A 143,277-nucleotide genomic window follows, 5' to 3' on the forward strand; every position below is an offset into this window, starting at 1 on the left:
AATTGAGGGTGACAAGATTTAAATGAGAGAAACTCTCTCATAAGATTTCTTAATAGTTTTGGACAATATTTTTCACTAGAAATGGCCATAAAGTCCTTTAATTCAACTAGGCCATGATCATTCAAAGTAAGCATGGCATATTTTTGTAGAAACAGTTATTATAAGTGAAAAGTGAAATATTGGAGGTGGAATTAACTGAAAAGTATTTATGGTTGATTTTTAAGAATTATTATAAGGCAGAAAAGTCCCTGCCTTGTTTATTTTCTCACTTGAATTCTACAATAGATCTAGGGTTCAAACCAGTGGCATTGTGTAGAGAAAATCCTAAGCTTTCCAACAATATCAAGTTTGTAAAATTTGGCCGAGTAGATTTGTCCCTATTGAATTTCAAAGTGAACACCAGATTGCAATTTAAATCTAACTGGAAAATTCGAATTCAAACTAGTGGGCTCGCGCGGGAAACTAGCTGGGCTGCAGAGAGAAAAAGGATTTGGGCCGGCCCACTTCACGTCCAGCGCGAGCGGGCCGTCTGACGGCAGGTCCCACGCGTCAGCGGGTCATATCGACCGAAACGGTATGTTTCTTTCAGGGCCGTAGGATTAGACGCCGATCGGACGGACGACGAGCATCGTCGTCTCCGAAGAGAACTGGCCACTGGCGCGGCGAGGCTAGGGGGTGGGAGACTCACCGGCGGTGCGGCGATGGTCGGAGAGGGGTTGCGGCGAGGTTGTCGACGATGGTGAAGCAGATGGAAGCAGCGGCGGCGCCTGGGGTGCACTGCAACGGCGGCGCCCTTCTCAGCACCTCCGCGGGCACCGAGCTCCAAATTCCGGTGAGGCAGCGGCGAATGTGGAGAAGGGAGAGGCTAGGGAGGCTCAGTGGTGAGAGGGAAGACTGATGGTGTGGCGAATTTGAAGAAGGAAGAGCTCCTTTTATAGTGGCCTCGAGCAGCGGAGGGAGGTCACGGTGACGATGGCGAGGTGGTGCTGCAGGCGATCAACGGTGTGGGCGAGGGCATGGCAGTGTTTAGGCGGGCTCAGGGAGCGTCACGGTGTACTCGGAGCAGTGTTCGGTGGTCAAGAACAGTGGCGCTCGTCACGCGTCCAGGGCTACTGTGGCGCACGTCGTCGTCCTCCTCGACGGTGACCAGGCGCGGGCGAGCTCGTGGTGGTGTCTGACGGCATCCTGGTGCTGAGGTGAGTCCACGCGAGGGCGCTGATGGCGAGGCGGGGTCACTGCTGACGGGGTGACGCGGCGTTCTGGCGCGCTCTGGCGTCGCGGCCATGCGCGGCATGGCGTCGCTGGAGCGTTCTGGGCGCGTGGCTGCTGGCGTGTGCACGCGTCGGCTTGACCATGGGAGGGCAAGGACTGGTCCAGGAGAGCACGAGGAGCGTCCAGGACATGATGGCACGTCGTTGAGGTGAGAGGGGAGAGGAATGGCATGGGGTGGCCATGCCAAGCCATGGCATGGTCATGCCCGTGTCACTTTGGTCAAGTGGAGGTGCTTGCAAGTGGTGGCATTGATGCAGTGAGGTGAGAGGAGACTCCAGAGCTGCAGAGAGGGCCAGAGTTGGACCAAGTCCAAGGTGAAAACTCAGTATGGGCTGCATTTTTACTGCTGCCAGCAAGGTGTTTGTTGTAATGCCCGCAAGAAAAAGATTTTTGAAATTTGAAAAGATTTTTGGTGGAGTGTAAACATATAATTAGAGAAGTAGAATGGAGGTGGTGGTGGTCAAAATGGTGTTGAGATGCAAAATCACATTTGGCACATGATCTTACATATGTTTCAAAGTCCTGACTTTGCTTGCTTGCCATTTGAATTTGAGACAGAGTTAGAGGTGGGTCCCTTGAGCAAAGTTGTAGTCCTTGATGAGATCTTGGAAGAGGTGCAAAGAGTTGGCCAAGTGTAGAAAGAGAAAGTTGAAAACCAGGGGCTCAAAGTGGGTATCATGCTGAAATTGTCACATATGACCATAATCACATGTGAGCTCAATTTTGATTCAAATTTGATTTGAATTGAGTTTGATTGATTTCAAAAGTGTTAATAAGTGTTTAGTATCCATTTACAACTAATGGTGCAAACCAAAATGGCCTAGATCAAAGATTTGTAAAAATGGCATAGGCCATATGTGGGTGTGAAGTTGATTTTTAGAATTTCTTTTCTATTTTAATTTTATTTGACTTGGGGTGATCAAATGATCATGGCTAGGGTTTTAGAGTGAGAGTAACACATAAACAAGCATCATGGCAAAAGCACACTCAAATTAAATTAACAAGGTGAGCTATATGCATAGTCCTATATGATGAAAAAAGTTTTTGTTGGCTCTGATTTTTGGGATTCTTGAATTTTCTCTCTTGTTTCCTTTTATTGAAACTTGGGATGTTACACCTAATAAGTGCACTAGTTCGGCGAAGAGATAGTGAAATACAGGTGGTATAAATAAGTATGAGTAGTAGCAACGGAACCAGAAAAGTGCTTGCTGGCGTGTAGTTGATGGTGGTAATATTGCAGGCAGTAGAAACGCAGTAAAACAGTAAACAAGCAACGATAGCAGTATTGGAAACAAGGCCTAGGGATCCTGCTTTCACTAGTGGACACTCTCAACAATGATCACATAATAGGACTACTCTACACCCTCTTGTTGGATGATGAACACCATTGTGTAGGATTACACGAACCCTCAATGCCGGAGTTAACAAGCTCCACAATATTCAATGTTCATATTTAAATAACCTTAGAGTGCAAGATTGTCAACACCCGGATTTTTAAGTCTGAATGCCTATTATGTCATACATCGCAATCCCAGGAATATTGTTGTTGCGAGGCATAATAGTTAAGTATCACAGTCATCATTCATTACAAACCATAAGTCTTACAAATTGGAATCACATGATCCATATTACACGAATAGTTGATCTATTGATCAACGAACAAACACAAGTTCATAGTTCAACATAGCGGAAGCGTAAGATACAAGGACTCTCTAGTCCACAGGCCAACGCTTGACGTCGGAAGGCGCTTAGTTGTCGTAGGCGTCCTGCTGGTCATCTCCTTGGTCATCTTCATACTCTGGCCATTTGAATAGCCAGGGACAAAGCCGTGAGTACGTTGAGTACTCGCAAACTAATACTAATGTAAGTGCTAGACATTCTAGTATGGTTTGCTAAGCTCTAGTTTATTTGCATAAAGCTAGTTTTAGTTCACAAAGTTGAGAAAAGCTTATCCAAGTGCTAACTAACTCAAGTGGGAACATTAGTGTCATTCCCACCATTCAAGTGGTGATTTCAATTCAATTCACCACAAGTCATTTCACCATCACCCTTTTCAACATCATTTTCAAAGATATGACATCGGAAACTGTATGGCCTTTCCAACCGTCCGTAACCGTGGACGCGGCTATTCGAATAGGTTTACACTCTGCAGAGGTTGCACACTTGTGCCACAACATTTGATTTCATCCGTCGGGATTACCCCGAATCATCGTAACACAGTACGCGGATCATCAACCATAACCTTTCACTTACGAATCCTAGTATGAGCACCTCTCCCCATGAGCTTGGCCTCCCAGTGAAGACCAACTGTCAACCTGGGAACTGCACAGGGCTTGGGCCGGACATTCACCTCATTTCGCATCATATCATATCATTTCTTTTGTGGTAGAGGCAGCTTTTGGCATAACCCCGATGACGCTTGTTTAGAGGGAACCCATACTAAGACGCATAACCTTCCAGTTAAGCCCTACCCATAATCAGGTATTGTGGGGGTACTCAATAATTGGAAAGGTATCGCATTCAAACCAACATCATTGTTTTATCAAAAATCACCATCTTCCTTTGTTCACATTCACCTTCAAAATCATTCAATGGAATGCATCTTCATTCCAAGGTTTCAAAAATCCTTCAAATTCACATTGTTCCCATCTAGAGTAGTCAAGTTTTAATTCATTAGCACTAGCTCTAATTCATGAGGGGTGCTAACTTGCTTTGCTTGGAGAAGACTAACTCACTACTCTAGTAATCAACTTGTACTTGGACCAAAGTTAACTATAAAAGTAACTCATTTAGAAAACAAGTAAAACTTGTAAAGTAAAAACTTGGGATGGGTTCATATAAGAAAAGATAAAAAACATGGTGCCTTGCCCCAAGGGGCTTTGCACTTTGCAAGAATATTAGCTTGCCTTGGTAGTTCTCAAACTGTTCCTCCTCCTCCTCTTGGTAGCAACCTTCTTCTTCGGCGTACTCTCCGGTGCTACCGTCTAAATTTGAATACGAGTATAATTACTCACTAATTCAATGGCTATTCCATACATCACATATAACACACAAACTACTCTATGCACACAATTAAATTAACTAGGGTGCATGGGTTGTGGGTTTTAAATAGAATTCACTTCTTTGCATTTCATATGTAAATGATAGTTTCCATAGGGTTCTTGAGAAATAATTTCCTCTCATTGAAATCTTTTTAAGATTTAATTTCTCAAACAATCATGTATGAACTCATATTGACCTAAGTCAAATGTTCATCATCATCATTTGTGAAAAGGATTTAAATGAGGTAGATCACCTCATACTATTTAAATAACACTACATTTGATTTAAATCTCAAGTAATTCATATAAGAGAGTTTGGGACCAGGGGTCCAAACATCCCATGAATCCATGTGAGACAAGTTTAAATGAAGTGTAATACTCCACATAATTTACCTTAATAGTTTTGGACAATATCAACTAGTTAAACTAGCCATAATATCCATTCATTAAACCATGGCATGATCATACAAGGTGACCACACCATTTTATTGCATAAAAAATTAGTGTAAGTCAAATGTGAGCTATTAGAGTTGGAATTAACTTAATATCTATTTTGGTTAATTTTTAAGAATTATTTGAATAGGGAAAAGTCCCTGTCTTGTTATTTTTATCACATTTATTCTACAAAGAATCTGGCCATGAGGCCAGTGGCATTGGCTAGATATTTTCATTAGCTTTCCAACAACATAAAGTTCATTGAATTTGGTTAAGCCAATTTAAATCTATTCAATTTCAAAGTTTGGGCAGTATTGAAAAAGTTTGGTAATGTTTAAAAAGGATTTGAATTAAACAGGCCGGCGGGAAACGCTAACGGGCCAAAATATTTAAAAACGGCCCAAGGCCAGCCCAACCACGGTCTGTGCCCGCGTGGGCTGCCTGACCAGGGGGTCCCGCATGTCAGCGTGTTTTAAACGCCGAAGCGGTACGAGCGACGTGGCGCGTTGGATTAGAAGACGATCCAACGGCGCACAGTCGTCGTCTTCTCCGACGAGAAGCAGAGGGTCTGGCGGCGAGGGTAGGGGGTTGGAGAGCTTACGGCGGCTCCAGCGAGGGATGGCAGTGTGCGCGAGGTAGATGTGGACGACGGCGAAGCAGCTGGTAGCAGTGGCGGAGCTCGAGGTGGCCTGGATCAATGGCGATTGCTCCAGGGCTTCCGCGGCTCCGATCTTGCAATTGGCCTTGCTCCGGCGACGATCGAGGTGGCTAATGGTGCGAGGAGAAGTGGTGAAGGGTGGGGAGTGAGATGGTGTGCTCCGTTGCTTCCAGGGAACGTGGTATTTATAGAAGCGAGTGAGGGTTGCAGGGCAGGGTGGTGGTCGACATGCTCGCGGCGTCTCCGGTGAGCTAGCGAGCTAGTCTAGGGTGCGGCAGTGTTCTACGATTCCTGGCGAAGCGAACGGTGGCGACAGCTTGGTCGGGCGGCGGCTGGTTTGGTCGCATTGCTTCCGCGACTGCCGCGGCGTTCACGGGAACATGTCATCGTCTCCGGCGCCGGCGGTCACGGGTCTGGGTTCCGAGCGTGTCTGGCGCGGCTGAGGTGTCACGGCGGTGCTCAACCTGTCGAGGGAGGGGCCAGGGGATGCTCGAGGTGGCCAGGCGGCGCGTGTCCAGTGATGCCCGCGGCGTGCGCACGTGCGACGCCAACGGCATCCTGGGAGGATCTGGGCGCGCGGATTCCGGCGACGGTCGCCGTCCTCCTCGACAATGGCGATGCTAGGCGGTGCTAGGGAAGCAAGGTGGAGCTCTGGGACATGGTAGCCGTGGCTGGAGAAGAGAGAGGAGAGGGGTGGCTCGACATGTGGCATGTGGCCGGCATGGCTATGCCATGGCTTGCTATGCCTCTCCTCTTAGGGTTTCTATGCTGGTGTTAGTGAGAGAGGGAACCAGGGGACCAATTGGTGTAGGTTGGGGTAGGTTAGTTAGAGTAGAATCACTATTTGCAATAGTTGCAAATAGTGCCCGATTTTGGAATTTACAAAATTATCCAAATTTGAAATAATTCAAATGGTGAATGTGTTTGAAAAGTGAGTGTTGATATAAGTTGTATTTGACCAGAGGTGAATTGAGGTGGTGGTGGAATTGTTAGAATTCAAAAATTGGCCAAAATGGCTAAGTGAGGAATGTTCCATATGTTAAAAAGTTAAGACTTTGGATGAGCATTGCTCATGATCAAAGATGAATTTGGCATGGTGATCTTCATCAAAGTTGTTCACCTTGATGTTGACTTTGAAATGGTGCAAAGAGTTAGCAAGAGTTGGTTTGGGAAAAATGAATGGCAAGGGCTCAAAGTAGTGATCAGGCTATAAATTTCAGTTTTGACCATTATCATATGTGAGTGGGATTTGTGTTTGAAATTCATTTGAATTGTGAAACTTTGATTCCCAAAGTTGTAATAAGTGTTTAATAACATTATTCAACTAATGGTGAAGACCAAATAGGTCTAGGGTCAAAATTTATAAAAATGCCATAGGGCATATGTGAGGGTTTTTAGGGTTTTGCATTTTATGGATTTTCTTCCTCTTTGATTTATTTGGTTGGTGATCTTCATATGATCACATTAGGGTTTTAGAGCATATCAAATACAAGTAAAAACAATCATCATGGCATATCACTCAAATGCACAAGTCCTATGCATGGTACTATATGCAAATAGAAAAGTTTTTGTTGGTTTGAAATTTTGCTTTTCTGGAATTCTCTAACTTTCTTTTTATTGAAATTTGGGGTGTTACAAACCCTTCCCCCTTACAAAAGATCTCGTCCCGAGATCGAAAATAAAGTTAGGTACTAAAGAGATCTGGGTACTCCTTCTTCATGAAGTCTTCGCGTTCCCACGTGGCTTCATCCTCGGTATGATTGCTCCATTGGATCTTCAGAAACTTGATGCTCCGGGTGCGGGTGGTTCGGTAAGCTTCTTCCAGGATGCGAATCGGCACTTCGCGGTAAGTCAGATCCTTATTGATATCCACCGATCGGTGATCGATGTTCTTGAACACTTCGGTCTTCTCCGGGACTTCAAGGCATTTCCAGAGAAGTGAGATGTGAAACACGTCGTGCACAGCCGACATTTCTTCAGGCAACTCCAGTTGATAAGATACTTCACCTCGGCGACTGAGGACTTGGAAAGGTCCGACATAGCGGGGTGCAAGCTTTCCTTTCAGTTGGAACCTTTGCATTCCTTTCAAGGGGGATACCTTGAGATAGACAAAATCTCCGATCTCCAAGGTCATCTCCCGACGTCTCTTGTCGGCGTAGCTCTTCTGTCTGGATTGCGCAGTCTTGAGGTACTCTCGGAGCTTGTGGACTTTCTCTTCAGCTTCACGAAGAACGTCAGGGCCGAAGACTTGGCTCTCTCCGACTTCTGACCAGTTCAGGGGGGTACGGCACTTCCTTCCGTACAAGGCTTCAAAGGGGGCCATCTGTAGGCTGGCTTGATAACTATTGTTGTAAGAGAATTCTGCGTAAGGTAGGCAGTCTTCCCACTTGGATCCGTATTCCAGTACGCATGCTCTAAGCATGTCTTCCAGTATCTGGTTTACTCTCTCAGTCTGTCCGTCGGTCTGAGGGTGATAGGCGGTGCTGAAATTTAGGCGGGTGCCTAGTCCTTCATGCACTTTCTGCCAGAACCTTGAGGTGAACTGTGATCCTCTATCTGACACTATCGATTTGGGGATTCCGTGCAGAGCGACTATTCTGGAGATGTAAAGTTCAGCTAACTTTGGGCCTTGATAGGTGCTTTTGACTGCGATGAAATGGGCGACTTTGGTCAATCTATCGACCACTACCCATATTGAATCATTGCCTTTGCTGGATTTGGGCAGTCCGGTGATAAAGTCCATTCCTACGGAGTCCCATTTCCATTCCGGAATCTGGAGGGGTTGTAACAGTCCGGCGGGTCGTTGATCTTCTGCCTTGACTCTCTGACAGATGTCACACTTAGCGATATAGCTACCGATTTCTCTCTTCATTCCGTGCCACCAAAATTGTTCTTTTCGGTCTTGGTACATCTTGGTACCTCCGGGGTGGATTGAGTAGAGAGTATCATGGGCTTCTTGCAGGATGACTTGTTTCAAGTCAGAGTCCGATGGTACACAGAGACGTTCTTTGTACCAAAGCACTCCGGCTTCGTCTACGGTGAATCCGGGGGCTTTTCCTGCGGCTATCTGTTTCTTGATTCCGTCAATGCTAGCGTTGTCTTTCTGGGCTTCCTTGATCTGACCAACCAAGGTGGGTTGCAGTTCTATGCTGGCTAGGAATCCTTCACTAACAAGTTCAAGTCTGAACTGTTCAAACTCTTGATGCAAGCTGGGCTGTTCGGTTGCGAGCATGGAGTTCAACTGACACGGCAGTCGACTCAAAGCATCCGCTACCACATTGGCCTTGCCGGGGTGGTAGTGAATCTCCATGTTGTAATCCTTGATCAATTCGATCCATCGGCGTTGTCTCATGTTCAACTCTTTCTGGGTGAATATGTATTTGAGGCTTTTGTGGTCGGAGTAGATCTCGCATCGATTACCCATGAGGTAATGACGCCAAACTTTCAGGGCTAAGACCACGGCTGCAAGCTCGAGGTCGTGGGTTGGGTAGTTCTGTTCATGTTGCTTGAGTTGTCTTGAAAGGTAGGATACAACCTTGCCTTCTTGCATAAGCACGCATCCAAGTCCAGTCTTGGAGGCGTCGCAATATACGTCAAAGGGCTTTGCGATATCTGGCATGATCAGGATTGGGGCTGTTGTCAATCTACTTTTGAGCTGTTGAAAGCTCTCTTCGCACTTGTCGGTCCACTCAAACTTTCTGTCCTTCTTCAGCAGTTGGGTCATTGGTCGAGCGATGCTCGAAAAACCTTCTACAAATCTGCGGTAGTATCCGGCTAATCCAAGAAAAGCGCGGACCTCGGTTTGTGTGGTTGGGACTTGCCATTCCATAACAGTTTTGATTTTGGCGGGATCAACGGCAATTCCTCCTGCGGACAAGATGTGTCCCAGGAATCCAACTTCTTCCAGCCAAAACTCACACTTGCTAAACTTGGCATACAACTTGTGCTGTCTAAGGGTTTCTAGGACAATCTCCAAATGTTGTTCATGTTCCTCTTCGGACTTGGAGTAGACGAGGATGTCGTCGATGAATACAACGACAAACTTGTCCAAAAAGTTCATGAAGATCTTATTCATGAGATTCATGAAATAAGCGGGGGCATTGGTCAGTCCAAACGACATGACGTTGTACTCATACAACCCATATCTGGTGGTAAAGGCAGTTTTTGGAATGTCGGTGGCTCGGATCTTCAGTTGGTGGTATCCAGTTCTAAGATCTATCTTGGAGAAAACTCGGGATCCGGTGAGTTGGTCAAACAAGTCTTCGATCTTGGGTAAGGGGTATTTGTTTTTGATGGTGACATCGTTAAGTTTACGATAGTCCGTGCATAAACGATTTGCACCATCCTTCTTGTCGACAAACAAGACGGGGGATCTCCAGAGGGATGCACTTGGTCTAATCAAACCTTTGGCTAACATGTCATCTATTTGCTTCTTCAGCTCCACAAGCTCGGTTGCGTTCATGCTGTAGGCTCTCTGGGCTATGGGTCCAGTTCCGGGGATTAACTCTATGATAAACTCGATATCCCGATCCGGGGGCATACCGGGTAGATCATCCGGAAACACATCAGGGTAACGACAAACGACCCTGATTTGATCCAGAGTTGGCTTGGATATACTTTGGTTGCAGGTGAATTTTCTGGGTAGTTTTTCAGAGACGTGCTCAACTACGATACCGGTGCTGCTAGTCATGGTTATGGCTTTCTTGGCGCAGTCTATCAATCCATTGTGCTTGGACATCCAGTCCATTCCTAGGACAACTTCCAAACCCTTGGTTCCAAGTATGATTAGATTTGCAAAGAAATCTACATCATGGATTTTGATTGGCACATTTTTGCAAAATTTTCTGGCTTTGGTGGTTGATCCGGGGATTTGGACTATCATAACATGTTTCAAACTGAGAGGTTGAATTTTACTTGTTGATGCAAAGTCTTCGGTGACAAAAGAATGAGATGCTCCAGAATCAAACAACACTCTGGCAGGGATGTGGTTGACAGAAAACATACCCAGTACCACATCGGGTGCTTCCTGGGCTTCTTCAGCGTTCATGTGGTAGAGGCGGCCGTTGCGGTTGTTGGGGTTGTTGGGGGCGAACTTCTTGCCGGTGGAGACACGGCGTTGCTGCTGAGCAGGTGCAGCGGTGTTGCCGGCGAGCTTGGCAAGACGCTTGGGACACTCGTTGGAGTAGTGCCCCACTACACCACACTCATAACAAGTGATAGTGGTCTTGTCCTGCTTGTTCGCAACGGGAACGGCATTGCTTCCGGTTCTGGGAGTGGTGTTGGGGTTGGTGTTGTTGTTGTTAGGGGCTCGGGGTGGAGCGCGGTTGTAGTTGTTGTTGTTGTAGTTGTTGTTGTAGCCTCCTGGCTTGGAGTTTCCTCCACTCCGGTTCTGATAACCGGGGTGAGAGTTCTGCATCTGGGGTTTGTTGTTTCTCGGAGTGAAACCTCCGCTTGAGCTAGGGCGAAACTTCTGGGGGTGGCTTGATCCACTCTGATTTTCCATGCGGCGCTTGCGGTTCTCATTGGCTTGGTTTAACTTGCCCTCCATCTGGATGGCGGAGTCAACAAGGGCTTCGAGGTCGGCGAAGGGGATGTTGACGAGGACAGTCTGCATCTCATCATGCAGTCCATTCAGGAATCTCTCCTTCCTCTTTTCAACGGTGTCGGTCTCATCAGGGACATACCTCGACAAAGTGAGAAACTTGTCGCGGTATTCAACCACCGTCATGCGACCTTGTTTCAGCTCACGGAATTCATCCCTCATCTTCTTGATAAGACCCGGGGGTACATGGTACTTGCTGAACTTGAGTTTGAAATCCTCCCAAGTCATGAATTGACCTCCGTTCATGGTACGGGTGCTTGTCCACCAAGCGCGGGCTGGTCCAGCGAGATAGTGAGTGGCGAACAAGACTTTCTCGTTGGCTTCCACTCCAGCTACCTCCAGATTGTTCTCCATAGTCTGGAGCCAATCGTCGGCATCGAGGGGCTCCTCGGTCTTGCTAAACACCGGAGGGTTAGTGTTTTGGAAGTTCTTGAGCTTGGATCCGGGGTGGTCATGATTTCCATGGCCTTGGTTGGCGATGTTCTGCAAGGCGATGAGGTTGGCTTGGCGTTCGGCTCTTTCGGTTTCCCGGTCTGCAAGCATGGTTTGCAGAAGTTGCAGCATCGCGTCGTTGGTGCGATTTGGAGGGGCCATCTGAAGATGTAGAAGATTATGAGATAAGAGGGGACATTCTAGGGTTCATTTTGGTTAAGTTTGAAAAACATTTGAAAACTTGTAATCTTTTCATGACAAACATAACATTCATTCATTCATGCAACACATAGTACAAACTACACACATACTCCAATGGTTTTAAGAACCATTCTCATGCTACGATACAAGGGACGGGATACAACTCACACCTACTATAAGTGAACTAGTGCAACTACTCCTCATCATCGACATCGATCGGGACGTATTCGTCGGGTCCTGCCTCCAGGAACTCGTAATCCTCCTCCTCGGTGTTCTCGTCCTCCTCAAAGTCGTTGTCGTCGCTCAGGAAGGCGTCTCCTCCCTGAATGTCGATGCCTCCATCGTCATCCTCCAGCTGACGAATCTGATCCTCCTGGGCCTTTACAGTGGCCTCAAGTGACGCGATCCGGGCGCGAAGGCGACGAATCGTAGTGTCCTTCTTGGCACGCTGCTGGCGAAGGCTCTTGCGATCGTTGTTGAGTAGCTTGATCGCCTCACCCTGCTCGGTGATGTGAGCATGGGTCTGGTTCGTGTAAGCGCGAGAGGCATCGAGGTCCCTCTGAGTCTGGTAGAGCATGAAGTCCAGGTGCTCAGCATGGTGCCTCAACTCCGGGTGCGGCTGCAGCTCCATGGGCACTCCCGCGGCATCACGCCTCACAAGGTGGGCGTAGCGAGAGGCGAGGATGCTCACCACGTTCTGTCCACAGAGGCGCGCAAGTGCCTCCTGTAGGCCACGTGCGAGTCCGTCGAGCCAGTTGCTCTCGCGGAAGGAGAAGAGGATCCTCTCCGAAGTGGGAGGCTCCGTCTTGCCCCTCAAGTCGGCAGTGATCACCCACTGCAACTCTCCTCCGGGCATGTCGTCCAGCTGAACCCCGTGAAACTCGGGGTGTGGGCGCCCAAGGAAGTCAGAGAGGGCGTTGAGGTCGTGCTCGAAGATCAAGCTCCCTCCGTTCCCAAGCTGGTAAAACTTGGTGTTGATGGGTTCATTCAGCGCCATCTGAAAGAGAATTGGATGAGTAAGTTAGAGAGTGCAAAGTGTGGCAAAGTTTTAAGTTGATTCAATAAGATAGAACATGATTCATCAAATTTTGGCAAAGTCTCAAAGACAAGAGTGTAGTAAATTTTCACAAATAATTTCTTCCATTTGATTTCAAAGTTAACTTTTTCAGAACGCCCATTCTAACTAAGGTCTTCTAAGGTCAAACAATGGCTCTGATACCAACTTGTCAACACCCGGATTTTTAAGTCCGAATGCCTATTATGTCATACATCGCAATCCCAGGAATATTGTTGTTGCGAGGCATAATAGTTAAGTATCACAGTCATCATTCATTACAAACCATAAGTCTTACAAATTGGAATCACATGATCCATATTACACGAATAGTTGATCTATTGATCAACGAACAAACACAAGTTCATAGTTCAACATAGCGGAAGCGTAAGATACAAGGACTCTCTAGTCCACAGGCCAACGCTTGACGTCGGAAGGCGCTTAGTTGTCGTAGGCGTCCTGCTGGTCATCTCCTTGGTCATCTTCATACTCTGGCCATTTGAATAGCCAGGGACAAAGCCGTGAGTATGTTGAGTACTCGCAAACTAATACTAATGTAAGTGCTAGACATTCTAGTATGGTTTGCTAAGCTCTAGTTTATTTGCATAAAGCTAGTTTTAGTTCACAAAGTTGAGAAAAGCTTATCCAAGTGCTAACTAACTCAAGTGGGAACATTAGTGTCATTCCCACCATTCAAGTGGTGATTTCAATTCAATTCACCACAAGTCATTTCACCATCACCCTTTTCAACATCATTTTCAAAGATATGACATCGGAAACTGTATGGCCTTTCCAACCGTCCGTAACCGTGGACGCGGCTATTCGAATAGGTTTACACTCTGCAGAGGTTGCACACTTGTGCCACAACATTTGATTTCATCCGTCGGGATTACCCCGAATCATCGTAACACAGTACGCGGATCATCAACCATAACCTTTCACTTACGAATCCTAGTATGAGCACCTCTTCCCATGAGCTTGGCCTCCCAGTGAAGACCAACTGTCAACCTGGGAACTGCACAGGGCTTGGGCCGGACATTCACCTCATTTCGCATCATATCATATCATTTCTTTTGTGGTAGAGGCAGCTTTCGGCATAACCCCGATGACGCTTGTTTAGAGGGAACCCATACTAAGACGCATAACCTTCCAGTTAAGCCCTACCCATAATCAGGTATTGTGGGGGTACTCAATAATTGGAAAGGTATCGCATTCAAACCAACATCATTGTTTTATCAAAAATCACCATCTTCCTTTGTTCACATTCACCTTCAAAATCATTCAATGGAATGCATCTTCATTCCAAGGTTTCAAAAATCCTTCAAATTCACATTGTTCCCATCTAGAGTAGTCAAGTTTTAATTCATTAGCACTAGCTCTAATTCATGAGGGGTGCTAACTTGCTTTGCTTGGAGAAGACTAACTCACTACTCTAGTAATCAACTTGTACTTGGACCAAAGTTAACTATAAAAGTAACTCATTTAGAAAACAAGTAAAACTTGTAAAGTAAAAACTTGGGATGGGTTCATATAAGAAAAGATAAGAAACATGGTGCCTTGCCCCAAGGGGCTTTGCACTTTGCAAGAATATTAGCTTGCCTTGGTAGTTCTCAAACTGTTCCTCCTCCTCCTCTTGGTAGCAACCTTCTTCTTCGGCGTACTCTCCGGTGCTACCGTCTAAATTTGAATACGAGTATAATTACTCACTAATTCAATGGCTATTCCATACATCACATATAACACACAAACTACTCTATGCACACAATTAAATTAACTAGGGTGCATGGGTTGTGGGTTTTAAATAGAATTCACTTCTTTGCATTTCATATGTAAATGATAGTTTCCATAGGGTTCTTGAGAAATAATTTCCTCTCATTGAAATCTTTTTAAGATTTAATTTCTCAAACAATCATGTATGAACTCATATTGACCTAAGTCAAATGTTCATCATCATCATTTGTGAAAAGGATTTAAATGAGGTAGATCACCTCATACTATTTAAATAACACTACATTTGATTTAAATCTCAAGTAATTCATATAAGAGAGTTTGGGACCAGGGGTCCAAACATCCCATGAATCCATGTGAGACAAGTTTAAATGAAGTGTAATACTCCACATAATTTACCTTAATAGTTTTGGACAATATCAACTAGTTAAACTAGCCATAATATCCATTCATTAAACCATGGCATGATCATACAAGGTGACCACACCATTTTATTGCATAAACAATTAGTGTAAGTCAAATGTGAGCTATTAGAGTTGGAATTAACTTAATATCTATTTTGGTTGATTTTTAAGAATAATTTGAATAGGGAAAAGTCCCTGTCTTGTTATTTTTATCACATTTATTCTACAAAGAATCTGGCCATGAGGCCAGTGGCATTGGCTAGATATTTTCATTAGCTTTCCAACAACATAAAGTTCATTGAATTTGGTTAAGCCAATTTAAATCTATTCAATTTCAAAGTTTGGGCAGTATTGAAAAAGTTTGGAAATGTTTAAAAAGGATTTGAATTAAACAGGCCGGCGGGAAACGCTAACGGGCCAAAAGATTTAAAAACGGCCCAAGGCCAGCCCAGCCACGGTCTGTGCCCGCGTGGGCTGCCTGACCAGGGGGTCCCGCATGTCAGCGTGTTTTAAACGCCGAAGCGGTACGAGCGACGTGGCGCGTTGGATTAGAAGACGATCCAATGGCGCACAGTCGTCGTCTTCTCCGACGAGAAGCAGAGGGTCTGGCGGCGAGGGTAGGGGGTCGGAGAGCTTACGGCGGCTCCAGCGAGGGATGGCAGTGTGCGCGAGGTAGATGTGGACGACGGCGAAGCAGCTGGTAGCAGTGGCGGAGCTCGAGGTGGCCTGGATCAATGGCGATTGCTCCAGGGCTTCCACGGCTCCGATCTTGCAATTGGCCTTGCTCCGGCGACGATCGAGGTGGCTAATGGTGCGAGGAGAAGTGGTGAAGGGTGGGGAGTGAGATGGTGTGCTCCATTGCTTCCAGGGAACGTGGTATTTATAGAAGCGAGTGAGGGTTGCGGGGCAGGGTGGTGGTCGACATGCTCGCGGCATCTCCGGCGAGCTAGCGAGCTAGGCGAGGGTGCGGCAGTGTTCTACGATTCCTGGCGAAGCGAACGGTGGCGACAGCTTGGTCGGGCGGCGGCTGGTTTGGTCGCATTGCTTCCGCGACTGCCGCGGCGTTCACGGGAACATGTCGTCGTCTCCGGCGCCGGCGGTCACGGGTCTGGGTTCCGAGCGTGTCTGGCGCGGCTGAGGTGTCACGGCGGTGCTCAACCTGTCGAGGGAGGGGCCAGGGGATGCTCGAGGTGGCCAGGCGGCGTGTGTCCAGTGATGCCCGCGGCGTGCGCACGTGCGACGCCAACGGCATCCTGGGAGGATCTGGGCGCGCGGATTCCGGTGACGGTCGCCGTCCTCCTCGACAATGGCGATGCTAGGCGGTGCTAGGGAAGCAAGGTGGAGCTCTGGGACATGGTGGCCGTGGCTGGAGAAGAGAGAGGAGAGGGGTGGCTCGACATGTGGCATGTGGCCGGCATGGCTATGCCATGGCTTGCTATGCCTCTCCTCTTAGGGTTTCTATGCTGGTGTTAGTGAGAGAGGGAACCAGGGGACCAATTGGTGTAGGTTGGGGTAGGTTAGTTAGAGTAGAATCACTATTTGCAATAGTTGCAAATAGTGCCCGATTTTGGAATTTACAAAATTATCCAAATTTGAAATAATTCAAATGGTGAATGTGTTTGAAAAGTGAGTGTTGATATAAGTTGTATTTTACCAGAGGTGAATTGAGGTGGTGGTGGAATTGTTAGAATTCAAAAATTGGCCAAAATGGCTAAGTGAGGAATGTTCCATATGTTAAAAAGTTAAGACTTTGGATGAGCATTGCTCATGATCAAAGATGAATTTGGCATGGTGATCTTCATAAAAGTTGTTCACCTTGATGTTGACTTTGAAATGGTGCAAAGAGTTAGCAAGAGTTGGTTTGGGAAAAATGAATGGCAAGGGCTCAAAGTAGTGATCGGGCTATAAATTTCAGTTTTGACCATTATCATATGTGAGTGGGATTTGTGTTTGAAATTCATTTGAATTGTGAAACTTTGATTCCCAAAGTTGTAATAAGTGTTTAATAACATTATTCAACTAATGGTGAAGACCAAATAGGTCTAGGGTCAAAATTTATAAAAATGCCATAGGGCATATGTGAGGGTTTTTAGGGTTTTGCATTTTATGGATTTTCTTCCTCTTTGATTTATTTGGTTGGTGATCTTCATATGATCACATTAGGTTTTTAGAGCATATCAAATACAAGTAAAAACAATCATCATGGCATATCACTCAAATGCACAAGTCCTATGCATGGTACTATATGCAAATAGAAAATTTTTGTTGGTTTGAAATTTTGCTTTTCTGGAATTCTCTAACTTTCTTTTTATTGAAATTTGGGGTGTTACAAAGATAGATCAACACAACCAAACCAAGTACTAACATAGCATGCACACTTCTACCATCACACTATGAAAGGAGGAATAGATCGCATCAATACCATCATAGTAATAGTTAACTTCACAATCTACAAGAGATCACGATCATAGCATACGCCAAGTACTACACGATGCACGCACTGCCCACATTACACCGTGCAGGAGGAATAAACTACTTTAATAACATCACTAGAGTAGCACATAGATGAATAGTGATACAAAACTCATATGAATCTCAATCATGTAAGGCAGCTCATGAGATTATTGTATTGAAGTACATGGGAGAGAGATTAACCACATAGCTACAGCGGAGCCCTCAGCCTCGGGGGTGAATTACTCCCTCCTCATCATGGAGACAGCGATGTCGGTGAAGATGGCGGTGGAGACGGAGGTGGAGATGACTCCGGGGGCAATTCCCCATCCCGGCGGCGTGCCGGAACAGAGACTCCTGTCCCCCAGATCTTGGCTTCGCGATGGCGGCGGCTCTGGATGGTTTCTCGTACCGTGGCTTTTTCGTCTCGAAGTTTTAGGTCGAGGACCCTTAAATAGGCGAAGAGGCGGCGTCAGAGGGTCGAAGAGGCGGTGAGATGATAGGGCAGCGCGGCCAGGGCCTGGGCCGCGCCGGCCTACCTCCTGGGCCCACCAGGGCTCCCCTCTGGCGACTCTCGGGTGTTCTGGAAGCTTCGTGGAAAAATAGGATGCTCGCGTTGATTTCGTCCAATTCCGAGAATATTTCCTTACTAGGATTTCTGAAACCAAAAACAGCAGAAAACAGCAATTGGCCCTTCGGCATCTCGTCAATAGGTTAGTTCCGGAAAACGCATAAATATGACATAAAGTATGCATAAAACATGTAGATATCATCAATAATGTGGCATGGAACATAAGAAATTATCGATACGTCGGAGACGTATCAGCATCCCCAAGCTTAGTTTCTGCTCGTCCCGAGCAGGTAAACGATAACAAAGATAATTTCTGGAGTGACATGCCATCATAACCTTGATCATACTATTGTAAACATATGTAATGAATGCAGCGATCAAAACAATGTAAATGACATGAGTAAACTAATGAATCATAAAGCAAAGACTTTTCATGAATAGTACTTTCAAGACAAGCATCAATAAGACTTGCATAAGAGTTACTCATAAAGCAATAATTCATAGTAAAGATATTGAAGCAACATAATGGAAGATGAAGTTTGAGCGGCTGCTTTCAACTTGTAACATGTATATCTCATAGATAGTTGTCAATGCAAAGCAATATAACAAGTGCAATATGCAAGTATGTAAGAATCAATGCACAGTTAACACAAGTGTTTGCTTCTTAAGATAGAAGGAAGTAGGTAAACTGACTCAACATAAAAGTAGAAGAATGGCCCTTCGACGATGGAAGCATTGATTGCTATATTTGTGCTAGAGCTTTGGTTTTGAAAGCAAGAAACAATTTTGTCAACGGTAGTAATAAAGCATATGCATCATGTAAATTATATCCTACAAGTTGCAAGTCTCATGCATAGTATACTAATAGTGCCCGCACCTTGTCCTAATTAGCTCGGATTACCTGGATTATCATCGCAATACATATGTTTTAACCAAGTGTCACAATGGGGTACCTCTATGCTGCCTGCACAAAGGTCTAAGGAGAAAGCTCGCATCGGATTTCTCGCTATTGATTATTCTCAACTTAGACATCCATACCGGGACAACATAGATAACAGATAATGGACTCCTCTTTAATGCATAAGCATTCAACAATTATTAATTTTCTCATATGAGATTGAGGATATTTGTCCAAAACTGAAACTTCCACCATGGATCATGGCTTTAGTTAGCGGCCCAATGTTCTTCTCTAACATTATGCATGCTCTAACCATTCTAGTGGTAAATCTCCCTTACTTCAGACAAGACGGACATGCATAGCAACTCACATGATATTCAACAAAGAGTAGTTGATGGCGTCCCCAGGAACATGGTTATCGCACAACAAGCAACTTAATAAGAGATAAAGTGCATAATTACATATTCAATACCACAATAGTTTTTAGGCTATTTGTCCCATGAGCTATATATTGTAAAGGTAGAGGATAGAAATTTAAAGGTAGCACTCAAGCAATTTACTTTGGAATGGCGGAGAAATACCATGTAGTAGGTAGGTATGGTGGACACAAATGGCATAGTGGTTGGCTCAAGTATTTGGATGCATGAGAAGTATTCCCTCTCAGTACAAGGCTTAGGCTAGCAAGGTTATTTGAAGCAAACACAAGTACGAACTAGTACAGCAAAACTCACATAAAAGACATATTGTAAACATTATAAGACTATACATTGTCTTCCTTGTTGTTCAAACACCTCACTAGAAAATATCTAGACTCTAGAGAAACCACTTATGCAAACCAAATTTTAGCAAGCTCTATGTAGTTATTCATTAATAGGTGCAAAGTATATGATGCAAGAGCTTAAACATGAGCACAACAATTGCCAAGTATCAAGTTATTCAAGACATCATACCAATTACTACATGTAGCATTTTCTGTTTCCAACCATATAACAATTAACGAAGCAGTTTCAACCTTCGCCATGAAAATTAAAAGCTAAGAACATATATGTTCATATGAACCAGCGGAGCGTGTCTCTCTCCCACACAAGCATTTATTCAAACAAAAACAAAAAACAAAAACAAACAGACGCTCCAAGTAAAGTACATAAGATGTGACCGAATAAAAATATAGTTTAAGAGAAGAACCTGATAATTTTGTCGATGAAGAAGGGGATGCCTTGGGCATCCCCAAGCTTAGATGCTTGAGTCTTCTTGATATATGCAGGGGTGAACCACCGGGGCATCCCCAAGCTTAGATCTTTCACTCTCCTTGATCATGTTGTATCATCTCCCTCTCTTGATCCTTGAAAACTTCCTCCACACCAAACTCAAAACAACTCATTAGAGGGTTAGTGCATAATAAAAATTCACATGTTCAGAGGTGACACAATCATTCTTAACACTTCTGGACATTGCTCAAAGCTACTGAAAGTCAATGGAATCGAAAAATCCATCGAGCATATCAAAACAGGCAATGCGAAATAAAAGGCCGAATCTGTCAAAACAGAACAGTTCGTAAAGACGAATTTTATTGAGGCACCAGACTTGCTCAAATGAAAATGCTCAAATTGAATGAAAGTTGCGTACATATCTGAGGATTACTCACGTAAATTGGCATAATTTTCTGAATTACCTACAGAGAATTAGGCCCAGATTCGTGACAGCAAGAAATCTATTTCTGCGCAGTAATCCAAATCTAGTATCAACCTTGCGATCAAAGACTTTACTTGGCACAACAATGCAATAAAATAAGATAAGGAGAGGTTGCTACAGTAGTAACAACTTCCAAAACACAAATATAAAACAAAATTACTGTAGCAAAATAAACACATGGGTTATCTCCCAAGAAGTTCTTTCTTTATAGCCATTAAGATGGGCTCAGCAGTTTTAATGATGCACTTGCAAGAAATAGTATTTGAAACAAAAGAGAGCATCAAAAAGCAAATTAAAAACAAATTTAAGCCTAACATGCTTCCTATGCAAAGGAATCTTGTAAATAAACAAATTCATGAAGAGCAAAGTGACAAGATCAGGAAGATAAAACAAGTGTAGTTTCAAAAATTTCAGCACATAGAGAGGTGTTTTAGTAACATGAAAATTTCTACAACCATATTTTCCTCTCTCATAATAACTTTCAGTAGCATCATGAGCAAACTCAACAATATAACTATCAAGTGAAACATTCTTATCATGAGTCTCATGCATAAAATTATTACTCTCCACATAAGCATAATCAAGTTTATTAGTTGTAGCGGGAGCAAATTCAACAAAGTAGCTATCATTATTATTCTCAACATAAAATATAGGAGGCATATTGTAATCATAATCAAATTTACTCTCCATAGTAGGTGGCAACAAAAGACTACTATCATTATAATCATCATAAATAGGAGGCAAAGTATCATCAAAGTAAATTTTCTCCTCCATGCCCGGGGGACTAAAAAGATCATGCTCATCAAAACCAGCTTCCCCAAGCTTAGAATTTTCCATATCATTAGCAACAATGGTATTCAAAGTGTTCATACTAATATGTTCCATGGGTTTTTTAATTTTCGGATCAAACCAACCATGTCTTAAATCAGGAAATAGAATAAGAAGCCCATTGTTGTCCATTATGCCTTACTAGTGTAAACAAGAAACAAAAAGATGCAATTGCAGGATCTAAAGGAAATAGCTTCGAGCACAAACACAATGGCGCCAGAAAAGTACTGTTACCTGGAACCGGAGTATGAGTGCCTTTTACCTTTCCTCCCCGGCAACGGCGCCAGAAAAGTGCTTGATGTCTACGGGAGCTTCTATTCTTGTAGACAGTGTTGGGCCTCCAAGAGCAGAGGTTTGTAGAACAGCAGCAAGTTTCCCTTAAGTGGATCACCCAAGGTTTATCGATCTCAGGGAGGAAGAGGTCAAAGATATCCCTCTCATGCAACCCTGCAACCACAAAGCAAGAAGTCTCTTGTGTCCCCAACACACCTAATAGGTGCACTAGTTCGGCGAAGCGATAGTGAAATATAGGTGGTATAAATAAGTATGAGTAGTAGCAACGGCACCAGAAAAGTGCTTGCTGGCGTGTAGTTGATGGTGGTAATATTGCAGGCAGTAGAAACGCAGTAAAACAGTAAACAAGCAGCGATAGCAGTATTGGAAACAAGGCCTAGGGATCCTGCTTTCACTAGTGGACACTCTCAACAATGATCACATAATAGGACTACTCTACACCCTCTTGTTGGATGATGAACACCATTGTGTAGGATTACACGAACCCTCAGTGCCGGAGTTAACAAGCTCCACAATATTCAATGTTCATATTTAAATAACCTTAGAGTGCAAGATAGATCAACACAACCAAACCAAGTACTAACATAGCATGCACACTTCTACCATCACACTATGAAAGGAGGAATAGATCGCATCAATACCATCATAGTAATAGTTAACTTCACAATCTACAAGAGATCACGATCATAGCATACGCCAAGTACTACACGATGCACGCACTGTCCACATTACACCGTGCAGGAGGAATAAACTACTTTAATAACATCACTAGAGTAGCACATAGATGAATAGTGATACAAAACTCATATGAATCTCAATCATGTAAGGCAGCTCATGAGATTATTGTATTGAAGTACATGGGAGAGAGATTAACCACATAGCTACAGCGGAGCCCTCAGCCTCGGGGGTGAATTACTCCCTCCTCATCATGGAGACAGCGATGGCGGTGAAGATGGCGGTGGAGACGGCGGTGGAGATGACTCCGGGGGCAATTCCCCGTCCCGGCGGCGTGCCGGAACAGAGACTCCTGTCCCCCAGATCTTGGCTTCGCGATGGCGGCGGCTCTGGATGGTTTCTCGTACCGTGGCTTTTTCGTCTCGAAGTTTTAGGTCGAGGACCCTTAAATAGGCGAAGAGGCGGCGTCAGAGGGTCGAAGAGGCGGTGAGATGATAGGGCGGCGCGGCCAGGGCCTGGGCCGCGCCGGCCTACCTCCTGGGCCCACCAGGGCTCCCCTCTGGCGACTCTCGGGTGTTCTAGAAGCTTCGTGGAAAAATAGGATGCTGGGCGTTGATTTCGTCCGATTCCGAGAATATTTCCTTACTAGGATTTCTGAAACCAAAAACAGCAGAAAACAACAACTGGCCCTTCGGCATCTCGTCAATAGGTTAGTTCCGGAAAACGCATAAATATGACATAAAGTATGCATAAAAGATGTAGATATCATCAATAATGTGGCATGGAACATAAGAAATTATCGATACGTCGGAGACGTATCATGCTGCTGTGTCTCTTGCTCCACTTGTTCCTTCGGGAGCTGCTGCTGCTGCCGCAGGTCGTGGACTATTTTGCCGTGCTGTTCCTTCGGGAGGTGTTGATGCAAACGCCGTTCCCATGGCTCCGACTCCTGCCATTGCCATGTTGTACAGTGTCTCTCTTGGATCCCCTGGAGGTGGCCTGGATGCAAGGATAAAGGCCTGTGTCACCATATACCCAGCTTCTGGTGTCTTGGGGATGATGTTCCCTCTCGTGTCTATCGACATAAAAGACATGTCGAGGTTTTGAACCAAGTGCTCTCTTTCTCCTTCAGGTATGTTTTGTAGCCTTGATCTTGCTCTGTTCCGAGTTTCCCTGTGGCTATCTCCCGAAGTTCCAGATTGTCGACTTAACTCTACCCTTCGCCTACTTGACGCATAGGCTGCCTCCCTTCTTCTGTTTAGAGCAGCTGTCTGTTTTTCCAATTCCCTTGCAGCTCGCGCGAGCCTATATTGATATGCTTGCAACTCTTCCGGCGTGGCTGTTGTGGCCATTGGTTCTGAGCCATCCATAGCTCTTGCGGCTCGATCCCATGCTTCTTGTGGGAGTTGAACCCTAACACGTGGTGTAGGTCCGACGTATTTGCTGCCTAGACCTCGTCGTAAATCATAGGGATCAACGTATGGATTTCCCAAATCGTCGAAAGCCTCAGACGTTTCTTCCTGATCGCGGCTTGCCTCTCCGATGGCATAAATCTGATGATATTTTGTATTCAGATCTCTGCTGGGTTTGGTGACACCATCATAAAGATTGGTGAAGACCTTGCCCACTGTAGTGGATTTGTCGATGAAGTTAAAGCTGTCGATACTGCTCGAGTCATCGCTTATATAGGAGTCCGCGGATGACTCGAAGGACATGTCGCTGAAGATCTTGGCGAGCTTTTCGCTTGCCCTGGTGCTGATGAAGCGTGGCGATGAAGTCTCCTCTTCGCCTGACTCGATTGACGATGGTGAGCTCGAAAAATCGGAATGGACCGCCGACAATCCCGACGAGATCGGAATTTCGAGACGATACGCTCCCTCTTTCTCGACGCGAAAGTGGAATCTTCCGAACGTCATCTCCATAGGCTCCTCCAGATACGCAGAGGGCGGGTGAGGAACAAAATCGACAGGACCAGTTGCGATCTGTTTACCTCGATCCATCACGTTGCTTGCTGTTGATGAAGTCGACGATCTTGAACGTGCCATCGAGACCAGATCCTTGACGCCTCTAACTCCCACAGACGGCGCCAATTAACAAGGGATTAACTTGTCAATGCCTACGGGTTGTAGACTAGGGTTTAGTTAGAAGTAGAGGGCAAGTAGATCTCGAAGGTTTCAGCCGAAAAGTACTCGACGATACGAAAACTAGGGTTTGTGAGACAATGATTTGATGCTATCTTTGTCCCTCGACCCCCCTTATATAGGAGGTGGAGCCGAGGGATTCGTATTGTACAAGTTACAGAGTCCGGGAGGGTTTCCAACTCACCCCGCAAGATTACAAATATTATCTCCTAATACAACTCTAGCTTTCCTCAATAACAACTTGGTCTTCCGATTCTTCTTATTCTTCGAGTCGTGGGCCTTCAGTAAACCCCGGGTACTATCTTCGGCAGGCCCATTGGGGATGCCTATGTCAGTGGGAGGCAATAAGACCTCCACAAATACTTCCTTTCTCGTGGTTAAGAGCCAAGCGTTGGGCTATCATGGCACCCAAGTTGTAAGTTCGATCTTGCTTCACCGCAACAGCTATAAAAGTTAAATCATGTGTGGATAACTGACTTGCGTTCTTCCTTGCCAAGATGCACTTTGTAACAAAATAGGCAAACTACCTTATGGATGGGAGTTGGATGTTCTTTAGTTTACCATTCTCGTCCTTGAAGCTCCTCCCCTAGCAAATTTCCTTGTATAAGTCCGCCAAGTGTTGGGGTTTCTCCTTGAGCTTCTCATAAGATCCCCAACAAGGCACCTTAATAGCTGCACAGAAAACACTAAGAGGCAAGCTAACATATTTTTTATATATTTTATAATGCACCATGGGGTTAGAAGAGTTGAAATAGCACTCAAAATCCTGCACCACGGACATGGTTAGCTTCAAGAACTGAAAAGGTTCATCACAAGCAAAGTTTTCTAACCCTGCTCTTTTAAGCAACAATTGGAAATCTGCAGAAATTCCTGTAATGCTCATGAACTCGGGACATGGATATAAAGAAGAGAAGGCACTTTCTTCTTGATGAACTCTCATGACTTGTCCCACTTCTAATTCATGCTGAAGGAGTTGATAAGCATTGCCATCCATTTCTGAAATTTTCAACAAATCTCACAAAAATTATTTTAAGACAAATAAACAAGGTAGAATCACTATAACAAAAAGTAGGAAGGCTAAACATGCATCGAAACTACATCTAAGAGCATAAATCAAGCATGAAAGCTCACATAACCTGTCACCTAAGATGGAAAAATACTCAAGATATACTCCACCAAACAAAATTCTACTTGGATGAGCGGAGGAGTCACATACCGGAGAGAAAATGTGCCAAATTTCCAGACAGAAATCTGGGCTGAGCAAGGAGATCGATAAATCTTGAGCTCTCGGGCGAAAACACGAGTGAGAACAAACTGGTACGATTTTTTCGGGAGAGAGAGTGGAATGAGTGGAAGGGATGAGTGAGTGGGGCCTGGAGGGCCCCATACACATAGCAGGCGCGACCAGGGGGTGCCCGCGCCTGGCCCATGTATGGCCGGCCTGGGGGCCCCCCTGAGCAGCCTCAGGTCCCAATCCTCCTCATTCCATGAATAAAAAAATTTGGTAAACTTTCTGGAATTTTTCGAGAAACTTCATTTTTGACCAAATTCCAGATTTAAAACAAAAGATTCAGCGCAGGAAAAATTTAAACAACGATGAAAGACCAGACCAAATAAAACTGCCAGTAGCTCTAAAACATTCTAATATGAAAAGTAAACAGTAGTGGCACTTATGAAAGCATTGTTTCATTCATCAAAATCACTTTGGTTTCAAGGTTGATCTGGTCTTGACATCAAAAATAATTTTATATGAAGTAAAACCTTGCATTTTCACAAAATAATCAATTTACCTCAATTTGAATAGGAATATCTTCAAACATAATAATATCACACTCCTTATGAGGCTTTGGCATAGGCACATGTATTTGACCAATTTGAATGGTCTCAATATTGATAATAGAATTTAGGCAATATGCCCCATTAATCTTCTTCAGAAAATAGATGGTATGCTCCTTGTCATTAACATTAAAAGTAACCTTGCCTTGATTGCAATCAATAACAGCCCCTGCAGTATTAAGAAAAGGCCTCCCAAGAATAATAGACATATTGTCATCCTCGGGCATTTCTAGCACAACAAAGTCAGTTAAAATTAAACAATTATGAGCAACTTGAACATGAACATCCTCACATAAACCCACAGGAACAGTAGTGGACTTATCAGCCATTTGCAAAGATATATTAGTAGGTATCAACTCTTCTAAATCAAGTCTTCTACAAAGAGAAAAAGGCATGACACTAACTCCGGCTCCTAAATCTCATAGAGCAGTCTTAACATAACTATTTTTAATAGAGCAAGGAATTGTAGGTATACCTAGATCTCCGAGCTTCTTTGGAACTTTGCCATTGAAGGAATAATTAGCAAGCATAGTAGAAATTTCCTCGGTAGGAATTTTCCTTTTGTTAGAAACAATATCCTTCATATACTTTGAATAAGGAGGCAATTTAATAGCATCAGTCAAAGGAATTTGCAAGTACATAGGTTTCATCCATTCACAAAACCGATTAAAGTGTTCCTCTTCCCTTGATTTGTGTTTCTTATCAGGGAAAGGCATTTGTTTTTGCACCCAAGGTTCTATTTCTTTTCCATGTTTGTTGGCAATGAAATCTTCCTTAGTGTACTTCACGTTTTTAGGTTGCTTTTCAGGTGCAACCTCAGCTTCTTCTACTTCTTCCTTATCGGAAGCCTCACTTTTCTCATTGCTGCTTTCAGTTTCGGCATCGGAAATAGATATACTATTAGGATCTACAGCGGGACCAGAAGATTCTACAGGTGTTCCATTTTCCTTCTTCTTCTTTTTCTTAGATTTAATCCTAGTATCATCAGCGCGCTGAGAATCTTGCTCGACTCTCTTGGGGTGACCCTCAGGATATAAAGGATCCTGGGTAGTAGCACCACCTCTAGTTCTAATCTCATAAGCATGCTTCTCTTTAGAAGCATTCACTAAGAAATCATTTTGCACTTTGGTGAGCTGATCTATTTGTGTTTGAACCATTTGGAAATGCTTAACAAGCATCTTCACATCATTGGAGGTTTGCTCCACAATATCATGTAAATTACTAATCGCTCTAGAATTTTCCTCTAAATGTCTCTCAACTATCTTATTAAAGTTATCTTGCTTAATACAATAATTATCAAACTCATCTAAGCATTGGTCGGGAGTCTTACCATGAGGAATGTCTCCGCTGTTGAATTGAAGAGCATGTACTTCGACAATGGTAGGAGGAATTGGCTTACATAATTCTTCAAAAGGAGGGAGGTTCTTCACGTCTTCGGATTTAATACCCTTCTCCTTGAGAGATTTCTTGGCTTCCTTCATCACTTCATCATTTAATTCAATCATCCATCTTTTCTTCGGGATTGGTGTAGACTCGGGAATATGCCAATCATCATAATTCTTGCTTATTTTAGCCATTAATTCTTCGGCTTCAGTAGGAGTTCTTTGCCTGAAAACACAACCAGCACAACTATCCAGGTATGTCCTAGATTTACTAGTTAGTCCATTATAGAATATATCAAGTAATTCATTACTCCTCTAATTAATGAGAAAAACCTTGCCCATGTGACAGGCAATATTTCTTCTTTCTCATGCACAAAGTCAGTAATATTTTGCAAAGCAGCATGTTGAGCACTAGCAGGGAAATATTTATGAAAGAAAAATGCAACTAAATCCTTAGGACATTTAATAGACCCAGACAATAAACTAGCATACCAAGCTTTCGTGGCACGCCTTTCAAAGTAAAAGGGAAAATCTTAGTAATAAAGTAGGTGCGCATTTTATTATCATTAGCAAAAACATTACTCAAAGCACTAAGCTCATTCATATGCTTCATAGCACTTTCATTTTCGGTACCACAAAAGGGCTCCTTCTCAACAATTGATATATAAGATAAATCTAGAGAGAAATCATAATCCTTATCCCTAATATCTATGAGAGATGTGGCAAAAGTAGGATCAATAGGCGGCGTATATTTAATAGCGCGCCTTGCAAGTAGGATTTTAACAGCGCTTGCATTAATAGCGGCGTGACATTCATCAATTAAATCATCATCAAGCTCAATATAAGCTTCATCAAAATCGTCACTAGCATGCTCTCCGGGATCAGGTGAACCGGAGGGCGAAAAAGTACTTCTTTCATTTTTGATTTGCTTAGCCCTAGCAATTGTGGTGTCTAGGAAAGGACCTAACGAACCACTTTCATCAAACATAGTAGAGGCACCATCCAAATCATCAGGAGAATTTTCAGATTCAGCAGAAGTAGTAGCATGATCAACATAAGGTGGAATAAGAAGCTTACTCGTCACAGGCGGTGAATCAGGAGCAGCAGAGGTATTTAAAGTTGTACCTCTTCTTGTAGTGGACGGAAATATAGGGACTCTTTCATCTCGAGTCTTCCCCATAATGAATAGCAGCAAACAGGATCACTTCCAAGTTGACTTATAAATAAAGCTATGCTCCCCGGCAACGGTGCCAAAAAATAGTCTTGATGACCCACAAGTATAGGGGATCACAACAGTCTTCGAGGGAAGTATTACCCAATTTATTGATTCGACACAAGGGGAGCCAAAGAATAAATATAAGCCTTGACAGTTGAGTTGTCAATTCAACTGCACCTGGAAATAGACTAACTCGCAGAGGTTTATCAGTAGCAACAGTTTTATAGCAGTGGTAGTAATAAAGTAACAGTGGAAATAAAGTAAAAACATCAGAAGTGGTGGATGCGGTAAACAGCAGGATTAAAATACTGTAGGCACAGGGATGGATAACCGGGCGTTGCATGAATGAGACGACTCATATAATAGCTAACATGGGCATTTGCAGATAAAGTGATACAAGTATCCAAGAATAAAATAACCATAGGCGTGTGTTCCTATTTATTCGCGCGTGCTTGCAATGAGAAATTTGTGCGACATCTTTTGTCCAACCAGCCCGTTGCAACGGGGCCTCGAGGGAAACTATTGGTAATTAAGGTACTCCTTTTAATAGAGTACCGGAGCAACGCATTAACACTCCGTGAACACACGTGATCCTCACATCAAAGCCATCCCCTCCGGTTGTCCCGATTATTGTCACTTCGGGGCCTCGGGTTCCGGACAATGACATGTGTATACAACTTGCAGATATGATCAAGAACAATATATAAAGCATCATCATGAAAACACAATATGTTCAAATCTAAGATCATGGCACTCGGGCCCAAAGTGACAAGCATTAAGTATAACAAGTTGCAACAATGCATAAAATACTCACAACGGATACTAGGCACTATGCCCCGAACAATTCTAATGTTATTACATGAACGAACTCATCCAATCCTGACCATCCCCTTCAGCCTACAGCGAGGGAACTACTCACACATGGATGGGGGAATCATAGATGGTTGATCGAGAGGCGTTGGTGATGGCGATGGCGATGATTTCCTCCAATTCCTCGTCCCGGCAGGGTGCCAGAACGGAGTTCCTGCCTCCGAAATAGGGTTTCGCGAGGCGCCGACGCTACGGAATTTTCTCTGGAATAACTTTGAACCCCCTCGGGTTTTCTCGTGATGAGGATCTTATAGCTGATCGAAAGGGGAGGCCGAAACGACGAAGGGGTCGGGAATACACCCCCAGGCGCGGCTAGGCCTGGGCCGCGCCTGGGCCATGTACTCCCAGCTCCAGGCCCCCTGCTCTTCACCTTCTGGCTCCATGAGTTCCCCGGGAAAATAAGGCATATGGGTATATTTCTGGGATTTTCCCCGAAAGTTGATTTTCTGCACAAAAACAAGACACCAGGGCAATTCTGCTGAAAACAACGTTAGTTGCATTCAAAACACACAAGTTTGAGGGCAAATAATAACAAAAAGGTTCGGGAAAGTAGATACGTTTTGGACGTATCACCCGTCGCCTTGTGACGCAGTTCCCCGAGAGCGGCTTGAGTGTTGAGCAGGTCCTCCCCTCCCCCTCCCCTTTCGTGCCCGTTTCCTCCTCTAGTTTTTGTCCAACCATTGTTCCTCTTATGCTGCAGTGGTATGACACCCTCCAGGTGCCAGCGACCCCCTTGGTGCCATCCAATGACGCCGACGATGTCCGCGCTAAGGCTGTCCTTCCGCCGGCACCGCTCGACTCCCCGGTCCTCGAGGACACGCAGCTGGTGGAGCTCCTCTAGGGCGCCAGCGGGGTCGAGCACGAGGACGCCGTGCGCAAACAGCGTGCCCGTTGCAAGCGTGCGGTAGATTTCGCCTTTAAGGCCCGACGCAGCTCCCGTCTTGCGGCCAAGGAAGACCCTCGGTACCTCACCATGCTCTCCAAGGCCAAGGCGGCGAAGGCTTCGCGGTTCAACCTCGACGGCGGTTCACCACGCTTCCAGCAAGCCGCCGTTGCTGCTGGTTTCGATGGCGCCTCCGCCCCTGGCCCCATTCCTCTCCCTCGGCTTAGAGCTTTGGCAGCCGCGTGCGGTGTCGATCCCGATGCCGTCGTGGATGCTGACACGGTGCCCTCCACCTCCGCATGATCAAGCACCCTTCTGGCGCCGGCGCGCGGGCATGGGAGAAACCTTGCCCCGCCAGTTCCTTGGTCTGCCCCGTGCTGATGCTCCTTCGCTCTGCAGGAGCTTTTGCTGCTGTTGTTCTAGGATCTCTATGTGTAGATGCCTAGTTGTGCCTCCTTTTATCCTTTATTTTTCTTCCCCTGTAACCCTTGTCTCTCTGGCCTTAAGCCGCCGTGAACAACAGCAGCCCCGTGCTTTTTTGTACTACCATGGTGCCTTCATGAGTTATAAATGAATGGTTGTTTCATTTTTGTGTTCGGTTCCTGGAACATTCGCGGCCTGGGTGACTCGGATAAGTGTGACATTGTGCGTGCGACTCTCCTTTCCGCTAAACCTAGCATCGTCTACCTCCAGGAAACTAAGCTTGGGGCCATCTCCTTGGCCAAAGCCTCATCCTTCCTTCCTCTCCCTCTGCGAGCCTTCGACAACATCGACTCTGTGGGGGCTTACGGTGGTCTTGTCTCTGCCTGGGACCCTAAACTCTTCAACGTCCTGGGATCGGTCGCTTCTCGACACGCCTTATCCGTTGACCTAGCCTTCACGAACAACAGCTCCCCCCTTTGGGTCACGAATGTCTACGCGCCATGCAACCGTGCAGGCAAAATCGTCTTCCTCCGTAACCTTGGGGCCCATGATCCCGGTGATCACCTTCCTTGGCTCATCGCTGGCGACTTTAACCTTACCCAGGACCCGACGGATAGAAACAACGCCAACTTCTCTTCTGCCTATGCTGATCTCTTCAATGACACCATCAACTACCTTGCGCTCTTTGAGCTCCCCCTCCGGGACCATCAACTCACCTGGTCTAATGGTAGGGCCACCCCCACTCTTATCCGCCTAGACAGGGTTTTTATCAACCAGGCTTGGAACGATTCTTTTTCGGCCTCTATTCTTGCCTCCGCCAACAGGGACACCTCCGACCATGTTCCTCTCATGGCAAAAATCTCCTCCTCCATCCCTAAGGGAGGGTTCTTCCGCTATGAGCCTTCCTGGGGCCTGCATGCTGAGTTTTTGATCATGCTCCACCTCCGGAGATACAAATGACTCTCTGATTTCTGAGTACACTTTTGCAACTCTTCAATTGATGTTGGGTGCTTAAAATTTGATCGAAAGTTTCAGATATAAACTGATCATGCAAATCCTCACAGTGTTCGATTGCACCTTCTGGCAGCTTTCGAAGCCAAGACCTTGCAGGTCCACTCAAGAAAAGCTGCACTCTGCATAGCGGTAGCCTTGGTACCCCCATGTACCCTTGTTGTTTGCAGATAATTGATGACCTGCAAGAACACATGGTCATTCGTGTATATTTTCGTGGAAGTATTATTTCCGGTTTTCATATCGTATCCCAACAAGGAGCATAGGAGGATGTTTATCTGCGGTGTTTCTGTCACACCCAAGGTCTCACAAGTCTTAGATGAATTGACTGCAGGAATTTAAATGGAAAATGGTGAGTGTAAATGATAGGATTTTGGAGTGTTGATAATGCAATAAAATAAAGTGCATAAAAGTAAACAGCTAATAAGAAATAAACGGATTTCTGCATATGAAAAGGTAGGCGCGGGGTGATTCAGTTCATGGCGATAGTGAATGTGCCTTGTCGAATAAAAGGGATAGGTGAATATGATTCTTCCTATTTATATCTGAGAAGGCAAGCAACCCATAAGAGAGAAAGACTCCACATGGTATATTTCACCTTCCTCCAATAATCCTTCTGCATGTTACCAAAGCCATGGTCAGCACATCTATTAAGATGATTAAACCGGAGTAAAGCTTTAAGCTTGGTGGTTTCTTGTGATCCTCGAGTATTGCTAGATCCTGTTTTTGATATCGACCGTGTCACTAGGGGGTCGCCGATTCACTAGCACTCAAGTTCCTGTTTATGAGTTCTTGAGATCATGCTATGTGGGCCCTTAAATTAGATAACAACATTAGGTGCACACAAACATTCATAGTCATATATAATCGTCTTAATCATAAATTCACAAAGAGATGGAATAAAAGTGGCACATCACAACTCACCAATCCCTACATCTAGCACGCCAATGGGATCTACTCACACATCAGAGGAGAATAACATAATGATATCATAGCAACGTAAATGGAGTTCATCTTAATATTACCGTAGCAAGCCACAATAGTTGAAGATCAAATCAAATACAAACCATGATGGAATAGAGGTTTCAATCCCTAATCTTACAAGTATGAATCTCTCTCTCTCTCTCAGTACAAGTGGGGTGTAATGGATGAGGTTGGTGTCGATCAGCTCTACAACCATATGAGGTACTGGAGAGCAAGGTAGGTTCATGTATGCAGGCTAAAAATGTTAGAGAGGGTAGGTTGGGTGGAGAAGACATCAGCTATAATGATGGACGATGATACATACAATGCCTGCACCAAGGTTAGGGCACTTCTCTTGCTTCATTCACTAAGTAATTTGTGATGGATGTTGTTAGTTTGCACATGAGGAAGAACTAAGTAACCTCATCATCGTAGACTCACCCAAGGAACACGGATCTCATCAACAAGCCTATAAAGAACTATGCTCAGATGAAGAAGATCTACATCGGCCGTGTTCCAGCTGCTCCGCTCACTCCCGCCGCGGTCCACCTCCGAGGAGCCAGAACATTGTATGCTTGTTGCCGTGCTTGTTTAGAGTAGCTAGGTTTTCTCAGCACTGATGGCACATCTATATATTTTGTGAGATGGTATTTACGTAACCCCTCGATTGATGAACTTATGTTGCATCACGAGTTCATGAACTCGTGGTGCAACACTATGATCCACTGCTAGAACTAGTATCCATTTGCTAGCATTGCTGATTATGTGATCTATGATTGTCGTTCTGTCATTTCGTATTGTGTCAAGCACCTTCTGATTATATATGGCGAACTATATGGCGAACTGGGTAAGTGCACCAAAAAGGGTAGGAGGTGATCGTATTCAGCAAACAGGATGTAACCAAACAACCATTGCATTTGTTGAAACACGATTTGTTGGCAAACCAACGCCAAAGACTTTGCTTCACAATTGATGCGGAGTAGAAATTGTTTCCAACCAAACAACTTGCACGAAGTGAATTAGAGGTTGCATTTCCTCGGACATGCCAACAACCAGTCATGCTCTTAGCGTGTAGGAGGTGTGTCTCGTGCCTCGCCTTCTCTTTATGGGAACATGGAACTCCCACGGGGAGCTTTTGCGGTGATGATGGAGCCATGGAGGGAGATAGGTGTATGATTGTGAGGGCTTGGTCGGCGCGCATGATCGGAGTTCTTTCCTGCAATGTCCGCCACTAGAGTCAGCGGTGTCGAGTCGTTGAGATGAGTGGCCGACTGTTTGGCCGTCATGAGTTCCGACGTATGTTCTGGTTGTGAAAGTGAAATCGAAGTCGCTTGCTTGAGGGGCGATGACAATGACACCTGAATACCTGATGGCAACCTCGACACAGTTTCCTTTTGGACGATATATTTGCTTCGTGTATGAGTGAGGAGTGTGGATTAGAGGGAGGGGAATGTGACCATGTTTCATGACTATATTGGTGCATTTGTAACGGCTTTCGTCCGATATCCTGGTAATTAACCAGACAATTTTGTTCTTCTTAATTCATGAGACAACGCAAAGCTTTTGCCTCCTTTAAAACAAAAACTCATGAAAAGCCAGATTCATATGCACACAGAATACTCATCACGTTGCCAGCATATTCTGAAATGGATAATCTTCAGTCTGTTGTTTTCTAATGCGCTACCGGACATTGAGCACGACTCCAAGCAGCTCCCAAACGTCTCTAGATTCCGTTTCAGGCTGAAGTCAGTAATAAGCTCGATTCTGCCGATTCCTCCCGTTCTCGCATAAAATGCTTGTTTGCACTGTTGAGAAGCCTGCAAGATATGTATTGACAAAGTTACTGGGAAACCTGTGCAAATGTTTGTCCTTGCTCTTTCAGAAACAAAATCAGCATGATACAAATGCTTATTGGTTCTATGCAAAGGATTGGGGGAAATATTTCGGTATGGAGGGATAAAAAAAAATGCTTACTGTGGGAATAAAATATCCAAATTTAGTAGTACAGCATTAGTTTTTTTTAACAAATATAGTACAGCAGTTAGTGCAACACCAAGAAAGTATATCTCGACATAACCTAGGGAGCTGGGAAGCAGGTATATTGACACTTCTTAAGTTGACTTTATGTACAATGTTAAAACATGCTTCCAGGAAAAGCATATGTACAAAGAATATGACTGAATAGCAGCTGCAGGGGTACTTACGCACCATCTACGAATTTGGCAGCAACCGCCACACTTGCAATTAGCAAATGATGGCCATTCCAGAATGTCATGTATACATGTGGCTGATGTAAATATCTTACCATGTAGACAAGTGCCATCACAAAGCAATAAGGACTGCACTCTGCATAGTTGGAAATGTGTTCTGGCACAGAGTTTACACAAAGATTTAGTATCCTCTAGCCATGAAGACAGTAGTAAACTCCTTCACTTTTTTGTCATTGGCATCAGTTGCAAACAGCTCCATGGACAGACATAGGTACTGTAAAAGATAAAGCAGGTGTTAACCAAAACAATGACAGACAACAAAAATAATGAAACCAACATGATACAATGATACCCAGATTCAGACATCAACAAATTATACAAATATTATGCTAAATGAAACTATATATATACAAATTATAAACATGAAAGAGCAGTCAAGTTGCAGATGCACAACCCAAAAGGAATTTTCCCCAACATGCCTTCCACTGGCAGTGAGCCGGATTACATTATCAGAGTATAACGGGACAGACCACAAAAACCACAAAAGGTCCCAGCAACCACGTGCTAAATTTATTAAGTTTTTGAATAAGAATTATAGAACTAATCAAATGCTACAACATAATAGTTGACATATAATTACGTGAGGAAACCTGACGTTTAAGAGCATACCTTGTAATTGGAGTTAACCAATACTGATGCCGGTGTTACCATTAAATCACCTCAGGGGAAATCTGGTTGTAAGTAAAAACCATGTTTGATTCAGTTGGTGGATAGTGTATCTTTAAGAACATGCCTTTTAGTTGGTCATGTGAAGCCATCTCCTGCAGAACCTTATCCTGGGAAATTAACTTAGAACATTGATCCATTTCAGCTTTTGATAGCATGTTCCTGACATTATCGAACTCATCTTCTGCAGAGAAGACCAACTTGGACAAGTGATCCTTCTCTGCTTGCCTGTCATATTTGTCACCTTCACCTGTTCCATAAGTTATTAAATTGTATGTGTACACAAATTTCTTCTGTCCTATCCTAAATGCCCTGCTGATAGCTTGCCTTCCAACTGCAGGATTCCAGACAACATCTAGAAGCACAACTCTTGAAGCTCCTGTTAGGCTAATTCCTTCACAACAAGCTCTTGTAGATGCAAGTAACACCCTCGCATCACTATCTGGATTATTGAAAACTTCAATTGAAGTCTGACGGTATCTTGGAAGGATCTTTCCGTCCATCTGGAGAATCTCTTTCCCTTCTCTCCATTTGAAAAACTTGCGCAGATGTTCTTTGATCAGTTCTAATGGCTGAATAAATTGACTAAAGATCAATACCTTTTCTTTCAGTGCTTCACACAACCGAACAACTTCAATTACAAATCTTGTTTTCACCCCTTCGTAGGGATTTGACCTTATCCTCTCAAGCATAGGTTTATCAATAAGTGAAGCCTCCTCTTCAGACATATTGATGGCAGTTACAAGAGAAGGATGTGTGGAGGCTAAAGAAACAACATATTCATGCTCAAAATTATTACCAGAACCAACATTTTCCACTTTTCTAATGATGCTCTTCTGAAGAGGAGGAGGTTTCAATACAATAACACTCTCTCTAAGCCCTGGAAGTGTTCGAAGAATGGTGCCATTATGGATATGGACGAATGGCTTCAATATTGATCTTACTTTCTCAGCATTGTCATCGGCTACATTACTAGTTAATGAAGCCCAAACTCCTTTTTCATATTTATCAGAAAATTTATCCCGGGGCTTCTTTGAGGCATTGTGCCTTCTACCCGCTTTTGTTTTAGTCAAAAACATCTCACCAAACCTGGGCCTTACCAAACAAAGTATATTGTAGAGCTCAAGAAAATTGTTTTGGAACGGAGTTCCAGATAGAATAATGCGCTTCTCAGTTTTAACTTTTCCCAACGTCTTCCACATCACACTGCGTTCATTCCTAGGTGTGTGCCCTTCATCCAGGACAAGCAAACCCGGATTGTCAAGAAGAATGCTTCTTACTTTGTTTTCTCCAGTGCCGCCAGCCTTTTCAGATGTTAGTTTCATATATAGGCCATAACTTATTCCAAGAATACCATGACCCTTGTTCCATGAAAGAAGTTTTACAAGCCTTGTCAATTTTTCTGTCCGATGCTTCTTCTTTATTAAGCTACATATGTCTCTGTCTTCTTTCCCTGAGTACTCTGTAGTGTTCATTATATGGAAAGGAACATTGACATCCCATTTCTTGAACTCCTCTTCCCAAGCAAACAACATCCCACGAGGTGCGATGATCACCGGCCGACAGTCTGGAAATACCTTCATATATGTCTGGATAAACACAATAGCTAAACGTGTCTTTCCTGTCCCTGGGGCATGACAGATCACACATCCTCCAACAACATCAGGTTTAGCCCCATGCTTCAGCTCATCAAGCCTAATATCACCGACTAGATTTGACCACATAAATTCAATTGCTTCACGTTGATGGTGATACAATGTAGTAATGGCACCAGGAATGAGATCCCACACTGTTCCATAGAGATGGAAATCTTGCGATTTCCCGTCAACACTTGCTGCTTGTTCACAAAGATCATGATACATCAATGCATCCTTCAAAAAAGATCCATTTCGCCATTCAGGTTTCTCTGCATAATTTGAGACCTGAAATGAAACAACGAGTCAAATGATGACACTTACTTCATTGTGGAAAGCAAGCTAAAATTTTGAGGAAATACAAAGCTTACCATTGACGGTAAAACAAATCTGATTTCCAGATTTACCAAGGAGCAGTATTTGCATCTGATTCCTATCTGATCATCAATAATAAATTCATGCTTCCCTCGAGAACAAGGTGTTGTAGAAGCAAGTCCAAGATCTAACACATTTCTCTCTCCTTGATGCTACAAAATAATACAAGCTAATCATTTCAATCCGTTGCCTCGGAGAAGATGCTACAAATTAAAGCATATGACACAACAGAAAGTCTTGGATGAGTGTGACGATATAGTCATACATGATCAGAATCTCCTGGATGTGACCTTCAAACGCTGTTCTAGTGTAATAGAGACAGCATCCAGGATTGTTTAGTTTCTAAGGAGGCAGAAATGTTCAGAATACATATCTCCCATAGTTGTATGTCCTTGTTAACACCACATTAGTTGACAGGTGTAATCATTCCCACATTCCCAAAATGTGTTCCATTAAATAGTGGAAACATTTAACTTACAAAATTATACAATCCTATCTCTTTTATCTGAGAATACAGTGGCCAGCCCCCCATTATATCTTGAATAACTATATTTGCTGGAATATTAAGCCCATGTACTACACTACTACATATATTTTAAATAAATATCTTTGTTATCTTTGTGATTCTGAAGTCCCATCAATACTTCTACTCAGTTTGCGACTCTTTGCCTATAGCAATACATATTTTTAAAAATAAATAGCTTCGTTATCTTCATAATTCTAAAGATCCGGAAAGGCACTTGTTAAGTAACTAAAATTATTACTTATCAGCTTATAGCCAAGTATTGTTTAAGCAACTGTATCCCTAGATCATCAATTTGACAAACGTAATACAAGGTATATGTTACAAAACATATATCATTAGAAACTTCAGATGTTATACTTTCTAATGGTACTCCCTCTGCCCCGAAAAGGATGTCACAGATTTTTCTAATTTTTGTGTTGTATAATTTATAGCACTCCATCCGTTCCTAAAAAAAATCTTCGCAACTTTTTTTTTAGATATGGAGGGAGTATATTTGTCAAATTGACGACCTAGGGATATGCGCGTGACCTATACACCGGGACAGAGGGAGTAAAAAATTGTGGCCTTCATTCAAAAGATTTCTAAACCTGAAAGGCACTTTTTATTTGACATAAGGCCTGAAAGGCACTTAATCAAATCAATACCATGACAGGAAACAGAAGAATGGCAGCCATATGTCCGAGATAAATCGTGATACTGCAATACAAATCGTACCTCGTCATCATAATAAGTTCCAATATTCTCTGACTCTAGAGCAAAGTCAAATTCAGCCCATAGCGGATCAAGTTCAGCATTTTGATCTGAGCTGTCAGCTGGTATAGGATCTTCATCCCCAAATGAGAATACCAATGGCTGGGAGTCCTTGAAATTATGATCGAAATGAGGATGCTGGTAAAAAGGAGGGAATTCTCCATCTTTATCGCTACTCATCTTATCCATCAGAAGCTTCAGAAGAGACTGCCGCTTTAGCATGACTGAACTGCTGGATTTCTTGCCAGATTTTGTTGACAGATGCTTCTTCTTTCTCCCACTATTGCTATCACCACCATGCTTTTTATTCTGACCGGAACCCGATGAGTTGGAATCCGAGTCCAAGTGCCGCTCATACAATTTACGTTCCTTCTTAGTTCCCTCAAGCTTCAGCCTTTTCCTCCTCTCAAGATCCCAGGTAAACTGTGACTGCTTCTGTTGATATGTAGGTTTGTCATTCCACGCTGTACGCGCACTGTCATCTTCATCAAAGTCAAGCGGTTGAATCCCTGGATGTTCATCAACCTCCCACTCGAAACCATGTGCTACAGTATCATCAATTATTTCATCATCAGATGAGTCAGTTCTGCGGTGGGTTTTCGGCCGCCTCCGCGCCTTCGAGTTGCTGTACCGTTTCAGGGTTGACTTTTGAATTCTCTTACCGCTACTAATATAAAATGGCATAGGTCCTGCCCTTATTCCCCGATAAGACGAGTAAATTTCTCTCTTGCGCTTTCTGTTTTCAGCCTCTTCCGCCTCTTGTGCTTCCTCTTTTTCCTCTTCATCATCACAACTGGCGCTATTGTCACCGTCATCGTCGTCGCCATCCTCCTCATCATCCAGTTCCACCTCCGTATCATCATCGTCCTCCTCTTTCGGCTCATCGGACAGTTCCTCAAAGTAGGCGTTGTACGACACCCTGTCCCCCCACGACGACCGAGTCCTCCACGCAACACACGGCACGACCGGCGCCTTTGCTTGCCGCAGCGGAGGCTTCCTCTTGAAGGAATCGCCGGCACTATCGAGCAGCTTCACTTCCTCGTCGGAATCAAGAATCTCGATATGTGAATCTCCTTGTTTAAAGCCCGTAGCTATTTCTCTTTGCGCCTCCACCTCGTTCTTCACAACATCTTCCTCCTCATCCTCCTCCTCGTGGCACCTAGGTTCGTCAACAACGTTATGCTGTACCAAATCCTGCATCCCCACCTTGGCATTGCCGTTTGTTGGCTCGGACACGCCGCATTCCTCCTGATCATGCGTAGAAGGGTCATCGCCGCCATCATCGGTGAACCCCATCTCGTCCTCAGCCTCCGAGTCCACTCCACTCGCATCCGGATCACCATCATTCGCATCCGGATTGCCGCCGTTGCTGTAAGCGCGGATCAGATCCGCGACCAGCCTCTCCTCCAACATCTCCTCGTCATATTCATCCTCAGATGCCGCAGTCGGTATCAACTCCGTGTTCTGATGGTTCTCTGTAGCCTGTTCATCCACTAATTCCTCAACTGCATCAGGACGAACACCTGGCCTGCCCACCTCGTTGCCAAGGGGCCTCACTTCATTCGCATTGCCTGACACCACCTCGTTCATCGCACGGCCCGAGCTCGAGGCAGCGGGCACCACGTCCCCGCGATGCCCGCTGATCCGGCTCCCGCCGGCGGTAGAACATTTTTTTTCGAAATGGGGAACAACCCTGCTGGCCTCCGCAACTGCGCTCGCACCAGCAGAACCGCGATGCTCACCGTTGCCCTGGCCAATGCCACGCGCCTCGCCCGCGCGAGGCTCGCCGTTTTGGTAGTCATCGGAAGCGTTGCCTCCGGTCTCGCGGCCGTCGGCCCGAGGCACCTCCACCCAGTCGCCGCAGGCGGGCGCCTCTGCCTCTGCTTCCGACTCCGACTCCGCATCCCTGGTATTGGGCGCGGGCTCCGGGGCCCGCCGCGGGCGCCCACGACGGTTCCCAGTCGATGCAGGCTTCGAGGCCGCGGCGCCCTTGCTCCCTCCGCTGCCGTCGGCGTCGGCGTGGGCGTCCGCGCGCGTCCCCTTCCTCCTCCTCTTCGCCGTCGGCGCGGCCTCCGCCGGCGGCTGCATCGCCACGCTCCTGGATCGCGTCCGCGTCGCCACCGAACCCACGAACGGCGCCGCCGAGTAGGAGGAGGAGGCGCCCCTGCTCGCGGCCTTGGGCGGCGCCGCTCCGCCGCCGCCGTCGTCGTCGTCGAGGTCGATGACGATCGCCCCGGGGCGGCGGCGGCGAGGCGCGGGCGTGGATGAAGCCGGCGCCGGCGCAGGGGTCCCTCCGCTGCCGCGGGCGCGGCGGCGAGCGGAGCGATCCATGCGGAGCGGGAGGAGAGTCAGGTGGGGGTAGGAGGGAGCAGGCAGAGGTACCTGATGCCCTCTGGGGTAGAGGTTTATGGCGCTGGAGCCAATGACGGGCGGGCCCGGGACTGGGTTTGGTGGGAGCAGGGTGGAGACGACAAGGAGAGAGAAAAGCCCGCGAAACGGCGGCCGGGGCCGGGGCCGGAGTCCGAGGAGGCCGGATCGGGTGCGGCAAGCCGTCAGCCGTCAGCCGTCAGCCGAGCGGCGCACCTGTGGCCGGATTGGATGCTGCCACCGCGCGTGTGCGTGTCCCTGTCGTCGCTACTATGCTTTTCAGGTGGAGCGAATCCTGCAGTGGCTTTCTGCGCCACCGTCACCCGGTCCTCGTCTCTTTCGGGAACCCATGGATGCGTGCGTGAAAGCCGTTATCACTGACACGGTAGAGTACTGCTCCACTTTGGCCGCGTACTCCGTATTTACTGCGTTTTGAGCTGGCTACATTCAAGGCGCCCTTTTCTGGCTATTTTGTTCTATAACGGGCATGCATTCAATTTAGTAGCGAGAAATCTGCGATGATTAAGCAGAGCCAGAGCGTCAACTTGCCAAGCTGTGAAAGAGTCACTTGAGCAATCGTGGCAGTTCTTTACTCCCTCGTGTCATTTGAGCAATCGTGGCAGTGTGCAATAGTTTTGTTTCATCTCCAATTTTGTCAAGTTCGACCAGATATATGGTAGAAGGAAAAATATTAGCATCCACAATAGGGGAAATGCAATTTTGATCTCAGGTGCATATGCTCCTGCTACAGAGAAAAACATTTTAAAATATCACAAAAAATACGAACACAAATTTCACGCGTATATGACAACAATCCATATGTGTATGCCAAGTTTCGCGCGAAACCGGTAGGTTTGGTGTCCTGTGTAAAAATGGCAAGCAAAACGTCTTGTGAAGAGCTTATATTTAGCACCAAATTTTAACTTTTTTACACATGACACAAAAAGTATCGATTTTTCGTGAAACGACTTTGCAAGCACATAGAACATCAAGATGTATCCGTAACATTTTTTATCGGATTTTTTTGACATTATATAATATGTTGAAATTTAATTTTAAAAACCAGGTGCATGTGCTCCCGGGAGCAGAAACAGCATGTCCCCACAATAGCAACTACACATGATGGATCATAAGTATGTTGATCTGGTATTGCATGGGCCCACTACAGGAAAACACATCTTTCTCGTGTACTTTTGCCTTCGCCGGCCGTATTTTCTCGGGTACACGGCAAAGCCGCTCTTGCGGGTGCTGCAAAGCAGTACACCAGCGAACAATACCGTGTCGAGTGTTAGCACCCGTCGAAAAACAAGAATACATCACAATGGGTAAAATACACTCGGTAAGGAAATACGCACGGCAAAGACGCTCTTTGCTGAGTGCCACAACGAGACATACGGCGAAGAAAGCTGCCACGTGCCATATAACGCTCTTTGCCGAGTGCCACAACGAGACACACGATGATATGCCCTAGTACATGTCGACTGTGAATAGTATTCATTGTTTCTTAAAAAAATGAATTATTTATCTTGGAAATTTTAGACAGCAAACGTTATGCCCTTAGTCTCCCGGATGCGGCATTATTTGCATCACCTGATGTGCTTGCCGGTTCACCAACCATACGTTACGTTGTAGTCTTCTTCTTTTGCATGATAGGGTGGGAGGACCATAGAAAAAAACCTAACCCCCCTTGCATCATGCCTGCAAACCTACATTGAGACAAAGATCATTGTTATGGTATGATTTGAATAAAGCTGGCTATAGTGGGTAGTTTCATATAGAACTATCATGCATAAGATACTTGTGTATGATACTAGCTCTACAATGCATGGTCTCATGGACTAGTATATCATTGTCTTACTATATTTATTGATCTGTAAAATCTCAATTCAAATTTGTGTACAAGATCTATTTCATATTTAACTTTTCTTATAATATGGTCTATGATACGGTATCTACTTATGTTACTCTAATTCTTCCTCTCCTCCTTAATTAGCTGCCACATCACCATTTTGGTGGCCTAGGATATCATCGATGTTTTACTGGTCAAACTGATGGTCAAAGTTGAACCCTCCAAATATGTGTGTCATGTTGACATTTGAATATGGATGGGAGAAGTATTGTGCAACACCAGAACTTTCATAATGGTAGGCCACATAAAGTCACTCTTATAAATAGGGCCATGTTGTTGGTTGGTGAGGTGATGTACTGATAGACTAAAAAATTGAGCTACATGTCACCCACTACCTAAATATTATTCTCTCCCTCCCATTTTATAGGCCCTACGCGTATCTTTAGGTTGTAAATTTAACCATCATAATACAAGTTATATATAACAAAATATATATTATTAGACTAGCCACAATGGGAAGTATCATACACTAGTATCATGCACATGATACTAGTTTATGATACTACTCCACAATGCATAGTATCATAAGATAGTATCATAATATCATCATATTTAATGTTTTGATCTCAATGCAAATTTGTGTACATGATGTGTTTGCCATTAAGTTTTTTAGTTTTACGTGATATGATATGGTATCATATTATGATACCACTTCCATCTCTCACCTTATTAATTGATGCGCCACATCAGATTTTTGCCAAATGATATACATGATACTACTTATGATACTCCCATTGTGGCTAGTTAGATGTTATACTTTCTAATGAAACAGTTTTTCTGTGTACAATAAATATTTTTTTTAAGGAATACGGTAGGGGAACCCCCTACAGTGTTTTTTAAAAATAATAAGAACCCAATTCTGCATCCCCATCATACACTAGTATCATGCACATGATACTAGTTTATGATACTACTCCACAATGCATAGTATCATAAGATAGTATCATAATATCATCATATTTAATGTTTTGATCTCAATGCAAATTTGTGTACATGATGTGTTTGCCATTAAGTTTTTTAGTTTTACGTGATATGATATGGTATCATATTATGATACCACTTCCATCTCTCACCTTATTAATTGATGCGCCACATCAGATTTTTGCCAAATGATATACATGATACTACTTATGATACTCCCATTGTGGCTAGTTAGATGTTATACTTTCTAATGAAACAGTTTTTCTGTGTACAATAAATATTTTTTTTAAGGAATACGGTAGGGGAACCCCCTACAGTGTTTTTTAAAAATAATAAGAACCCAATTCTGCATCCGTGGGGACTTGAACCTGGGTGGCTGGGTTGTACATCCACTTCCCTAACCGAATGAGCTAGACTCACTTCTTGTGTACAATAAATATTATGTTTGTCAATTTGACAACCTAGAAATACTCGCAAACCCTATGATCCGGGACGGAGAGAGTATTATCCATATAACTGTATAATAGTTATTGATAAAAATAACTAAAACTTGAAAGGCATTAAAATATTGCAAGTCTACTTTATTGAAAGCCGAACTTCTCGGTAATGTGTCACACTTTTGTTAGCAAAGGTGTTCAGCTCATAGCTATAGTTAACATATACTAATCATTTTTCCTCATTCGTTCTGTGGCTCATAGTTATATAGATCTGTGCAGATGTTAGTTGAGTTGCGGCTCCATTTAGCTTGACCTCAAATTAAACTAGAATATTTTCTACTCGAGACATTCTCTATAACTCCTGGCAGAAAATAGACATTCCCATGCATGCACGAAGCAAATATCTCGTTTAAATTTTAGCAAGCATAGTCTCCCCTCTAACGGTAGCAAAAATATTGTTTTACGTGTAATAAAGGATAGCATATATAAGCGAAATACCACATGGAGTGCCCTTTAAAGTACATTTTTTATTTGCAAGAACATTTCCTTAATTTGTGAGTCAAAATACATGTATGATCAATTAACAATAAAATCGTACGCTTACTCGAGTAGAATATTTCTACTATAAGAGGATAGAAGCATACATAAGCCTACATGTTTTATTTTATGTTTATAACATACATTATCTTACATGGTACTCTTCGTTAGAGACAATTTCATGACTGTTGGAGATGCTCTTACTTGCACTATGTTACAAGTTCACATGCATCCGCTGCAGACATCATCTGTAAAGCTAGCAAAAGTATCTTTTTCCACATGGAATCTGACATCTAGATGAATTTTCCTATGACATGCCTCGAGATCAACCCGCCTTACCTACAGACCATTGGATATCCTAGCCCTGAACACTGCCATTTATCTGTGGTCCTCACTTGCAACACCCCAGTTAAAACATTGCTCGGAAAACATTAGGCAAATGATTGACTGCAAGGCTCGCTACTGAAACGTTGCCCTCTTAAGAGCATCTCCAGTCGCGTCCTCCAAAACGTCCCCCAAAGCGTCCTCCAAAGGGATTTGGGGCGCGCCGGATAGAAAATGCGTTCCAGCTGCGTCCCCCAAATCTCATTTTTGTCCGGCGCGCCTCGATACGGTGTCCGGCGCCCCGAGCCCGTCCCCGTCCCACAGGGGACGCACCGGGGACGCCGGACACAATGAAAAGCGAGACGGGGAGTGGTGGGACCGACCCGTCAGCGGCACAGGGAAAATTCGTCTCACACTCCCGCCAAATCCCGCCGCTCCCGCCAAATCGCGCCTATACCGCCGCGCATTTCAGGCCTCCCAAAACATATCCCGCCGCCGATTCATTTCTCCTATCCCGCCGTCCACCCGCCGTCCACCCGCCGGCGCTACGCTCTCCACATGGCGCCGCCGACAGCCCCCAAAAAGATGGCGAAGAAAGCGGCCAGGAAGCCGCCGGGCAATGGGACGAAAGGGGCGACAGCGCCGTTCGCGAGGCCGCGGAAGGCGCCGGCTTTGAAGAAGAAGCCTGAAGGATGGACCGACGATCAATGGCAGCAAGATTGCCTGCGCCGGAAGCTATCGACGGCGGAGCGGAAAGGACGGAGGGCGGTGGACCAGCACCAGCACATACTGTCTGGGTGTATCGCCGCCACCAACGCGAGCCCATATAGTACGAACGTGCCGGTGTACGTTCCGGGAGTCTTCTCTCCGTCGTCATCCGCCTTCTACAACGACGGCCCCTCCGGCACTCCCGGGTGCGTGACGCCTAACTTGTCGCCGCACTACCAGGATGCGCTGCCGCACGGCGGCTTCAACCCCAACAACCTCTACTCCCCGGCGTACGAGCAGCGCGAGCCAGGACCCGGTCCGGACGGCGACCCTTTCACCGGCCGCAGGGGTCCGCTCGAATACGACGGCGCTGGTGCTGAGGAGGACGGCGGGGTTGAGGAGGAGGACGATGAGGAAGAGGACGGGGTGGAGGACGACGAGGAGGACGACGATGAGGACGAAGAGGGCGGCGAGGAAGAGGACGACGAGGGTGCCGGTGACGATGATCTCGTGGAGGTAGACGCGGACGGCGTGAGGACGAAGAAGAAGAAGAAGAAGAAGAAGAAGAAGAAGAAGAAGAAGAAGAAGAAGAAGAAGAAGGCGTCGGGCACACGAGGCCCAAAGTGGACGCCTCTGGAAGATCTTTGTCTGTGCGAGTCGTGGGCGACGGTGAGCCATGACTCCATCATCGGCGCCAACCAAAAAGGCGGGAAGTATTGGGCGAGGATCAAGGCCGAGTTCGATGAGCGCAAGCTCATCAACAGTGAGTACAAGAAAGTGCCAATGAAGAGGAGCCAGAAGGCAATGTCGACGCGATGGGCCATCATCCAGGCGTCGGTGAACTCCTTCCATGGGTACCATCAGGACTTAGAGACCAGAGGCGGCAGCGGCGCCGACGTCGCCCAACTGGTACGACTCTTTCTTCCATAATCCGTAGCGCCTACATTGTGTTCGATGAAATGACTCTGCTTCCTTTGGTTAGTTTGATAGGGCCATGGAGGTTTACGCGAGGAACTCAGATGGGCATAAGCCGTTCGCGCTGATGCATTGCTATAGCAAGCTCAAAGGGAATGAGAAATGGCGGTTGACGCGCCTGTCGTTGTCCAAGGGGAAGGACGCCATTGATCTGGACGCGCCGCTAGCAACTTCGACAGGGCGTCCTACTGGCAACAAGGCTGCCAAGGCCGCCTTGGCCGACGCTGCGTCGTCTGAGAAGACGCAGGCGTCGATCACGAAATGCCTCGCCGACGTCTCCTCGACCTTTCTCTCCCGCGCCAAAAAGAACGACGAAAGGTGGGTGGAGCTGCTCAAGAGGCAAGAGGAGAAGCTGGAGCTCAAGAAACGTAGGGATGACATGTCCCTGCTGAGAACGTCGATAGAGGGAATGTCTCCCCGGACGCGAGCGGCGCACAACTTCTTCAAAGGCCAGATCCTCGACGACATCGAAACCAAAATGGCGGCGGCGGACGCGGCGGCCCGGGCAGCGGCATCGGCGGCAGCGGCAGTGCAGCAAGAGCAGGCTGACGCGTCTTCTACTGCTACACCTGCGTCGGCCTCTGCGTCGGCGACGGAGCAGACGCACCATGCACAGCAACAGGCAGATCGCGGCGAGGTCATCGTGCTCGACGGGCCTGCGTCGACTCAGGATACGACGCCGTCGCCCAACCCCTTCCCCTTCTTCTAATTTGCATGCACCACCGGTCTGTAATATGATCGCGCGCCCAGTACTTTGATCGATCGCCGCTACTCTGATCGCGACGAATCGACGGGAACGATCTCTTTTGAATGCATCTATTTGAATTTCTGATTGGGGGCGGCGTTTGGCGGACGCGGCTGGGGAGCGACGTCCCCCAAAGGCGGCACGAACAAAACACGTCCCCCAAACGCTCAATTCGGCGCGGTTTGGGGGACGCTTTGGGGGACGCGGCTGGAGATGCTCTAAACATGTGTTTTGATCAGAGTAGGCCAACGTCCTCATAGGTAACATTTGTACTTGAACGAAAATTTAAAACATCACTGAAATTTTTTCGTAGATACAAATTGAATTATAAATTAAACCTAATTTACTTGCTGGGGGGCCCTGCCTCGCCGTCGTTGGCCCCAACGTTGTTTGGCCTGCGCCCATGTCTCGACCCTGGTCTACTGTGATGCGGGCCAGGATGGCATCGTCGCACACATGCCAAGTTTGGGCAGTGAGACGCTCCCCTGTGCCATCTCGTAGGAGTCGATGATGGCCTTCTACTCTGGATTCGCCGGCTCCAGCCCTTCGGACCATTGCTCGTCCTCTTCCACCGCATTCCGCATCGTCTCCTCATTGACTTCCTCGTCAAACTCGCCAAAGTCGTCGTGTGAAAGTTCCTCCTCCGGTGGCGGTGGTGGGATGACGTGGGCCAACATTGAATAGGTAGTTGCAAGGCGGCGAGGCATGTAATAGGCGGGGAGGCTGGAAAGGATGAGTGTGGGATGCCTCGCCGCGTAGTGGCCGAGCTTTTATAGCGGAGCAATAGACGGAAAACGACAAAAAATGGTGGAAGAGTGGAAGTGGGCATTAACGCGGGTGAGGGGCAACGAATGCGATATATCGCCGCCCAGGAACCATCCCAGGCATTCATAAGGTTAGATTATTGTCTCTATGACATGGCTAATTCATTGGACAACATCCTACGTAGCATTGGCAGCGGGCTTGCATCTGGCGCCTCCAGACCGTTCTATGTGGGTAAGGGTTGGCCTAGAGGCGCCGAACAAAAAAAAAAATTGGCACGCCAAACCTTGAACGACTTTGGGGACCATGACTGAGCATGTTGTATGGTCCGGTGCCCCAAATAACACTCCGAGGAGATATTTAGAGCATCTTCAGTCGTGTCCTCCAAAGCGGTCTCCAAACGATTGGATCGAGCGTTTGGGGACGACGATTCGTCCCGCGTTTGGGGTGCGTCGCTCCTTAGCCGCCGCCCCCAAACACATCCCCAAACATTAAAATGACTTTTTTTGTTCTTGTTTTTATTTTATTTTTCGCATTTTCATTTTAATAGAGAGAAGGTACATTACAAAAAATAATACCGTAATACGTAGTTTGAAACATGGGTTAAAACATTGCAAAATGAGAAAATCTAAATAGTGTTGGCCTCGCGGATTTCGTGTATTCGCTGCCAAGAAAGAACACTCTCAGGCTGTCACCGAAACTGAAAAATCCAGCTGGTTGAGAGAGTGCATGGTTGTTGTTCTTCGATGCGCAGGAAAAATATCAGAAAACCTACACAAGTGGCTTCAATTGGTCGGTGGCCACCTTCGCTGCAAAGAAAGACCACTCGCCATGTTCAATCATCGTCTTCATCGTCGCCGATGTGGTAGTGCCGGCGGCAGGACGTGTCATCGAACACCTTCACGCTCAGCTCCTCGCCGCCTTGGTAGCAGAAGTTTAGCACACAGTTGGCTTGGAGGTCGTGGAGTGCGCGAACTTCTCTCAGCCAGTGTGGAGGTACATCTTATTGCGCCCGTCGAAGAGCACGTCCGGGGGTAGGTAAGGGAGCAGTGGCACGCATTAACACCGACATGGAGAGCTAGGCGCGACGAGACGTGTCATTGCGCCTTTGTGAAAACTGCACCGTCGCTACGCGCCAATAACTTTTGTCATGAGGTAGCCGACGGTTGAGCGTTGTTTGTGTGTCAATGATGTGTCGGGCCAGTCACCCCCACCTCGCTCTGTCCGGCGCGCCCGAAGCATCCCCTATGGAGCGAGGACGGACTCGGAGTGCCAAACAGAGACTAGAGAGCTCTTATGAGACCTCCCAATGACCCTTTGGAGAGACTATACCTGCGAATTCCATGAGCATAGAAAACAAAGTTACCTCCCGTTTCGGAATAGATGATATCCAATGCAGTGAAATTTCTTTGACAACAATATATAGATATATTTAAGTTGGTCCGTTAAAAATGACTAATTGTGACTAAAAGATTGTTTATGTCTAAAACATATATTTATTTGCTATAATAATTGCATTAGAAATGTGCCTACAAACTGCAATTATAGAACAGTTCATCTGGAATCAACACTTCATTTTCTCATTTTTCTTTTTGGCCACCAATCCACTGTTACATAGCCGTACAAAAAACCAATATATAACCTGCTCTTGGTTACAAGAATTACTGCACCTAAGATGCCTTACTAAACAACACTCAAAGCTCATTGTCCACACAAGAACAAAATGACGAACCAAACTGATGTATCCAATAAAGATTACAGAACTGAGGTTCTCGCTGGAGCAAACTCACGTATCCAATATAGATTACGGACTGGGGTTCCCGCCGGAGCAAACTCATGTACCCAATAAATATTACAAATCGAGGAGCCTTCTCCATGGACCCGTGCACCTCTCTCAGTGTAAATTAGGGACTCTCTTCACTTTCCGGTTCATGAGCTGGCTGGGCAGTTATACGATAGCATCACAGTTGATTGTGTCAGCCGTCTTCGGTGAAGTTTTTATGGCTTTGGGCACATTGTTTTGTTGGTAAAATAGTGGAATTGTCACCCCAAAGAATAATCAACACGTCGGCGAGGGAAAAAATGGTGCATGCAAGCTTCTTTTACTCTGCGTACCCAAAGTCAGGATCCATATCTAATTTCCTTTTTAAACGTGACTTGTCGGCACTGCAAAGAAGGTTATAATGCTCAATATTTCACATGAAGAGAGTTAAATAAACACAATCTTATAAATTAGCTATAGGCACAATGCTCATCTTAAAAACTGAGATAAGTTCCTGCCGGTGCTGCTTACCTGTTCAATGTTGGTCTAGGAGCTGGTCGTGTGCCAAACACAACTCCAACATCAACTGACATTGGTATTCTAGAACTCTGACTGGACATGTTCTCATCAGTATGCCGCCTCAAGCCTGTAGGAGGAATTTCTTCTGCTTTCTCTGCTCGATGAATATTGCTTTCTGTCCCATCAGGGGCAGACACCCTGCGCAACTTCCTCGGCGGGGACAGAACGACAGGGCCGCCCTGCAGGTTCAGATCAGGTATCTTGTCATTCCCTGAGTCCCCTTTCAGCTTTGGTCTTGGAAGTAAAGCCGGTTTTGTTGGCGCCGGTACTGATGAGAAGTACCTTCACATGAAAAGATAAGCATAGTTTTGTTATCCATGCTGGTAACAGAGAAAGGCTAGGCTTGTGTTTCGGATCGGTCCACATTGACATACCTGTGCTCAAGAGCCTGCTGAGCGGTAATCCTCGCTTTTGGGTCATATGTAAACATTTTTGACAGAAGATCCAAAGCATCATCACTGGCCATTGGAAACAACGAGCGAAGTGGAGGAGCAGAGACAAACTGATATTCGACATAATCTGGAAGATAAACCATGTCCGGCCATTGAGAAGACTTTGGAGTTCCAAACGCCGCAAAGATCTTCCCAAGCTGGTCAATGTCACTAGAACCCTGCATCATTTACTGTTAGAAACTTGGAGTGCCCCTGAAGCTCGTTGAATGCAAAAATAGTTGCTAATCATTGACATAAACTAGATTTCTGTAGTTTCAATAGTCAGGTACACCAATAAAAATGTCACCCAAAGGGATGTTTTTTACCCTCCTTATTAAGGATTAATCCAGGAAAGAAGCCATTTGTTAGAAGCATCATCCTAAAGGATTTAACAAAGAGACGCCTACAAAAGCCACATGTGAGAGTCCTGTCCTAAATTGTCTATTGCACTCAAGAAACTTTACAGGACTACTTAATATAGGGCTAAATAAACTTGCAGAGAGAAATCTTATCCCGAAAAACTTTTGAATGGAAGTTTTCTCTCCTATATCGAGGCAATAGATATAAACCTAAAAAAATTCTAGATCAATTGCAGCTTCAGACTCGGGAAACAGTGCAAAGTTGACATGAAAAGGTTCAGCATAAAGCGTTCGATGAGAATCTAAAATAAAAATAAACTACCATTGAAGCTAGTAAGAACTCGACTTATGATTTTATAAGCAAAAAATAAAACCATAATGGTGAGCACAGAGCAAATTGGGCATTTGTAATGTGCCAGAAAATAAAAATTATCGGAAACAACTAAATGTTGATCGAAATAATTTAATCGCCAGATGTGATACCATCTAGAACAAACAAATCAGAAGATACTTTTTTTACATGAATCAGAAGATACTTTAAGTTATATTATTGGCTGGTTGTTATAATGTCACAACATACTGTCAATTTGTGTACCTGTACCATAATGAACTACTTGACATTTCGTCATGCATTTCAAATGCCACAAAAATCATCTCAACCATGCTTGCATGGATCTTTCCAATAGCCAAATATATTTGATCAAATTAATCAGTCAGACAGTCCACAATAAGATAAGAAAACAAATTGCCACAACTTGTCTTAATAAAAAAATGCTTGACCATTCACTTGATTGAAACATGCACAATCACTAGCATTATACATTCAAGTTCTAGCCTCACCGCTTCCTTTGTATATTTTTTCAATCGGATCAAGTCAATAAAGTTCTACAGTACAAGCAGAATTACAAGCAGAAAGTACAAGTTTGATTGGTAAAAGTGCCATGCTGAGTAGCCAGAAGTGACCAGAACAGTGCAGACTGAAAACCTTTCTGTGGCCAATATATGTATGACTAAAACAATTAGGTACCCTGCTCTCAGCCATACGTTGGACCCAAATAATATTATGCATATAAACGTGCACACAACCAAATAAAAAAGAAGAATACAACATCAGAATGGGAGAGAGGAAAAACACAAGAGGTCACTTATGCACAAGAGAGTCTGCGAAGAAAAAGAGAGATAACACGATTTTCTTGCTAGCCCCTGAGAAAGCACAATCAACATGGCATTTCCTTTTAGGTTTAGTTTTGTCATTTTCGGACAGAAAAGGAAGCACAAGTTAATGAAAAATAACTAAATCTGGTATAGCCAGTACCAACCACAGCCATGTCTCTAGAACCTAGACACTGACCCAATGGAGAGAATGATTTATAGGTGAACCAGTCGCACTGGTTACTGAAATAGCAATATTGTGAAGTTGAACAACATATTAACATGTACCAAAATTTGAACCAAGCTTAATTCAACTGAACCTTTCTTTATCACACTTTCAGTTTTGACAAATCTGGCACAAATGATGCTTAGATGCTGTGGCCTGTGGCTAAGAGAAAACAGCTTTTTGTTTATACAATCTATAGTCAAATGTTCTCGCATCCTCCAAAAATATATAAAGTCATACATTAAGGCAGTTTACCCAATTTAATCCATCTGCGGTACAAAGCAGTCTACTTGCGGGAACAACACAATCACCCTACAGGAGCAGATCAATTCTTTTTTTTTGCCAGTTGTACTTATAGTCTGCTCAAGCTTTGGAAACAATGTTTTGAGTTGTGACATAAAACTATTTTACCCATGCAGTTCTCACAGCATCAGTCGTACACATGTTACATTCAAAAAGCACAGATAATATATCTTAATCAGGAAAAGATTAAAATGAATAAATACATTAACCACATTGAGCATACTAGGAGGCCGTTAAACCTGGAGAAAGGGTCGTCTAAGCAGCAATTCAGCAAAAATACAACCAGCAGCCCAGACATCAACAGCAGATCCATATTGCTTAGTGCCAAACAATAATTCCGGCGCTCGATACCATCGTGCAAAGACCTATTTGTGGCGAAAAATAGTCAAATTTCAAATGCCCATCAACTCAAATGAAAAATAAAGTATAAACTTATCACATTGTAGTAAAGCACACTATAGAAAATATCATAATGCCTACATGATGTTTAATGTTACTGGATAAAAGCGATGGAAAACAAGATCTTCCAGATATGACGTGAAAAAAAAAACTTGCGGGGAGGATAAAATGTAACATGTTATGAGCAGGAATATAGAATTAAGAAATACTCAGATAGATATGTGATATTATCCAGATAGGCAGGATAATAATTTAGAGATAGAGATCAGATCATGTATCATCTGGAAAGGAATATAGAATTAAGAAATACTCAGATAGATATGTGATATTATCCAGATAGGCAGGATAATAATTTAGAGATAGAGATCAGATCATGTATCATCTGGAACATTATTTAGGGGTAAAGTAAGTTTTCCCATGAGGGACACCATATGTACCAACTATCGGGCAAATAATAAGAGAATAATTATCAATCTATTGCCTCCCTAGTTCATCCTCCCTAATCTATGTTCTACTCCCCAAGCTCCCAAGCCATGCTGTCCGGCCATCTTCATGGCAGCAGTTACTCAGTTTGTTCCAATTTGGTATCAGAGCCAACTGTTGTGCTGCCAACAACAGCTCGCAGCAGGTTCTATCCTACGGCAATGGCACACCATTCCTATCAATTGCCACCTGTGATGGCTTGGGTTTGGAAGGATGAAAATCACTAACAGTTTGCCTAAATCATTTACAATAGTTAGCATCTTTTCTAATCATCATTGGTGACTTTGAAGGAAGCATCCTTGCTAAATCAATAATTTGTAGCGTTGTTATTATGTAATAAAGAGAGGTCCAAAAGCTCATATCGGAAGCACATAATATTAAAGGAATGTCCTCGGAATATCATAGTGTCCTATCTAGAAAGCTTTTCAACATCCTAGAAAAGTGAGCACCTTCAAGGATATTCCACTAAGGCCTTAGCTGGTTTAAGATATTGCATGTTATAAAAATTAGCAGGCAATTGCTACTGCCAGGGGCTAGAATTGTGTCCCAATCGACTACGCCATGCCATCCGGCCATCTTCATGGCAGCGGTTGCCCACTTTGTTCAAATCTGGTACAAGAGCCAACTGCTGCTCCGTCACCAACTGCTAGCAGCAGTGTGTTTGATCCTATGGCAATGGCACACTATCCTTATCAACAGCCATTGGTGATGGCTTAGGCTTGGAAGGATGAAAAGGCAGTAGAGCCTAAATCGTTCACAATAGTTAGCATGCTCTCTAATAATGATTGATGAGTTTTGAAGGAAGCGTCCTTGCTAAATCAATAATTGTAGCAAAGACTGATCCAAGAACTCATATAGGAAGCAAATAATTCAAATGTTTCCGGAATATCATAAAGATAAGTATACATTTGTTCCATCCAGAAATCTTTTCTACATCCTAGAAAAGTGAGCAGCTTCAAGGATACTTCACTTAGGCCTTAGCTGGTTGAAGAGATTGCATCTTTTAAACTTTAGCAGGCAAATGCTACTGCGAGGGGCTAGAATAGTGTGCCAAATTACATTAGGAACAGAAGCTATAAACAAACTTATCTACTGCCCAAATGCCAAGGTACTCCAAATTAATATTGTTATTGGAAAAAAGTATAAGATCAACAAATATTGATAAGCATGTGTCGTGTTCTTAATCAACAAGCAGAAAAAACATCAACCCAGATTATACAGACGGCCTAGAAAAATATGGAGGATAAGAAGTAATAATACTACTTGAAGAAAGTAATCGGTACACTTTATTTCTCTAGACAGTTTCTGGGATTCTGTGCCAGAGTTAAGTGATTGCATATAAAGAGAAATAAATAACAAGAACCTGGTGAGTGAAGTTGCGTTCTGGGCTCCCAAATATGCGCGCCAGACCAAAATCCCCAAGCTTGAGCTGTCCTTCAGCACCGATAAGCAAATTATTTGGTTTCATATCCCTGCAGTATGCAGCTTGTGTTAAGGACTCAAATCTTGTTTTCTTAGAAAGAAATTAGCCAGATAGTTTGTACCTGTGTAGCACCCATTTCTTGTGGCAGAAGGATAGACCTTTCAACATCATCTGAATGTATGATTTTATGTCCGCTGGAGATAACACAATGTTCCTATCACGTATGACAGCTTCCAGGTCTGTTTCCATGAACTCGAACACAAGGTGCAAGTTTCCCTTGTAAGGGAAGGCATCGATCAGCTCGATAATGTTAGGATCTTTGAGCTCCTTGAGCAGCTTGATTTCCCTCAACGCTGTGAAGTTGACGCCTTCCTTGTACTTCCCTAGCCGGATTCTCTTGATTGCAACTGTCACCCCAGTCTGAAAACAAATATCATGGCATTCGTGATCGTTAGCTCCAACGGGCCGAAGCATCACAGTAAAATCTTAGCAAGCATCAGCAAAAGCATAACGCAACCTTTCACAGCACTAAATTCAATAGAGCTGAAAGAGTTCCCTTGGGAATCATGAAAACCTGTTAAATGAAAATTTAACACCTTGGACCCCTAAGGTCCACTAGGCAACCTTTCACGACACTAAATTCAAGAGAGCAGAAAGATTTCGCTTGGGAATACTACTGAAAACCTCTTGAATGAAAATTTAACACCTTGGACCCCTAAGAGTACGAGGTCCACTACAGAACAACCCTACTATATCCTACAGATGCATGATTACTAAATATCACATGTTAATTAACCTGTGACTCCACTAAAACAGATTTGTCAACACCAGCACTATAGCTAAAACCCATCACAGTGTCAACAAGACCAGCTCAACCGGCGCTGCTTCTGCTGAAAGCATCCCTAGCCAATTTATACCGAGCCCGTACATCCATCTACGTCAATTCACAGAGCCGCCGCGACCCAGAAGTCCTAACCCCTAAGCTCAATCGCTCCGACGCCTCTCCCTCACAAGACAGACGGGCGGACCAGGGGTGACGGAAGTAGCCAAGGCCTAATTCTCGATCGGCGGGCGCAGATCAGCGCGGCGCGAGGGTTTAGGAGTGGGGAAGGAGCGACCTTGGTGTCGATGGCCTTGAAGACGACTCCGTACGTGCCCTCTCCGAGGACCTCGCGCTTGAGGTAGCGGTCCGCCACGCGCTTGGTGCCGGCGTCCTCGTCGCCGCCGCCGCCGCCGCTCGACATGGGGGGCGGGGCCCACTTGTGGGCGGCTGGGGCGGCAAGGGGAGAGGGTGGGGCGGGGTCTTCCCGGGCCGCCGGAAGAGAGATGCGGGGGCGGGGGCGGGGGGAGGTGGACGCGGTATGCGCTGCCGCTGCCGCCTGCCGTTGGCCGCCGGGGAGGAGGAAGAATTCTCCTTTTTTCCGGAAGTCTATTTGGGGTCCCTAGGTATTTGCACGCGGTTGTGGTTCTAAAATGGGTTTATCGGCCCTTTTTTGCTGGCCGTCCTGTCGACTCGAGTGTCGACCGCTCCACCCACGCCCGTTTGGATCGGGATTAATCTGGACCGGCTCGCTCGCTGCCTGAGGGTTTCGTTGTTGCGGACCGTTGGAAACGCGAGTGAGGCCCGTGGGGTGCAAAAAAAAGGTTACAGTCCTGTTTGCTTGTTTTTTTAAAAAAACATAAGGCTCGAGAGTCCAGCTTTAAATTAATAAAGCCATCAACCGGCTAGGATACAATAGTGCTGATTACACAAACTTGAACAAGGTAAAAGAAAGAGGCAAAGCCCTAGAGGAACTACAGAGAATTCCACTCGGTAGCGCCACCAAAGAGCCCACAAGTACAAGCTACGGAGAACTGCCGCGGACGGAAAGAGACGTGCCAAGCGAGGAGGAGAAGCACCAGCGTCAAAGAGATGAAGATCCGGCTCCGAGACCACCTCGCCTTGCTGCCGCCGAAGGAGGGACCCTTCCCATCTCATCGGCCAACACAGAACCTAGAGGTGGTTGAGCGCCCAAAAAAGTCTTGAACTTGCTGACTGCCGCCATAGGCCTCACCATAGACACACCCAAACCGCACCACCGTCATTGTCACCACATCGATAGCCCTCTGTCCCCTCGACCCAAAGCGGCGCCTCCAAGGAGGAGAACGACGCATTGCGCCATCGTCGCCCGGCCAAAGCCTGAGTTTTCACCCGGGAAGAAGAGGAAATAGGGGAGGGTTGCTCACCAGCCCTTCAAGAAGGAGAACGGCGATAGAATCGTCGCTGTCGATGTGGCTGGCACCGAGCCAGCCAAGAGTTTCCCCCGGCAGCTCCCCACCGAACTCGCACGGACGCAGAACGGGCAGTCCGAGGACCAACCATGCCGTATCTGGCGCAGAGAGACCGGAAAGTGGAGACGCCAACGAACAGACGAAGAACACGCCGGAGCACGACTACGCCGCACCAGCCATCCGCCGACTCCTCACCGTACACACGGCCAAGTAGATCGGCCAGCACCAGCGAACGCCACCCGCCTTCCGGTCGACGTCGCCACCCACCGTCCAGGGCCGCCGCCCCGGCGTCCAAACTCCGCCCGCCACAGAACCGAGGGAGCCCGGAGGACCACAAAGCAAGGGATCCGCCTCCAAAAGCGCTCGTCGGCCGGCAGCACCACCACGGACCTGGAAGTGGCCAGAGCAGCACCTGCAGCCTCATGGCTACCTGTGGTACCAGATCTAGGGATTTGGTGGGCTCGGCCGGGCCAGGGGCCCCTGCCCCGGCCGCGCGCGGCGGCCGCCTGGCTGCGCGCCGTCCGGCTCCACTCACGAGGTATTGCGCCGCCGTCGACCGCCGGGTGCCATGGACGCCCTCCCTCACGCCGCGCCGCCCACCTCCAACAGACCGCATCGGGCCGAGCTCGCGCCGCCCGCCGTGGCAGAAGCTTCCGCGGAAGCCGCCGCCGCCCCGAGCACGCACATCCCGCAGAGCCGCCGCGCCGCCACGCCCCCTGCCCAGCGCCGCGCCTCCCCACACCGATGCCGCCCGCGCCGCCATCACCGCGAGGAGGAGAGAAGGCGCCCCGCCGCCGCCGACGCCGACCGAGCTTTGCCCGGTGGCGCCTCCTGGCGGCGGCGAGGCGGGGGAGAGAAGGACGGGGCTGGCGGCGGCGGCGGACTAGGGTTTCGCCCTGGGACTCGCGGGAGCCCAGGACGAAACGATCTCAGATTCCCCCTCCTGTTTGCTTGTCAATAATAGGTTTTCTCGCATACCCGAAAACGAAAGACATGTAGAGAAAGATGGTGGGATTCGTAGCATAGAAAACAAAAAATTTCCTACCACGAGAACGCAATCCAAGTCAAGATGCAATCTAGAAGATGTTAGCAATGAGAGGATGAACGAGACTAACCCTTAAAGATTTCCAAAGCCTACGAGATTAGATCTCGTTGTTGCAGAAGATGATCACTTGCCGCTTTCAATAGCGCGTAGAAGATCTTGACGGTGCCACAAACGGGCAGCACCTCCGTACTCGGTCACGCGTTCGGTGTTGATGACGATGTCCTTCTCCCCGTTCCAGTGGGTAGCGGAAGTAGTAGATCCTCCTCGGAAATCCGGCAGCACGATGGCGTGGTGGCGGTGGTGATGAAGAACTCCGGCAGGGCTTCGCCTAAGCGTATGCGGGAGTTGTATGTCGAGGAGAGGTAGCTAGGGTTTGGGGAGAGGGGGCTTGGGCGCCGGCCAACTAGGGGCTGCGGCCAAGGGTGGCTAGGTGTGGCCGGTGACGTGGACATTACCCTTCGGGTAACCGACATTGCCCTATCCTGTATTGACTAATTGGAGGCCCATGAAGACACCTGGAGGCAAGATGGGCCACCTGGTCGGCGCACCAGAGGAATCCTTGACGCGAAAGACAAGGAAGCAGCCGAACAAGGAAAGTTTAGATCTAAAACTACTGTAAACCTAGTCGTACTCGGTTAGACCTCTTGAGACCTGGCCTCCTATATAAAGGCCAGGAAAGGGGCTGCCGAGGGACACAATCAATCGTAGCAACCTTAGCCACCAGAAAATCTAGAGCTAGGTCGCCGTAGTACTTAGCTTCTCGACGAGATCTCTGCCGAACTATTCGGCACCCCATTGTAACCCATTATCATCATAATCAAGAACAGACAGGCAGGACGTAAGGGTTTTACCTCACCGAGGGCCCCGAACCTAGGTAAATCGCTCTCCCCGCTTGTCTGTGAACCGATGTCTCGTGTCAGCTTGCAGGATTCCGCTAACCCTAAGCCCCAATCGGAGGGCATTGCCGAGGAGTACCCTCGACAATTGGCGCCGTCTGTGGGAACCCTGTCGGCACAAGATCGGACATCGGCGGAGCCCGTCATGTCATCAGCAGCTTCATCAACACCATCATCGCCTCATCTGGTAAGCCCGATTCGTTTCGGCTCCTATGAATTCACCCCGCACAGCGATTCGTCTCGCTCGACCTTCTCCGATCTACAAGGCAACATGGAGATGACCTTCGGGAGCATCCACTACAATGTCAACTCGGAAGGAATACTTCGGCTGCTGGAATCACCCATCTCCAGATCGACGAGCCCAAGCGCGTCGTCATCACTCGACCTTTCGGCTGGCCTGACAAGTCCGTCGAGTTCGCCCGCGCCTTCGGCTCCCCGTTCGGCATCCTCCATGTCGGTTGGATCCGACGATCCCGCGTCCTCGGAGCTAACCTCGTACTACTGCATGAACTGTGATACCAGGCACGGGCTGGGATCGAGCGACACACCGTTCATCTGCAATGCACATTATTCCTCGGGAGAGGACAGCATCGACAGCATCGCCCGAGGAGACACCCGAAGAGCAGCGCCCCACCAAGTTTATGTTGCTAACAGGGGAGACGGAGATCGCACCCCCCGTTCCAGCAGGCGAGCTAGTTTTAAGAACAGCGCCAGCAACAACAACAGCGACCACACCATCGCAGAGGAGGACTGGGCAGCAGCCAAGGCAGTCGTGCTTAACAATACGCCACTTCCGGCAGGAACCACGATTGGCACTCTCAATGCTTACCGCTCCATATTGGAGAAAAATCGGGAGCGACTATCCAAAGAACAAGCCACCCTCGAGAGATGCCTATCTGCGGCAGAACGATCCAGCGAGCGACGAAGGGGCTCACAAGGAAGTGCCTCTCGAAGTACTCACGGGGCAGGCAAACATCAATCAAGAATGTCCAGGCTCTCGGAAGACGATGCTAGAGAAATAACATCAAATCTGACCAAGTCCTTCATGACCACAGACACCGCGGGCATGCCACGGCCAAAGACCGTCGCGGGAGCAACCGCCAATCTCGCTGCATACCTCATCAATCAGCGCCCTGAAGGTTCCATGGCTCAAGCCCACCGAGGTGCCCTAGAAAGTCTCGCGATATTGGGAGACAATCTGGTCCCGAGAAAGGACAAGACTACGTTACAAGCTAGTGGCTCAAAGCACCATGCGAGAGACGCTCGGGATGAAATTACCCAGAGCAGGATCGACAAAGCATGGCGGCGACGCGCCGCCAGGGAGGAACACGATAGTGATTCTTCGGATGAGAGTCAGGAGAACGACGGCGAGCTTAGGGGAGCCGATTGTTTAAGCTACAAAATTCAGGAGGCGATGCCACCCAGGAAGTTCAAACCCACCCCTACTGACACTGCCAAATACGATGGGCAGCAGGAACCGAGGTCCTGGATAGACGACTATCTGCAGACCGTGATTCTGCTAAAGGGGAACCAGATAGCAGCAATGCAGTGCCTGCAGCTCTACCTAAAGGACTCAGCACGAGCCTGGTTAAGAGGTCCGCCGAAGGGTTCCATTAAATCATGGGACGACCTAGTAGAGGCTTTCGTTGCCAACTTCCAAGCAACGTACAAAAGGCCCGTCGGGATCGAAGAGTTACGGCATTGCCAGCAAAAGAAGAAGGAATCGATGCGTTCATACATCGGGAGATTCACCAAACTCCTGAACGCTACAGAAGACGTATCTGTCGACAGAGCAATCGACGCCTTTAGCGACGTCATCCGACGTGAAAGCTACATAGAAGAACTCGGACGCAAGAAGCCGAAGACCATAACCAAGTTAATGGAAATCGCCAACAGCTGGGCAGATGGCGAGGACAACGTTCAAAAGCCGCGACAGCGCAGTGATGACGAAGACGATGACCAGCCGAAGCATGACTCGGGTGGTCGAAGGGATCGCAACAAGAGGAGGAAGAACTGCAGCTATGAAGACAACAACCTGGTAGCCGCAGGGTATTCTGATCGGCAGGACGATCGGTATGACGACAGGCGAGATGATCGACAGGACGGTAATCGGAACAACTCTGGGAACCGTGGCAATTATAAACCGCGACAATAGAGGACTCCCGAACTGCCCTACGCTGAACAGATCAACGCTCCCTGTTACTTGCACTCGTATACCGATTCCAAGGACGGTAAAACAAAGTCCAGTCACATGCTCAGGGATTGTCGGCAGTTCATTGATATGCACAAACTCATCCAGCAGGCAGGTCAGCAACAGCTACCACCACCACCACCTCCACCTCCACCACAACATCAGGTCCAGCAGGCTCAACCTCATCAACCCAACGAGGCATTTCCACCACCACGTGGGCAGATGAGTATGATCCACAGGACAGGTGTTTCAAGGAGAGAAATGAAGAAGCTCACTCGAGAAATCAACCTGGCAGAAAGCATCATGGCAAACATCCCTAAGTATGTCGAGTGGTCGTCTCAGAACATCACGTTCAGCCGAGCGGATCACCCGATGACTATACCAAAACCAGGACACGCTGCCCTAGTGGTCGAAGCGCAGGTAGGAGGATTCAAGATGAGCAAAGTCTTCATGGACGGTGGAAGTGGACTCAATCTGATATTCCTTGACACAATCAAGAGTATGGGGATTACCATGAGAATGCTAGAAGAATCAGACACCCGCTTCCGTGGGATCCTCCCTACTTCACTGGCGTACTCTCTTGGCAAAGTTTACCTGAACGTCGTCTTTGGCAAACCCGACAATTTCAGGAAGGAAAAGATCGAGTTCGAAGTCGTGAACTGGGAGTCGCAGTATCACGCTATACTCGGGAGACCAGCTTATGCCAAGTTCATGGCTGTACCGCACTACGCATACCTCAAGCTGAAAATGCCTGGGAACAACGGGACAAACATTACAGTCTATGGAAGTTTCTCACGCTCAGACAATTGTGATCGGGACTTTCAGAGGATTGCTGCTAAGTTTGGCCTGAGGCAGGAAATTGTTGACCTTCCGTCGAAGACATCGTCACGCAGTATTAAGGAAGAAGAACACGTTAGAGGGGCAAAGAAGAAGTCAGCCGACCTCGCCCTTGAAGCTCCGGCAGCACAAACTTCGGCAGCCCAAGCTTCGGCAGCAAAGGCTTCGGCAGTTGATGATGCAGAAGATATAGGAGGCAGCAAGACACTGACAATCGCTGCCCAGACCCCTGGCGAAGTCGACGACGCTTCAAAAAACACCAATACAGTGACCAAGCCAGAAGATGAGAAGAACCCCTTCAATACTTAAGCAATCTACTAGTGTTTAGTTTCCCTTTCCTTTTCAAACAGGGCTCTCCCTTTTTCGCCCTTCACCCTTGAAAAGCTTTGCAGTTGATCGGAGCACCTAAACCGCATCTTTGTAAACCTTGTCTACGCCCCGTGGCAAACGATGATCCAACACAGTACGCGGCAAAGGATCGTGCTCCGAAAAATGCCTCTACGAGTGTTACAGGATGCAAAATAAACAAGGACATTAACCCTTCCCTCTGCTATAGATGCCTCTACGAGCGCCGTAAATAGCAAGAGTCCGGAAGTACACATCAACACAACCCACGTTCGATATTTTACTTACGGAAATATCAAAAGAACAACGGGTTCACCAGCAGTCATTACACCCGAAATATTCGGGAGTGACTGTCGAAGCATACGTCGGTTGAAGGCATAGTTGCGCATACAACGGGATTAGCAAAACCCGCAACACGAGCTGATCACTCAAAAGATTCGCCGACCAACGAATACATACACGACTAAACGAGCAATTAAGATTTGCTCCTTCAAAATTTGCCAACGGCATCAACATGGTAAAAATACATATACATGTATCTACCAAATAATAAACCTCGGTTAAACAATCCTAACATTTGGATCAAGTAGCCAAAACATTTATTTACAAAAACAATCTTAACCCTTGAAATCACCCTTGCGGAGTGTCTCTTTCTTCAGGTACCTTTGAATCCTTCTCCAGCTTGTCGACAATCATATTGGCGGGCAGCAATACCTTCGGATACAACGTCTCCAAATCACCAGTTGCGTTAGCAATAGACAGCAAGCTCGCTGAAGGATAACGTGCAAGAACAAGGGCAAGTGTAAACCTGGCCCCTGCAAAGACTTGTGCCCGCACCAAGTCCCGAATCTTCTTGGTATTCCCAAACTCCGACATCAGAGTTAGTAGCGTGGGGGAACCTTGTTCAAGGGAAACATTATCCTCCAAACTACCCTCAACAGCTCGCGTGACGCGCGGGAACGCCTCAATGAATACAAGACTGACTACATCGGCCCAAAGTGCTTTGGCAGGATGATTCGAGAGGAACCAAAGCCAAGGATGAACCTCAAGCTACCCGGAAACCTGAAGAATTATGATGGCACGGAAAGGCCGAATACCTGGATCGAAGATTATTACAATGCAGTGACCTTTGCCGCAGGAACCCCTAACATCGCCTGCCGCATGCTTGAGCTGTACCTTGTAGGTCCAGCCCGGATCTGGCTCAGCGACCTCGAGAAGAACTCCATCTTTTGCTGGTTCGACCTGAAGAACGCCTTCGAAAAACATCAAGGAACTTCCTCACCCGATGGCTAGCAACCAGGAATGAGTGTGAAAATGTTGATCACACCACGGCTATGCACGCCTTTATAGGTGGACTGCAGAGGGGAGGATTGTTGCGGCACAAGCTCACTTGCTTGGCTAACGCAAACAATCTGACTTTGGATGACATGATCTCCATTGCCAGCGATCATACTGCCGCCGATGACGACGCAGGCAGAGATCTAGCAGCTACAACAATTCCCCTGCATCAGCAGAAGAAGAACCTTGATAACGGTAACAGCAGCGACAATAAGCGGAAAAACCCCCCTGATGACCAGAAGAGTGGCGGATCCGAGATGGTCGCAATGGCTTTCCAACGCGGAGGTCAAGGAGGCGGAAGAGGACGCGGTCGCGGAGGCGGAGCCGGCAGGGGCCAGCAGCGTGGTGATGAAGTCACCGCTGCCGCATCCCGCGCCCCCCAAACGTACGAAGAGTACAGAGACATGCCCTGCCTGGCCCATCTGGATCCGGCTACGGGGAAGTCCACTCACACTAACCGCAACTACAAGTGGGTCAATGATCTGAAAAACGACCCGGAAGCAGGATACAAGCGAGCCCGGAAGCACCGCCCACGCGGCAAAGGAGGCAAGGGCAAGAACAAGGACAAAGAAGAGGACAGTTCCGAGGCGATGGATGAGGATGATGCTTCGCCGGATCCCAAGGGAGGATCCGCAGCTAAATCCAACCCTTTCGACAAAAAGAGTGTAGGTGCGTACCACACCTTCCTCGGAACCCCAACAGTCCGCGCCAGCAAGTCAGCTTTCCGGATCCTGAACGCCACAGTTCCGGGTGTGCCGCAGTATGTCAGGTGGTCGGAAGTCCCGTGCACATTTGATAGGCAGGATCATCCTACCATTGTGCCAAAAGAGTGCTACGCCTTGGTTGTAAGTCTCCGCATCGACGGCTATGACTTCTCCAAGTGCCTCATGGATGGCGGAGCCAGCTTGAACATCATGTACCTGGAGATTCTGGAGCGGATGAACCTTACCAAGGAACAGCTCAAACACAGCAACACTGAGTTTCATGGTGTGGTTCCGGGTAAAAAGGCGAACTCCCTCGGCAGCATCAGACTTCCCGTGGCCTTTGGCGATGTTAATAATTTTCGTAAAGAGATGATCACGTTTGAGGTCGTGCCCTTCAAGAGCTCCTACCACGTCATCTTCGGCAGGCCCACCTACCACAAGTTCCACGCAAGAGCGTGCTACATCTACAACAAGCTCAAGATTCCGGGTCCCAACGGTATGATTACCGTATCCGAAGACTATAAAAAGGCTCATGAGTGCGAGTTGGGCGAAGCCGCCTTCGCAGAGTCTGTGATATCTGGAGAGGAGCTGAAAGGCTACAGAGCCGCGGTGGATCCGACTGAAATGCAGACCACCAAGAAACAGTTCTCCGAACAGAAAAATTCCTTCAAGGCCGCGATAGAGACCAAGAAAGTCAACTTCAAGGAAGGAGACACTATCAAGCAGGTCTCGGTCGGAGCCAACATGGATCCCAAATAGGAAGACGCGCTCGTCGAGTTTCTCCGCGCTAACATGGACATCTTCGCATGGCAGCCTTCTGACATGTCCGGAGTACCAAGGGAACTCGCCGAGCACTACCTCAACATAAACCCGGGGGCTAAACCGGTGAAGCAAGCTATGCGACGCTTTGGAGATAAGAAGCGTCGCGCCATAGGAATGGAATTAGCAAAGTTACTAGAGACAGGTTTTGTAGTAGAAGTTATCAATACTGATTGGGTCGCAAATCCCGTCCTTGTACCCAAAAAGAATTTTGAAATACTAAGAATGTGCATCGATTACTCCGGCTTGAATAAGCATTGTCCGAAGGATCCGTTTCCCCTGCCGCGCATTGACCAAGTCATTGATTCGACGGCAGGGGCGGAACTTCTGTGTTTTCTTGACGCATATTCCGGGTATCACCAGATCCGGATGAAGAAGTCCGACCAAAAGGCGACCTCGTTCATCACCCGTTTGGCACTTACTGCTATGTTACCATGCTTTTTGGTTTGAAAAACGCAGGTGCCACCTACCAACGTACGATGCAGCGGTGCTTGAAGGACCAAATTGGCCGAAACGTACACACTTACGTCGACGACATCGCGGTCATGACCCGGAAAGGATCCGACTTGATCAGCGATCTCACAGAAACCTTTGAGAATCTCCGACGGTACAAGATGATGTTGAATCCGCTGAAGTGCATCTTTGGCGTTCCAGCCGGAAAACTCCTTGGCTTCATTGTCTCTAACAGGGGCATTAAAGTTAACCCGGAAAAAATCAAGGCAATCATGTGCATCAAAAGGCCAACTTGTCTCAAAGATGTGCAACGACTAACTGGTTGTGTTGCAGCAATCTGCAGGTTTGTTAGTCGTCTTGGCGAGAAGGCGCTACCCCTGTACAAGCTATTGAAGAAAACAGACAAATTTGTCTTGGACGAGGCAGCAGATGCAGCACTCCAAGGGTTGAAGGAAATTCTCACCTCCCCACCTATCCTAGCAGCGCCAGGAGAGTCAGAGCCTATGCTCCTTTACCTGGCAGCTACTAATAGAGTCATCAGCCTCGTCATCGTGGTGGAGCGACAGGAAGAAGGACACGAATATGGAGTCCAACGGCCAGTCTACTACATTAGCGAAGTGCTTACGGAATCCAAGCAAAGATACCCTCCCTTTCAAAAGCTAGCCTATGGAGTGTTCCTAGGTAGCAGGAAGCTAAGACACTACTTCCAGGAGCATCCAGTAACAGTCGTGAGCAAAGCTTCGCTGTCAACGATTCTCAATAACGCTGACGCAACAGGACGCACAGCAAAATGGGGCATTGAATTATCTGCCTTCGACATCAACTACAAAGCCAGGACTACGATCAAGTCCCAGATATTGGCGGATTTTGTCGCAGATTGGACAGAAGCTCCGGATATAGACCTGGAGCCGGAACCAGAGACATGGGTCATGCACTTCGATGGATCCAAGCAGCATCAAGGCTCAGGAGCCGGAGTCACCCTGAAGTCCCCACCGGAGAAGAACTGCAGTACGTTCTGCAGATCCACTTCGAAGCTACAAACAACATGGCGGAGTACGAGGCTCTACTACATGGACTGCGCATCGCTAAGGAAATAGGGATCAAGCACATCATTTGCTGCGGAGATTCCGACCTGGTGGCACAGCAAGTAGGCAGAACCTGGAACGCCAGAAACTCCGTCATGGCGGCTTACAGAGACGAAGTTGACGAGATCACCAAATGCTTCCTCGGATACGAAGTCAAGTACGTCAGGAGAGATGATAACGCAGCGGCAGATATGCTATCCAAGCTCGGATCCGGCAGGAAACCAATTCCGTCTGGCATTTTCCTGGAGCACCTACGGATACCCTCTGTGAAGGGCGCTAACCCGGAAAACCCAGAGGTGGCAGTATCTCCGGCTAGAGAAGTGATGGCTATCATTCCGGTTTGGACACAGCCTTTCCTGGACTACCTCATCGATCAGAAGTTGCCAGAGGACGAGGTCCTCGCATGACAGATCATCAGACGAGCAAGATCCTACACAATCGTTGATGGACAGCTCTACAAACGAAGCGCAACAGGGGTATTTCTCAAATGCGTCTCTAATCAAGATGGCATTGAAATCCTCAGAGAGATCCACGCAGGGGATTGCGGGCATCATGCCGCCCCCAGGTCACTCGTTGCCAAAGCTTTTCGGCTTGGATTTTACTGGCTCACAGCTAAAGAAGATGTTGAAAAGCTGGTGAAAACCTGCCGAGGTTGCCAATACTACGCTACTCAACCAAATGCTCCAGCCCAAGAGCTGAAGACCATCCCTATCACCTGGCCGTTTGCAGTCTGGGGGCTCGATATGATTGTTAAATTAAAGAAATCATCTCCTGGCGGTTTTGAGTACCTCTTGGTCGCTGTTGACAAGTTCAGTAAGTGGATCGAGGCAAAGCCAGTGAGGAAAGCCTACGGTGCTTGACACGCGTACAGCACGCGACCGTTGGGAACCCCAAGTGGAAGGTGTGATGCGTACAGCAGTAAGTTTCCCTCAGTAAGAAACCAAGGTTTATCGAACCAGTAGGAGTCAAGAAGCACGTTGAAGGTTGATGGCGGCGGAGTGTAGTGCGGCGCAACACCAGGGATTTCGGCGCCAATGTGGAACCTGCACAACACAACCAAATTACTTTGCCCCAACGTGACAGTGAGGTTGTCAATCTCACCGGCTTGCTGTAACAAAGGATTAGATGTATAGTGTGGATGATGATTGTTTGCAGAAAACAGTAGAACGAGTATTGCAGTTGATTGTATTCGATGTTAAGAATGGACCGGGGTCCACAGTTCACTAGAGGTGTCTCTCCCATAAGATAAATAGCATGTTGGGTGAACAAATTACAGTTGGGCAATTGACAAATAAAGAGGGCATGACCATGCACATACATGTTATGATGAGTATTGCGAGATTTAATTGGGCATTACGACAAAGTACATAGACTGCTATCCAGCATGCATCTATGCCTAAAAAGTCCACCTTCAGGTTATCATCCGAACCCCCTCCAGTATTAAGTTGTAAACAACAGACAATTGCATTAAGTATGGTGCGTAATGTAATCAACAAATATATCCTTGGACATAGCATTGATGTTTTATCCCTAGTGGCAACAGCACATCCACAACCTTAGAGGTTTCTGTCACTCCCCCAGATTTAATGGAGACATGAACCCACTATCGAGCATAAATACTCCCTCTTGGAGTTACAAGTATCAACTTGGCCAGAGCCTCTACTAGCAACGGAGAGCATGCAAGATCATAAACAACACATAGATGATATTGATAATCAACATAACATAGCATTCACTTATTCATCAGATCCCAACAAACACAACATGTAGCATTACAGATAGATGATCTTGATCATGTTAGGCAGCTCACAAGATCCAACAATGATAGCACAATTAGGAGAAGACGACCATCTAGCTACTGCTATGGACCCATAGTCCAGGGGTGAACTACTCACTCATCAATCCGGAGGCGACCATGGCGGTGAAGAGTCCTCCGGGAGATGATTCCCCTCTCCGGCAGGGTGCCGGAGGCGATCTCCTGAATCCCCCGAGATGGGATTGGCTGCGGCGGCGTCTCTGGAAGGTTTTCCGTATCGTGGCTCTTAGTACTGGAGTTATTATCGACGAAGGCTTAAGTAGGCGGAGGAGGTAGGTTTAGGGGCGACGCGAGGGGCCCACACAACAGGCCGGCGTGGCCAGGGCTTGGGCCGCGCTGCCCTAGCGTGTGGCCGCCTCGTCGCCCCACTTCGTTTCCTCTCCGGTGTTCTGGAAGCTTCGTGGAAAAATAAGATCCTGGGCGTTGATTTCGTCCAATTCCGAGAATATTTCCTTACTAGGATTTCTGAAACCAAAAACAGCAGAAAAAGAAAGCGGCTCTTCGGCATCTCGTTAATAGGTTAGTGCCGGAAAATGCATAAATATGACATAAAGTATGCATAAAACATGTAGGTATTATCAATAAAGTGGCATGGAACATAAGAAATTATCGATACGTTGGAGACGTATCAGCATCCCCAAGCTTAGTTCCTGCTCGTCCCGAGTAGGTAAACGATAACAAAGATAATTTCTGAAGTGACATGCCATCATAATCTTGATCATACTATTGTAAGCACATGTAATGAATGCAGCGATCCAAGACAATGGTAAATGTAATGAGTAAACAACTGAATCATATAGCAAAGACTTTTCATGAATAGTACTTTCAAGACAAGCATCAATGAGTCTTGCATAAGAGTTAACTCATAAAGCAATAATTTTAAAGTAAAGGTATTGAAGCAACACAAAGGAAGATTAAGTTTCAACGGTTGCTTTCAACTTGTAACATGTATATCTCATGGATATTGTCAACATAAAGTAATATAATAAGTGCAATATGCAAGCATGTAGGAATCAATGCACAGTTCACACAAGTGTTTGCTTCTTGAGATGGAGAGAAATAGGTGAACTGACTCAACATAAAAGTAGAAGAAAGGCCCTTCGCAGAGGGAAGTATTGATTGCTATATTTGTGCTAGAGCTTTGGTTTTGAAAACAAGAAACAATTTTGTCAACGGTAGTAATAAAGCATATGCATCATGTAAATTATATCCTACAAGTTGCAAGCCTCATGCATAGTATACTAATAGTGCCCGCACCTTGTCCTAATTAGCTCGGATTACCTGGATTATCACCGCAATACATATGTTTTAACCAAGTGTCACAAAGGGGTACCTCTATGCCGCCTGTACAAAGGTCTAAGGAGAAAGCTCGCATTGGATTTCTCGCTTTTGATTATTATCAACTTAGACATCCATACCGGGACAACATAGACAACAGATAATGTACTCCTCTTTAATGCTTAAGCATTCAACAACAATTAATTTTCTCATATGAGATTGAGGATATTTGTCCAAAACTGAAACTTCCACCATGGATCATGGCTTTAGTTAGCGGCCCAATGTTCTTCTCTAACAATATGCATGCTCAAATCATTCAACTCATGGTAAATCGTCCTTACTTCAGACAAGACGAACATGCATAGCAACTCACATGATATTTGACAGAGAGTAGTTGATGGCGTCCCCAGGAACATGGTTATCGCACAACGAGCAACTTATAAGAAATAAAATGCATAAGTACATATTCAATACCATAATAGTTTTTAGGCTATTTGTCCCATGAGCTATATATTGCAAAGGTCAAGGATAGAAATTTAAAGGTAGCACTCAAGAAATTTACTTTGGAATGGCGGAGAAATACCATGTAGTAGGTAGGTATGGTGGACACAAATGGCATAGTGGTTGGCTCAAGGATTTTGGATGCATGAGAAGTATTCCCTCTCGATACAAGGTTTAGGCTAGCAAGGTTATTTGAAACAAACACAAGTATGAAATGGTACAGCAAAACTCACATAAAAGATATATTGTAAGCATTATAAGACTCTATACCGTCTTCCTTGTTGTTCGACCCTTACTAGAAATTATCTAGACCTTAGAGAGACCAATTATGCAAACCAAATTTTAGCAAGCTCTATGTATTTCTTCATTAATAGGTGCAAAGTATATGATGCAAGAGCTTAAACATGAGCACAAAAATTGCCAAGTATCAAATTATTCAAGACATTCTACCAATTACTACATGTAGCATTTTCCCGTTTCCAACCATATAACAATTTAACGAAGAAGATTCAACCTTCGCCATGAACACTATGAGTAAAGCCTAAGGACATATTTGTCCATATGCAACAGCGGAGCGTGTCTCTCTCCCACACAATGAATGCTAGGATCCATTTTATTCAAACAAAACAAAAACAAAAATAAATAGACGCTCCAAGCAAAGTACATAAGATGTGATGGAATAAAAATATAGTTTCACTAGAGGAACCTGATAATGTTGTCGATGAAGAAGGGGATGCCTTGGGCATCCCCAAGCTTAGACGCTTGAGTCTTCTTGAAATATGCAGGGGTGAACCACCGGGGCATCCCCAAGCTTAGAGCTTTCACTCTCCTTGATCATATTGTATCATCTCCCTCTCTTGATCCTTGAAAACTTCCTCCACACCAAACTCAAAACAACTCATTAGAGGGTTAGTGCACAATCAAAATTCACATGTTCAGAGGTGGCATAATCATTTTTAACACTTCTGGACATTGCACAAAGCTACTGAAAGTTAATGGAATAGAAAAATCCATCAAGCATAGCAAAACAGGCAATGCGAAATAAAAGGCGGAATCTATCAAAACAGAACAGTCCGTAAAGAAGAATTTCTAAGAGGCACCAGTCTTGCTCAAATGAAAATTCTCAAATTGAATGAAAGTTGCGTACATATCTGAGGATCACTCACGTAAATTTGCATAATTTTCTGAGTTACCTACAGAGAATTAGGCCCAGATTCGTGACAGTAAGAAATCTGTTTCTGCGCAGTAATCCAAATCTAGTATGAACCTTACTATCAAAGACTTTACTTGGCACAACAATGCAACAAAACTAAGATAAGAAGAGGTTGCTACAGTAGTAACAACTTCCAAGACTCAAATATAAAACAAAAGTGCAGTAGTAAAATCATGGGTTGTCTCCCACAAGCGCTTTTCTTTAACGCCTTTCAGCTAGGCGCAGAAAGTGTGTATCAAGTATTATCAAGAGACGAAGCATCAACATCATAATTTGTTCTAATGATAGAATCAAAAGGTAACTTCATTCTCTTTCTAGGGAAGTGTTCCATACCTTTCTTGAGAGGAAATTGATATTTAATATTACCTTCCTTCATATCAATAATAGCACCAACAGTTCGAAGAAAAGGTCTTCTCAATATAATGGGACAAGATGCATTGCATTCAATATACAAGACAACAAAATCAACGGGGACAAGGTTATTGTTAATCGTAATATGAACATTATCAACTCTCCCCAAAGGTTTCTTTGTAGAATTATTAGCAAGATTAACATCCAAATAACAATTTTTCAATGGTGGCAAGTGAAGCATATTATAGAATTTTCTAGGCATAACGGAAATACTTGCACCAAGATCACATAAAGCATTACAATCAAAGTAATTGACCTTCATGTTAATGATGGGCTCCCAGCCATCCTCTAGCTTCCTAGGAATAGAAGCTTCACGATTTAATTTCTCTTCTCTAGCTTTTATGAGAGCATTTGTAATATGTTTTGTGAAAGCCAAATTTATAGCACTAGCATTAGGACTCTTAGCAAGTTTTTGTAAGAACTTTATAACTTCATATATGTGGCAATCATCAAAATTCAAACCATTATAATCTAAAGCAATGGGATCATTGTCCCCAATGTTGGAAAAAATTTCAGCAGTTTTATCACAGGCAGTTTCAGCAGTTTTAGCAGTTTCGGGCAGTTTTTCACGTTTTGCATTAGAAGTGGAAACATTGCCAACACCAATTATTTTACCATTAATAGTAGGAGGTGCAGCAACATGTGGAGCATTAGCGTTACTAGTGGTGGTAATAGTACAAACTTTAGCTATATTATCTTCTTTAGCATTTTCTTCTTTTTCCCACCTAGCACGCAATTCGGCCATCAATCTTATATTCTTATTAATTCTAACTTGAATGGCGTTTGCTGTAGCAAATGACTTAATATCATTGCTTTCATTAGGCATAACTTTCGATTTCAAAAGATCAACATCAGCAGCAAGACTATCGACTTTAGAAGCAAGTATATCGATTTTCCCAAGCTTTTCTTCAACAGATTTGTTAAAAGCAGTTTGTGTACTAATAAATTCTTTAAGCATGGCTTCAAGTCCAGGGGGTGTATTCCTATTATTGTTGTAAGAATTCCCATAGGAATTACCATAGCCGTTGCCATTATTATAAGGATATGGCCTATAGTTGTTACTAGAATTGTTCCGGTAAGCATTGTTGTTGAAATTATTATTTTTAATGTAGTTTACATCAACATGTTCTTCTTGGGCAACCAATGAAGCTAACAGAACATTATTAGGATCAATATTTGTCCTACCATTCACAAGCATAGACATAATAGTATCAATCTTATCACTCAAGGAAGAGGTTTCTTCGACAGAATTTACCTTCTTACCTTGTGGAGCTCTTTCCGTGTGCCATTCAGAGTAATTAATCATCATATTATCAAGAAGCCTTGTTGCGTCGCCTAGAGTGATGGACATAAAGGTACCTCCAGCAGCTGAATCCAATAGGTTCCGCGAAGAAAAATTCAGTCCTGCATAAAAGGTTTGGATGATCATCCAAGTAGTCAGTCCATTGGTTGGGCAATTTTTAACCAAAGATTTCATTCCTTCCCATGCTTGGGCAACATGCTCATTATCCAATTGTTTAAAATTCATTATGCTACTTCTCAAAGATATAATTTTAGCAGGAGGATAATATCTACCAATAAAAGCATCCTTGCATTTAGTCCATAAATCAATACTATTCTTAGGCGGAGATAGCAACCAATCTTTAGCTCTTCCTCTTAATGAGAAAGGAAACAATTTTAATTTTATAATGTCACCATCTACATCCTTATACTTTTGCATTTCACATAGTTCAACAAAATTATTAAGATGGGCAGCAGCATCATCAGAACTAACACCAGAAAATTGCTCTCGCATAACAAGATTCAGTAAAGCAGGTTTAATTTCAAAGAATTCCGCTGTAGTAGCAGATGGAGCAATAGGTGTGCATAAGAAATCATTATTATTTGTGGTTGTGAAGTCACAAAACTTAGTATTTTCAGGAGTACCCATTTTAGCAACAGTAAATTCAGCAAACTAGATAAAGTAAATGCAAGTAACTAATTTTTTTTGTGTTTTTAATATAGCAAACAAGATAACAAGTAAAGTAAAACTAGCAACTAATTTTTTTTGTATTTTGTTTTAGTGCAGCAAACAAAGTAGTAAATAAAAGTAAAGCAAGACAAAAATAAAGTAAAGAGATTGGAGGTGGAGACTCCCCTTGCAGCGTGTCTTGATCTCCCCGGCAACGGCGCCAGAAATTTAGCTTGACACGCGTACAACACGCGACCGTTGGGAACCCCAAGTGGAAGGTGTGATGCGTAGAGCAGTAAGTTTCCCTCAGTAAGAAACCAAGGTTTATCGAACCAGTAGGAGTCAAGAAGCACGTTGAAGGTTGATGGCGGCGGAGTGTAGTGCGGCGCAACACCAGAGATTCCGGCGCCAACATGGAACCTGCACAACACAACCAAATTACTTTGCCCCAACGTGACAGTGAGGTTGTCAATCTCACCGGCTTGCTGTAACAAAGGATTAGATGTATAGTGTGGATGATGATTGTTTGCATAAAACAGTAGAACGAGTATTGCAGTTGATTGTATTCGATGTTAAGAATGGACCGGGGTCCACAGTTCACTAGAGGTGTCTCTCCCATAAGATAAATAGCATGTTGGGTGAACAAATTACAGTTGGGCAATTGACAAATAAAGATGGCATAACCATGCACATACATGTTATGATGAGTATTGTGAGATTTAATTGGGCATTACGACAAAGTACATAGACCGCTATCCAGCATGCATCTATGCCTAAAAAGTCCACCTTCAGGTTATCATCCGAACCCCCTCCAGTATTAAGTTGTAAACAACAGACAATTGCATTAAGTATGGTGCGTAATGTAATCAACAAATATATCATTGGACATAGCATTGATGTTTTATCCCTAGTGGCAACAGCACATCCACAACCTTAGAGGTTTCTGTCACTCCCCCAGATTTAATGGAGACATGAACCCACTATCGAGCATAAATACTCCCTCTTGGAGTTACAAGTATCAACTTGGCCAGAGCCTCTACTAGCAACGGAGAGCATGCAAGATCATAAACAACACATAGATGATATTGATAATCAACATAACATAGCATTCACTTATTCATCAGATCCCAACAAACACAACATGTAGCATTACAGATAGATGATCTTGATCATGTTAGGCAGCTCACAAGATCCAACAATGATAGCACAATTAGGAGAAGACGACCATCTAGCTACTGCTATGGACCCATAGTCCAGGGGTGAACTACTCACTCATCAATCCGGAGGCGACCATGGCGGTGAAGAGTCCTCCGAGAGATGATTCCCTCTCCGGCAGGGTGCCAGAGGCGATCTCCTGAATCCCCCGAGATGGGATTGGCGGCGGCGGCGTCTCTGGAAGGTTTTCCGTATCGTGGCTCTCGGTACTGGAGTTATTATCGACGAAGGCTTAAGTAGGCGGAGGAGGTAGGTTTAGGGGCGACGCGAGGGGCCCACACAACAGGCCGACGCGGCCAGGGCTTGGGCCGCGCCGCCCTAGCGTGTGGCCGCCTCGTCGCCCCACTTCGTTTCCTCTCCGGTGTTCTGGAAGCTTCGTGAAAAAATAAGATCCTGGGCGTTGATTTCGTCCAATTCTGAGAATATTTCCTTACTAGGATTTCTGAAACCAAAAACAGCAGAAAATATCAACTGGCTCTTCGGCATCTCGTTAATAGGTTAGTGCCGGAAAATGCATAAATATGACATAAAGTATGCATAAAACATGTAGGTATTATCAATAAAGTGGCATGGAACATAAGAAATTATCGATACGTTGGAGACGTATCAGTGCTACGGTACTAAAATTCATCTGCAGCCTCGTTGTGAGATACGGCATCCCACACAGCATAATCACTGATAATGGCACAAACTTCGCGTAGGGAGAATTGAAGCATTATTGCGATGACGTAGGGATTAGGCTTGACCTTGCCTCTGTGGCCCATCCACAGTCCAATGGTCAGGTCGAAAGGGCTAACGGCCTCATATTATCAGGGATTAAACCACGCCTTAAAGAACCGCCGCGACGTGCAGCTGGAGCTTGGGCTGATGAGTTGGATTCTGTCTTGTGGAGTTTACGAACTACCCCTAACAGGTCAACTGGATTCACTCCGTTCTTCCTGATATACGGATCCGAAGCCGTCCTCCCCTCCGACATCATCCACGACTCCCCACGAGTTTCCGCCTATAATGAAGAAACTGCTGACGAGGCCAGACAGCTATCTGTGGACCTGATAGAAGAAGCTCGAAATTTAGCAGACCAACGCTCCACCATATACCAGCAGAAGCTCCGACGCTACCATAGCCGTCGAGTCCGGAATTGCTCATTCATGGCCGGAGACTTGGTCCTCCGCCTTCGTCAGGTGAAAGACCATAAGCTGCAATCTCCATGGGAAGGACCCTTTGTCGTTAGCAAAGTACTTCACAATGGATCATACTACCTTGTTGATTTCTGGGAGTTAAAAGACAGACCAGCTAATTGGCACCGGAAACGCAAGAGAGAGGATCCGGATGACATCTACGACGAAACAGATCGCCCTTGGAACATTGCACAGCTACGTCCTTTCCACACTTAGCACAATTTTCCGAGTTACATACTCTGTAATAGTTATACATGATCAATGAAATAAAGCTTTTGGTTCACTCTTTGAGTCTTTTACCTCCTTTACTTATTCATTTTTAGATCGTGTATGTTTTCCAACTAAAACCGCAGAGCTGGATATTTCCGCCTAGGCGTGTATGAAAGTTGTGATTTTCAAAAATCGTCCTTTAGGACGTAAGCTTAAGTTTTCTGATGGAAATATTTTTTGTTGCGAACTCGTGGATTCCTAGTAGAGATTTCCGACACCTTGGCTGGGGGCTTGTTTCCGCGGTTATTGACGGATTGCCATTAGGCTTCATCGCTGCTGGCGAGCGTTTCCGGCTAAAGGTCTTCCGGCTCGCGGAAGGTCAAATGAGTAAGCCGGAAAACATAGAAATCAGCACTTGCTTTCCAACAAAACGAAACATGCAAATAATATTAACGGATAGCAGGATAAGTTGTTTCCGCCCATGCATACATGTTTCATTCCTAACTACTTAAGAATTTAAAGTTATATTACAAACCCTCTCGGGGCCAAAATGATGCATTGTTTTTCATCTTTTCCGTAGGCATAAGTTTTTTACTTCTCCTTAGCCGGAGAAGTTTCCACATTGACATAAGCCTTTTCTGCGTCAGCCGGAGCTTCCTTCTCTGCGTCCTTGGCGGGAGAGGAGACATCCTCGTCGTCTTTTTCTTCATCTGCAGCCGGAGTTGCAGCGCCACCTTGGTCCTTGGAGCTTGTCCAGGTATACTGGCTTCCGGATTAAGCAGGTTTGGCTTCCGCCTCGCGCTCCTTGAGAAGCTCAGCTTCAAGAGGCTCGTCGGCAGGAAGAACCACCTTATCGTAGAATTCATCATGGCAAATCCTCCGGGCAATGCGAGTGTCGTAGCCACTGACTGCATCCAGCAGTGCGTTGACGTCCGCGTCCGGAGGAACACCAGCAGTTACTTGGTTAAGGTCTAGCTCCGGATTGTGCGCTAAGCACATGGCTAAGGACATGGCAGCCACGCCCCGTGCCGAGGAAGCTTGCAGATCCACCACCAAATCCGGAAGCACATACATCCTCTTGATGAGCTTGCGCACATCGCAGGTTCGGCTCTTCTTGATGTTTAGGTTGTGGCAGATCTTCCTGGAGGCGGAGATGAGGTCTTTGCAATCTTCTCCGACCAGCTGAAGCAGATCATCACGCGGGAACTGGCTCCGACGTTCTTCATTATATCCAAGCGGATCTGGAGGACGCAATTTTTTTCATAAGTATAACAAATTAAGCACAACATATGCACAACTCTATGAGTTTCGAGGACATACCCATGAAGTCGGAATTAAGCAGGTCCCAGCAGTTCTCCGTTGTCTCCATGTAATTCCGGAGTCCTCCCAGCTCTTTCTGCTGCTGCTTGATGGTCTCACTGTCAGTCTTCCTTTTGAGCTGGAACTCGCCCTCTTTGCGGATGAGCTCCAAACTTTTCTCAGCAAGCTTTTTCTCTGTCTCGGCAAGTTTTGCCTCGAGGGTTTTCTAGGAAGCGCGAAGAGTTTCCAGCTCGGAGGAAGCTGCAGCAAGGGACGAGGGTGCACCTATTCAAAAGATGTGCAAACGTTAAGTTTGAGATGCGGAATATAACCTATAGGCAAAGAGAGTCGGAAACCAACCTTGGGCTTCTGACAGTTGCTTCTTCAGATCCGCATTCTCCTCTTTGAAGTGTTGGATCTTTTCCGCCTGGCTGAGGGTGACGCGGCGCTGAAGAGTAATGTTTTTATGCAGCTCAAAATGCAGAGCCTGCTGTTCCTGTAAATTCAGTCAGTGCAGGAGTAAGTTCCACAAGTTTTTTATGGTTAAGTCTTTCTAAAGCATTGTTGCCGGAAATCTTTCCGCCATAATGCTTGGGGGCTGCCACGACATTTAAGTTTTCCTTCAGTTTGAGTTTTTTCTAAGTATCTAGACGCTAACTACATTAGTTTCCGCCTAAATACTTGGGGGCTACTGAGGGGTTACCTTTCGCTTGCAAACAAGCTTGTCCAAGAACTGGCCGATTTCCCTTTTGAAGTCTTGGATCTCCGACGTCTCGGCATCCGGTTTGCCCCAGGCATTGTTCAGCATTGAGTTGAGCAGATCTTGCTCCAACTCCCATTTTTCCGCCTCCGTTAGTTTGTTGAAAAACTTTGTGGCATAGGCTTTGGGGGTGGAGGTAAGATCAGCCGGATCTCCAAAAATCTTAGGGAACACGACCATATCACCAGTTGCGGCTTCAGCTTTGCCGGAGGAGGTGACCTCTGCTTCTTCACGGCCTTGTGCTTCAACTTCTTCAGGGGCAGGGCCCTTGCCGCCGAAACTTTCTCCGCCCGCTCTGCCGCTACTAACCGGAATTATCTCCGGTGGAGTGGATGCAGCAGGAGCAGGAGATCGATCCGCGGGAGGAGGAGATGGCTGTGGGGTAGCTTGGGGGGCACTTGGCGGAGCAGGAGTGGCAGGACCAACGGTAGGGGACTTCTTCATATACTTTGTGATGGGTTCTTGCACGTTGGTCCGCGTGGCGGTGGTACTCGGATTTCTGCAAGTAAGCAAAGGGAAAACATAAATAACAAAGTCTATCAAGATAAAAGACGCATGGTACCCGGAAACTTACGTCGCGCCCGGAATGTTGCGACGCGAGCGCTTCCCTGCTGTCGCCAGCAGTTTAAGGCGATCGCGTTCCGCCTTCTTGGAGTCGAGCGGAGGCGGCTTGGTCACTTTGGGTTTCTTGGCGGAGGCCTCGCCGCTGGCTCCGGCTTCAGGGCCGGAAACCTTGGCGCGGGGATGCTTCGAAGGTCGAGGGGCAGCCTTTCGGGGCGCGCGTTCCTCTTCCTCCTCATTGTCCTCCGGATCCTCCTCCGCCGTGTCACCGCTGACAGGTACTCGGAGTATGGTGCGCAGATCCTCCTCCACCAAAGTATCGAGTTGCGAGGAGGGTTAGAGGAACAAGTTAAAACACTTAGAAAATTTTGAGAAGTTGAAGAATAATGAAGGTGCAAGTGCTTACCGGAGGACACTGGTCGTTTGTCTTAATGTTCTTGATCAGTTTCGGGACCGATTGGCCCCGGGGTATCTTCCCCAGCGTCTTGAATCTCCTTTTGAGGGAGTCAGCCGGAAGATCATGGCGCGTCACCCAGAGAGCGTCGTCCGCCCCAGTATATGCGCACATCATGCGTGCGTTGTAGCGCAGAGGCTGGATTCTCCGGGAGAACCAGCTAAGGGTAAGCTGGGCTCCGGTTAGTCCATCGTGGACCAACCAGGAAATCCTCCGGGCCGCCTTCTCCAGTATCGGAGTTTGAGCGAGCGTGGGGATAAAGCTCCAGCTAGCCCGTTCTTCTGGGGGCTTGTTGCTGAAGGAAGGGAGCCCATCGTGGACATTCGGAACTGGCACGTTCTTCACGTAGAACCATCCGGCGTTCCAGTACCGGACGGACTCGTGGGAATCGTGAGGCGGATACATACGACCAGGTCGGAGCATGAAAGTCATGCTCCCGCAGTTTAGCATGGCCTTGTCCTTCGTCTCCTTCTTCACTCGGAAAAAGAATTGCCACAATCTGACATCTGGTCGGATCCCAAGATGCCCTTCGCAGAGAGTTGCGAAGTTGGATAGGAGAAGGTATGAGTTAGGGCAGATGTTGTGGGGTTGAAGCCCGTACGTGTCGAGGACGGAGAGGAAAAACTCCGAACAGGGGAGCGATAGACCGCGCTCAACCCATGCCTTGGTCAGGACTCGTTCCTCCGCGTCAGGTTTGGGGACGTCGGAGTCGCGCATGAAGCTCCAGTGCTCGGAGATCATGCCCTCGTTCTGAAGCTCTCTAAGCTCCGCGTCCGTAGTTGCGCAGGGCCACCATTGACCCCTCACGCCTTCGCGGATCCGGGCTTTGGAAGCCTTCTTATTCTCCGCTTCCTGAACCATGGCTGCCATTCTAGCTTGGCCTTGGAGTTCTTCTTCAAGTTCTTGAGCAGTTGGGATCCGGCCTAATGCGGTACTGGAAGAGGCGGAGAACGGTTGAGCAAGCCTAATGTCGGAAACATATGGTGGTAGATATGCAATGGGATCCGGGCAGATTGGTTCTACAGTGCTGGGTTCCGGGCTACTCGGAGAACTACAAGTATAGTGTGGTGAACCATGCGACATGCTTCCGGCTGCACCCATGCGTACTAAGTTGAGTAACCGGAAAACTACGCTAAGTCTATTTGTTCTTCTACGGGGCCGGTGCATGTACCGATTAATGGCGCGGCGGTCCGGCGAAGCTCCAGTGAGATGGAGGTCGTCGAACTTGCAGCTTTGAGCCTCCGATGACCACGAATTGGCGGCGGAGACGTTTTCCCGATCAACCGTGGCGAACTCGGTTCAGAGAGAGGCCTGGAACGGCGGCGCGCGAAGCTCCCGTGGAGAAAGCTCGCCGGAGTTAAGATTCGTCGGGCGGCGCGAGGAGAAAGACGATGCGGTGAGGATGCGGTGAAAGAATGCGAAGTTACCGAGCTGAGGGGTATTTATAGACCTCGCGCGGAGATTCGTGATTTGGATCCAACGGTGGAAACGGAACGGTCGGACCGTCAGATGATTGACACGTGTCTTAGGTCAAAAGCGGTAAAACGACGTGAAGGTAACTTGACTGTGCGTTCCCGAAATTTCCGGCTAAAGATTCGCATCTCCGAAAATTTAGCGCGGGAAAAGGGGAGGTTGTGCGCAGGAAAAGTGGAATCTCCGTTACGTTACCAATTCCTAAGACAGGAGGAATTCCGAGCAGATGAAGCCGGAAACAAGTAAAAGTTTTGAAGCTCTTCAAGATTCTCTTCGGATCCGAGCTGAATGAAATCGGAGGAATGATGAATCTCGGAGAACTTCGGGGGCTACTGTTGTGGGTATACTTTATGGGTATATCAACGGCATGGCCTGGATCCGGCAAGCCCGGGTGGCCTATGGTTGGTGATGAGGCATGTGGCCCATCAGGCGGCCCAGTTGCTGTAGATCCTGAAGGATGAAGTCCAGCCCAGGAACAGGAAGCCGGATCCCAACCGACCTACGGAGGAGGCCGGATCCGTGAAGGCCCATGAAGTATCCGGATCCAGCACGATCTTAGAGGAAGGCGGATCCTTGACGTACACGGCAAGACTTTGTACCGTAGTTAGGCAACTTGTATTCCAGCTAGGACTCTCCATGTAAACCCTAGATCCGTGCGCCTTTATAAGACGGATCCCGGGAGCCCTAGAGGCACAACCACAACTCATTGTAACAACGCGAAAGCGCCTAGATAATTCCAGACAAGCAGCAGTAGGCCCTCTGATCGTGCAGGTGTTCCGAAGCTGGGTAAATCGCGTACCACCGTCCCGTGTGCACTCCGCCCTATGGCCCCTACTTCTTCTCCCCCTCGTGAGGATCCCTCCTCCGAGGCACCGTCGATTAGGCAACGACACTCGGGCACCTCATCGACCCCCCCTTCGGGCTACATAAAGCCTCGGACCTAAAAATAGAGGAGAGGTTCGACGTTTTTCTAGAAAGAGTTCCACTGCTCCGCCGCCACCAAAAACCCCAATTTGGGAACCAGAAACTCCGTTCTGGCATCCTGCCGGGACGGTGAATTGGAGGAGATCATCGCCATCATCATCACCGACGCCTCTCCATCAACCATCCATGATTTCCGCATCCATGTGTGAGCAATTCCCTCGCTGTAGGCTGAAGGGGATGGTAGATATTGGATGAGATCATTTATGTAATAGCTATAAGATTGTTAGGGCATGGTGCCTAGTATCCGTTATTAGTACTTTTGATATTGTTGCAACTTGTTGTGCTTAATCCTTGTCACTTTGGTCCCGAGTGTCATGATCTCAGATCTGAACATGTTATTAATTCATGAGGATAATTATTTTTTGATCTTACCTGCAAGTTGTGTACACATATAATTGTTCGGAATCCGAGGCCCCAAAGTGACATCAATTGGGATTACCGGAGGGGATGGCTGTGATGTGAGGATCAAGTGTGTTCACGGACTGTTAATGCTTTGCTCTGATGCTCTATTAAAAGGAGTACCTAAATTACCAGTAGATTCTCTTGAGGCCGCTGCAAACGAGCTAGTAGGACAAAAGATGTCGTGCAAGTTTCTCCTTGCGAGCACGTACGATTAATAGGAACACATGCCTATGATTACTTAGTAGTTGGATGCTTTTATCATTGTTACCTGCAAATGCCCATATATTGCTTATTCTACTTCTAAATGCCGCTAGGCAACCCGGCCATCCAAGGCACTGAAAGGGGCAAAAGAATCTTGATCGATGGTTTCATCTTGCACTAGTAAGACAAAAGATGTCATGCAAGTTTCTCCTTGCGAGCACGTACGATTAAATATGAACACATGCCTATGGTTACTTAGTACTTGGATGCTTTTATCATTGTTACCTGCAAATGCCCATATCTTGCTTATTATATGAATTATCTTATCCATGCAGCGCCCCTTCATCCATCTTTATGCCTACAATATTTTAATCATGTTGTCTACTGCAATCATTACTGCTGCTGTTTTTATTCTATTACTGTTGTTACTCCACTACTGTTACTACTATAAAACTGTTACTACTAATAAACTGTTCCGAACAAGTCTATTTCCAGGTGCAACTAAATTGACAACTCATCTGTTAAGGCTTATAAATATTATTTGTCTCCCCTTGTGTTGAATCAATAAATTTGGGTTTTAGTTCTCTCGAAGACTGTTCCGATCCCTTATACTTGTGGGTCATCAAGACTATTTTCTGGCGCCGTTGCCGGAGAGCATAACTTTATTTATAAGCTCACTTGGAAGTGATACTGTTCGTTGTAATTTATTTATTATGGGGAAGACTCGTGAAGGAAAATTACCTATATTGCCATCCACTACAAAAAGAGGTACAACTCTGGACACCTCTGTTGTTTTTTATTCGCCATCTGTGATGAGTAAGTTTCTTACACCACCACATGCGCATGCTACACATACTGTTACTTCTGCTGAATCTGAAAATGCTTCTGATAATGTTGATGATGCTTCTATTGTGCTTGATGAGAGTGGTTCATTAGGTCCTTCCTAGATGCTACAATTGCTAGAGCTAAATAAATTGATAACACTGAAATTCCTAATGAAAATATTGTTACACATGTTAGTTTACCTGAGTCTAGAGAGTGTCCTAGTGATGATCTTGATGAAACTTATATTGAACTTGATGATAACTTCATAGAAGAATGTCATGCTACTATAGGTGCAAGTGCTATTAAAAGTCCTCTTGCAGGACGTGTTGTTAGATATAAACTGTCTCCTGATGCTAAGTTTGCTACATCTCCCATAAACTTTAGAGATAAGGATTATGACTTCTCTCTAGATTTGTCATACATATCCATTGTGGAGAAAGAACTTTTTTGTGGTACTAAAAATAAAAGTGTTATGGGACATATGAATGAGCCCCCTGCTTTAAGCAACTTATTCTCTGATGATATTAAGAAACGCACTTACTTTATCGCTAAAATTTTCCATTTCTCTTTAAAAGGTGCAGCTAAAATTTGGTATGACAATCTGTCTCCTGGATCTATTGATAGTTCAATTACTTTGGTTAATGCTTTCTTTCAGAAATATTTTCCTGCTAAGACTCAATATGTTGCTTTGCAGAAAATATTTGACTTTATGTAGGTAGAAGGAGAGAAATTGCCTGCTAGCCGGACTGTTTAGGAGTTTACTAAGCTGTAAGTTAATTTTCAGTTTACTAAGAATTTATCTTCGGTTAAGATTACTCAGACTACGCGTCATGTTAAAAAGGAAAAAAAGAGAAATACTCAGACCACGCGTCCATTACCGATTGGATTGAACACCCAAAACTTGTCTCTATCTCTATGGATGCAATCGGGTTTTGTACCTGACTACTATACCTGCCGTAGTGCCGTGTACTCCATCAACCGAACGAACAAAATCACAATGGCTCATGCCGCCGCGTTGCTGCTCTGGCTTTTGCTCATCGGATCTCTAAACCTCGCAGCGTCGCTTCTTGACTTCCCATCGCGCCTCGCCGAGGACAGGGACGTGATCGGCATCGATCTCGGTACCACCTATTCGCACGTCGCCGTCTACCAAGACGGCCATGTCGTGGTCCTTCCCAACGAGGAGGGCAACCGGGCCACCCCGTCGCAGGTCGCCTTCATCGTTGGCGGCGGGAGGCTCGTCGGCGAGGCCGCCAAGGACCAGCACGACGCCAATACTATCTATGGCGCGGCCAAGCGCCTCCTGGGACGGCGGTTCAGCGACGAGGCCGTGCAGCGGGAGATAGAACTCCTGCCGTTCCCCGTCGTTGATAAGGACGAGAGACCGTACGTGCGAGTGCCGGTGGGGGGCGGCGGCGATGACGTTCTCGTGCTCAGCCCCCAGGAGATCGTCGCCGAAGTGCTCGCGAAGTTGAAGGGCACGGCGGAGGCCTTCCTAGGCAGGAAAGTCACCAAGGCGGTGATCACCGTCCCGGCCTACTACAACGACGCGCAGCGGCAGGCTACCAGGGACGCCGGCGTCATCGCCGGGCTCAAGGTCGTACGCATGATAAACGACCCCAGCGCTGCTGCCATCGCGTACGGCCTGGACAAGGGCTACGACAAGAAGACACTGGTGTTTGATCTGGGCGGCGGCACGTTTGACGTCACCGTTCTGCTCTTCGAGGAAGGCGTCTTTGAGGTCCTCTCCATCAGCGGCGACTCCCACCTCGGAGGCGAGGACTTCGACCAACGCGTCACGGACCACTTCGTTGAGGTGATCAAGCAGAAGCACGGCTGGGACATCACCGGCGACAGCCGCGCGATGCAGAGGCTGCGCCGGGAATGTGAGCGGGCCAAGCTGACCCTGAGCAACCAGCACCAGGAGCGCGTCGAGGTCGAGGCGCTGTTCGATGGAGTGGACTTCTCGGAGCCGCTCACGAGGGCGCAGTTCGAGGAGCTCAACGAAGACCTCTTCTTGAAGGCAATGGCGCAGCTGCAGAAGGCCATTGCAGATGCCGAGCTGGACAAGAGCGAAATCGACCACATCATCCTCGCTGGAGGCAGCACCAGGATACCCAAGGTGCAGCAGCTCGTCAAGGATTACTTCGACGGCAAGGAGCCTCACCGCGGGATACACCCCGACGAGGCTATGGCCTTTGGCGCCGCCGCCCACGGAAGCTATCTGGCGGGACACGATCGTGAGGAGCCACATATGAATCGTGGGTTGTTCTTTCACCCTCTTTAACTACTGTACAATTATTACAGTATTATTTTCATTATGATGATGATATGATCTGGGGCAAGAACTGAACGACATGGAAATTCGGGATGCAGGGTACTCGTTGTGGTCGGAGCCTGCGATTGGCATTGAAACGGACGGTGGCAAGATGACGCCGCTGATTCCGAGAAACCCGACCTTGCCGACGAAGAAGACGCACGTCCTCACCACGTTCTGGGACAAGCGGTCCACCGTCACCATCAAGGTGTTTCAGGGCGACCGCAGCGAGACCCAGCACTGTACATTGCTCGGTCAGCTCGATCTCTCTGATATCCCCACCGCAAGGTTAATTAGGTTCTCACGTATGATCTGTGACGCGGTAGTTCGTTTCGATCGATTTTTGTGCCCTGATGTTATGCGATGCGGTGCAGTATATGGAACTGGGGCAGGCGGGACATCGAGGTGACCATGGAGGTGGCGGAGGAGTATGGCGGCAAGCTCCGCGTGGAGGCGACGGACCAGAGGTCCGGCAAGTCGGAGAGCGTCATCATCTACCACGGTGGCCGGCTGAGTCCGGAGGAGATCGCTCGGATGGTCCGCGAGGGGGAGGCGTGGCAAGCCCGAGACGAGCTGGAGGCGTACATGCGCAGCATCACGGACGGGGTCGACGGAAAGATGGAGCCCGAGGAGGCGGAGAAGCTCGAGGAAGCGGTGAGCAAAGCGAGGGAATGGCTTGACATCAACCCGGTTGCCGAGAAGGAGGACTACGAGCAGAATATCAGGGAGCTGGCGGAGGAGTGCGACCCTGTCGTCTTGGCCGTGCACCAAAGGTTCCTCCGAGGTGTCCGTGATCATGATGAGCTTTAGATCATCTCATCTACAGTAACGTCCCAAATGCTCTTTCAAACGGATTTAGAGCATTTGGCCTCCCCGCGCCGAAATCCGGGGTTAATTTCATCCGGATTGGACGAAAAAATGGCATGAGAGGGTCTGCTTCCCAGCCGCGATCCCATTCGTGGATGGCGATTTAATTTTGAAAAACGAAAACTTGACGAAAATGATTAAATTTAGACTAACTTTGATGATATTTACTATATAAAGGGCGAAGTTCATACATAGAGGCCGAATTCGAATATATTTCGAATTCGGCCAGGGGAATACAAATTTAACTACTGAAACACGGCGCTCTACATGCCGAAATGGCGGTAGAACACCGTGTAGTCGTCGTCGCCGTCGCCGACATCATCGTCGGAGCCGTTGTCGTCGAAGCGCGGCGCCGCCGCCGCCTGGCTGCTGGTGCCCTGGCCGGAGTCTCCCAACGGCCACTGTTGCGAGGCGGGGACGGCGAGGGCTTGTACCACTCGTCATCGGACTCCTCGAGGTCGATGACGGGGACGGGGACACCGGATGGAGGAGTCGCAGGCCGCCGGTAGCGAGCGGCCTGCTCGAGGAGGCGAGCCTGCCGCTCCGCCTCCTCCTTCTCCCACTGCTCCCTCGACCAGGCGCAGGCCTGGTCGAGGGGCATGGCGTTCTCGGCGGGGACGAGGTCCTGGAGGGACCTCACCATGACGGCCTCGAGGATCGCGGCTTCCTCGGCGTCGTGGACCTCCTCCTTCACCGGCTTCCGCTTCCGCTCGTTGGAGGCGCCTGTTCGCGCTTGGGGCGAACCAGGCGCTGCTGGCCGCGTGGCGTCGACGAGTCGCGGATGACGATTCCGCCGCCGCTGCGCTCGCGGTTGCTGGACGGGGAAAGAGGTTCCCGTTTCACCGGCGCCAAGGTTGGCGCCGACCTGGGACTCGGCATCGCCCTCGTCGCCGATCCGGACGACGAGGAACTGGCAGCCATTCGCCGTGCCTGCCAGCTGCCCCGACGACGGCTGGCCGAGGCCCTCGACAGTGGCGTCATTGTCAGCACAGGCGCGTTGCCGCCCTCGATGTGCTCGATGACGGCTTCGAGGGTCCGGCCCGGCGCGCTCCACCAACACTTGCGTCCGGCGGTGTTGTTTCGCGGCGGCGGTGGGCCGTCGTAGCAGGCGAGCTCCCGGTCCCACCGCCGGAGGAAGTAGGAGTTCCACGCCGTGTAGTTGTCGGGGTGGTAGGGTGGCTCGGCGCGCTCCTGGTCCGACAAGGTCAGACGAGCCTCCTCGATGGCGACGTCGAGGGCGTGCCCCTAGGGCGGTGGAGTGATTGGCACGCCGCCCGCACTTAGCCGCCACCCGCCGTCGGGAGGCCTCGTATCCGGCGGGCAGGGGTGCCCTGCCTGGTGGAGGAGGTGGCCCTCCCACGCGTGGAGCGACCGGCGGGGGTAGCCGTTGTTGGCCGCGCCGTCTTCGTTGAACGCCATGGATCTCGGCGAGGGAGCAGTGGTGGAATAGGGTTCGTCTGTGGCGGGGGGTTTCGTCGGTGCTACGCGTCGCGGCGACTTATGTAGGCGGTGCTGGACTCGGCGATTAAATGTCGCGTGGATGCTACGCGTCCGCGGCGAGCTGACCGGCGGCAGCCTTTACTGCGCGCGGAAGACGATGTGTGTGTCGCTGACTGGCCGGGTCCATCTCTGCGGCGAAGCCGAAGCGAAAGCGCGGGAGAGAATTCTCATCGCTTCGCGCGCTTTCGCTTTCTCCGGAGTCCCCGAGCGCGCCTCGGGGGACCGGGGATAGCGTGGGCTTGCCGGATGAATTTAGGCCCAAATCCGGGGAAAAACGAGGAATCGGGGGCACGACTGGGCCGATTTTCGCCGTCCGGATGAGAACAACGTCCCTCGGGGACCTCTTCGGGGAGACGAGTGGGGATGCTCTTTGGGACGTCGGGAAAAAAAACCCGCATCCACTGGAGACTCACTTCTTTGAGAAATGTTTGAATTTATATTGACTGTTTTTGCACCTGGGAGCATATGCTCTCTTTTTTTGAAAGAAGTTTTAAACGTAGTTTAAAATGTCAAAAAAAAAAACGAACGAAAAATTTATGCATACATGTCTATATTATATGTGCTCATAAATTGGTTTCGCCAAAAATCGACATTTTTCGTGTCGTGTGCTAAAAAAGACAAAAATTGGTGCTTAAATAGAGCTTTTCACGATACATTTCTTTATCTTTTATACACATGATAAAAAAAATGTTAGTTTTCGACGAACTTGGCGTACACACATATAATATCGACAACACATATAATATCGATGTATACGCACTAGATTTTTGTTCAGATTTTTTTACATTTTAAAATATTTTTTTGATAGCAGGATCATATGCTCCCAAGATTAGAAGTGCATTTCTGCACATTTACTTACTCGCTGAGGTTTATTTTGTTTACAGCCAATTTGAGATTTTATTCATAGAGAAATATTATACGTGTCATCTTTTCGTGTGGCACATAACTTCAATCGGCAAGTAGATGGGTTGGTTTCTTTTCCTTATGTATGTGTTTGTTGTCTGGGTACGATAAAAAAACAGAAACAATCTATTTTAAACCCTGAACTTCTAGAGGTTCAGAAAAATGAACACTAAACTTCAAATCCCTATTTTTTGTACCCTAAACCTTGGACCTGTTTTCCAAAGCAGGAAATTAAAATTATACTACTCTAAGGGCTCCTTTGATTCAAAGGATTTGCATAGGAATTGTGTAGGATTTGGTTCCTATGGGAAAATTTCCTATACATGTTGTTTGATTCATAGGAACATAGCCTATAGGAAAAATTCCTATATGAATCTTGTAGTGTAATTCCTATAGAAAAAAACATTAGCTCATACCTCATGGAAAAATCCCTTTGCTACAATCAAACAAACTTCATCTTCCTATAGGATTCAAGTAGACATACCATTCCAATCCTATACCTTTCCTATTCCTATGTTTTTCCTATCCTTCAAATCAAAGGAGCCCTAACTGATTTCACTAGCCCACATGTCATACTTATTTTCTCTAGTGGCAGGGAAGAGTTGGAAGAGGCTTGTTTGCACATGTTTATTTCACCCTAGCTAATAATGTGAAGCCACATATAGGGAGAGTATGTTTCTTGCAACATGCGCCAAATCCACTTAGACAGTAGCGCAATGTTGATGATCTTTGAGTTTAGAACCCCTAGACCACATTGCTGTAGGGATTCGTAGCATAAAAAACAAACAAAATTGCTATCGCAAGAACGAATAACAAGCTAAGATCTAATCTAGTAGATGGTACCAACAAGGTGAAGAGCAACATACCCTCGAAGATCGCTAAACGTTAACGAGATAAATCTCGTGGTTGATGTAGTCGATCACTTGCCGCTTTCAAAAGCGCATAGAAGATCTTGACGGTGCCGCAATCGGGCAACACCTCCGCACTCGATCACACATATGGTGTTGATGATGACGTCCTTCTCCCTGTTCCAGCGGGCAGCGGAAGTAGTAGATCCTCCTCGGAATCCCGCCAGCACGACGGCGTGGTCACGGTGGTGGTGGAGATCTCCTGCAGGGCTTCACCGTTGTCGTGCGGGAGATGTATGGAGGAGGGCTAGTGCTAGGGTTTGGGACAGGGGGTTCTTGGGGCGCCAGCCTTGGGTGCCATGTGTGGTGCGGCTGTTGTGGTGGCCGGCCCCTCCGTCTTGTCCCCTTTAAATAGGTGAAAACCCCTAGGGTTTGCCCCGAAACCACATTGAAGTCCAACTTCAAAACTTACGAAAATTGGAAACCTAGAGGAAGAGGGATTCCTTCCTTTCCTTCTCATGTGGCCGGCCTAGATGATGGAGTCCACCATGCACTCCACCTTCCCACTTGGTGGGTCGGGTAGGGCCTGCCATAGTGAATTGTTCCGAATGATTCTAGAACCTTCCGAAACCTTCCATAAATTCACTCGACCATTTCCAAACTTGGAATATGACTTTCCATGTATGAATCTTATTCTTCGGACCATTCTGGAACTCCTCGTGATGTCCTGGATCCCATCCGAGACTCCGAACAATATTCGAACTCCATTCCATATTCCATATCTACTTAAAACGACATCAAACCTTAAGTGTGTCACCCTACGTTTCGTGAACTATGCAGACATGATTGAGACACTTCTCCGATTAATAACCAATAGCAGGACCCAGAGATCCATAATGGCTCCCACATATTCAGCGATGAATTCGTGATCGAAAGAACCATTTACATATGATAATGATTCCCTTTGTCGCGAGATATTTTACTTATCCGAAGTTTGATCGTCGGTATCTCAATACCTAGTTCAACCTCGTTACCGATAAGTACTCTTTACTCGTACCGCGATATGATATCCCTTGTGAGCCAGTGATACATTGCAAACGTATCTATAATTTTTGATGCTCCATGCTTGTTTTACACCAATTTGTATATGTTTTGTTTACACTTTGTTGCACTTTTATGCATTTTATGGAACTAACCTATTGACAAGATGCCACACCGCCAGTTCCCAGTTTTCTGCTGTTTTATATTTCAGAAAAATTGTACAGGTAATATTCTCGGAATTGGACGAAACAAAAGCCGAAGTTTCCATTTTTCTGTAACGAAGACGGAGTCCGGAGGGCAGACGAAGATGTGCCAGGAGGCGTCCATGCCATGCCTAAGCGCGGGCCACCCCCTGGGCGCGCCTAGGGGTGGTGTGGTCCCCTCGAGCGCCCACCGACCTCGCCCTTCTACCTATTTATTCATATGATCGGGAAAAACCTAAACCCCCGAGCCTCCATCCATGAAAAGTTCCATCGCGACCGCCATCACCGACCCTAGCTCAGGAGGGTTCTGAAGCTCTTCCCGGCACCCTGCCGGGGAGGGAGATCATCACCGGAGGCCTCTACATCGCCATGCCCGCCTCCGAAGTGATGCGTGAGTAGTTCATCTCTGGACTACGGGTCCATAGCAGTAGCTATATGCTTGTCTTTTCCAATTTATGCTTCATGTTTAGATCTTGTGAGCTACCTATCATGATCAAGATCATTTATATGTAATGCTACATTTCTGTTTGCTGGGATCCGATGAATATTAAATACTATGGTTGAGTGATTATATACTTGTTATATGTTATTTGTGATCTTGCATGCTCTCTGTTGCTAGTACATGCTCTGGCCAAGTATGTGCTTGTGACTCCAACAAGGAGTATTTATGCTCGATAGTGGGTTCATGCCTCTAGTAATCTGGGAGAGTGACAATAACTTCTAAGGTTGTAGATGTGTTGTTGCTACTAGGGAGAAAACTACAATGCTTTGTCTAAGGATAATTCTATTGTTTACTTTATAGACTTTGCTTAATGCGATAATGTGTTGCTTGCAACTTAATACTGAAAGGGGTGCGGACGCTAACTGTAAGATGGATTATTAGTCATATACGTAGTTGGATTACGGTCTATGTATCATGTTGTAATGCCCAAATGAATCTCATAGTAATCATCTTGTCATGTATGGTCTTTATTCTGTCAATTGCCCAGCTGTAATTTGTTCACTCAGCATGTTATTTATCTTTATGGAGAGACACCTCTAGTTTATTGTGAACCTCGGTCCTTTCTTTTACACTGATAAACTTATCTACTGCAAACACTATTATGTTTACTTACTGCAAGCACTGTTCTTTTTAATTCCACTGCAAACAAACATCTCTTTCAACACTATACGGTTAATCCTTTGTTTGCAGCAAAACCGGTGAGATTGACAACCTCGCTGTAAGTTGGGGCAAAGTATTTTGGTTGTGTTGTATGCAGGTTTCACGTTGTTGCTGGTAGTGCGCTCTGCCAAAAGTCAACTAGCAACATCTTTAGAAGTGATTTCTTTCTCTTATTGATCGATTAAACCTTGATTTCTTACGGAGGGAAAACTTGCAATTATGTTCATCATACCTTCCTTTTGGGGTTCCCCAACGGTGTGCTCTGCACTCATCAAGCAACTTTTCTGGCGCCGTTACCGGGGAGAAATAGGATTTCTGCAAGGGGAGTCTCTCATCTTTAATCTCTTTACTTTATTATTGTTTTGCTTAGTTTATTTTACTTTGTCTTGTTTGCTTCATTATATAAAAAATATAAAAAATAGTTCCTATTTTAAGTTGCTTCTAATCTAGTCCTGTTACTATGTCACTTGAAAAAATGATCTTCACTTTCAAACAAGGGAGTGAGGAGAGTTTTAAAGAAGCTTGGTCTATAATTAATAATTCTTATGATAAAACTGAACCTACAATGACTCTTAGTAGCTTTTGCTTTGGTCTTGTTCTTTGTTATAGATATGCTTTGGACACTGTAGTAGGAGGATATTTCCTTCATTATGATGGAGATCAAGATTTTAATGCCATAAAAAAGTTGATTGCAACATATAGCTCACCTAGTAATTTTGATTCATCCCTTATGAACATTTATGCTAGATTAAATACTCTTGACATAAGTACAACTTGCTTAAAAGAATATTATAATATGCTTCGTGAAAATTATGATCATGTTTCAATAAATTCTGAACCCTCAAGTTGGCTCCCTACAGTAAAAGTTGATATAAATAGTGAAGTTGTTTATGCTCGTTGTGATATTATGTATGAGTTCTGTCTTATGCATAAAGATATTTATGAGTCTTTAAGTCTTTGGGAACTTTCTGAGGGTGGAGAAGAAATATCTCTTACTAATAATGTCGTTATATTACCCATTGGAGTGGCCAAAGGAGTGTATACAAGAATCCTAGGAAGGATGGTATCTACTGATTATGTCGTCATTGAATGTGCAGGAAAGGGACAAATCACAGTTGGACGAGATATGCTAAAACCCCTAGGAGCAAAAATAGATGTGGGAAAAGGCATCATGACTTTCACCTCCCCACCAGGAACTTCTCATTCTTTCCCTAAGAAAAAGATTAAAGGTAAGACAGGTAGACGTAAGGCTTCTTCCATTTATGCTGTTGATGCTTCTTCACTTGAAAATACTTGATGCGAGCTCTTTTTCTGCGCCTAGCTGAAAGGCGTTAAACAAAAGCACTCTTGGGAGATAACCCATGTTTTATTTCTGTAATTTTTTTATTTTGTTGAGTCTTGGAAGTTATTACCTCTGTAATAACCTCTCCTTATTAATTTTATTTCGTTTTTCTGCCAAAAATAGCCTCTAATAGGAAGAAAGTAAGATTTGGGGAAGTCGTTGTTGTCCTGAAACAGATTCCGTGTTGTCACCAAAAATTCGTATTCCCAACCAGAAGGTAATTTTTAGCTAATAGTTTTTTAGCATATGCCCCAGGTTATTATCTAACTTTCGTTAGTTTTGCACTTTTCGATTTTAGCAATGGAAGATTTTCGAAAAAAATCAATCTTTATATGTTGTTCTGTTTTGACAGATTCTGCCACTATTTGCATTTGCTTTGTAATCTCTTTCTTTTTTAGTTCTTTTGAGAGAAAGAGATTATTTAAGAAGTTGCTACAATAACTAATGTTTTAATGGATGTTTGACATATGTTAGAACTGAACCCAAGTGAATTTGTTATTTTGATTGCAGTAATGCTTCTAATGAGAATTGTGTGAAATTTTGTATGAAGGAAGTTTTCAAGTGTAGGGAGAGAAGAATGGTGTAATGTAATGAAGAATGGACAAAAGCTCAAGCTTGGGGATTCCCATGTCACCCCAAAAAATATCCAAGAGGTACAAGCGTCAAATCTTGGGGATGCCCAAGGCATCCCCTTCTTCATCAACAAAGTATCATGTCATCTTTCAAAACGCTATATTTTTATTGCTTCATATGCTATGTGTTGCTCTTGGAGCGTATTTATTTTTGTTTTTAGTTTTATTTTATTTTGTTTGATGTAGCATATGGTTGGATCCCAGCATATTTGTTTTGGAGAATGACACATTCCGTTTTAATTGCATAGAACACTCTAGTTTTCACTTTTATTGTTCTGCAAGTGTTCTCTTTTGCTAGTACGACGTTTAGCTCTGGTTCTCTACTCGTTTTTTTGTTCAGAGCTTGTTAGCTTTATCTAGTAAGGTATGATTAGTTCTCTGGTCTTTATTGATTATCATCTATGAGTGTTGTTTCAAATAAATTGATTGGTGTTGGAGACGAGTAAAATGTTTCATGCTTATAGTGATGCAAAAGGAACCTTATTTAGACCGTGGCTGAGACTTTGGCATGTCATGTTGGATGTTATTTTATCATATGCTTAGTAGTTATTTTTGTATCATGATTTGTCTTAAATAGTTGTGAGTGCTTAATGTGCCATTGAAAGAATCATGCGTTGTTTCCATCATACAAATCATAATATTGTAGTATTCTCCTTTGATGCTTTATTGGGTTGACTTGGCGCATGCTTACATCATGTTATGAATACAAACCAGTCACCTAAAGCCTCTATCATCATTTATTTTTTGACTTGTAATATCACTTTATGCTTTGATTAATAATTTTTTGTCGCTATGAATGATTATGGCCATTATTGCTCTCTTAGTTGGTCGCTCCCAGTCTTTTGCTAGCCTTCGCCTGTACTGAGTATGAGCTCTACTCGTGCATTCAACTCCCAAAAACCAAAGTTTGCCAATTGTGTCCACCATACCTACCTATATGTGGTATTTCACCGCCACTCGAAAGTGAATTGCTTGTGTTCTACCTTTAAACCTTCAAAATTTATTACATATTTTGTGTTTTGTTTTAACTCACAAGAAAATGTTGAATGCTTCATCATCTCTTTCATGTTTATATGGCTTCACACCTTGACTAGCATGCACAATGTGCTAGTCCTTAATAGTGCAAAAGAGCGGGCGTGGGTGTCTAGCCCACTAAATATAAATTGAACTAATAATCTAAATCTCCTAACACTATGTACTCGAGAAATCATGAACTTAGCTTGTTTAAACAAAGAAGAGGAGGAACTTTATTGTTCTCTCTATGAGAGCCTCTCTTGAAGCAATTAAACATGAAAGGATGATAGATCATTTGATGCCATTCGTTGACATAGACATACGTACCTCTCAAAATATATTTTCAACACCTCTATTGTATTAAAAAAAAATAGCTCTAGCACATGAGTAATCTTGCTTTCCTCTACGTAGGGTCTTTCTTTTACATTTATGTCGAGTCTCTATCTTCTTACTTTATGCATGAATTAAGAGAGTATAGTTGTCATTCTGATTGTTCCATCACAAAGATTGGAAGGCCGAACAAGGAGGCGTTAGTCAGGGTTAGCCTAGCACCTCAAGACATGAACATGCCCTTCTAGAGTCAACTGTACAACCGACAGTGTTAGCCAGGGGTTCCCAATCAATCGTCGTTAGGCGGCAGTTAGATATGGGGAAGCCAAGGTACATGAAGGGGAACACACCAATGGCACATTTTAGGATGGTAGCTTTTTTCGCGATTTTTTTAGGATGTTAGCTACACTAGCTTGCTCCTGTTGGGACACAACCATCAGTATCACCTAGTTTTGAGAATGTTCATTTTCAACCTTGAAAGAATTTCATAACATAGGAGGAGGAACTTAAGGTTAATAACCTCATATCTAACATCATGAATAAGGATTATGGTATCATATGCATACTGCAGATGAGATACTCCCCCGGATGTGATGGGGAATGACCCCATGGATGTGTCCGGATGCGCGAGTTACATCTAGCATTGCAGACAAACCATCAACAATGAAATCAAACAAAAGATGGGAGATAGGATCACCTTGCCTCACTCTCCACTTGTTCGTAAAGAAGGGACCAACCTCCCTATTAATGGAGATAGCAGTTTGACCCCTGGAAACAAGCTGCATCTCTCGATGAACAAAACCAGAGTGGACACCCTTTCTCCTCAGTTTGAACAATTGTAATGCTTTGCTAATATGCTGAATATTGTTTGCGTTTCTTTTTCCTTCAGAAATCTATCATTTTTTAAAATCTATTTTGATGGTTTGTTTGGAATTGACAAACCAAGGGTGCAAGAACACTTCTTTTTTGGGCTAGGGGCGCAAGAAGATCTTTCGGGTGAAAGAGAATGAGAGAAGGGTTTGGGAGCAGTTTTTTCCTAGCTTTGGCAGTTGTTGGTTCTTAGACCTTTGCATTTGCGGATATTCTCTTTTGATATCTTAATTTGTTCGGTAAGGTCTTGTTTGGTACTAGAGTTTTTGTAGGCATAGTAGGGATAATCCCCACCAAATTTTGAATCCCCACTTATTTCTATAATCATGTCTGGTACTAGATTATTGAGCGAGTTTAATCCCCGCTTATCCACACTTTTTCCTAAATATTAGTGTGTTTTTCTCAATCCTCAATACTCTACCATTACCTGGTAGATTGGGGATGGAATTTTGTGAGAATTGGATGACGGTAGGGGATCACTCAGTACTCTAGAGTATTATTCGCAGTTCCGCACTAATCCCCACAAAACTCTAGTAATAAATAAGGCCTAAGGGGTGTAGAGAGGTGCAACAATGAGACCTCTCGGTGCTTTTGTTTGAAATTATGTGCTTATTGTAAATTTGGGTTTGTTTCCGGTAGGGTTGGATGCTATAACAAAAACACGTTGCTTTCAATATAAAGCAAGGTCATAATATCACACAAACAAAACAAAAAGCAAGGCTGCAGAGCCTTTTCATCTGAAAAAAAGTTCTTTTTTTTTTTGCGATCATCTGAAAAGAAGTTCAGTTGGTATCGGTTTACATATTTGGAAGGCCAACTCATTATCACATCCCCCTATGAGTCAGGGCCATCGACGGTTAAGATTACTCAGACCACGCGTTCCTCATCGATTGGATTGAACACCCAAAACTTGCCTAATCGGGTTTGTACCTGACTACTACCTGCTGTGTACATTGACGCAGACGCAGCTACCCGGCGTGTCCAAAAATCGAGCGAAGAAGATGACGATGTCTCGTGCCGCCGCGTTGCTGCTCTGCCTTGTGCTCGTCGGATCCGTAAACCTTACGGCGTCGTACTTCGACCCCGGCCCACCCCGCCGCAGCAAGAACAGCGACGTGATCGGCATCGATCTCGGTACAACCTATTCCCGCGTCGCCGTCTACCGGAACGAGCGTGTCGAGATCGTCCCCGACGAGCATGGCAACCGGGCCACCCCATCGCAGGTCGCCTTCACGGACGGCGGCAACAGGTTCGTCGGCGAGGCCGCCAACACCATCTATGGCGCCGCCAAGCGCCTGCTGGGTGCTGGGACGGCGGTACAGCGACGCAGACGTGCAACGGGAAATAGAGCTCCTGCCGTACGCCGTGGTGGAAGAGGACGGGAGACCGCTCCTGCGGGTTCAGGCGGGAGACGGCGGCAGCGACGCTCTCCACTGGTGGAAAAACAGGCTTCGGGTGAGCCCCATAAGTCGCGATGCTGCAGGATCCGCGACAAATGGTACCTTTAGTCGCGGTTCGGGAGGAGAACCGCGACCAAAGGCCTGGGCCCAGGGCGCTCGGTGGCCAGCCGGTGCACGTGGGGGGTCTTTAGTCGCGGTTGGCCAGGCCAACCGCGACTAAAGGTGCCCGAAGGCCTTTAGTCGCGGTTGGCCAGGCCAACCGGGACTAAAGCCCCTCCCCTATATATACCCATCCAGCAGCCAACACTTAGCCATTTGGTGCCATTCTCTTCACAAGCTCACAAGTGGGTGTTAGGTTTGCTTTTGGTTCCTCTTATGCACATAAGGTGTTTGATGAAATGCCCCAAGAGCATGAAACAAACATGATATGAAGTGTTGGAGCCACACTTGAGCTTTCTCATTTATTTTTTCCTCCTCGATCGCGGTTAGCAACTTGAACCTTTGATGTGTCGTTGATAAAATGTGCATGTGTGTGTAGTTCATTGTTTAATTTATATTGTTTGTAGCTAGTTAGTTTAACAAATGCATGATGGTTAATTATATATTTTATATTATAATAATGCAGATGAATCGACAATGGATGTACGGTAACCGACTCTCCGGCGAGTTCGGTGCGGGTTTGAAAGATTTCCTCGTAGTGGCTAATGCGAACAAGCGGGGAGGGTTTTGTTATCTGTCCATGTGTTAAATGTAAGAATCGGAAGGGTTACTCTTCCTCAAGAGATGTTCACATGCACCTGCTTCGGCACGGTTTCATGCCAAGCTATAATTGTTGGACCAAGCATGGAGAAAGAGGGGTTATAATGGAAGAAGATGAAGAAGGGGATGATTTCATCGATGAAAGCTATCTTGCTCATTTCGGTGATACTTTCATGGAGGATGCTGAAGGTGAAGGGGAAGGTGAAGGGGAAGGTGAAGAAGAGGCACGTGATGATCCCGTTGATGATCTTGGTCGGACCATTGCTGATGCACGGAGGCGCTGCGAAACTGAAAAGAGAGGGAGAATTTGGATCGCATGTTAGAGGATCACGGGAAGGCGCTGTACCCCGGATGCGATGATGGTCTGAAAAAGCTGGGCTGCACACTTTGGATTTCTTTGAGATGGAAGGCACAGGCAGGGGTAGCGGACTCGGCATTTGAAAACTGGCTGCAAATGTAGAAGAATATGTGTCCGAAGACTAACGAGTTGCCCGCCACTACGTACGAAGCAAAGAAGGTTGTCTGCCCTCTAGGTTTAGAGGTTACGAAGATACATGCATGCATCAACATTTGCATCCTCTACCGCGGTGAATACGAGAATTTGAATGAATGCCCGGTATGCCTTTGCATTGCGTTATAAGATCAGAGGCGATGACCCTGGTGACGATGTTGAGGGCCAGAAACCCAGGAAGAGGGTTCCCGCCAAGGTGATGTGGTATGCTCCTATAATACCACGGTTGAAACGTCTGTTCAGGAACAAAGAGCATGCCAAGTTGTTGCGATGGCACAAAGAGGACCGTAAGTCTGACGGGGAGTTGAGACACCCCGCGAGATGGAACGCAATGGAGAAAGATCGACAGAGAGTTCAAAGATTTTGCAGCTGACGCAAGGAACATAAGATTTGGTCTAAGTACGGATGGCATGAATCCTTTTGGCGGCGAGCTCCAGCCATAGTACCTGGCCCGTGACTCTATGCATCTACAACCTTCCTCCTTGGTTGTGCATGAAGCGGAAGTTCATTATGATGCCGGTGCTCATCCAAGGTCCGAAGCAACCCGGCAACGACATCGATGTGTACCTAAGGCCATTAGTTGATGAACTTTTACAACTGTGGGGCAGACCTGGTGTCCGTGTGTGGGATGAGCACAAAGAAGAGGAATTTGACCTACGAGCATCGTAACCATCAACGATTGGCCTGCTCTTAGTAACCTTTCGGGACTGTCAAATAAGGGATACAATGCATGCACGCACTGCTTACATGAGACTGAAAGTGTACATTTGCCAAATTGTAAGAAGAACGTGTACCTTGGGCATCGTCGATTTCTTAGAAAGGTCATCCGATAAGAAAGAAAGGCAAGCATTACAACGGCAAGGCAGATCACCGGCCGAAGCTGCGGAACACTGCTTGGTCTTGAGGTATTTGATATGGTCAAGGGTTTGAAAGTCATCTTTGGAAAGGGTCTGGCGGACAATCAGTTCCGAAGGGAGCTGACGGGCACGTAGCCATGTGGAAGAAGAAATCTATATTACGGGAGCTAGAATATTGGAAAGTCCTAGAAGTCCGCTCTGCAATCGACGTGATGCACGTTACGAAGAATATTTGCGTGAACATCCTAAGCTTCTTGGGCGTGTATGGGAAGTCAAATGATACAAAGGAAGCACGGCGGGACCAGCAAAGTTTGAAAGACCACGATGACCGGCATCCGGAACGGTTTCAAGGTCGTGCCGGCTACGCTACGACCAAAGAAGAGAAGGTCATCTTTTTTGAATGCCCGAGCAGTATGAAGGTCCCGTCAGGATTCTCGTCCAATATAAAGGGAATAATAAACATGGCGGAGAAAAAGTTCCAAAACCTGAAGTCTCACGACTGCCACGTGATTATGACGCAATTGCTTCCGATTGCTTTGAGGGGCTCTGCCGGAAAAATGTTCGATTGCCCATTGTGAAGCTATGTGCATTCCTCAATGCAATCTCTCGAGAAGGTAATCAATCCAGAAGTTCTACCACGATTCTGAACGATGTGATCCAATGTCTTGTCGATTTCGAGTTGGTGTTCCCGCCATCCTTCTTCAATATTATGACGCACCTCCTGGTTCACCTAGTCGATGAGATTTCCATTCTCGGTCCTGTATTTCTACACAATATGTTCCCCTTCGAGAGGTTCATGGGAGTATTAAAGAAATATGTTCGTAACCGTGCTAGGCCGAAGGAAGCATCGCCAAGGGCTATGGAAATGAGGAGGTAATTGAGTTTTGTGTTGACTTTGTTCACGACCTTAAGCCGATTGGTCTTCCTCAATCGCGGCACGAGGGGAGACTAAGTGGAAAAGGCACGATCGGAAGGAAATCAATGATATGTATGGACGGCCATTCTACGTGAAGCACACCACACAGTTCGACCAATTCCAGCTTGGTTGCTCCGTACTTTGAGAAACACAAGAATATTTTACGCTCGGACAACCACGGGAAGCCCGAATCCTGGATTAGGAAGGCCCACATGGAGACTTTCGGCGGTTGGTTGAGAAAACATTTAATGAGTGACAATAAGGTTGTAGATCGGTGTACATGTTGGCCAAGACACCATCTTCGACTATAACGACTTTCCAAGGGTACGAGATAAATGGGAATACATTTTACACGATCGCCCAAGATAAAAGAGCACCAACCAAAACAGTGGTGTCCGCTTTGATGCAGACAACCGAGAATGGGCAAAAGGTCACATATTATGGTTACATAGAGGAGATATGGGAACTTGACTATGGACCCTCCTTTAGGGTCCCTTTGTTCCGTGCAAATGGTTCAAGCTAACAGGAGGTGGGGTAAAGGTGGACCAGCAATACGGAATGACAATGGTGGATTTCAACAATCTTGGTTATCTTGACGAACCATTCGTCCTAGCGAAAGATGTCGCTCAGGTTTTCTATGTGAAGGACATGAGTAGCAAATCGAGGAAACGGAAAGATAAGAAAACGATCGGTACATCATGCGATGATCCAAAGCGCCACATTGTTCTTTCGGGAAAAGAAACATCGTGGGAGTGGAGGACAAGACAGACATGTCGAAGATTATAATATGTTTGCTGAAATTCCGCCCTTCAAAGTGAACACCGACCCAAGCATTAAGTTAAATGATGAGGATGCTCCATGGATACGGCACAATCGTAAGCAAGCAGGGACACAAGGGAAGAAATGATGTGTAATAATTTATTGTACCAAACTTTGTTGAATGAATCATGTGAATTATATTACCCGTGATGTGTTTGGTGTCCATTTTCGAATGATTCAATTGACTCGAGATAGCACCGATGATACATGAAATTTGGAGTGACTAAGTCATACTCCCGCATGCATACATGAAATTTGGAGTGACTAAGTCATACTCCTGCATACAGGAAATTTGGAGTGACTAAGTCATACTCCCGCATACATGAAATTTGGAGTGATTTAGTCATACTCCTGCCTAGGCGTAAAATATGCATACTCGTAGTCTTCATAGCCGCCGCCGAAGTACTGGTAGTCGAAGCCTTCTAAGTTGCCCGCATCGTCGTCATTCTTTGTCGTCGGCGTCGTCGGGCGGCGCTCGTGGCTCAAGCGAGGGTAGCGCAGCGGGGGATATCGCCGGCCGTGATGTAGTCCATGACGCTCTGCAGAGTCCGGCCGTACCACCATAGCCGACGGCCGGCCTCGTGGAAGTTTCCAGGAGGCAGACCGTCCTCCTCATACCTGGCGAGCGCCCTCTCACGCCGATTGATGAAGAAGGCGTCCCAAGTATGCTGGTTATCGGGATGCCAACGGGGATTCATCCGCTGCTCCGGCGTGAGGTCGAGGTAGTAGTGGTTCGTAATGGCCGCCGGCGCGCGGTACCACGAGGGACGGGAGGGACCGGCACGCCGCCGGCGCTTAGGCTCCGGCCGGCAGGACGCGGTAGCCCCGAGGGCAAGGGTAGTTCGAGGCGCAAAGCTCCTCCACCCGCCGGTAGGTTAGAGTGGGTGCGGTGGAAGCCATGAGAGAGTGATGAGAGATTGTAGAGATGTGATGCTGGCCAAGGCGGGCTACCTATATGTACTGACAAATGGCGGGAAAAATGGGAGCGGGAAGACAGGACGCGGGAAGAAAGAGGCGGGGAGAAAGTGGCGGGGAAGAAATTGGCGGGAAAAAATTGGCGGGAAGAAAGAGGCCGAAAGAAAGTGGCGGGCACCTAGTGGCGGGAAGAATGAGGCGGGTCGACAGGGAAGAATTGGCGGGAATAAGATGAGGGAAGACTGGGTCGGCGGAAAGAGGCGGGAAGAGGGGGTTTTAAAATTTTGAATTGAATTAGTTTTATTTTTCTGAATTTTTTGATATATTATTTGTATTTTAAGATTTTGAATTGAATTAGTTTTATTTTTATGAATTTTTTGATATATTATTTGTATTTTTAAGATTTTGAATTGAATTAGTTTTATTTTTATGAATTTTTTGATATATTATATGTATTTTAAACATTTTGAATTGAATTAGTTTTATTTTTCTTAGTTTTTTGATATATTATTTGTATTTTTAACATATTGAAATGAATTAGTTTTATTTGAATTAGTTTTTTTTTCTGAATTTATTGATATATTATTTGTATTTTTAACATTTTGAATTGAATTAGTTTTATTTTTCTGAATTTATTGATATATTATATGTATTTTTAAAATTTTGAATTGAATTAGTTTTATTTTTATGAATTTTTTGATATATTATATGTATTTTTAAAATTTTGAATTGAATTAGTTTTATTTTTATGAATTTTTTGATATATTATATGTATTCTAAACATTTCTGAAATGAAATAATTTCGAAAAAGCCTTTAGTCGCGGTTGGCCGGGCCAACCGCGACTAAAGGTCATTTTCCGCGGGAACCTCAAATGGGGCGAAAAAAGGCTTTAGTCGCGGTTGGGGTCACCAACCGCGACTAAAGGGTAGCCTTTAGTCGCGGTTGGTGACCCCAACCGCGACTAAAGGTCATCCGCTATAAATATCGCGCGGCCGAACGGCGCGCGCAGTTCTTCTTCCTCCGCCCGTTCGTGTGCGAGACGATCTCTGCCCGCGCGCCTCGACGACGCCGCCGGCGCCTCCTCGGCGCAGACGCCGCCGCGCGCGCGCCATCGACCGCCGCCACCCGCCGCGCACCATCGACCGCCGCCACCGCGCGCCATCGACCGCCGCCACCAGCTCGCCGTAGCCCCGTAAGGATCCAAACCGCCCGCCGCCGCCGCCGCGCCGCGCCAGTGTCGCCGCAGCGCGCCGCCGCGCACGTACCCCGGCGCGCCGCCGCCGAGAGAGAGGCGCGGGCCCCCGCGCGCGCCACCGCCGAGAGAGGCGCGCCGCCGGCCAGAGAGAGGCGCGCCGGCCACGATAGGGCGCCGCGCGCGGCGATACTGGCCGGCCCGGCCAATTTTTTTCTTTTTTTTTTTAGTTTTAGTTTTTGTTAATTTCGAAATTAAAATTAACTAAAAATTGAGACTTATAATTTGAGACTTAAAAAACTACAAGAAGACATAAAATTTGAGACTTAAAAATTTGAGACTTAAAATTTTAGACTTAAAATTTGAGACTTAAAATTAACTAAATAATTGAGAGTTAAAATTTTGAGACTTAAAAAACTAAAAGAAGACTTGTAATTTGAGACTTAAAATTTTGACTTTTTTTGACTTAATAATTTTGACTTAAAATCTTGACTTAATAAAACGTACTAGATCTAGGGGGGAGACGGAGGCCCGAAGGCCGGCCGGGGGCGCGCGCCACACACACGCATTAGGACGGCGTGCCACACACACGCACTAGGGCGCCGAGGACACATAACTTAACCACCGCGCGAGGGTTATGTGTCCTCGGCACCGCCACCGCCCTTTCGCCACCGCCCTTTCACCACCGCCACCGCGCGCGTATGCGAGGGGGAGCGAGCCCCTCGTCGCCCCCTCGCATACGCCTCCCTCTCCGTGACGCCGTCGTCTGCCTACCGCCCCGTCTCGCGCTCTTCCGCGACACCCTCTCCCAACCCCTTCCAGCTCGCCGGCCCCCTCCTTTTTGCCACCGCCCTTTTGCCACCGCCACCACCCCTTCTTCACTTAATTAATTTGTTTTGACTACATGTTTTCGGAGCGACATATGGCGGACGATAGAGCTGACCCGATTCTGGACAACTATGATCCGGACGTGAAGACCATATGTTCGGCATCATAAAAGGCGATATTCCATATGTGCCGACCGGAGAAGAAGATGATGATATCTATTCTTATCTGATCATTGTGTGTGAAGATGAAGGGCGCCGTCGACAAGCGAGATGATGCCGAAGAAACGTCGATAAACGACGATCTTCAATTGGAAGTAGCAACCACCTCGCGCCGAGGTATATATATATATATACATATTGAGCGTCTGGTGATACAACTAACTGATTTGAATAAATGTGTGTGTACTAACGCGCGACTCTCTTTCTTATTTTAGCCCTCGGCCGGATCGTCGAAAAAATCGAGTACGTCGTCAAAGCGTGGCGCAACCAAGACGATGAAAGCAGGAGAAACATGCACCATCGATGTTGTCGACGAAGAAACCGGCAGGCCGCTGGAGCCCAGCAAGAACGCCACCAAGTTTGTCAGCCAATGCGGAGCCGTTGTTAGAGACAACGTCTCGATCACCCGCCAGGAGTGGAATGAGCCAAAGAAGGCACGTGTTGGTTTCACTTTTGTCGATAAGAGAGACAAAAGATTGCTTCAACAAGCTTATGGAACATTTCGTTCTACCTCCGAATACCGCAAATACGATGAGGAGGGTAACAAGATTGCGGAAAACAAGAAGAGGCGCAAGCTAGTCAAACAGTTCGCTCTTTCTAGGATGGCCAACGCATTCCGGAAATACAAGCAAAATCTAGCCCATGACTTTGTCAACCAGGGCAAGACTCCGGATTTCAAAGGACAATATGAGAAAGCGCAACATGATTGGCCAGAATTTGTGAAGCAAAAGAAATCGGAGCAGTTCCTTGAACTATCGAAAAAAAATAAGGAAAATGCGGCCAAGAAGGAGTACAATCATAAAATGGGGCCAGGAGGGTATCGCTTTTGGCAGCCTAAGTGGGAGAAGATGGAGAACGAGCTGAGGGCGCGAGGAATCCGTCCAGGTACGGAGGGATGGGACCCAAGGGCCAAAAGCTGGTGGTACGGGCATGGGGGATCGCTGAACCCGGAGACAGGGGAGTGTGTTTATCAGGGCAAAATAATTACACCCACCCAAAAGCTTATTGAGGCAATGAGGGAGGCTCAAGAGGGGAGGATCAGGTTCAACGGAGAGAACGACGCCCGACAAAAGCCCTCGGGAATCCCGAACACGGAGGACGTATACGAGGCATGGGGCCCATTCCGTGGAAAATAGGGTTCCCCGGAACGATGACCCGTACGGTTCTGAAGCCGTAAGAGAAAGATGGATCGGGATGCAGATGTTGTGGCGAAGTTGGTAACGGAAATGGATGTGATGAAGAAAACCGTGAGTGTACTAGTCGCCGAAAGAGATGCGGCTCGGGCGCGACATCTTGAAGATCATCCAATGGATCTCGGAAGCCAGCGAGAGAAGAAGCAGCGTGGCTTCCACGGAGGCCTCACCGGCTGGTGCACCGACGATAGAAATTACTGCACCGGAGCCTGCGGTGGTCGAAATTACTGCACCGGAGCCTCCTCGCTACCCCGTGGACGATATAAAGGAGATGAAAGCATGTCATCTGTATTATCCTATCGGGAACATGTCCATGAAGGTAGCCATCGGCAGTGCTTTACCACCTGGAGCACTCCACCACAACAACCCCATTCAAGATGGCTATGCTCGTGTGACGGTGGAGGAGATAGTCCAAGGGTTTGAGAACCTGGACATTGACATTGCTACACACGAAGGGGTGAAAAGACTTGGAGATGTCAAGCGCCAGTTCATTCTATGGCGAGAAGAAATTTATCAAGTTTCCAGGCGAGGCGCCAACAAGTCCACCCCGTACGGTGGTGGTGGTGGCGGTGGCGGTGACGGTGGCGGTGGCGGTGGCGGTGACGGTGGCGGTGGCGGTGACGGTGGCGGTGGTGCTTCACCTAATACACCTCATTCACGTCAGCCCACGCCGCCGCCCCCGATCCTCGTCCGGCGGGTGATCAGACACCGGTACCGCCCCCAATCCACCTCCGGCGAAGAAGCGAAGCAGTCTGGGTTATTAACCCGGACCCTTACGTACCTAAGAAAACAAAGGTACCGGAGGTATCATCGAAGCCTCTCCCCACGAGGCCTTGGGAAAGTAGTGCCGAGGAAGTCGAGGCGGGCGCGGCTGCTGATTTAGAGAAATGGAAGGCGGCGTCAAGAGGAAAATAGAGGGCGAGCCCAAGCCGGTATATTCGACAAGGAAAAGCGATGGGCTAAGTCATTTTTGAACACACCGTCCCAAGCCGCGAAGAATCTGCACGACGACTATTTACGTGAACTTCGTAGGCAAGCACTCGCGTTCAAGAACAGGAAAGAGTTGGCGGAGAAGAAAGCCGTGAAGGACGAGGCCGAGTCAAAATTAGAAAGGGGAAAGAAGTTGCCCAGCTCGGGGAACAAAGTAAACAATCGATCCCCCCGCTCTTAGTGCCAGCCGCCGATCCGGATGCCCCCGATATCGTAGCAGCTGCGGCAAGACATGGATTGGCGCATAACGAGTGCCCGAGAGAACAAGCGGCCGAGTTAGGTATCACTCTTCGTGCCTTTGCTAGGCCTTGATGAGGCGCCAATGAAGGACGTAGTATTTACATATGTGAAGAATGGCCCTCTCGTCGAGCTGCGCAGAAGGGGATCTACCTCGACAAATGCTAGGTCTGCTAAATTGGTACAAGGGTTACATAAAACATAAAAACGCCAAAGACTATATCTATGCGGAAGTTAGATATGAGCATCACTTCAAACATTACTGGGTACAAATTCCTCTGAGTGAATTGTTCCAGCTGTTCAATCTGCGCGACCTCGACAAATCTATCATCGGTTGCTACGTTACGTAAGTGATTTATTAATTTCTACCCCATCTCGTTCATTGCCTGCTTTGTCCTAACTATCTTGTTGTGTACGCTATTATGCGAGAATGAAGAAGCGGGAAATGCGAATAAGGAACATCCATGATGTTGGGTTCATTGACCCACACATCGTTAATTCACATGTGTTAGAACACCACCCCGCCGACGTGGAGGATGACCTGTGGCGGTTTATTAGAAAACAGCAACAGAAAAGTGATATTCTATTTCCTTACCATTTTGGGTGAGTGTTTCTGTCTTGAGCACATTCTCTTTTGTTTACTCCATGCATGGTATGTGGCTAATCGATGAGTTATGCATGACTGTGCATGTATCGTGTCCGCAGGTTCCACCGGATTCTTATGGTAATTAAAGTTCAGACCTCCTCGGTTCTCGTCCACGACTCTCTGAATATGGATCCGGCGCTTTGGGGCGACATGAGAAAAATGTTGCAAAAGTAATTATTTTCATTCATTTGCGCTCTATATCGATCGGCCTATTTCGTTCATCATTTCCTAATATCAAGTAACTAATTAATAACTCTCTTGTTTATTTAATTTTCTTTGCCTCGTAGGGTTTGGAGACGGTTCGTAGATACCAAGGTCGGTGAATTCAAAAAAGAGCTATCTTTTAAAATGGCGGTGCGGACGATGGGGATACTCAGCCACCGGGGACCAATCTATGTGGATACTATGTTTGTGAGAGGATCCGGAGATACTGCAATGAGCGGGACCAGACGTGTGAGAACAACATCCCGAGGAATAACCTCCGGAAGACGCTTAGTCCAGAAGCTCGCTTCCGACCACTTCAAGAGGAACTAGCTGGATGGTTGGCGAGGGAAGTCATCGATCCTAGAGGAGAACACTATTACGATGACGTAGAACTTTATATGCACCAGAATTTGTAACTAACTTGTTCAAAATTGTATATGGTCATCCGATATTGAATATATATTGTATATGGTGATCCGATATTGAATATATATTGTATATTCCTCTTGAATTCTTTTTGGTTCTAATTTCAAATTTGTTTGAAATTGTACATTCATATGCATGTATGTATACAGTACCGTAGAATATGTGAAACTCCTTCAAAATTAAAACCCAAAAGAAATAAAATAATACAAATTAAAAAGAAACCAGATTTAGGGGGAGGGGGGCTAAAACCCTAAACCCTGCGGAGGCCTTTAGTCGCGGTTGGCCTAAATATGTGAAACTCCTTCAGAATTAAAACCCAAAAGAAATAAAATAATACAAATTAAAAAGAAACCAGATTTAGGGGGAGGGGGGCTAAAACCCTAAACCCTGCGGAGGCCTTTAGTCGCGGCTGGCCAGAAGAACCGCGACTAAAGGTCCTCCGCCCTGGCGCTCGCCTGCGGCCCACGTGGACGGGCCTTTAGTCGCGGTTCGTAAGGAACCGCGACTAAAGGGGGGGGCCTTTAGTCGCGCAGCTTTGGTCGCGGTTGCGCCACCGCGACTAATGGCAGTTGCCAACCGCGACCAAAGCCCTTTTTTCCACCAGTGCTCGTGCTCAGCCCCGAGGAGATTGCCGCCGACGTGCTCGCCAAGCTGAAGGGCACGGCGGAGGCCTTCCTAGGGATGAACATCACGAAGGCGCTGATCACCGTCCCGGCCTACTACAAAGACGCGCAGCGGCAGGCTACCAAGGACGCCGGCGTCATCGCCGGGCTTGAGGTCCTACGCATACTAAACGACCCCTTCGCTGCCGCCATCTCCTACGGCCTCCTCGACAGGCGCTACGACAAGAAGATTCTGGTGTTCGATCTGGGCGGCGGCACGTTGGACGTCACCGTGATGATAGTAGAGGATGGTGTATTGGAGGTCCTCTCCATCAGCGGCGACTCCAGACTCGGTGGCCAGGACTTTGACCAACGCGTCGCGGACCACTTTGTCGAGGTGATCAAGCAGAAGCACGGCCGGGACATCACCGGCGACAGCCGCGCGATGCAGAGGCTGCGCCGGGAGTGCGAGCGGGCCAAGCGGGCGCTGAGCGACGAGCCCGATGCGCGCGTTGAGATCGAAGAGCTGTTGGACGGCGTGGACTTCTCGGAGCCGCTCACGAGGGCGCAGTTCGAGGAGCTCAACGAAGACCTCTTGCTGAAGGCAATGGCGCAGGTGGAGAAGGCCGTGGCGGACGCCGAGCTGGATAAACGCGAGATCGACGAGATCATCCTCGCCGGAGGCAGCACGAGGATCCCCAAGGTGCAGCAGCTGGTCAGGGATTACTTCGACGGCAAGGAGCCTCTCAGCGGGATCGACCCCGACGAGGCCATGGCCTATGGCGCCGCCGTCCAGGGAAGCTACTTGACGCGATACGAGCATGCGGAGCCGGAGCTGAATCGTACGTGCTTCTTTTCGCCCTCGATCGTTAATTACTGTATCATTACCTTTCGTTATGATGATGATGATGATACGAGCTGTTGCAAGAACTGAGCTACTTGGAAATTTGGGATGATGCAGGGTACTCGCCGTGGTATGGTGCGCTTTCGATTGGCATCGAAACGGAGGATGGCAAGATGACGCGGGTGATCCCAAGGAACCCGACCTTGCCGACGAAGAAGACGCACGTCCTCACCACGTTCTGGGACAAGCGGTCCACCGTGACAATCAAAGTGTTTGAGGGCGAGCGCAGTGAGACCAAGGACTGTAGATTCCTCGGCCAGCTCGAACTCTCCGGCATCCCTGCCGCAAGGTCCGGTCCTCATCGTATACTATCTTTGCCTATGCGTATATATGGTTGAGCCTGTGATGTGACGGTGCGTTTCGATCAATTTTTCTGATGTGATGCGATGCAGTATATGGAACTGGGGCAGGCGGGACATCGAGGTGACTTTGGAGGCGGACGAGCACGGCGAGCTCCGCGTGGAGGCGACGGACAAGAGGTCCGGCAAGTCGGAGAGCGCCATCATCGACCGCAGTGGCCGGCTGAGTCCGGAGGATATCGACCGGATGGCCCGCGAGTGGGAGGCGTTGCTAGCTCGAGACGAGCTGCAGGCGTACGTGCGCAGCGTCATGGACGTGGTCGACGGAAAGATGGAGCCTGAGGAGGCGGCGGTGACGAAAGCGAGGGGATGGTTCGACGTCAACCCGGTCGCCGGGAAGGACTATGAGGAGAATCTCAGGGAGCTGGTGGACGTGTGCTACCCTGTCGTATCGGCCGTGCACCAGAGGTTCCCCGGTGGCCACGATGACGATGAGCTTTAGGAGCTTCAAATGCATTTCTCTCTTTTATAGCATGAGATGCATGTTGGCTGAAAGCAAATGTAAACATAATATTAACCGCTTGCACAGAAATGGAGTTTATTCACTCTGAGCGAACTAAATAAAACTAGGCAGGATTACTTCTAATTAATGGCAGATACAAACAAATCAGAACTGTTTCTTAAATTTTCCAATTTCCACAACAACAGGCAATGAACCAGTTACTATCAACCACGCTTAGAATGGCACAAAAGAGTGCATTTTCATAACTACCATGCAATCCAAGGATGAAAAACAAATTATTCAGAAGTCGTGGTTTCCCCTTGACCACCAACTATGGAATTATTTTCACTCGCTGTATCTGACTTGTAACTAACATAAACGAAATTTGACTCTGGATCCTTAAAAACATAGTCAGGCGGCAGTTGGCCATCCACTGTCAGTTTAACTTTCTCCATGGAAGCGTGTGAAGCGCCATTGCTCCGTTTCAACTGGTATTCAGGTGTGGCTGCTAGCAGATAGAAAAGATACAATATTAATCTCTATAGAAGAAAATAAATTGGGAAATATGGTACATGTCACTCTGAGTTTGCAGAATGTTGGACCTGCCAAGTTTAGTCTGCATGTTGTTGCATATGCCACCAGTGTAACAATGTTCATTGTCACCAAAATACCATTGTATAATGACGCGAGGTGGTCGAGGACACGCAAAGCCCAGGCAAGCTTCTTCGCCACTGCCACCGTCATTATATAAAACAAGGTTGCCACAGAGGCACTGACTTACCATCCAACGGGTATTTTGACTTTTGACCATTGAAAGTGGCACAAAGAATTGGTGACATGTGTTCCCCAATCACAAATGCAACATTATGCAAACCGACATGGTAGATCCAAACATTTTGCAAACATAGAGGACGATTATATATTCCCAACATAAATGCTGCTAATTTATCTTCTCTCCAGATTCTCCAATAATGATGTGTGTTAAAATCAGTTTATAGCAATCTTTAGTCATGTTTCTATTGTAGTTTCGCATATCTTAAGAAAACTGGGAAGTAATGGAAGCAATCTTTCACAGTTTTGAATCCGTAGTTCCCAAAGGATGAAGCAAATATCTCATGCACATAAACATGTTATAACAGAGTAACAGCTAACAAGGTAGAAACAGTATACTTGGGTCGGGTGCCCCTTCAGAGTGAAGAGAGGGTATTTCAAACTTACGCATAATGTATAGCTCAACATTCCAACGGCATCGGGCTTGATTCAAAAGTGTGAGACGTTCCTTAGGAGCACCATATGTTATCTGTCAAAGAAAGTTATCTCTTCGTGAAACCATGAAATATTCTGTCGTTCGAGTATCTTTTAGGATTAGAGGATGTACCAACATATAAATTCCACCAGGTCTCATAATCCTGAAAAGGCAGGGCAAATTTATTTAATTAAAACAACTGGGTTCATCAGTTAGGATCACACCACAGCAAACATTGAATAAACGTTTTACCTTGCCACTTCTTCTAGCATTTTGGAAGCACCGTGAGGGGCATCATCGCCACACTAGATAATGTAAAAAAGAAAATAAGTACCACAGAATCAATTCATGCCTAATCAGAAAACTGAAATGCAGTTTGCTGAACAACCAGCGCTTACCATCATAGCATCCAAGGTCCCTGCAAAAAAACATTTGGTAGAATGGTAAATAAGTGGCAAACAAAAAAAGATCATATCAAGTGCTTTGTATGAACATTTTGAAGCTTAAGGCTTGTACCTTTGTCAATGACGCAATCAAACGATCCATCTGCAAAGAGACTCATATCCCTGACATCCATCTGCATATCTTCAAGCATAACATAAAACACCCATGTAAATAGACCGCATACATGGAACATAACTCATACACTATGAGAATGGAGTTGTTGGGAAAACGGTACATGTAAGCTGTGGGATATCCATGTGTTTCTCCTTCATCTGCTCGATAACAACCGAGGAGATGTCCATGTTTGCTATGTCCTCGTAACCATCCTTTACCATATCCTCCGACAGAACTGCCCAAAACAGAAACAGGACAGCGTCAAGAAAAATTGTGTTTTACACTGCTAGACACGATAAATTCTAACAACAAAGCTATGATAGATTATCTCCGAAGGTAAATCTCGCACAAAGGTGAACCAAGTAACGCATGGTTAGCAATCATGATAAAATTCACAGAACAGATGTATCAGGGGTTTGATAAGGGGAGCACTGAACATTCCAGTTGCAAATCGAACAGTGTGCACGGACAGCACTGAACATTGCAGTTCCAAATCGAACTGTATGCACGGACAGCACTGAGCATGCAAGTTCCAGTTTCCAAAACAGAATGCAGCATAATTGTGGGTGAACTAGACACAGCTACCTAAAAACGCTTCGAGGGTTTCAAATTTGCAGCTAAAATTTACAAGTAGCTGGAGGAAAACGTACGGGAGTTGCCGCAGCCGAGCATGAGGACGCGGGAGGAGGTGGGAACGCAGGCGCGGAGTATTGGCCGGAGCGCCGGGTACGCCTGGTACCAGTCGAAAAAGCCGCCGCGGCCCTTGCCGCCGGTGGAGGGGGAGGAGTAGCGGGCGTCCCAGTAGGCGGCGGCGCCGAAATCCGTGCTGTTGCAGTCGGCGCCGCCCATCTCTGCGGTGTCGCTGGTGGAGGCTGGCGAGAAGAGAGAAGATGATTTTGCTGCAGAGATCGTCCGCAGGGATTATGTTTCGAGGGACGCGGCCGTTGGAGCACGCAAGGGTCGCCGATCCAGCGGCGGCGGAAGAGAAGAGCCAGATTAGAGAAGACGACGTTTTTTTTTTGGACATGAGAAGGAGGACGCATTTGGCTTTAGCTCGTGTGATCTGTTTGGTAGCTCCACCTCTACCCCTACTGAGCAGAATTTAGATCATCTTCTGGGACGTCCCCCGAAGCGGGACGATGCCGGATCGAGTGTTTGGGGGGCGTGTTTTGTTCGTGCCGTGTTTGGGGATGTCACTCCTAAGCCGCGTCACCCAAACGCCCATCCCAAATAAATATTAGTGCACACAAATAAATGTTTTCATTCAAATTTGATTATATACTAGGAAGCATAGGCGCGGAAAGAATGCACCAAAAGTTATAAAAAGAACACAGCAATGTCGGTTATGCATTGACGGTGTGGCCGGCGGCGAGCCCGGCAAGGAAGATGGTGGCGTCAAGAAGGCGGGCTACCGCGGCGACGGAGACGGCCGCACATGAAGGCAGAGTTTCTACCGCTCCGGCGGGGAGCCCGGCGGTGACATAGGTTGCGGGCGGCGGTGAGCGTCCGGCGGCGTCGCACTTATCGGCTAGGGCGAAGCTTCCTTTGACTGTGATTGGTCCCTTTGGTCCAGGCAATCTCCACAACAGGTATGTGTAATGTGGCACCGCCATAAATCTAGCGTATGCTGGTCGTCCCAACAAAGCGTGGTACTGTGACGGAAAATCCACGACTTCAAATTCCAGCCTCTCGATTCTATAATTCTCTCGAGTTCCAAACTGAACGTCGAGATTGATCTTCCCCAATGGATAATTTGGCTTCTCCGGTGTGATACCGTGGAACCTTGTGTCTGTTGGCTTCAAGTTCGCTAAGGATATGTTCATCTTCCTCAATGTGTCTGCATACATGAGGTTTAAGCTGCTGCCGCCATCTATGAACACTCGAGAGACATCAAATCCCGCAATAACTGCTGGCAGAATAAGTCTTGACGCCTGGTCGAGGAACTTGTTGCGGATGATCTGCTATGGTAAAACCAATATCTTGCCACGACCAATTAAGATACTCTACAGTTGGTGGAGGCATTTTTTCGCCATAAACACATCGTGAAATTACTTTTTGAGCTCTATTTGACGGCCTTGCCTTCTGAATCATCGACACCGCTCCGTGAGAGTTTGGATCAACATAAGGTGGTGGCGGTGGTGCTGCCGCTATTCTGAGCTGATGTCGATTATCTTCTGTAATCGCGGGAGGAGGTGGTAAGTGAATCTCGCTCCTGGGTTCTCGAGGATTTCTCTGTGCTGCCCGAGCGTTAGCGTGCTCTGCATACCTGAACATTGCCTGGAAATTGCGACAGTCTTTCTGCAGGTGTCCCGACTGTCTTTTACCGTTCTTTGTCGATGAAAAAGTGCATCCGGCACGGCCCATTCATCATGTCTTGAGGGGACATGAAAGGCCTTGGGAACCTAGGCCCATTGTTTTGCCTTTCTTTGTTGCGAGAATCATCTCTGTTATCACCTCGCTGTTCACTGCTTCTCTGATAATCATCTCTGTTGTTTCCTCATGTGTTTGTCCGAAAACCTGCCGAAATTTGCCCTGGAGCGTCATAATTCGGGTACTGCCGAGGAAATCGTCGCCTCGATTGATAGTTTCGACTACGGTCCTCCTCTGGGGACCTGTGCCGTTTGTTGTGGACAGCGTCTTCTCCATCTGCCCATTTGTTTGCTATCTCCATTAACGCGGATACTGTCTTTGGATTGGTCCTTCCCAAGTCCTCGACAAAATCTCCTCGCCTGACTCCTGCGACAAACGCATCTATTGCTCTTTCGTCAGATATATTTTCTGCCGAGTTTTTAATGATATTCCACCTTTGGATGTACTTTCTCATTGGCTCATCTGGCTTTTGTCGACATGCTCTCAATTCCTCTAACGACGCAGGTTTTTTGCACGTGGATCTGAAGTTCTTGACGAACACGTCCTCGAAACTTTCCCAGCTGTCGATAGATCCTGGAGTGAGTTTCTTTATCCAAGATCGTGTGGCTCCACTCAAATGCACTTGGATGCTTTGCATGGCTGTTGCCCTGGTTCCTCCTGTGAGCTTCACTGTCTCGAGATAATCAACTAGCCAATCCTCTGGATCTTGAAGGCCGTCGAACTTTTTGAAGTTATCGGGTAACTTGAATCCTGAGGGGACTCGAGTTTTTCGGACTCTCCTCGTGAAGCATGGCAAGCCGCACATATCTTCGTCGTTAAGCTCCGGAGATTGCCGATGATCCCTTCTGCTTTGCCGCGCTCTATCGACCCTTGCTTGTGCTGCCGTGTCTCTTGCTCCGCTTGGTCCTTCGAGTCTTTGCCGCCGTTGCTGCTGCAGGTCGTGGACTATTTTGCCTTGCCGCTCCCTCGGGAGGCGTTGATCTGAACGCTGTCCCCATAGCTCCAACTCCTGCTATCGCCATATTGTATAGTGTTTCCCTTGGATCACCTGGAGGTGGTTTAGATGCGAGGATGAAAGCCTGTGTCGCCATATACCCAGCTTCTGGTGTCTTAGGGATAATGTTCCCTCTTGTATCTATTGACATAAAGGACATATCGAGGTTTTGAACCAAGTGCTCTCTTTCAGCTTCGGGTATGTGTTGTAACCTTGATCTTCCTCTGTTCCGAGCCTCCCTGTGGCTATCACCCGAAGTTCTAGATTGTCGACTTAGATCTGCCCTTCTCCTGCGGGATGCAGAAGCTGCCTCCTTTCTCCTGTTTAACTCGGCTGTCTGTTTTTCCAATTATCTGGCAGCTCGTGCTAGCCTATATTGATATGCTTGTAATTCCTCTGGTGTGGCCGTGGTAGCCATTGGTTCTGTACCATTCATAACTCTCGCGGCTCTGTCCCATGCTGTTTGTGAAAGTTGAACTCTGTCTCGCGGCTCTGGTCCGACGTATTTGTTGCCCAGGCCTTGTCGCAGATTGGAGGGATCGACATATGGATTTCCCAGATCGTCGAAAGCCTCAGATGTTTCTTCTTGATCCTCAATGGCATAAATCTGATGATATTTTGTATTCAGATCTATGTTGGGTTTGGTGACATCGTCGTTGAGATTGATGAAGACCTTGCCCACTGTGACGGATTTGTCGATGAAGTCGTAACTGTCGACATCGCTTGAGCCATCGCTTATATATGAGTCCGCAGATGACTCAAACGACATGTCGTTGAAGATCTTGGCGAGTTTCTCTCTTGTTCTGGTGCTGGCGTAACGTGTCGACGAAGTTTCTTCTTCTCCTGACTCAGTTGACGATGTATAGCTTGAAAAATCGGAATCGACCGCCGACGATCCCGACGAAATCGGAATTTCGACACGATACGATCCTTCCTTCTCGACGCGAAAGTGAAACCTTCCGAACGTCATCTCCATGGGCTCCGCCAGATACGCATATGCATCCAAACGGGAGGGTGGGTGAGGAACAAAATCGACAGGACCAGCAGCGATCTGTTTACCTCGATCCATTGTGTTGCTTGCGGTTGATGATGTCGAAGATCTTGAACGTGCCATCGAGATCAGATCCTTACGCCTCTAATTCCCACAGACGGCGCCAATTGACAAGGTATCAACTTGTCAATGCCTATGAATTATAGGCTAGGGTTTAGTTAGAAGTAGAGGGTAAGTAGATCTCGAAGGTTTCAGCCGAAAAGTACTCGACGATTGTGAAAACTAGGGTTTGTAATAATGATTTGATGATCTCTTCGTCCCTCGACTCCCCCTTTATATAGGAGGTGGAGCCGAGGGATTCGTGTCGTACAAGTTACAGAGTCCGGGACGGTTTCTAACTCATCCCGCCAGAATACAAATAACACTTCCTATTACAACTCTAGCTTTCCTTAATATATCTTGGGCTTCCGAATCTTCTTATTCTTCGAGTAGTGGGCCTTCATTAAACCCCGGGTACTATCTTCGGCAGGCCCATTTGGGATGCCTATGTCACCGTCCCCGGGGGAGGGGCTGTGCCTGGGCAGGTCCGACGCTAGCGCGCCGCTAGTGGAGGACTGGGTTTCGGAGAATTCGGAGGTTGAGGTTGCTGCGACGGGCGGCGAGGGGGGCGGGCGGGTCTGACCTGGAGCTAGGGTGCTCGCAGAGGCGACCGCCGGCGGCTACCCTCGACGGGTTCGTCCAACGCGCGGAGGAGCTCGGGGGCTCTCTCCGACACCGGCGGCGGTCGGCGTTCGCGCCCGGTGACAGGAGCTCCAGGCCTAGGAGCTCGGCCTCGCCCCGTTTCCATCGTTTGGGTGACGCTGGGTGCCAAGGGCGGTGCGGCGGAGGCCGAGGTCGCGCTGCGGAGGTGCGCTCCGGGACGCTAGTGGCGGCGGTGCCGGAGCTGGCGGCGGCACTAGGTTTGGCGCAGGAGCAGGGGTCCGTCGCCCAGGGGTCCGTGCGGGGGGCAGGACCTGGGCCGCTGGATGTTGGGCCGTCGCCTGGGCCAGTGAGAGGCCCCGAGTGGTGCCCAGCAGCTGCTCGCCCCCTGTGGCGGTGGCTGGGCTAGTGCAGAGGCCTTCAACGCCAGTGTTTGGGCCTGGCGCCCGAGCCCAATATCGACGCTATAAGTGGTTGTGGTTGCCATCGGGATGTACCGATCCAGGGCTAGGTTTTCAAGCTAGGAAAAGTGAGGTGAGACAGCGCCTATCTGACCCATCCGCGCCGCCGCATCGCCTCCTCCGCCCCCTACGTGCGTCGTCTCCGCTTGCGAGGTCCTTCGCGGAGGTGGTCATGGCGGGGTACGACGACGGCCGTAAGCGGCGGTTTGCGGCGGAGGGTGGAGATCGCCGCGGACATGGTTTCGGGAGGAGATCGGAGGATGCGGGCAGAGAGGGTGTTGGTCGCCAAGACGGAGGCTGCAGGCACGATGGCGGAGCCGGGGGCCACCGTTATGTCGACGAGCTCGGTCCGCGTGGGGCACCGCGTGGCCGGGAGAGCTGGGGCTCGCCGCAGCAGAGGAGGGGCGACCAACGGAGATGGGAAGAGGAGCAACAGGATAGGTACAGACAGGAGGAGGGCCGGGCTACGCAGGGGACCGCGCGGTTGGAGGTCAGGGAGACCACGGCGAGCAGGGCCAGCGCCGGGCCCAGAAGTCCAGGGGCAAGAAGCCGGCGGTTGCGGCGGGTCCGTCATAGCCAAGAAAGGCTAGGACCACGGTCCAGCGGGCAGGGGCCCCGGCAGGCGGCGAATGCTTCAAGTGTGGCCAGGGAGGCCACTTCCAGTCTGAGTGCACGTTTGAGCCTCTGTGCGTGTTGTGCAGCTGGGAGGGGCACTCGTCGCCGAGCTGCCCGACGAGGGGCAGGTCCCTGAAGCTGCAAACGATGGGGCAAGCTTTTACCGGGGGAGGTTTCTTCAACATTGATGTCGAGCCGCAGCGGTCCGGGCAGCGGAAAGGGGAGGTTTTCTCGGCCATCATCAAATTCAACACGGTGCCCCTAACGGAAGAACAACTATCGGACGAGCTCAAGCACCTCGTCGATGAGATGTGGGACTGGCAAGTCAAGCGGGTCTCGGAGACGGAGTTCTCGGTGGTGTTTCCCACGAGATAGACTCTCAAGTTGAGTACGGGTAGCAGGAAGCTCTAACTTCCCCTATGCAAGATTGAGACCGAGATTCGGGAGGCCTTCTCTGCGCCAAAGCCGTACCTTGTGCTCCAGTCGGCATGGGTACAGCTCACAGGGGTTCCAGAGGATCTCCTCGAGCGGGAGAGGCTCATGGCTGCCTTTGCTATGGTTGGGAGGGCCATTGATGTGGATGACCTATCACTGATGAAGTGGGAGACGGAGCCGGTCAGAGTGCGGTTCCAGTGTCGCTATCTTGAGAGGATCAAGGGGTCGGTGCAGGTCTTTGTGAATGGGGAAGGATACACTGTTGGGGTGCAAGCAGAGCGGGGCCCGAGAGGCGGGTCGGGAGGGGGGTCTGGGGCACCACCTCCACCGCCACCACTGACTGACAAGGAGGATGAAGAAGACTTCTCTGATGATGGCTCTACTGACAACGAATGGAACAAGCATGGGAGGAGGAAGAAGGTGGACCAGCCGGAGGCCCATGAGAAGGGCGGGGGAACGGTGGTGGTGAGGGTGCCAAGTCCGCAGGGAAGCAGGCACCGGGGTCATGGAGTGCCCCGGTTGCGGGACGGGTTTGGGAGGGACCTAACCTGCCGAGGTCTTTTGACCAATACGGCTCGAATCTGGAGCTGGGAGTGTGGCAGCAGGGGCTCCTTCCCAAGGACCAGGGCAAGGAGCTCACGATGGGGGTGGAGCTGGGCCAGGGTGGGGCGGCGGCTGAGGAGTCGCTGATCTCGATGGAGGCCGGCTCGCAGGTGACCGACCCGCTGGCCTCTTGGGTGGCGGACAGCCAGCCGCCGGCTGGTCCTCCGGCCAAGGTGGCAAGGACGAGCGCGAGGGAGGTGGTGTCGGAGGTGCGGGTTCTGGGGGTGGTGGAGGACGTGGTGTCAGTGCTGAGCGACGAGGTGGGGTCGCCGGTGCAGCCCGACCGGCGGTCGGTGGTTAGCTTGGGTGCCCCCATCCCGCAGGCGAAGCGCACGCCGACGATCCCATACGCGAGGAAGAAGCGGGTGGCCGGGGGAACGGCTACTCGCAAGAGCTCGAGGTGCAAGGGGGTGGCCGGGGCCATGTCAGTCTTGGAGAAGGCACAAAGGAGGGCTAGCGAGAAGAACCTCGAGATGGTCATCGACAACAACAAGGCTCAAGGGCTGGAGGGCACTAGGCAGACGCTCGGACAGGGACCTCCTGGTCTCGGCTCTGGACGGCGTTAGCAGGCTCTTCGCGAGGACAAGGGGAGGCGCGCGGCGACTTTAAGGCGCTAGGTACCAGTTTGTATCGGGGGTGGGCTGCCCTGTCGTTGTATCGCACGTTTCGTGTGGGTGTTGGGTACCAGTCTTGTAGCAGCTAGATATGGTCCATGTGTGTTTGGTTTCAGTCGGGCGTATATGGTGTACTATGATTCTGCTGTGTGGCTTTATTAATTTAAAGCTGGGCTTAAGCCTTATGTTTAAAAGCATAGGCGCGGCGGCACGCCGAACCCGTGTTTGTATCCCTGTGGTAGTTACCTAAGATTACATAAGTATGATACCTGACACTCGCTAAATGTTCTGGTAGTATATTACAGAGGTAGGTTTCAACGGACAGAGTAGTACACCTAAGACAGACGTATACACATGGTGGAGTACTCGGCTTTACAGGATTCTAAAAGTGGAGCACATAGGTGAATGATATTATACGTATATTAATTTCGGTCACTGGACTCGGATGGATCAACAGCTTCGTGCAACATCCTTGTTTCACCGGTTTTGCTTCTCTTGTGTCGTTTGTGCTTGGATCAGGTCGATCTGGTGATGTTGATGTAGATAGAAATTTGCTATTTACTAGAGAGAAAAATAATACAGTGAGGCCAGTACTTTATTGCAATGCCAATGTGTAATTCATTTAAATGTGCTTCAAGTGCACTGCAAAAAATTGATAGCTTGTAGGTTCACAGTAGAGGTTTGTTCAGCTATGTTCTTATAGGATAGATGTCGATAGATACCTTTTTTCGATGTAGCGGCTGATTCTTGGTTTTTTCTCGTTCTGCCTTTTGTTGTGTAGCCTATGTTCTCGCACAAAAAGGAAACAGAGTGTTTTATAAAAATGTTGCCGAACGTTGAAAGAGCTCATTACTTGGTGCATCTATTTACCTCTCCTAGAGCTGAGTCTGTTGCCTCTATGATGTATTTGGCAGGTGTTTTCTCTGAGGTTTTGTTGCATGCGGATGAATCTATTACATGCTCAAACTAAATAAAGCTGGGTAGACTTCTCACTGTTTGTTGACAGTTTGGTACACTCGTGGATGCTATTACTGGATCAATAGTGTCAATCAATTCAGAACTTGAGATGTGGAATGTTATGGTGGGGATGGTCTTCCATCAGCAATCCTGCAGGACATGAACCGCCCAGTCATGAGGAATATTTACCTCTGCAATTGTTAGTCTCAGTTTGCAGCAATTTCTGAATATGATTGATATATTTGATTTTCTTGAGACTGAATATACCATGCTAGCTATTTTTGGTGATTCATTGAATTAGTAAGCGAGTACATACCTCAAGGTCATCCCTTGGCTTTGTAGCTAGAGCGTAGATTGTTGCATCGATTAATTCATCTTTTGCATTTGCTGAACCTTGCTAGTCTATCTTGTGTAGGTGATGTTGGATGCTGCGACCATTATTAACCTATACAGCGAGCATAAATCACATGATGACACATTAATTCTAGTGTTTATTGCATCTTACCTGTTCCATATGGCAAACATCTCTGGAATGGGTATATTGACATGCCATAAAGAATCTATGTTAGTATATTTTGACACAATGGATGTAGCAGCCGAAAGTTAAAAGAAAAAATAAAGACAATAGTGCATAATGAACAATATAAGCAGGGGATTTCATGTGTGATAAAGTAAACACCTGATAAGAGTGATAGGGGGATCCCAGCAGATCCTCCTAGGTGTTGCCCGAATTTTCACAGCGAGAACCCGGGTAGATAAAATCTCCCAAGAACGCGATGAACACGGCCTGGAGATGAGGGACGAATCCAGCAAGCAACGGACCGATGAACGATGCGCCTCAAATCTGAGCTAGATAATCCTTGATGAACACAAGAACCTTCGCAGCGGATATATCTCGAACTAGATAAACGGCAGCGTCGTACCCCGAAGGGATGATACACGTGAACACAGCAATTGTTTTTAACCTAAAACTTGTCTAACCCCTAAACCCTAGCCGTACCCACCCTTATATGAGGGGGTGGCCGGCCAGCCCCTAGTGGGCCTCTCTACCTTGGTTTGGACAGGCCCAAACCAAACTGACTTAACTCAATAAAATCCCTAATTGACCCACATATGACCATAGATATAAAATACGATAAATAAGATAACTAGCTAGGTGGAGTCCTGAAATTGGGCTTCACCTCGGCCTTCATGCCCGTATCATCCTCCCCCACCCCTTCAAGAAGCGGTGTCCCCAACGCGTGAGGGTCTTCTGAAAAAGGTGACGTGATATGAACATCACACGTCCGCGCCCTCCTCAAGTCTTGCTTGCCTTCCACACCACATCCTCCCTCGCGGCTTGCTTGACTTGATATAGCACTTGGCGCCTCCTTTCTTCTCCACATGAACTTGGACTTCGGCGCCAATATCTTCTTCTTCTGAGGTCATGATGGAACCCTGTGTTGCTGAATATGAACTTTCTTTGTGCAACCCTGCAAACGAGTAATGCTCGGGCCACAAAGCTGTCGAACACGACCATCATTGCCTCTATGCATCCGCGGTGTCACGGAAAACTGGACTGCAGTACTCCGAGCACGGTAGTGTCGCTGCCCCTGTCTCCACTGACGCGCTCGCCTCCCACTCCTCCCACGCGCATCTGCGCCATATGCACTGAAACACTATCAGCACACACATCATCAATCTGTATACTGGCATCAACAAATACTGGAACTGTAGCACATGCTGCAATATCATCATCAACAATCGGATTAGCTTCATCCGGCTTGTCACCAACAAGAACTGTCTTGTCATCTACAGGCATGGCTGAAACATCACCAACATCAATGCTTGGAACATCATGCACCTCATGCTGCACTTTAGGCTTGTGCAACTTCTCCTTACGCACCACTAACTCCACATCGGACTTGATATGATCATCACCCATAGACTTCAAAGTCCGTTGTTTGCCACCATGCATAAAACAATATGTATTTGCTCTCCCAGCATGTGTCACATTACGATCATACTGCCAAGGACGCCCAAGTAGCAGTCCACACACCTCCAATGGAAACACATCGCACTCTATGTCATCAACATAATCATCAATTGTAAATGGCACACACACGTTGTGAGTAATCTTTAGCATACCACAACTATTCAACCACTCAAGATGCTTAGGTTCAGGAAGACGCCATGTAGACAACCCCAACGCTGCCACCATCGCTTTGCTTATGCCATTAGTACAGCTACCACCATCAATCATCAACTTGCAAGCCATGCCCTTAATAATGCACTGAGTCTGAAACAAACTCCACCACTGACCCTTGTCAACTATCTTGCAAGCATCATCTTGTACCTTCTTGAGTTGCATATTCAGCCCACTCAATGGTACATCCTCCTCAACAATCACAGTAGTGCCCATGGTATCAGAGCCAGGTTCCTTCTCCTCTAAAGATATCACCTCGCCCTTAGTGACTGTCTGTACTGGACCAACCTCCTGAATAGGAACTATGCTCTTGCGAACATCCTTTATTGCATGCACAACTCTAGGCGGCTCCTCTTGCCTCCATATATGGTAATACGAAACCATCACGAAGAAAAGTTTTGAAGTCCTCCCAAGTACCAGCAAAGTCTCCTCTCTCAACCGCATCACACCACCAATGGTCTAACTCCTCATCCACACGCCGGTGAGCAAGAACATATGCATCATACCGACTGAACTTCTCATTGTATATGCGACATCGATGGAAACCCATTTCCATGTTCTTTTCCCAATCTTCATGCTCCTCAACTATCGCCAAATGGTGTAGATACCAACCAAGCTTGGATGCATGACGTTGTATTCCCAGCCTAATGTCAAGATAATCATTGAAAACAACACTAGATTTCTTGTCACGCGAGCACAGTATGCCAACATCGCATTCTATCTCATCAACATACTCATCAATTGTAAATGGCACACGCACCTTATGAGCAATCTTCAGCATACCACAGCTATTCAACCACTCAAGACGTTTACGTTTAGGAAGACGCCATGTAGACAACCCCAATGCTGCCACCATCGGATCGAAACCTCTATGGTAGGATCACAAACCGTAGGATCTTAACTTTTAGAATCGTAAAATCTTAGATTCTACTTCGCGGAAAGGTTGAATCGTTCAACACAATTTGGATCGTAAAGTCGTAAAATCGTATAGTAGAAACATGATTCTGACAACTATGTCGGCCGCTTGAAGAACTTGTCTCGTGGTCGTTCTTCAAGCACCGGAAGGGCACCCTTTTCTCATGGCGGTGGCACACCATTAACGGCGTAGAAAGCCGCAGCGACACCGCCTGTCAGTATTGGTGCGCAAAAGGGAGAGCAGTGCAAACGGTTGACCGTGGCGTGTCCGTGGTGACTTATTTGTGGCCCCAATTTGTACTTTAAATGGTCTCCGTGGACGGGACGGCCAGTTTGCGTGGGGCTACTGGCCTGGGGATAGATCATTTTTTTGAAATTTAAACCACTATATTACGCAAACAGCAGGCCGTCTTATTAAAAACCTTCCAGCCCCCTTAGGTACCCTGGAAGAAAAAGAATGCGTCTGAAACATGCTGCCACCAATCAAATAATAGTTACATCGTTTATGAGTATAGGAAAAATAAAGCTAGGAGGCTCTATTAGCCAATTACAGGAATTCCTATCAGCAAAACAAGCTCTAGCTAATTCATGGACCACCTCATTTGCTGCTCTTGGACAATGTCTATACTTAATTTTATCAATGTGCGAGGCCAAATCGACACAGTCTGCAAATATAGCAGATTCTTCACCCCACCAAGCTTCATCACCATTGCATGCATTTACAGTCTTCAGAGAATCAGATTCCATGATCACATTGATTCCTCCATAATGATTAGCCAACGCAAGTCCTTCTCTCATAGCCAAAACTTCAGCAGTAGCAACCGATGATAGGTTTGGAAAGTATGTGCTCGAGGCCGCCAAGAATTTGCCCTATCCATCCCGAATGATTGCAGAAGTTGCACCAGCTCGATCATCACAGTGGAAGGAAGCATCCACGTTCACTTTAATTTTTCCGACCTCAGGTTTCTCCCATCGATGAGAACCTCTCGGCAAATTTGAAAGGGCTTTCGCTGCATTGGTAACAATGGATAGAATCGACATCTTACATTGAAAGATCGGTGGTACCTCCTCCCCATGCGTCCGGCGGTGACGGATCCACCATAGATACCAGCAAGATATACACCTATGAGCTCCTTAAACCCCATATTCATGAACCCTGGAACGGTGGAGTTCAGATCTCGAAGGAGATATTCAAGAATGGCCGAGCCAGACCGGTCAGACAACAAGGCTTCATCAATGCAATCGATCACGCCCAAGGAAATCCAGAGTTCCCACGCCGTATGACACTGGAACAGGAGATGAGCCGTATCTTCACGTCCCTGCATACATATGGGGCATTGTCCAGAAGTATCAACGTGACGATTCACCAGAATTGACCTAAGAGGGATAATACCATGTAAGACATACCAGATGAAAATTTTAATCTTGCCAGGCAGTTTTAGTGACCATAATGTTTTCCAGTCTGGGTTTAGTGCGGAATATCCAGGGGATAGATCCTAATATTATAGGCGCTGGCGCAAACGATCTTTTTGGTATGTCTAGGAAAGGATCAGGATTCAGCCAACCAACTGAGCACACGTACGTCCGTAAAGGTTTCCGTAAGTTCACAGTCCGTATGTCTAGGATTTCCGTGCCTCTACAGACCGATTTCGCCTTTCAGTATAGAACTCTTAATAGAACCAAATACGGATTCTGTCTGAAAAAGACTCAAAATACGGCGGAACAATATAGTCTTTTCTCGCCTAGGCTTATCCCCTCCCCTCCCTGTAGGCGATAAGAAGGCGACCCCGCTTCCTCGCTCCGCCGCCGGGCCAGGCCGGTGGTTCCCTCCCTCTCCGCCTGCCGCTCCGGCGGCGGGAGAGTGGGGGAACCCTGGTTCTGCGTCCTGGCCGTGTAGATAGTAGGTTTAGGTCCTCCGAGGGCGTCATCGGGTGGGGGATGGTGATGCCCGTGTGGAGTTTTGGTGCCAGCGCTCGATCTCCCTCCCGGCGTCGTCTTCGGCGGTGTCGGCGAGCGGCTGGACTTGGTCTCCCCCGGATCTTTCGATTCGGTGGGGTTGGGTGCTCGAGGCGCGGTCGGTGTGGCGAAGACGGCGACGGGCGCTGGGAGCTTTTGTCCTCTGTCCCCTTCTTCGTCGCGGCAAGGTGCGCTCCGTTCTTGCTGCGGGGGGACTGGAGGTCGTGCGGCGAGGTCCCGGCGGTCTCCGTTCGGGGCTGGTGTCGCCTGTACAGGAGCTGGTGCGGGGGAAGAGAAGGTCTGAGAGGGCGCTGGCCGGATTCGTTCATCGCCTTAGGTGCCGTCACGTGGTGGCGGACGGGCTCTGCGGCCGTCTTCATGCGAGGAAGCGTTCTCCGGCGAGGGTAAGGTGGTGGAGCGGCTTCTTCTTCCCCGGCGTGGTCGGCGGTTCTGCTGGTTGTTGCGTTTCTGCTTTGCGTATGTATGCTCTTGACTTTGTACTCTGTACGGTTTACTTTGTATTCCGTATTTGTTGAATGGAAACGCAGCTTTCAAAAAAAAAAAAAAAAAAGACTCAAATACGGAGTACAAGAATCATGAGGAGACCCCTCTTCCGTCTCGCCCGGATCGCGTTGCGTTATATTCCCACGCACGTCCGCTCGACGGACCCGAACACCAAACCCGAGCCCGCCTGCAAAGTGCAAAACTAGTAGCCCTCCGCAATGTCGGCCGCAGCAGTATCACACACCGCTCCCGCAGCTCTCCCGTCGGCGGCTCCGCCATGCTACCCCGCCACCTCTGGCCCTTCCTACGCCGCCGAGGACGACCTCTACGGTCTCCTCCAATCGCTCCAGCGTCGCATGGAGTTCGTCGCGATCCAGGAGGAGTACGTGAAGGACGAGCAGAAGCACCTGATGCGCGACCTGCTGCACGCGCAGGAAGAGATGAAGCTGGTCCAGGCCGCGCCCCTCGTGACCGGCCATTTCATGGAGATGGTGGACGGCAGCAACGGCATCGTGGGGTCGACCACCGGCAGGAGCTACTACGTGCCGATCCTCAGCACCATCGACCGCGAGCTGCTGGAGCCGTCGGCGTCGGTCGCCCTGCACCGCCACTCCAAAGCGCTCGTCGGCGTGCTGCCTCCCGAGGCGGACTACAGCGTCTCGCTGCTCGGGCCATCGGAGAAGCCTAGCGTCCTGTACACGGACATCGGGGGATGTGATATCCAGAAGCAAGAAATACGCGAGGCCGTCGAGCTGCCTCTGACACATCACGAGCTGTACAAGCAGATCGGTATTGATCCTCCCAGAGGGGTGCTGCTCTATGGTCCTCCAGGCACCGGCAAGACGATGCTTGCGAAAGCCGTGGCATGTCACACCAGCGCTGCTTTCATCAGGGTGGCTGGTTCAGAGTTTGTGCAAAAGTACTTGGGGGAGGGCCCGAGGATGGTTCGGGATGTGTTCCGCTTGGCTAGAGAGAATGCCCCTGCTATAATATTCATCGACGAGGTTGATGCCATAGCCACTGCTCGATTCGATGCTCAGACCGGTGCTGACCGAGAGGTTCAGCGTATTCTAATGGAGCTACTCAATCAGATGGACGGGTTTGACCAGACGGTGAATGTGAAGGTTATCATGGCCACCAACCGGGCAGACACTCTAGACCCTGCCCTGTTGCGTCCAGGAAGATTGGACAGGAAAATTGAGTTCCCTCTGCCAGACCGTAGGCAGAAGAGGCTTGTTTTCCAAGTCTGTACTGCTAAGATGAACTTGAGTGACGAGGTCGATTTGGAAGATTATGTCTCCAGGCCGGATAAAATCAGTGCTGCTGATATCTCCGCTATTTGCCAAGAAGCTGGCATGCATGCTGTCCGCAAAAATCGGTATGTTATCCTCCCCAAGGACTTCGAGAAGGGCTACCAAACCAACGTGAAGAAGCCTGAGACAGACTTTGACTTCTACAAATGAGTTAACGAGGTGCTAAACGGGATGATTTTCTCCTACTAGTGACCTGATCAACACTAGAGATCGATAGTTAATGTTCACTTCTACACTGAGGCTACCCTTACCTATTTCATCAGATTCAGTTATTTGTATTTCAGATGTGTTTCTAACTTTCTACTTCGATAAATAGAAGAGTTTGAATCTCAAACGCAATATCAACAGTGTTGTTATTATAACATATAAGCTAACATGGCTTGTCTCTATTTATTGTACGGAAAAAGTGTGGTGGCGCACGTGCGCAGAGCGCACGCGTATCTCCGCCCTCTGTTCTTTTCTAGGGATATGAGAGCTACAACCAGAGTGTGCAGACGTTTAGCAGTGTGTGCAGGAGAGTCTGCTAATTATCCCTAGGCTCAGACCCTGTAGCAAATAGGGATTGACTTGTACTCCTATCTTTGTTTGTCTCGCTCCGGGAACGTGTCCACCACCCAGGCACCCACCGCTCAGACAGAAGTGAATTCCCATCTGTGCAGAGCGTCAGAGCAGCACCTATTTTTCATTTCCCCTCTGTTTCTCTCTCCTATCCCCTCTCTTTCCTTGTGTGATAATATAGTGCTTGTACAAATTGCACAAAAGTTTGCATTATAGTGTCATTTCATCCGGCAGTGATTTTGTTTTCGAGGCATATGTACTAGCGATCATGTTGTAAATAAATGCATCTTCACAAACTACCGATCCTCTTTTACTCAAATTTATCTCTTCCAAGTTGCTAAGTTACAGAGATACCTGAACTTCCACTTCCGCCAGACAAAATGTTTTTTTTTGTCGTTACCGGTTGAAACTCCCATGTGATTGCTAATCAGTCTATTTATATATTTCTAATCGAGTCACGGGCGAACATGTACACATAAAGACAAAAAGTCAATACAAAGCTACGTGAGGAATCATAGCAGAGAAACAGTGACCTACCAGGCAACTTTTTTGCTGTTCCACCCATGATCAAAGAGCCTCGTTAGGCAGGCAGCCTGCTGACCTGCAAGGACGATCCACATCCCAAGAAAACCAAGCGACGGGTATACGTCTCAGACTACCCACAATGGGAGTATCATAGGTAGTATCATGCATTACATGCATGCAAAATGCTGATGTGACAGTGCAATTAAGGATGAGAGAGAGGGTACTAGTATCATACTCCCTCCATCCCATTGCTTAGGGCGTATAATTTTTTTGCAATTTACATCAAAGCATAAGGCGTGGGTGTAAAATTAGTGTAGTACTTCCCAACTTGCCCTTCCATACTTTACTCCTGCATGCATGTTTCGATTTAAAAATTGTGTGCATGCAACTTCAATTGGCTATACCAGCACGCGGCATTAATTTCAACCAAACGAAGGGACGTGGTGTAGGCAGTTAATTCTATTGTTTGTTCCTGCTAGGAGGGGCAAGAGAGATAAATAAGGAGGTATGTAGCAATTTATTAGGGGTACGTTTGGAAACAAATCATCGTGTATGAGCCTCCTTAATCGTCGTGCAAATGTTTTTACGCCCTGTTCTATGAGACGGAGGGAGTAGTTAGATACTGTATCATAGCACATACTACTAAAAAAATTAATGTCAAGTAAATCTTATACATATATTTGCATTGAGATTCTACAAAACAATTAATATATGGAGACTACGATACTAGTATATGATACCATGCATTGTGTAGATAGTAACATGTAGTAGTATCATACGCATGATACTTCTATATGATACTATGCATTGTGACTAGTCTCAGATACGGGTGCGCAAAGCGCACCTGCTCCAAAAAATCGCTCTCTTTATTGTACTAGTACTTTTGAAGTATTGTCGTTTGGATAATAATCATCATGAACAAAAGTAGACTTGTCGCAAAAGAAAAACAGGTGGCACGGAGAATTTTATTTCTCAATGAACCACATTGTATCATTAAACAAAGAGTTGTGGCAAAGGTCTAGAAGATAGAATGTTCAACTGACTAACTGCAAATTTTCTAATCTAAAGCTGCACTCCATGAACCTACCCAGCTAACCATGGGATGAAATTTCAATATTCAATATCATCGAAGAGGTAAGAAATTTATTTTCACTCATATGTGAAATTTTCTAATCTAAAGTCGCACTCCATGAACCTACCCAGCTAACTATGGGATGAAATTTCAATGTTCAAGAGGTAAGAAATTTATTCTTAGTCCACAATTCCACATTGCCAAAAACAAATGCTTAACCGGCTGGAAAAGACGATAGGTAGTCAGCGGCAAACCTAACATCTGGATTTCTTTATCGGACTTTGAGCTCTCATCGGAAGACTGAGAGCAAATCAGAGAAGCCAGTGTAAAAGGCAAGCACCGTGTCTCTTACCTCTTACTTATTGCCAGTACCAGTTTTCTCACCTTCGTGTTCGCACAAATCTAATTCCCTGCAGTTCCACAGATAGAGCAAATCAATGGCGGGCATAGTTGGTTCAGCCATCGCCGGCGAGGCAGTCCGAAGATTATCTTCAGTTCTCTCTGGAGAAGACGGTCGTGATCGCGAAACTACCGAGATCAAGGTGGAGCGACTAGAGATGGCCGTGCTCAAGCTCGAAACCGTCGTTACCATGTCTGAAGATTGGCAGATCACGCACGCCCCGCTGCTCCGTTGGAAGGCAAAGCTGAAGCGTGTGCTCAAGGAAGGCAAACGCATCTTACGCTCTAATCGAAGAAATACTGTGCGAGCCAACATGAGCAACTCCTTTCCACGACGCATGGCTCGAGTAGCTAAGCGGTTCATGCCTTTCAGCAGGGCTTCTTTTACGGTATCTTTTACCACAGCTAGAAACCAAAGAGGTATGATTTTACCAACGGTCATGATTAACCGATTAAGATTAGGCCCAATAATCCAACAAGAGATAGATAATGAAAAGAAAAATAAAACTTGTCGGCCCGGTCCAACAATTGGATGAAAGAGGGCTTGGCTGGGTCAGAAACTTCGCCGCCACATCGACACCCTGTCGCCATCGTGGTTCGAGGACGACCTCCGCCGCTGCCACCGGATCGGCCCGATCCTCCATCCATTGCCGGCGAGCGATGCCGCCAGCAGGTCGGCCCTTCCTGCATTGCGGGCAACCGCCATTGCCACCAGATCTAGCTGCCGAAGCAACGCAGCGCCCAAGAAATCCCCCACGCCGCCGCTCCAGCGAGCACGCGAACAAGCCGCCGCGTCCACATCCACAAGTCACCACGCCGCCCTCCATCTAGCCCACGGCCACCGCCTAACACGGCCGATCACGATGCCGCCGTCTACACCAGCGACTACGCCGCCTCCACGTCGCACGCGGCCACTGCCCACATGCTCGAGCGCTCCGCCGCCACCTCGACAACGTCCGTTGCCTCCTCCACACCGGAGGCTTCATCCGTGGACCGTGCGCGACGTCGCCGAACACCCTCTCCTACACAGAGCCGCCGTCGACGGCATGCCACACGACGGCCTGTTCGATTTGTGGTTTACTTCCAAGTGCGTTACTGAATGTAATGTTCATACTGATTCTAATTTCTTGGCAGATATGAGCATCCAATTAGATGACCCCTTATGCAGCAAGTGATCCAGGAAACCATTCATGTATGGAGATTGCTCGTGCAACATGATGCTCTGGCTCTGCTTTGAAATATTTACCCTAGTGACAAGCATCACTGAAATGAAAATTAATTATAATTATCACATTACGTTGCTTATGAAGCAGGCTGATGTTGGAGCAACTTATCAATGTCGGTGACACAGCTAGTACACATGAAAACAGCCATTGGTGTATACAGAGGATATGCCAGTCATCTCTTTTAGTTTGTGTTGCATTTGACTGAAGTGTTCCGTCACTTAATGCTACAAATCATTAATCAACCCAACCCAGGTATCCATTCTAATTACTCGGTAATTAGTAAGGCATTTAAAGTGAAAATTTGCAGTGTCTAGTATCTAAAAGTGAAGGAACTTCACTGAGATCTCTTTTAGGACCGTTTTCTAGTACTCCTCATAAAGGATCACATATGAGAATAAGATTTCAGTAATGATTGTGAAGAAACAAAGTTTATTGGGCATCATCTTATCTTGTTCTATGCCTTGTCCAAACTTGATTCGCTCTCATGTTTATATTAGTATTCTTAATGATCAAGTTTGTGTGTTTTATTTACTGGAAAATAGGTGAATCCAACAAGTGATTAGGTTCAATAAAGATGAAGCAAGCAATGTTGGTCCCCAGGCTCTAAATCTGAAGCTTCCTTTTGGTGAGATAGATGTGATGGAGGAGAACCTGGAGCAGATCAGGAGGAACCTGGGTCTTGAGCATGTCAAGGTTCTGATGAAAAGTCATTGTTGATGTCGTTGACGTGAAATGTGAGCCTAATTCTAAGATGTGATCGTATTGACGTGAAATGTGAACCTATTTCTAAGATGTGATCGTATTGACTTGAAATGTGAACTAATTCTAAGATGTGTCAATCACGGTTTTTTATGGAGGACCAAATTAGTTGCTGAAATTTGGTGTTTTCTCAAATCATCTACTCCTATTTCTCAGAATTTTATGTGTTATCGTCGGTACTAGTACTTCTCAAGGAGAGAAATAGTACCAATACAAAAGCTACTTCTACTTTTTCATTTGTATGATGCATGAAGAATAAATAAGAGAGTGCAAGTAACAGTTGCACGATCATGCGCGTCTTCAGGAGAACCACCATTGGTTCTAGGAATGTTAGATTTTTCTGAAGAATATTGTCCATGCTTCCTAAAATGAGTACTTGACACTGCAGTTTTCAGTACAAAGATTCTGTAATAGTAATAACTCATTATCTGATGGATTTATACTTCCATAGAAATATTTCAGTACTATCTGTCTAAAGAGTGGGAATTATTATTCGAGCGACATACACCTACAAGAATAGAACAATTAAGACAGCTTGGCTGGAAAAAAATTAAGACAACAACCCAGGGACCTAAAGCTATCCAACATGTCCTGTATGGGGTGTAATGTTGTCGCCCTGTATGGGGAGTATGACACTCCATTTTCCTTGGACGACCAGGGTCAGCTCAGATTCCTCCTCCGGGTACTGGACCTCACTGAGCTTGCATCGTTCAACCTATTGACAGACGAAAGTTGGGGAATGGACAACCCCACAATTTTCAGGATATCTAAGTCACCATTCATCACTGATCCAGTCATCTCGTCATGCTTCTGCAAAAGGACGTGCATCAGCTGGATTTGGATTCCGATTCTCTCCACCTGAAGAGTGACTTGAAGTTTAATTCCTTGTATAAAATGCATTGCATAAATTGGGCGGCACGGGCTAGCAAAATTGTCTGACTTCTACAAAAGAAATAAGTGATCAACACGAGATTGTGGCTTCTTTACCTGATGCTTCACAACACATAATTGTTCCATACTAATACTGAAACAAGAATGAAACTTAGCGTACAAAACAGTTCGCGGATTTCTTTAGCAATACAGAATGTCTCCACGGGAAATCCCTTACTGTTGAGAACTACAGTGAATACATTGTGCAGGTTTCCTGTGGAGTAATTTGCTTCGTCTTTCTCTGAAGAAATAACACAGTGATAATGGCTTGCCCTTTATAGCAATTTATTAAGCACCTTGCAGAAGATGCACCAGTTGTCCGATTATGTTTGCCTTGATCACAACCTAGAGACAAACAACAAATGTTTAGAAGGGTGGCCGCTCTACAAAGGAAAAACAACATAAGCATAAACATTACACTGGAGCACATGCTAATTTTTCTAGACGGCAGCTTTAGTATGCTGTCCAAGAGAAGCTGGCTTCTCAGAACAAGGATGGGATTGTGATATTTGTGCTGAGCAATACAGAATTTTCTTTTCTTTAGTATCAACATGCTAATTCCAGCATGCCTATTCCTTTTCTCAATACAGAATGCCAATATACAAATTCAATATACCAAGAGCACCAACGTGAGTCTAGTCCCCGTTACCAGCTGTGTTGTTTGAGATTGTCCAGAGGCAGGCAAGTGCTTGATGATCAATGACACACTGCGGCAAGGGATACATATTGAAGACAAATACGGATAGCATATAAGATCTCAAGTGACGTGAAAACACATATTTATACATCCAAGCAACAATCAATTAAAATGATAAAATACCAGTAGTATAAAAATCCAACCAAATACTGATTTTCAATGTAGACATACTGGTTTTAAATGTAGACAAAGTGTTGTCAGATCTGGTAGCTTTTACTCATACTGATTTTCAATGTAGACATACTGGTTTCAAATGTAGACAAGGTTGGCTGGGTGACGAATGATGACTTCTCGATGGAGGCCGCCGCCGCTGCAACCATCTGACGACGACGGTCTCGTACTTGTGCCCCTGTGCCCCGATGCGCGAGCTCGATGACGGCGCCACAGCTGTGCCTGCTGCGTCGCCACCATCCCTGGGGCCGCTCGCCTCGCCGAGGGCTCCGACAAGGGCTTGAAGCGAAGAATAGCAAAGCCCCCACCGGCGTGATGGGCATTACGCTGCCGCCCGTCGACCTATGCGGCCATCGACGGGCAGGCCCACCTGTCTCCTCCAACGTCGACGCCGCTAACGTATTGCTACACCGCCACCAAACAGCTCCGAGGCGTGAGGGGGAGACGAGCGGGCGGCGCAGTCATGCGGAACGCAGCGGCGGCGCGGCGGCGCGGCGGCCACGTGAGGGAGGCGACGGAGGCACAGGAATACGACACTTGTGGCTCTTTTTTTTCGGGCGAACAAGATCACAGAGGTAGAGAGTTATTGGACTGGAGATTTTGGGCCAAGGCCCATGTAAGCGAAATTTTGAAGCGGTGCCGATTTTTCTCATAGAGGTATGAATCATACCTGTCTCGTTTTTGACAGTGGTATGATTTGTTACGGACCATTGGATGCATAAAAATGGATGGCTATTATTTATTTAAGGGTACCACAAAACAACCCTTCAGCAGTGGAAGTACTCCTGATGATGATGATCTGACTCCACGGTGAAACGGTTCGAGAAAATTGCGGACGGAGCGGACGACTTCTTCCAATTCGTCAGGTGCGGTGGCGGCCGTCCAAGGATCATGATGTTCCTCCCAAGTTTCGCTCGGTCGCTGGCGGCTGGGGAAGCAACGGAATTGTCACTTAGGATGGAGGGCGGCACGGCGGTGATGCTCCTTCGGTCACGGTGGGTAAAAATCGGAGGAGGAGGAGGAGACGGCGGAACCCAGGCGGTGGCGTCCCTGTGGATGTCCTACGAGCACGACCTGGCGTGGGAGAGGAACTTCAAGGTGATAGCGGCGTTCCGTACGTCCATGGCCGCGGATGTCACGAGAGTCGCCGCCAACTGCGCCGTGCTCCTGCCGCCCCACTTCGGCTCTTTCTGTGCTGCGGCCATGCTGGAGCTCGTCGCCGGGATGGTCTCCCAAAGAGGAAACTCTCCCGCTGCATCGGCTATGTACGGGTCTTTCGTGCGCACCGTTCAAGACTGTGTCACGAGTCACGAGTCACGACGCCACACCTGACTCTGTCACTCAATGTGAAAGAGGAGGACGGATGAGGGCCAGAGGTGAACCCGGCCTGCTACATGCAGCAAATTAAGCTACGTGTTAGCATCAATTTTTTTTTTTTTTTTGAAAAGGAAGAGGCGCCAAGAGCGCCAATTTCATTCATTCAGCTCAAAGCATTGTACATCATGTATTACAAATTCTTGCCACTCTGAATCTTTAAAAATAGAGAGAATAGGGCAAGAAGGGGAAGCATGAGCTGAAGAAGAACATCTTAGGATAGGTGGACCTAGAAAATTTCTAAGCACCTTGTGAGCACAATTATGAGCAATTTTGTTAATGTCTCTTTTGATGTGGAACACCCGGGCCTGTAACCTGTTTGTAGAGTTGAGAATGTTAGCGAGAGTGTCCCTGGTATTCCAGTGTATATAATCAGAGTCTAACTTTCTGTCTGCAACTGCTTTAGCTAGGAGCTTGTTGTCTGTTAGCAACGTTGGCCTGTTGATCTTGAAGGCTTTCGAGAGTAGAGCTGCTAGCAACATTGACTTTGCTTCTGCTTGTAGAACCGAAGAGGTTAAGGAAGTAGAGGCTTGTACCATGACATTGTAGCTGCATTCATTGAGGTTGAACTGCATAAATACTCCTATTCCTGTTGCTTCGATCCCTGTAGTTCCAAGAGCCTTTTTGCTTTTCCATGCCGCGTCTGAGTATATACGCGCTCCTGGAACTTGCAAATCAGCAGTGAGCGTTTCTCCTTGCTCCAGTAGGCCCTGTTGTTTTGTCAATTGGATTGTCTGTGGCATCACCTGCAAAGTCACATCTGTAGGCTTGGGCAGCTCTATTTTATTTAGCAGAGCTTGCGCATTGATGTTAATTTGGTATGGCTCTACTTTTTTCCTGCCAAATAGACAATCATTTCTAGATTTCCAAATACACCACATAAAGGTTAGAATATTCTCCAGGGAAGCATGTGGATGTGGCATGCTGAGAATGTTGAGCAAAATTTGTGGCAAGGAGCGAGTATTTTGAATTATCATCTCAGTTCTAATATACCAAGGGGAGCTAAACCATGCAGCTTTTACGAAGTGACAAGTAAAAAAGAGATGGATATCATCTTCCTCTAAGCCACACCTGCAACAATACTTACTAATATGCTTTGAGTACTTCCCTGCACGAGCTCCTGTAGGAATAGCTTTGCGAAGAAAGCGCCATGCAAAAGCTTGTACTCTTGGCAGGATGCTTTTGGACTTCCAAACCTGATTCAAAAGATTAGTAGTGTCTAAAGAAACCTGTCTCGGCCGAGGCTCTCCAAGCTCATGCAATCTTTGTAAACATGCATAGAACGCACTTTTAGAATTACATTTGCCATTTGATGTTAGCTTCCAGCACAATAAGTCCTGATCTTGCGAGTGAATGATTGGAGTTTGCTTGATGGATTGTGCAATGGGTTGTTGGAAGAGAGAGTCAATTAGTTCATCATCCCAGGCTTGCTGATTTGGTAGCCAAAGATCCTTTACCTTAGCTGGGTATCTGTACGGAGGCTGTTGGATAATAAGATTGTCATAAACCCAGACATTTCCACCACGGAGATTGGAGTAGCGCCTTGGATGCAGAGAGTTCACCAGCTGTGGGACTCGTGGTTGCCGGAGGAAATCCTGATGGTCTGTGCCCACTCCTACGTCCGGAATTCGTCGTCCGGAGGCGGCGGTTTGCCTCTGGAGCTGGTTTGCACCGGTCTCCTCTTTACCTGCCCAAGAAGCTCTCCGAACAGCACGAGCACGTCGAGCTGCTGCCGGGAATGGCGGATGGGTTCGAGGCAGCGGGAGCATTAGACCGCGGAAGGCAATGGTGGTGCCCACGCAGCTCGACACGGCTGTCGATTGTACCGGTGTCTTCTCCGCCCAAATCGTGCAGTGGTGCAAGGAGAAGGTTCTGAATAGGCGTTGTAACACGGAGCTGCATAACAGGTGAACTTCGAGCAGGTGCCCAGACTGCACCGGGTCTTTAGCAGTTCACACAGTAGAAAGAACTGAGAGGGTTTTTTACACGGCAGTGATTACTATCAAGTTATCTCTATTGCCGTGCCTTTTATTTGCGCCCTAATGTTCACATGTGATGCTTTTTTTACAAGTATCATATTGTTTTGATGTAAATTGACAAAAGGATGTATCATTTCTGTTCATAAAATGAAATTAAATGGAATTCAAGATACTGATGTTAGTTTGACCAAGTGTATAGAGAAACACAGTTTCTCCATTCCAAAGTAGTTGTTGCAAGTATTTTCCAAAATAAGCAAAACTGCAAAACATGTACATCCATAGCTAGATTCTAGACCAAATCTGGCCAAAGAGGAGTTACCATTGTCTACAACAACATAATTTTATCAGATGCATCAGAAAATATATTTCAATGCCATATATGTTTGATGTCGTAAGTATGAGAACACCTACTGACGGGTCAAACATAAAAATATTTGACTTGGTGAAGAGGTAGAACTCCAATTAATCTCGAATGGAGTAGGTAACTTTTTTTCGAATGGAGTAGGTAATTGTTAAGCTTTCAATAAAACGAACAGCTTAATTCCTGCGAGAACATGGGACAATGACCAGGTTCCAAACATGCCTTTTCAAATCTATAACCTGAAGGTAACTCTTGCCGCTAGTTTACAGAACTCCAAAGGGTGCTCATGCAATGTCTATCTCTAAAATTAAATATCTTTGGTACAAAAGTTACATCGTTGGTGCCTTGTGGGATGAACCATTGCAATGGCAGCGTGTCAATGCATTTGCTAATTTATAACTTAGTACTGTTACAGGAGAAATACAATGCTTGATGGCTTCAAAATCTCTTCGGCAACTCGAAGAGCAAACCCTGACTGTAGCTGCGCCCATTGACCCACTATATATCATGGTGATGTCAGTTTCTGGTCAGCCTCTCTCATCCAGTATAGCTCAGCCATATATGACCGGACGCTGCTAACATAAGGTCCGTGAAACCGGATCTCTCTCGAAACATCAGTGCCAGAGCTTTGTTCACGAACTGATCTAGTGTGCTGCGCCAGAGAGCTCCTCCACATGCCGAGTTATTGTCTCGGGGCACGGAGACTGGGCGCGTAATAGTTCCAAACGTTGGAACGGGTGTGCAAATTGCAGAATATAGTCTTCATCTGTAAGAGATAGGAGAAACAATATCATGCATGCAAACAGAGTAATCGAGATCAGGAATGCCAACAGGTGCATAGTTTTTAGAGAAAGATGAAAACGCATCTAGTTAGAATGGCAAAGGAAATTCTTACTTTCTTTGACAGTACCATACAGCCAGCATAAAACCTCGTCAGCAAAGGCCAGGCAGACTCCACCCTGAAGTACAGATCGAATATATTATTCCAAGAAACGTATAATACACTGGGAAGTGCAAGAAAGTACCACTCTGTTCCACAATATAAGCCGTTCTAGCAAACTAAAATAGTTCGCTAAAAAGGGCTTATATTATGGAATGGAGGTAGTAACTGAAAACTACATATTCAAATTAAATGAATACTCCCATATGTTGCATAGCAAGAATTTGGAGGGGATAGTCATTAGTTATCCTATAAGTCAACTTAGAAAAAGGGAATACGGCATCAGAGAACTGTAAGTGTTAACCCCTTTACCTATTAGAGATTTGATATGACAACTCAATTATTTAAAATTTTCATAGGTTATGCTTTTCTAATTTTGAATACTCCACCTATTGTACTCAGGTACTCTGCACTCATGTTCTTCCTCAATTATCACGACTCCGCGAATAAACAACACAAACATTAATTTTGCGTACCTGCCAGTAGTTCTTTGCTTTCACTTTCTGTGTGATATCTTTAGTTCTTAATCTCTCAGTTCGTACAAGTACACCAGCATCATTCCTGCAAGAAAATAAGATAAGAGTGGAACTTAAGAACCAATATTGATCACCAAAAAACACATACATCTCAAACACCACCAAAGTAATTCAAGTGTACTCTTTTTCCTAATTGTATCGACCGTACGGTCAACATGAGAGGATTGGAATTTGAATGTCTTTCTGGTTGGACGCCTCATTAAGCAAAAACCTCTGGTTAGTTAGCACGCAATGTGTAGAAAAAAAAAGTTACGATGGATGACGACTGAAGCTCCGATGTACTATATGGGCATTCAAATCAAGAGTATGGGGCTGATAACCCAATGGAGAAATCAGGTAAGCATGGCAATTCAGAACATACATGGGAAACGAATGAAATCACAAAAAGATAGGTTTGCTTCTGTATCTAATTGACAGCATTACTGCAATAGTACAGCAATTATCGACAGTTCTACCACCATAATTCTTGCATATGAGTATGACAACCATAAAGACTTTATGAAATGCAAGACGGAGTGTTAAGGATTTAGTCTCTGAAACGAAGCTCGTCATGCTAACAAGGAAATGCTGTGATGATTGAAAATTACCTGAATCCAACGACAACATATGATACACCAGCAAGGAATGATTGAATCTGTAAAATTTAGCCAAGTGAAAAATTAATGCAAAGGTATGATTCCTGAAGAATCAAGATTAACACTACAAAGTTGGAAGTTGGCATGGCAGAGGGAATAATAACAAGATAGCCATGTAGTTAAGTTGTTAACATATATCCTCAGCCCCGCAATGAGCAAAATTCTCTCAATACTTAAGAAATCAAATAAAACGTAAGAAATTTAATGATCGAATTTCGCACTGCGAAAGAGAACAGAACAAGAAGTTTCAAATAATATCAATGAAATAACAAAATGCTGTCATGCAATAGCTACAAAAATAAGAGGCTAAAAAAATTACCCAGAACCTAAGTAACTTCTCTTTCTCATATTTCTCCACCGTATGGTACTCCAACTGTTACAAAGTTCAAAATGGTGACTAGATTGAATATGATTGGTACCAGATCAATGGAATTTCATGGAAAAAAAAATAACGACCTCTCTGCTTGTTTTCAACTCCACATAGAACCGCCTACCATCATCAGTTGCATCGCAGCAGTCCATCTCAGCACCCATGATAATGCGATGCGCGCCCAATTTCGTCTTTATTACAGAACAATACTCTACATTTGCATCAATACCTTTTCCCTCCTCATCAATAGAGTTCTCAGTAGCAAGATTTTCAAAAGAATATCCCCAAAAACATCTGAATATCAAATATGGCACCAGCAAGAAAAGGTACATCAAATCGATACTCATGTCAGATTCATCTGCTGTAAGCATGACAACTCTAAACATATGATTACAAATATCAAGGCACCATTTGATTTTGCAGGCAAATGACACATATATTTGCAGCCCTTCACACATTTCCAAGCTTCCCATAGAGACACATTTTAGGCAACTATATTTTATTACATGATACATCAGATCAAGAAAAATGCCAAAGAACTAAATCAGCTTTATGCAATTCAAACTGGAAAGAACCACTTGTGCTATCGCAATTTCAATAAGAACTCGAAGCATCAACATATTTAGCATTCTACATTTTGACCTTTTGCAACTCAACTTCAGAGAGTTATAAATCAGCACCATGAAACTCAAACTTTACAAGATACCCCTGTGCAAGTAGGATTACCATCACACAAGATCCTATAAGAACTAAACCATCAACATATTTAGCATACTAGATCTCAGACTATTTTTCTTTGTACTCCCTCCGGTCCAGAAAAAATGTCTGACATGACAATTTGTAAAAAAATCCTCAAGTTTTCTTGTTTCTTAACCCGCACTCCACTTTTTATTAGACAGACCACGTGCAGTAAATTAGCTCTGTGGCTTTGCCGGGAATGTACTCCACGTGCGGACGTACTGTGTGCTTCTTTTCCTGTTTTCAGAAGGACTTAAATGCAAAACGTGTTTGTAATAGGCTCCCGACACTTTTTTAGGATCGGAGGGAGTAACTCTTGTCGATAAGCAGAGAGAGGGAGAGAGAGAGAGAGCGGGGGGGGGGGGGGAGAGAGAGAGTCAACCTCCTGCGCTCAATCTCGCTTTGTGGTCTTTCAGGGAGCTTATGGACATCAAGGTACACAA

General features: G+C 46.6%; 7 protein-coding genes and 2 long non-coding RNA genes across 12 annotated transcripts in view; 4 read left to right on the forward strand and 5 right to left on the reverse strand.

Moving 5' to 3' along the window:
• Positions 1-34,475: 34,475 nt before the first annotated feature.
• On the reverse strand, positions 34,476-41,678 carry LOC127315670 (uncharacterized). Of its 2 annotated transcripts, none has more exons than XM_051346143.2 (5): positions 39,147-41,678; positions 37,903-38,058; positions 35,841-37,819; positions 35,267-35,445; positions 34,476-34,778 (listed from the first exon to the last, which is right to left on the reverse strand). In XM_051346143.2, exons 1-3 carry the CDS (start codon positions 41,511-41,513, stop codon positions 35,882-35,884), a joined length of 4,461 nt encoding a protein of 1,486 aa, XP_051202103.1. In that variant the 5' UTR covers positions 41,514-41,678; the 3' UTR covers positions 34,476-34,778; positions 35,267-35,445; positions 35,841-35,881. The 2 variants fall into 2 exon arrangements, with proteins under 2 accessions (XP_051202103.1, XP_051202108.1); XM_051346148.2 differs by having other exon boundaries at positions 35,170-35,445.
• Positions 41,679-50,426: 8,748 nt separating this feature from the next.
• LOC127315682 (cyclin-dependent kinase D-1) lies at positions 50,427-57,446 on the reverse strand. The gene is made up of 7 exons (XM_051346152.1): positions 57,103-57,446; positions 56,106-56,404; positions 55,925-56,033; positions 53,919-54,044; positions 51,583-51,818; positions 51,161-51,490; positions 50,427-51,033 (listed from the first exon to the last, which is right to left on the reverse strand). Exons 1-7 carry the CDS (start codon positions 57,226-57,228, stop codon positions 50,970-50,972), a joined length of 1,290 nt encoding a protein of 429 aa, XP_051202112.1. The 5' UTR covers positions 57,229-57,446; the 3' UTR covers positions 50,427-50,969.
• A 28,251-nt stretch (positions 57,447-85,697) lies between these two features.
• LOC127335563 (heat shock 70 kDa protein BIP5-like) lies at positions 85,698-87,827 on the forward strand. Its single transcript, XM_051362270.1, has 3 exons — positions 85,698-86,961; positions 87,077-87,305; positions 87,410-87,827. Exons 1-3 carry the CDS (start codon positions 85,698-85,700, stop codon positions 87,825-87,827), a joined length of 1,911 nt encoding a protein of 636 aa, XP_051218230.1.
• An 838-nt stretch (positions 87,828-88,665) lies between these two features.
• On the forward strand, positions 88,666-112,170 carry LOC127335570 (heat shock 70 kDa protein BIP4). Its single transcript, XM_051362282.1, has 5 exons — positions 88,666-88,866; positions 98,692-99,031; positions 110,446-111,285; positions 111,405-111,636; positions 111,740-112,170. Exons 1-5 carry the CDS (start codon positions 88,666-88,668, stop codon positions 112,146-112,148), a joined length of 2,022 nt encoding a protein of 673 aa, XP_051218242.1. The 3' UTR covers positions 112,149-112,170.
• A 133-nt stretch (positions 112,171-112,303) lies between these two features.
• Positions 112,304-115,018, reverse strand: LOC127315689 (uncharacterized). Of its 2 annotated transcripts, none has more exons than XM_051346168.2 (8): positions 114,603-115,018; positions 114,074-114,187; positions 113,911-113,979; positions 113,793-113,812; positions 113,647-113,699; positions 113,527-113,557; positions 113,367-113,448; positions 112,304-112,653 (listed from the first exon to the last, which is right to left on the reverse strand). In XM_051346168.2, the coding sequence occupies exons 1-8, from the start codon at positions 114,799-114,801 to the stop codon at positions 112,445-112,447; spliced, it is 777 nt and encodes a 258-aa protein (XP_051202128.1). In that variant the 5' UTR covers positions 114,802-115,018; the 3' UTR covers positions 112,304-112,444. The 2 variants fall into 2 exon arrangements, with proteins under 2 accessions (XP_051202128.1, XP_051202122.1); XM_051346162.2 differs by having other exon boundaries at positions 112,304-112,656.
• A 13,451-nt stretch (positions 115,019-128,469) lies between these two features.
• On the forward strand, positions 128,470-129,714 carry LOC127307145 (26S proteasome regulatory subunit 6B homolog). The gene has a single exon (XM_051337879.2). It carries the CDS (start codon positions 128,470-128,472, stop codon positions 129,712-129,714), a length of 1,245 nt encoding a protein of 414 aa, XP_051193839.1.
• Positions 129,715-132,664: 2,950 nt separating this feature from the next.
• Positions 132,665-134,183, forward strand: LOC127307210 (uncharacterized). Its single transcript, XR_007855330.1, has 2 exons — positions 132,665-133,205; positions 133,887-134,183. It is a non-coding gene; the product is annotated as an uncharacterized lncRNA (long non-coding RNA).
• A 291-nt stretch (positions 134,184-134,474) lies between these two features.
• On the reverse strand, positions 134,475-136,478 carry LOC127315702 (uncharacterized). 2 transcript variants are annotated; one of them, XR_007860161.2, is made up of 3 exons: positions 135,663-136,478; positions 135,091-135,378; positions 134,475-134,961 (listed from the first exon to the last, which is right to left on the reverse strand). It is a non-coding gene; the product is annotated as an uncharacterized lncRNA (long non-coding RNA). The 2 variants fall into 2 exon arrangements; XR_007860162.2 differs by lacking the exon at positions 134,475-134,961 and having other exon boundaries at positions 135,146-135,378; positions 135,663-135,740; positions 135,975-136,478.
• Positions 136,479-139,817: 3,339 nt separating this feature from the next.
• LOC127315711 (NAD-capped RNA hydrolase DXO1) overlaps positions 139,818-143,277 on the reverse strand; it is a 6,821-nt gene continuing 3,361 nt past the window's right edge. The window contains exons 7-13 of the mRNA XM_051346181.2: positions 143,217-143,277; positions 142,183-142,390; positions 142,046-142,099; positions 141,679-141,725; positions 141,032-141,116; positions 140,511-140,574; positions 139,818-140,381 (exon numbers count right to left, since the gene is read on the reverse strand). The exon at positions 143,217-143,277 is cut by the window's right edge and continues 61 nt beyond it. Coding sequence (XP_051202141.1) covers positions 140,260-140,381; positions 140,511-140,574; positions 141,032-141,116; positions 141,679-141,725; positions 142,046-142,099; positions 142,183-142,390; positions 143,217-143,277 — 641 coding nt within the window. The 3' untranslated portion in view covers positions 139,818-140,259. The remainder of the gene's footprint in view (positions 140,382-140,510; positions 140,575-141,031; positions 141,117-141,678; positions 141,726-142,045; positions 142,100-142,182; positions 142,391-143,216) is intronic.

This window comes from Lolium perenne, chromosome 1 (assembly GCF_019359855.2).
Source record: "Lolium perenne isolate Kyuss_39 chromosome 1, Kyuss_2.0, whole genome shotgun sequence".
NCBI classification, from domain to species: Eukaryota; Viridiplantae; Streptophyta; class Magnoliopsida; order Poales; family Poaceae; genus Lolium; species Lolium perenne.

Excerpts from the sequence above, each read along its gene's own strand:
- LOC127335563 (XM_051362270.1), top strand. The coding sequence starts at position 85,698 with ATGGCTCATGCCGCCGCGTTGCTGCTCTGGCTTTTGCTCATCGGATCT. Across the intron at positions 86,962-87,076 it reads TGAGGAGCCACATATGAATC|GGTACTCGTTGTGGTCGGAG; the intron begins GTGGGTTGTTCT and ends TTCGGGATGCAG. Across the intron at positions 87,306-87,409 it reads TCTGATATCCCCACCGCAAG|GCGGGACATCGAGGTGACCA; the intron begins GTTAATTAGGTT and ends GAACTGGGGCAG.
- LOC127315670 (XM_051346143.2), bottom strand. The coding sequence starts at position 41,513 with ATGGATCGCTCCGCTCGCCGCCGCGCCCGCGGCAGCGGAGGGACCCCT. Across the intron at positions 38,059-39,146 it reads GAACTTATTATGATGACGAG|CATCAAGGAGAGAGAAATGT; the intron begins GTACGATTTGTA and ends ATTATTTTGTAG. Across the intron at positions 37,820-37,902 it reads GATTTGTTTTACCGTCAATG|GTCTCAAATTATGCAGAGAA; the intron begins GTAAGCTTTGTA and ends GTTTCATTTCAG.
- LOC127315689 (XM_051346162.2), bottom strand. The coding sequence starts at position 114,801 with ATGGGCGGCGCCGACTGCAACAGCACGGATTTCGGCGCCGCCGCCTAC. Across the intron at positions 113,700-113,792 it reads GGACCTTGGATGCTATGATG|TGTGGCGATGATGCCCCTCA; the intron begins GTAAGCGCTGGT and ends TACATTATCTAG. Across the intron at positions 112,657-113,366 it reads TGTTGAGCTATACATTATGC|CAGCCACACCTGAATACCAG; the intron begins GTAAGTTTGAAA and ends TCTATCTGCTAG.
- LOC127315682 (XM_051346152.1), bottom strand. The coding sequence starts at position 57,228 with ATGTCGAGCGGCGGCGGCGGCGGCGACGAGGACGCCGGCACCAAGCGC. Across the intron at positions 56,034-56,105 it reads AAGAAATGGGTGCTACACAG|GGATATGAAACCAAATAATT; the intron begins GTACAAACTATC and ends TGCATACTGCAG. Across the intron at positions 51,034-51,160 it reads CCTAGACCAACATTGAACAG|TGCCGACAAGTCACGTTTAA; the intron begins GTAAGCAGCACC and ends CCTTCTTTGCAG.
- LOC127307145 (XM_051337879.2), top strand. The coding sequence starts at position 128,470 with ATGTCGGCCGCAGCAGTATCACACACCGCTCCCGCAGCTCTCCCGTCG.
- LOC127335570 (XM_051362282.1), top strand. The coding sequence starts at position 88,666 with ATGACGATTCCGCCGCCGCTGCGCTCGCGGTTGCTGGACGGGGAAAGA. Across the intron at positions 88,867-98,691 it reads CCCTCGACAGTGGCGTCATT|ACGCAGCTACCCGGCGTGTC; the intron begins GTCAGCACAGGC and ends ACATTGACGCAG. Across the intron at positions 111,637-111,739 it reads TCCGGCATCCCTGCCGCAAG|TATATGGAACTGGGGCAGGC; the intron begins GTCCGGTCCTCA and ends GATGCGATGCAG.